We start from the raw sequence: 119,819 nt of genomic DNA on the forward strand, positions 1-119,819 counted from the left end.
TTTTGTATTAGCCTTAAGTAATATTCTAATTTTGTGACACACGGAATTTTGGATTTTCATTTGTTGCCACTTCAAATCATCAAAATTAAATGAAATAAACATTTGAATGCATCAGTCTGTGTGCAATGAATAAATATAATGTACAAGTTACACCTTTTGAATGCAATTACTGAAATAAATCAAGTTTTTCAAAATATTCTAATTTACTGGCTTTTACCTGTATATACACACACATATATATATATATATATATATATATATATATATATATATATATATATATATATATATATATATATATATATATATATATATGTTTGAATCCTGCTCCCAGAGGTATGTTTTAGATATGTTACCTTCAAAGAGTCATTGTTAGCCATGATTGTAGAGAACAAGACTCGTTCATAACTGCCATGTTACTGGCGCGCCCCCTGGTGGTGATTTGGACCAACATCTTTGTCTTCTCGAAACAATCAAGGTTACAACAATAAAGCGTTCTTCATGATAAAGACACATCAGAGAGTGTGTTGCGATCGCTCCTCCACATTGACATTCTCACTTTAATAATAGGCTATTTAATCATTTCATTCCATTGGTGGTTTTATTCAGTGACGTACGAATCATTTATCAATACAATGTGTTCATAGTTTATGGAAGTAGAATTGTCTCATATCAACTTACATATATCAATATGATATTAATACATATGCATATATGAATAAATATACAAATACAAATGTGATATATAAATAAATAAATAATTTGTATAAATAAACGCGTATTTGTAAATACATTTTTGAGAATTTAAAATATATCCCAATAAAATGTATAAATATAAAAATGTGACATACAAATAAATCAAGAATTTGTATAAATAAACGTGTATTTGTAAATATATTTTTGAGATTTGAATATAAATATAATTGATTTTGTATTTGTATTGAATTTGCATATGTGGATCGCTTTTTTGATTTTGTGTCGATGAGACATTCCTCCCACAAACCAGATGCACAAATAAATGTGACCTTCACACTCCCCTGAACAACCAGCAGAGGGCACTGCAGCCGGAGCGGTCTCGGTCATAGACATGGTCAGACACTGGCAAGCCAATCAGAGGCACACTAGGGAGGGTCATATGATGATTGATATATGATGATGATTTGACACACATTGTACCGATTAGAGATCGGTATCTACATCGGAACAAGGTCATTAAACGACATTGATACAATAAAATAAGCAGCTAGCACGGTCTTTCAGATTAACTGGATAAATTAGCATTAGCTAATACAACGCTAAAGTTAGCAAGCTCAGGCCCGTTGTGCATTCTCTCTGTAAAGACGTGGATTGTTTTTGTGCAGAGAACTCCGGGCATTTTGCATATAATGCATATAATGCTCTGTGACCCAGACCGCTCTGGCTGCAGTGCCCTCTGCTGGTTGTTCAAGGGAGTGTGTAAGTCACATTTATTTGTGCATCTGGTTTGTGGGAGGAATGTCTCATCGACACAAAAGCAAAAAAGCGATCCACATATGCAAAATCAATAAAAATACAAAATCAAGCATATTTATATTCAAATCTCAAAAATATATTTACAAATACACGTTTATTTATACAAATTCTTGAATTATTTGTATGTCACATTTTTATATTTATAAATTGTATTTGTATATATTTTCAAATCTCAAAAATATATTTACAAATACGTGCTTATTTATACAAATTATTTATTTATTTGTACATCGTATTTGTATATTTATTAATGTATGCATATGTATTAATATCATATTGATATATGTATGTTTTAAAATATATTTACAAATATGCGTGTATTTATATAAATTATTTATTTATTTGTATATCAGATCTGTATTTGTATTTGTATATTTATTAACATATGCATATGTATAATATCATATTGATATTTATAAGTTGATTCTACTTCCATAATAGTTGGAAGTTTCAAATATATTTTTTAACAAAATAAGAGTCCTAAAGACATGAAATAAAATTACAGAGTTGTGATTTTATATTTAAATAAAACATCAAAGTTTCTTTTCATAATACTCTGAGTTAATAATAACCTTTCATTACAGCAGATTTTGTTGATTACAAACTATATTAGATTAAAATTTTTTGCCAACAAACTATTTTTTATTGTATTTTTTTGTTGTTGCTAACATTTTATATTTTATTTGACTTTTTGCCAATGAGCTTTGTTTATTGTATTTAAATAATTTGCTAACGTTTGCTCACCTTCAGCACATCTCAAATCATAACCGTAATCATAACCACAATCATAACCTCAATCAAACCACAACCAGAACGTCAATCATAACCACAATCATAACAATAATCGTAACCACAATCATAACAATAATCATAACCAAATCATAACCACAATCATAACCATAATCGCAATCAATCTTAAACATAACCCCTATAATAACCACAATCATAACCACAATTACAAACATAATCATAACCACAATCAACCATAATCATAACCACAATCATAACCACAATTATAACCATAATCGTAACCACAACCGCAACCATAATCATAACCACAATAATCATAATCATAACCATAATCATAACCACAATCAAGCACAATCATAACCACAGTCATATCCACAATCATAACAATAATCATAACCAATCTTAACCACAATCGTAACCATAATCATAACCACAGTAATAACTATAATCAAAACCACAATCAACCATAATCATAACCATAATCATAACCATAATTATAACCATAATCGTAACCACAATCACAACCACAATCAACCATAATCATAACCACAATCATAACATAATTGTAACCACAACCGTAACCATAATCATAACCACAATCAACCATAATCATAACCACAATCATAACCATAATTATAAACACAATCATAACCACAATCGTAACCACAATCATAACCACATCCATAATCATAATCATAACCACAATCATACCCACAATCATAATCATAACAACAATGCTAACACAATCATAACCATAATAATAACCATAATCATAACCACAATCATAACCATAATCATAACCACAATAACCATTATCATAACCACAATCAAGCACAATCATAACCACAGTCATATCCACAATCATAACATTAATCATAACCAATCTTAACCACAATCGTAACCATAATCATAACCACAATAACCATTATCATAACCATAATCACAACCACAATCAACCACAATCATAACCACAACCATAACCAAAATCATAACCACAATCAACCACAATCATAACATAATTGTAACTATAATCATAACCACAATAATAACTATAATCATAACCACAATCAACCATAATCATAACAATAATCATAACCATAATCGTAACTACAATCACAACCACAATCATAACTATAATCATAACCACAATCAACCATAATCATAACCACAATCATAATCATAATCACAATCGTAACTATATTCATAATCATAACCATAATTATAACCACAATCATAACCATAATCGTAACCACAATCATAACCACAATCAACAATAATCATAACCACAATCATAACCATACTCATAACCACAATCATAACCACAATCAACCATAATCATAACCACACTCAAAGCCATAATCATAACCACAATCGTATAACTGTAATCATAACCATAATCATAACCCCAATCAACCACAATCATAACCATAATCGCAACCATAATCATAACCACAATCATAACCACAATCAACCATAATCATAACCACAATCATAACCACACTCATAACCATAATCATAACCACAATTATAACCATAATTGCAACCATAATCATAGCCACAATCATAGCCATAATCATAACCACAATCAACCATAATCATAACCACAATCATAACCACACTCATAACCATAATCATAACCACAATCATAACCATAATCATAACCCCAATCAACCACAATCATAACCATAATCGTAACCATAATCATAACCTCAATCATAACCACAATCATAACCACAATCAACCATAATCGTAACCATAATCATAACCTCAATCATAACCACACTCATAACCATAATCATAATCATAACCACAATCATAACCATAATTGCAACCATAATCATAGCCACAATCATAGCCATAATCATAACCACAATCAACCATAATCATAACCACAATCATAATCATAATCACAATCGTAACTATATTCATAATCATAACCATAATTATAACCACAATCATAACCATAATCGTAACCACAATCATAACCACAATCAACCATAATCATAACCACAATCATAACCATACTCATAACCACAATCATAACCATAATCATAACCACAATCAACCATAATCATAACCACACTCATAACCATAATCATAACCACAATTGTATAACTGTAATCATAACCATAATCGCAACAATAATCATAACCACAATCATAACCATAATCATATCCACAATCAACCATAATCATAACCACAATCATAACCACACTCATAACCATAATCATAACCACAATTATAACCATAATTGCAACCATAATCATAGCCACAATCATAGCCATAATCATAACCACAATCAACCATAATCATAACCACAATCATAACCACACTCATAACCATAGTCATAACCACAATCATAACCATAATCATAACCCCAATCAACCACAATCATAACCATAATCGAAACCATAATCATAACCTCAATCATAACCACAATCATAACCATAATCCCAATCAACCACAATCATAACCATAATCGAAACCATAATCATAACCTCAATCATAACCATAATCATAACCACAATCAACCATAATCGTAACCATAATCATAACCTCAATCATAACCACACTCATAACCACAATCATAACTTCCACTGCTCTACACATCGCTCTCTGACTGCCATCTAGTGAGGATATTTATATCACCACTTTGTTTATATATATATATATATATATATATATGTGTGTGTGTGTGTGTGTGTGTGTGTGTGTGTGTGTGTGTGTGTGTGTGTGTGTGTGTGTGTGTGTGTGTGTGTGTGAAAAGTGCTATAGGAATACATTTTACAGACACACACACACACACACACACACACACATTTATATATTTTTATATATATATATATATATATATATATATATATATATATATATATATATATATATATATATATACATAAATATATATATATATATATATATATATATATATATATATATATATATATATATATATATATATATATATATATATATATATATATATATATATATATGTGTGTGTGTGTATATACCATGTTCCATAGATAATAACATGTGAATGTATTATCTTCATATGTTGACTTTAATGTTTCCAGTTGTGAACCTTCCACAGACGTCAGTGTGTGAGCGTGGACGTGATGGAGACGTGAGCGTGGATGCAATGACGTCATCGTGACCCGGCGAGGCGGGAGCAGATGTTGAAGAAGAGTTCAGGAGAAGGTTCTGGAAGACAGCGAAGGTGCTCTAGATGTTTCCATAGATATTCTTCAGTGGAGAAACTTTTCTTCCACGAGTTGTTGCGATGGAAAGAATGTTTGACAACACTTTGACAAGAAGGGCATCCCTGCAGGTGACTTCTCATTCGTGTAGTGTTTGTGTAGTATTTGTGTAGTATTAGTGTACTTACCGCAGGTGTGTTATTGTGTCCACGCAGCCTGCAGCCGCTGTGTCCTCCAGCAGGAGCGTCCATCATCCCGTCCTCTTCCCCGGCGGCATGAAGCTGGAGGCGGTCATGGAGAACCTGCAGCGGGCGCAGGCGGCCCGGCTGGCCGAGGACGAGAGGCTGCGGCGGGCCGCGAAGGAGCGAGACGTCCGCTCCTCGGTGGACGCGAAGGAGCGAGGTGTCCACGAGCGGGCTGGGACTTTGGCGCGGGTTCCCACGTGGTTCCGGGCAGGGGTCAGCTCGCAGCCTCCGGACTCGCTGAACGGAACCTGCCGGGCCGAGCAGGACCGAAGCCAGCACGCCGACATGGAAGATGAAGAAGACGAAGATGGAGAAGAAGAAGAAGATTTCTTCAAGCAGTCTTTGATGAAAGAAGCGGGCAGAAGCGCTTCGGTAATGACGGGCAGAATCCTGCCAAACTCCGTCTTTTCCCGCCAAACGGAATCTCCATGTGGACCTCAGAACCACGAGTGGACCTTTGAGGAGCAGTTCAAACAAGTAAGAGCAACTTTTCCCAAGAAGTATTTATTATTACTGATGTAGCAATCCATATTACTTATTATTATTATTATTATTTATTATTATTATTAGTATTATTTATTTTGTATTATTATTCATTTATTATTATGAAGTGGACATTCTTACTTTCCATTAGAAGTTGACCACAGAAATGGATAAATAATGTTGATATAAATTAATTACATGATCAGAGTGAGAATAAGTCATTACTATGATGATGATGATTAATATTATTATTATTATTATGATGATGCTTATTATTATTATAGGCTCTATTCAAATGATTAGTATTGTTTTACCTTTCATGTTGTATGATTATGAACGTTGATTTATAAACAAAATGTATGTTTAGTCAGGTACCAGCATTGGTTATACAACATGTCATCATTGAAAATATGACATAAGAACAAAAAAACAATATATATAAAAATGTGTATTTATTAATATTTGTTTATTGAACTAAAACAGTTAAAGTATAGAAATAAACTTGATACACAACATATCTAGACCGTGTAGTATAATATTGCAAAAATCATGATAATTATTATAATAACTATATATATATATTCTGTCCTCTTCGTCTTATTGTCTGATGCGAGTATTAATATTTAATATTCTTAGCTCTTTTAGGTATATGTGTATATATATATATATATATATATATATATATATATATATATATATATATATATATATATATATATATACACACACACACACACACACACACACACACACACACACACACACACACATATATAGTTATTATATTATATATATATGTGTGTATATATATATATATATATATATATATATATATATATATATATATATATATATATATATATATATATATATATTACATGACAAAAACTAAGTAGATATTAAAACATTTGAAAATTAATTCATTTTGGATATAAAAAGATACGAGATATTACCACATTTAAAAAAATAATACAGATTAGATATACAAATATACTAAATATTAAAACATGTATATTTAAAGATATGTTAAATATGAAAACATATTCGACATTAAAACATTTTGGATATTTAAAAACAGATTTAGGTGTAGGGGGGAAAAATAGGTACATGTTTATTATATTGTGCATATTATTGTCATTCCCGACAGGGACAAGCGGTGGAATATGGATGGATGGATATTATCGTCATATGCATTTTTATATTGTTATAAGAGAAAAAAGGGTAGATAAAACATTTTAGATTTGAAAGTGTAGAAATGTATTAGATATTAAAACCGAATTATGAATGTGTGTATTATATATAGTGTAAAAAAAGAGCTAAGAATATTAAATAGTAATGCTTGCATCAGACAATAAGACGAAGAGGACAGAATATATATATATATATATATATATATATATATATATATATATATATATATATATATATATATATATATATATATATATATATATATATTCAATTAAATAGACTGCAAAGACAAGATAATTAATGTTCACACTGAGAAACTTGTTTTTTTTTTTGCAAATAATGATTAACTTAGAATTTAATGGCAGCAACACATTGCAAAAAAGTTGTCACAGCGGCATTTTTACCACTGTGTTACATGGCCTTTCCTTTTAACAACACTCAGTAAAGAACTGAGGAGACACATTTTTGAAGAGGAATTCTTTCCCATTCTTGCTTGATGTACAGCTTAAGTTGTTCAACAATCCGGGGGTCTCCGTTGTGGTATTTTAGGCTTCATACTGCGCCACACATTTTCAATGGGAGACAGATCTAGACTACAGGCAGGCCAGTCTAGTACCCGCACTCTTTTACTACAAAGCCACGCTGTCTTGGCATTGTCTTGCTGAAATAAGCAGGGGCGTCCATGATAACGTTGCTTGGATAGCAACATATGTTGCTCCAAAACCTGTATGTACCTTTCAGCATTAATGGCGCCTTCACAGATGTGTAAGTTACCCATGTCTTGGGCACTAATACACCCCCATACCATCACAGATGCTGGCTTTTACACTTTGCGCCGAGAACAATCCAGGTGGTTCTTTTCCTCTTTGGTCCGGAGGACACAACGTCCACAGTTTCCAAAAACAATTTGAAATGTGGACTCGTCAGACCACAGAACACTTTTCCACTTTGCATCAGTCCATCTTAGATGAGCTTGGGCCCAGCGAAGCCGGCGGTGTTTCTGGGTGTTGTTGATAAATGGCTATCGGTTTGCATAGTAGAGTTTTTAATGCAAATTTTTGTTTTCATTGACTTCAAATTATCTTCTTTGTTTCAGTTGTATGAACTTGATGAGGATGAAAAGCGCAAAGAATTCCTTGATGACCTTTTTAGTTTCATGCAGAAACGAGGTAAGTGGAGAACTTGCCGGCGTCGTTTTTGTATGTCGTCATGTTGATTGGCTTGTTGGTGTTGGCCCAGCCTTGTCTTTTGTGTCCAATGTTGTGCTGTCAACACATGAGTTGTAATGATTGTGATCATATCAAAATGAGTTGTGATGATTGTAACGATATCAACACATGAGTTGGGATAATTGTGATGATATCGTCACGTGAGTTGTGATGATTGTAATAACAACATGTGAGTTGGGATGATTGTGATGATGTCAACACGTGAGTTGTGATGAATGTAATAACAACAAGTGAGTTGGGATGATTGTGATGATGTCAAAACGTGAGTTGTGATGATTGTGATATCAACATGTGAGTTGTGATGATTGTGATGATATCAACACGTGAGTTGTGATGAATGCAATAACAACAAGTGAGCTGGGATGATTGTGATGATGTCAAAACGTGAGTTGTGATGATTGTGATATCAACATGTGAGTTGTGATGATTGTGATGATATCAACATGTGAGTTCTGACGATTGTGATTATATCAACACGTTAGTTGTGATGATATCAACATGTGAGTTGTGATGATATCAACATGTGAGTTGTGATGATTGTGATGATAGCAACACGTGAGTTGTGATTGTTATGATGATATCAACACGTGAGTTCTGACGATTGTGATTATATCAACACGTTAGTTGTGATGATATCAGCATGTGAGTTGTGATGATATTAACATGTGAGTTGTGATGATATCAACATGTGAGTTGTGATGATTGTGATGATAGCAACACGTGAGTTGTGATGATTATGATGATATCAACGAGGGAGTTGTAATGATTGGGATGATATCAATATGAGTTGTGATAATTGTAATGATATCAACACATGAGTTGTGATGATATCAACACGTGAGTTGTGATGATTGTGATGATATCAACACGTGAGTTGTGATGATTGTGATATCAAGATGTGAGTTGTGATGATTGTGATGATATCAACACGTGAGTTGTGATGATTATGATATCAAGACATGAGTTGTGGTGATTGTGATGATATCAACATGTGGTTGTGATGATTGTGGTATCAAGACGTGAGTTGTGATGACTGTGATGATATCAACACGTGAGTTGTGATGATTGTGATGATATCAACACGTGAGTTGTGACGATTGCGATTATATCAACACGTGAGTTGTGATGATATCAACATGTGAGTTGTGATGATTGTGATGATAGCAACACGTGAGTTGTGATTGTTATGATGATATCAACACGTGAGTTCTGACGATTGTGATTATATCAACACGTTAGTTGTGATGATATCAACATGTGAGTTGTGATGATATCAACATGTGAGTTGTGATGATATCAACATGTGAGTTGTGATGATTGTGATGATAGCAACACGTGAGTTGTGATGATTATGATGATATCAACGAGGGAGTTGTAATGATTGGGATGATATCAATATGAGTTGTGATAATTGTAATGATATCAACACATGAGTTGTGATGATATCAACACGTGAGTTGTGATGATTGTGATGATATCAACACGTGAGTTGTGATGATTGTGATATCAAGATGTGAGTTGTGATGATTGTGATGATATCAACACGTGAGTTGTGATGATTATGATATCAAGACGTGAGTTGTGGTGATTGTGATGATATCAACATGTGGTTGTGATGATTGTGGTATCAAGACGTGAGTTGTGATGACTGTGATGATATCAACACGTGAGTTGTGATGATTGTGATGATATCAACACGTGAGTTGTGACGATTGCGATTATATCAACACGTGAGTTGTGATGATATCAACATGTGAGTTGTGATGATTGTGATGATATCAACACGTGAGTTGTGATGATTGTGATGATATCAACACGTGAGTTGTGCTGATTGTGATGATATCAACACGTGAGTTGTGACGATTGCGATTATATCAACACGTGAGTTGTGCTGATATCAACATGTGAGTTGTGATGATTGTGATGATGGCAACACATGAGATGTGATGATTATGATGATATCAACAAGGGAGTTGTAATGATTGTGATGATATCAATATGAGTTGTGATAATTGTAATGATATCAACACATGAGTTGTGATGATATCAACACGTGAGTTGTGATGATTGTGATGATATCAACACGTGAGTTGTGATGATTGTGATGATATCAACACGTGAGTTGTGATGATTGTGATATCAAGACATGAGTTGTGGTGATTGTGATGATTGTGATATCAAGACGTACGTTGTGATGATATGAACACGTGAGTTGTGATGATTGTGATGATATCAACACGTGAGTTGTGCTGATTGTGATGATATGAACACGTGAGTTGTAAGGATTGCGATTATATCAACACATGAGTTGTGATGATTGTGATGATAGCAACACACGAGTTGTGATGATTACGATGAAATCAACAAGGGAGGTGTAATGATTGTAATGATATCAACACATGAGTTGTAATGATATCAACATGTGCGTTGTGATTATTGTGATGATATCAACACGTGAGTTGTGATGATTGTGATGATATCAACACGTGAGTTGTGCTGATTGTGATGATATAAACACGTGAGTTGTGCTGATTGTGATGATATCAACACGTGAGTTGTAACGATTGCGATTATATCAACACATGAGTTGTGATGATATCAACATGTGAGTTGTGATGATTGTGATGATAGCAACACACGAGTTGTGATGATTATGATGAAATCAACGAGGGAGTTGTAATGATTGTAATGATATCAACACATGAGTTGGGATGATATCGACACATGAGTTGGGATGATATCGACACGTGCGTTGTGATGATTGTGATGATATCAACACGTTAGTTGTGATGATTGTGATGATATCAACATGTGAGTTGTGATGACTGTGATGATATCAACATGTGAGTTGTAATGATTGTGATGATATCAACACGTGAGTTGTGATAATTGTGATGATATCAACACGTGAGTTGTGATGATTGTGATATCAAGACGTGAGTTGTGATGATTGTGATGATAGCAACACGTGAGTTGTGATGATTGTGATGATATCAACACGTGAGTTGTGATGATTGTGATATCAAGACGTGAGTTGTTATGATTGTGATGATATCAACACGTGAGTTGTGATGATTGTGATGATGTCAACACGTGAGTTGTGATGATTGTGATGATGTCAACACGTGAGTTGTGATAATTGTGATGATAGCAACACGTGAGTTGTGATGATTGTGATGATATCAACACATGAGTTGTGATGATTGTGATGCTATCAAGACGTGAGTTGTGATGATATCGAGACGTGAGTGTTGTGGTGATAGCAATGATATTGTGATGTTAGGGATATCAGTGAGGTGTCGGATGATAGAGATTATATTGTGATGATTGTGATATCAGCGAGGTGTTGGATGATGGAGATAATATTGTAATAATTGTCATATCAGCGAGGTGTCGGATGATAGCGATGATATTGTGACAATTGTCATATCAGCGAGGTGTCGGATGATAGCGATGATATTGTGATGATAGGGATATCAGTGAGGTGTCGGATGATAGAGGCTATATTGTGATGATTGTGATATCAGCGAGGTGTCGGACAATAGCGATGACATAGTGATGACTGTGATATCAGCTAGGTGTCGGATGATAGCGATGATATTGAGATGATTGTGATATCAGCGAGGCTCAGATGATAGCGCTGATATTGTGACAATTGTCATATCAGCGAGGTGTTGATGATAGCAATGATATTGTGATGATAGTGATATCAGCGAGGTGTCGTATGATAGAGATTATATTGTGATGATTGTGATATCAGTGAGGTGTCGGATGATAGCGATGACATTGTGATGATTGTGATATCAGCGAGGTGTCGGATGATAGTGATGACATTGTGATGATAGTGATAACAGCAAGGTGTCAGATGATATCACTGTTATTGTGATGATTGTGATATCAGCGAGGTGTTGGATGTTAGCGATGATATTGTGATGATTGTGATATCAGGGAGGTGTAGGATGATAGTGATAACATTGTGATGATTGTGATATCAGCGCGGTGTCGGATGATAGAGATGACATTGTGATGATCGTGATATCAGTGAGGTGTCAGATGATAGCGATGATATTGTAACGATAGTGATATCAGCGAGGTGTCGGATGATAGCGATGATATTGTGATGATTGTGATATCAGACAAGTGTTGGATGATAGCGATGATATTTTGATGATTGTGCTATCAGCCAGGTTTTGTATGATAGCGATGATATTGTGATGATTGTGATATCAGCGAGGTTTCAGATGATAGCGATGATATTGTGATGATTGTGATATCAGCAGTGTTGGGTTAGTTACTGAAAAACAGTAACTAGTTATAGTTACTAGTTACTTCATTTCAAAAGTAACTCAGTTACTAACTCAGTTACTTACACCAAAAAGTAATGCGTTACTGTGAAAAGTAACTATTTAGTTACTTCTTTTTTTCTTCTTTTTTTTTTTAAAGCTCCAATTAATGCCCTTTTAGCCTTTATTTCAGTACTGTTATTGCACTGGAGAATAATACAATCTGTTGATCAACTTGACATACATTTGTATCACTGAACTCTGCTAAGCCATGTGGTCTACATACAACACACAAAGACAAAGATATGTTACAAAGGCCAATTTGTTTCTGGCCAGAACAAATTGACAAAACTATTTTAAATAGCTGCAACATAACATACATAAGTAACAAACAGCATAATAACAGCATAGCTGTAAAGCAAGAAAGGCACACACTACATACACAAAGCCTAACCAGGCATTTTCTTCCTCAAGAAATTCTGACACAAAATCATGTCTGAAGCCCAGAACACTCTACACATTTCCCCAGTTTTAGTTTAGAGATAAGGAAAGATTGGCCTGGCCCAATAGCATCCCTCTTTATGTTTGTGAACTTTATAGTCTATACATTTAGAGTGATGTGATAATCAAACACTCTAGAAGTCTAAAATGAAAGAGTATATAAGAGAATTGACAGCAACGTTCCCTCTCAGGAGCGCGCATGTGCAATTGCGCACTGCTCAAGCGTCCTCTGCGCACGACAAATCTATGCCACGCACAAAATCAAATAAAAAAATAAGCGCATAACAATTTTCGACACGACACGGACACGACAGAGAAAACCATTTTCGTCATCATTGTTCAAATATAATAATACGTTTGTCGAGACGCTTTGAGGACATGAATTCCATCCATCACTTTACTGAGCAAAACTCTTTATTGTCGGCCATAAACACATCACTGTTATATCAGCAGCAGCCGCTCGCTCTTTCTTACTTGCGCCAACACTTGCACATATGGCACTTAGCCAGTGATGCGTTTACAGCCACACAAAAAGTCGGACAACTCCAACACCACACATAAAGTGTAATTCCAGGTCGTTACTCTATGATTTACCAATCAAATGTGTGCCTATTCTAGTGTCATTTATTAGGAATCTTAATTTATAAATATTAATCATTAAATGCTGTTAATATATTAAATACATACTAATAAAAATATATTTTTTACAAACAGGAAGTTGCAGGAATGTACACATGATCCCCTGCTTACATCTCATTGTGCAACATGTGAATGTTTTAATGGAAACTTAATGCAATGTCTGAAAGGGGTACAAATTATTTCCAAAGCAGGACCTCCACCCAGACAAACAATACAAGTACGCAGTTCATGAAAAACAATATTTTTTGTTATTGTCATTGTAAGTGGGCCTAAACACTTATATTAGAAATGGAAATGACTGCTGTCATTTGATTATAATAATAAGAGAATGTTGTCTGTCTATCTGTGTTGGCCCTGTGATGAGGTGGGGACTTGTCCAGGGTGTACTCAGCCTTCCGCCCGAATGCAGCTGAGATAGGCTCCAGCGACCCCGAAAGGGACAAGCGGTAGAAAATGGATGGATGGATGGATGGAGATTGAACTTGTTATTTAGTCAGGTTTGGGACAGGTGTGCTGCTGGTGTAGCCACAGTGTGCACGTCTGATGTTGCTCACATGGACTCCACTGAATGCTCAGGGAGTTTTTGCGTTTGCTCACACACATGAAAAATTAGAGGGAACATTGATTGACAGAGTGTGTGTACCTTCAGTGCTGAAAGATGAACAGAGGCAGAGTTAATCCTTAAGTGGTGGTGGAGGTGAAGTGTCATTGGAGTCTCTATCTCTCCTTACTAGCTTTGTCGAAGCATGTTGCTATGTAGCTTGTTTCAGCAGATTTGAATTGCTGTTTTGGGCAGTAGATGGCATCTTTGATCCAAAGCACAATTTACATTTAACTAAATTGTTATTTTCTTTGTGCTCGACAAAAGAAAAGTAGTGAAAATATCTCCATGTTAGCAAACTCGACTTCTGGCTCCGCCATGATCAGACACGCCCCCTCTCCACCCTCTCCTCCCTCCCCACACTCACACTCACACTCACACACAGAGCGCGTGTCTCTCTCTCTTCCCCGGCTTGTGACACAAGAAGAATCAGAACGATGACACAGCAGCCCTCCGATAAAACACACTTTATACTACATAAAAAGTAACGTAAAATAACGCAGTAACGCATCATGTAGTAACGGTAACTGAGTTACTGTATGTAAAAAAATAACGCGTTAGATTACTAGTTACCGCCGAAACTAACGGCGTTACAGTAACGCGTTACTTTGTAACGCGTTAGTCCCAACACTGGATATCAGCGAGGTGTAGGATGATAGCGATGATATTGTGATGATTGTGATATCAGCGTAGTGTCGGATGATAGCGATGATATTGTGATGGATACAGCAGACACCAAAATGAAGTCATTTATTGGCCTTATCTAAACAAAATGCATTATCTTGTACATGAATCATTTTTGCATTATCTAACCCTATAGTGAGGTGTCAGATGATAGCGATGATATTGTAACGATAGTGATATCAGCGAGGTGTTGGATGATAGCGATGATATTGTGATGATATTGATATCAGCGAGGTGTCAAATGATAGCGATGATATTGTGATGATTGTGATATCAGGGAGGTGTCGAATGATAGCGATGATATTGTGATGATTGGGATATCAGACAAGTGTTGGATGATAGCGATGATATTGTGATGATTGTGATATCAGCGAGTTGTCGGATGATAGTGATGATATTTTGATAATTGTGCTATCAGCCAGGTTTCGGATGATAGCGATGATATTGTGATGATTGTGATATCAGCGAGGTGTAGGATGATAGCGATGATATTGTGATGATTGTGATATCAGCGAGGTGTAGGATGATAGCGATGATATTGTGATGATTGTGATATCAGCATGGTGTCGGATGATAGCGATGATATTGTGATGATTGTGATGATATCAGCGAAGTATTGGATGGTAGCGATGATTTTGTGATGATTTTGATATCAGCCAGGTGTCGGGTGATAGCGATGATATTGTGATGATTTTGATATCAGCCAGGTGTCGGATAATACTGTGATGATTGTGATATCAGCGAGGTGTCGGAGTGTGAGAAGCCGCGACCTGTCAATGAAGCGATGAAGCTGGGAGGTCACTGGGCTTTCTAGAAGAGCCGTATGGCCGCTGTTCAATTAGACATTGATTTTGGACGTGTAGAGAAGACGTTGTCAGCGGGCAGCAGATCAGCACAAGCCTCACCTGCGACAGGTGACGTGTGCTCCAGGGAAGACAATCGATGTGTTGAAGAACTCTGCTGTCATTCTGCACCACACTTCTTCTTTAACACTGCAAGACCACTCATATCAATCATACTAGTACTACTACTAATAATACTAGTAATACTACTAGTTTGACTTCATCCACACGATACACTATTACATGCATACCAGTCATATCAAATTATACTTACTACTACTACTACTACTACTACTACTAGAAATATTACTAGTTTGACTTCATCCACGCTATACAGTAATAATTCATATATATATATATATATATATATATATATATATATATATATATATATATATATATATATATATATATATATATATATATATATACCATAACACACTGCTCGGAGCGTCTTTATAAGATTTAATCTTATTTTTCATCTTTGTCATTTATCATGTCATCATATTTCATGTTATTTATCATCTATTCTGATTTAATCATTTTTTTCATTTATTCAAATTGTATTATTTTTTATCATCTATTCTGATTTAATCATTTTATTAATTTATTCAAATGTAATTATTTTTTTTCATCTATTCAAATTTAATTATATTTAATGTGATAATCTGTGATATATTAAACATGTATGATTTATTATTATCACGTATTCATATTTAATTATATTTATCATGTATTCATTATTAATATTATTTATCATCTATTGTGATTTAATTTTTTTTATCATGTATTCAAATTTAATTATATTCAATGTGATAATCTATGATATATTAAACAAGTATAATTTATTATTATCATGTATTCACATTTAATTATATTTACTTTACTATGTACTGTATTTTCCGCACTATTAGCCGCACCTAAAAACCACAAATTTTCTCAAAAGCTGACAGTGCGGCTTATAACCCGGTGCGCTTTATATATGGATTAATATTAAGATTCATTTTCATAAAGTTTAGGTCTCGCAACTACGGTAAACAGCCGCCATCTTTTTTCCCCGTAGAAGAGGAAGCGCTTCTTCTTCTACGGCAAGCAACTGCCAAGGTAAGCACCCGCCCCCATAGAAGAGGAAGCGCTTCTTCTTCTACTGTAAGCAACCACCCGCCCCCATAGAAGAAGAAGCGCGCGGATATTACGTTTCATTTCATTTGTGTGTTTACATCTGTAAAGACCACAAAATGGCTCCTATTAAGAGACACGCGTACAACGCAGAATTCAAACTCAAGGCAATAAGTCACGCAGTAGAACACGGAAATAGAGCAGCAACGAGAGAAGTGAACATAAATGGTGCGTAGGTAGAGAAAGCAACAAGATGACCTGCGCCACTAAGACAGGGAGACAGCGCCGGACGACATACGCCAACATCTTCCAGTGGATTGTAAATGCCTGGGCGAATATATCGGTCTCAACTGTGGTCCGAGCTTTCCAGAAGGCAGGATTCACGGAACTGCTGGACAACAGCAACATTGACTCTAATGACTTCGACGAGACGGAGCCGGCCATATTGGATGCCGTATTCGCCCAACTTTTTAATTCAGACACTGAAGAAGAATTCGAGGGATTTATGGATGAGGAATAATTTCAGAAAGTGAGCTTTAAATGTTTATTTTGTGTGTTGTGTGACATTAACGTTCGAGCAACGTTGAGTTATTGATGTTGCTATTGCTCTGCAGTAATTTGAGTGTTACTATTTTTGTGATTGCACATTTGCACATTACATTTTGGGGGTGAACAGAGTTGTTAGAACGCTGGTTTGTAATATATTATTAAAGTTTGACTGACCTATCTGACTGTTTTTTTTACATTCCCTTTAGCGCAGCGTAGGCGCGGTTTATAACCCGGGGCGGCTTATAGGTGGACAAAGTTTTGAAATATGCCATTCATTGAAGGTGCGGCTAATAACCCGGGGCGGCTTATAGTGCGGAAAATACGGTACTCATATTTAAATATTTTGATCATGTATTCATATTTAATTATATTTAATGTGATAATCTATGATATATTAAACATGTATGATGTATTATTATCATGTATTCACATTTAATTATATTCAACATATATTCATTTTAGATGTTATTTATCATCTATTAATATTTAATTATATTTAATGTGATAATCTATAATATATTAAACATGTATGATTTATTATTATCACATATTCACATTTAATTGTATTCATCATATATTCATATCTAATGTTATTTATCATCTATTCAAATTAAATTGTTATTATCATGTATTCAAATGTATTTATATTTAATGTGTTGATATCGGATATTTTAGATATGTATGATTTATTATTATCACTTATTCAGATTTAATTATATTTATTTTGTATTCACATTTAATTATTTTTATCATGTATTCAAAATTAAATTTATTTAACGTGATGATCTATGATATATTAAACATGTATTATTTATTATTATCATGTATTCAGATTTAATTGTATTCATTAGTGTTATTAATTGGTATAATATTTAGTATGAAATAGTATGTACTATTAGTGGGTGATCTATTAAGACTGTGCGTACATATATACAATATAATAATAATTATAATAATAATTCTGACACTAACAGACCCTACTTTATATCTAATCATTGTATAATAATATTATAATAATCATAATAATTATGATCATAACTGTGATGTAACAGAACCTACTTCATATATAATAATGTTATAGTAATAATATTAATAAATATGATAATAACTACTGTATATATAATAATTGTATAATATAATAATAACTGTGATGCTAACAAAACCTACTTTATATCTAATAATTGTACAATAATAATAATAATAATAATTATGATAATAACTGTGATGCAACAGAAACTACTTTACATATAATAATTGTATAATATAATAATTATAATAATAATTGTGATGCTTACAGAACCTACTTTATATGTAATAATTGTATTATAATAATAATAATAATAATTATGATAATAACTGTGATGTAACAGAACCTACTTTATATATAATAATTGTATAACAATAGCAATAATATAAATTTATAATAATAATTGTGATAATGCAAAAATTATCCATGTGCAAGATAATGCATGTTGTTTAGATAAGGCCAATAAATGACTTCATTTTGGTGTCTGCTGTATCCAAGCAAACTTTACGCCATCCAGCAGCTAAAAAAACGTAGTGGCTTGATGGATGATGTAATATTTCACATGTTTGATGTACACTTGGAAGATCTGCTTTCCATCATCTGTCATTGCACACCACATTGTCTCCTCATCGCTGTTTGTGCCTGACTGTGCCAACCTGCCAGCATGCTAAATCTTTGGTCCGGAGGACACGACGTCCACAGTTTCCAAAAACAACTCGAAATGTGGACTCGTCAGACCACAGAAGACTTTTCCACTTTGCATCAGTCCATCTTAGATGAGCTTGGGCCCAGCGAAGCGTTTCTGGGTGTTGTTGATAAATGGCTTTGGCTTTGCATAGTAGAGTTTTAACTTGCACTTACAGATGTAGCGACCAACTGTAGTTACTGACAGTGGTTTTCTGAAGTGTTCCTGAGCCCATGTGGTGATGTCCTTTACACACTGATGTCGCTTTTTGATGCAGTACCGCCTGAGGGATCCAAGTTCACGGGCATTCAATGTTGGTTTTCAGCCTGGCAGCTTACGTGGAGCGATTTCTCCAGATTCTCTGAACCTTTTGATGATATTACGGACCTTAGATGGTAAAATCCCTAAATTCCTTGTAATAGCTCGTTGAGAAATGTTCTTAATCTGTTCAACACGCATCTATTGACAAAGTGGTGACCCTCGCCCCATCCTTGTTTGTGAATGACTGAGCATTTCATGGAAGCTGCTTTTATACCCAATCATGGCACCCACCTGTTCCCAATGAGCCTGTTCACCTGTGGGATGTTCCAAATAAGTGTTTGATGAGCATTCCTCAACTTTCTCACTCTTTTTTGCCACTTGTGCCAGCTTTTTTGAAACATGCTGCAGGCATCAAATTCCAAATGGGCTAATATTTGCAAAAAATAACAAGGTTTTCCAGTTGGAACGTTAAATATCTTGTCTGTGCAGTCTATTCAATTGAATATAAGTTGAAAAGGATTTGCAAATCATTGTATTCTGTTTTTATTTACCATTTACACAACGTGACAACTTCACTGCTTTTGGGTTTTGTACTAAATATAAATAAAGGTCAAATGTATATGCTAAATATACAGTATATATAGGTCAATTATATATGATAAATATGTATAGAGATCAATTATATATATATATATATATATATATATATATATATATATATATATATATATATATATATATATATATATATATATATATATATACATATATATATATATATATACATATATATATATATATATATATATATATATATATATATATTTATATATATATATATATGTATATATATATATGTGTATATATATATATATATATATATGTATATATATATATATATATATATATATATATATATATGTATATATATATATATATATATATATGTATATATATATATATATATGCTAGATATGTATAAAGGTCAATTATACATGCTAAATATATATAAAGGACAATTGTATACGCTAAATACAGTATGTATAGAGGTCAATTATATTAATATGCTAAATATGTATATAAAGGTCATATATATATATATATATATATATATATATATATATATATATATATATATATATATATATATATATATATATATATATATATGAAGATAAAAACACTTCCTTATCTTTTCCAGCATCAGAAGAAGAGTTCATCAAGCTGATTATTGAAAGTTCATCAATCTTGGCAAACGAGCTTTTCTTCTTTCAGTCGCGTCACACAAAGACTCACACTTGGATTTATGGCTTCCACTCTCCTCTGCCTGTTAGTGTTTCTACTGCACTATACTCACAGTACATGCAGTATTTGCTGCTGTATACTCATAGTACACGCAGTACTTGGTGCTGTTTGCTCAAAGTACACGCAGTACTTGCTGCTGTTTACTCACAGTACATTCAGTATTTGCTACTGTATACTCACGGTACACAAAGTACTTGCTGCTGTATACGCAAAGTACATGCAATACCTGCTGCTGTATACAGTAAGTCAGAATACACGCAGTCCTCGCTGCTGTATACTCACAGTACATGCAGTACTTTGCTGCTTTATACTCAGAGTACACACAGTACTTGCTGCTGTATACTGAGAGTACATGCAGTACTTGCTCTAGTGTAGTTATTCGAGTGTGATTCAACCAGTAATCTACGTTCCTATATAGAGGTATGGCGCCTTTCTGGTTAGTGTGAAGGCCGTCCCTCCTCAGCAAGCCCGGTATGCCCCACAAAGAGGGCCTATTATCAATAAAGGTTAGTCCCTGCCCCTCGACAAAAACTAGTCAGCCACTTGTTAAGCAAGACTAATCTGCTATACCTCTCATCATTGCCTCTCGCAGGCAGAAGGCCAGAGACAAGTACTCGATGCCTGGACATTTTTCTAGTGAGATTACAAGTCCTAGCTATGTTCCTCTTTGTAATCTCTGACTGTCTCATCCTAGTGTCATTGGAGCCGACGTGTACAACTATGTTGGCGTAGCTAATGGTGCGATTAGCCTGTCGTACGTGTTTTCTAGGCCTGTTGTGAGTAAGCTTCCTAAGATTAGCTTCAATGTCAGGTGCTCTGGACCCGGGAATACACTTAATTGTGGCTGGTTTGCTAGGCTGTATGGTCCGGGTGACGGAGTCCCCTATGACTAAGGTGTGGTGCCCAGTAGACTGGGGTGTAGGACTAGCCAAAGGGTTCAATCTATCATGTGCCTCAACCGGTTCACCGTGGCTTGTCGGTCGCTTAGGGCTGCTACAAGCTGGGCCAGTCAGCTCGCTACAGCTGACGCGAGTAAATGTGTCCGTGGCATCTAAAGTTACGAAATTACTCTGCTCTAGTTGGCGGACACGGTCCTTCAGTAGGGCCAACCTACCATGAAAACAGTGCACGAAGAGAGTAGCACACTATTAACTAGATCCACTATGGACTGGACTCTCACACTATTATGCTAGATCCACTCGACGTCCATTGCACCGGTCGCCTGATTTCTCATTGTCATCCGATCGGGTTGAGTTTTTTCTTGCCCTGATGTGGGATCTGAGCCGAGGATGTCGTTGTGGCTTGTGCAGCCCTTTGAGACACTCGTGATTTAGGGCTATATCAGTTAACTTTGATTGATGATTGATTGATACTCACCTTGTTTCTTTCACCGAGTCCAGTTCTTGCTGTCTTCGGAGGGCAGTAGTTTCAGACCGGGACTAGATTAGCTTCGTTAGCGTAGTAGCTAGCTAGCTGAAAGTGGGGCGGTGAGACGGAGTGGGTGCTTTGTAAGTTTGATAAGACTAGTAAATATGTTTGAGAAGTAATGAAGAAAGCTGGAGTACTCAGCTTTGAACGGCGCGTGCGAGAGATCGATAATTTTTTAGTTCCCTTCTATGATTATTTTCACAAATAGTTGTGTTTTCATGTGTGTTCAAGAATACTGACATGTTTTGTAAAGTCAGCTAATATGTGCTCCTTTGAATGATTTCAATGATAGGCAGTTTTGGTTTTTGCTTATTTTGTACTATTGACTTGTTCAACCATCGTACTTCATGCTTCAACCATTGTACTTCATGCTTCAACTATCGTACTTCACGCTTCAACCATCGGACTTCATGCTTCAACCATCAGACTTCATGCTTCAACCATCGGACTTCATGCTTCAACCATCGTACTTCATGCTTCAACCATCGTACTTCATGCTTCAACTATCGGACTTCATGCTTCAACTATCGTACTTCAGGCTTCAACCATCATACTTCATGCTTCAACCATCGTACTTCATGCTTCAACTATTGTACTTCATGCTTCAACCATCGGACTTCATGCTTCAACCATCGTACTTCATGCTTCAACTATCGTACTTCATGCTTCACCTATCGTACTTCATGCGTCAACTATCGTACTTCATGCTTCAACCATCGTACTTCATGCTTCAACCATCAGACTTAATGCTTCAACCGTTGTATTTCATGCTTCAAACATCGTACTTCATGCTTCAACCATCAGACTTCATGCTTCAACCATCGGACTTCATGCTTCAACCATTGTACTTCATGCTTCAACCATCGGACTTAATGCTTCAACCATCGGACTTCATGCTTCAACCATTGTACTTCATGCTTCAACCATCGGACCTAATGCTTCATCCATCGGACTTCATGCTTAAACCATCGTACTTCATGCTTCAACTATCGTACTCATGCTTCAACCATCGTACTTCATGCTTCAACTATCGAACTTCATGTTTCACCCATCGTACTTCATGCTTCAACTATCAGACTTTATACTTCAACTATCGTACTTCATGCTTCAACCATCGTACTTCATGCTTCAACCATCGGACTTCATGCTTCAACCATCGGACTTCATGCTTCAACCATCGGACTTCATGCTTAAACCATAGTACTTCATGCTTCAACTATCGTACTTCATGCTTCAACCATCGGACTTAATGCTGCAACCATCGGACTTCATGCTTCAACCATCGGACTTCATGCTTCAACCATCATACTTCCTGCTTCAACTATCGTACTTCATGCTTCAACCATCGTACTTCATGCTTCAACTATCTTACTTCACGCTTCAAACATCAGACTTCATGCTTCAACCATCAGACTTCATGTTTAAACCATCGTACTTCATGCTTCAACTATCGTACTCATGCTTCAACCATCGTACTTCATGCTTCAACCATCGTACTTCATGCTTCAACCATCATACTTCATGCTTCAACTATTGTACTTCATGTTTCAACCATCGGACTTCATGCTTCAACCATCGGACTTCATGCTTCAACCATCGGACTTCATGCTTCAACCATCGTACTTCATGCTTCAACTATCGTACTTCACGCTTCAACCATCAGACTTCATGCTTCAACCATCGGACTTCATGCTTAAACCATTGTACTTCATGCTTCAACTATCGTACTTCATGCTTCAACCACCGGACTTCATGCTTCAACCATCGTACTTCATGCTTCAACTATCGTACTTCATGCTTCAACCATCGGACTTCATGCTTAAACCATCGTACTTCATGCTTCAACTATCGTACTCATGCTTCAACCATCGTACTTCATGCTTCAACTATCAAACTTCATGTTTCACCCATCGTACTTCATGCTTCAACTATCAGACTTTATACTTCAACTATCGTACTTCATGCTTCAACCATCGTACTTCATGCTTCAACCATCGGACTTCATCCTTCAACCATCGGACTTCATGCTTAAACCATAGTACTTCATGCTTCAACTATCGTACTTCATGCTTCAACCATCGGACTTAATGCTGCAACCATCGGACTTCATGCTTCAACCATCGGACTTCATGCTTCAACCAGCGGACTTCATGCTTCAACCATCGGACTTCATGCTTCAACCATCATACTTCCTGCTTCAACTATCGTACTTCATGCTTCAACCATCGTACTTCATGCTTCAACTATCGTACTTCACGCTTCAAACATCAGACTTCATGCTTCAACCATCAGACTTCATGCTTAAACCATCGTACTTCATGCTTCAACTATCGTACTCATGCTTCAACCATCGTACTTCATGCTTCAACCATCATACTTCATGCTTCAACTATTGTACTTCATGTTTCAACCATCGGACTTAATGCTTCAACTATCGTACTTCACGCTTCAACCATCGGACTTCATGCTTCAACCATCGGACTTCATGCTTCAACCATCGGACTTCATGCTTCAACCATCGTACTTCATGCTTCAACTATCGTACTTCACGCTTCAACCATCAGACTTCATGCTTCAACCATCGGACTTCATGCTTAAACCATCGTACTTCATGCTTCAACTATCGTACTTCATGCTTCAACCACCGGACTTCATGCTTCAACCATCGTACTTCATGCTTCAACTATCGTACTTCATGCTTCAACCATCGGACTTCATGCTTAAACCATCGTACTTCATGCTTCAACTATCGTACTCATGCTTCAACCATCGTACTTCATGCTTCAACTATCGAACTTCATGTTTCACCCATCGTACTTCATGCTTCAACTATCAGACTTTATACTTCAACTATCGTACTTCATGCTTCAACCATCGTACTTCATGCTTCAACCATCGGACTTCATGCTTCAACCATCGGACTTCATGCTTAAACCATAGTTCTTCATGCTTCAACTATCGTACTTCATGCTTCAACCATCGGACTTAATGCTGCAACCATCGGACTTCATGCTTCAACCATCGGACTTCATGCTTCAACCAGCGGACTTCATGCTTCAACCATCGGACTTCATGCTTCAACCATCATACTTCCTGCTTCAACTATCGTACTTCATGCTTCAACCATCGTACTTCATGCTTCAACTATCGTACTTCACGCTTCAAACATCAGACTTCATGCTTCAACCATCAGACTTCATGCTTAAACCATCGTACTTCATGCTTCAACTATCGTACTCATGCTTCAACCATCGTACTTCATGCTTCAACCATCGTACTTCATGCTTCAACCATCATACTTCATGCTTCAACTATTGTACTTCATGTTTCAACCATCGGACTTCATGCTTCAACCATCGGACTTCATGCTTCAACCATCGGACTTCATGCTTCAACCATCGTACTTCATGCTTCAACTATCGTACTTCACGCTTCAACCATCAGACTTCATGCTTCAACCATCGGACTTCATGCTTAAACCATCGTACTTCATGCTTCAACTATCGTACTTCATGCTTCAACCACCGGACTTCATGCTTCAACCATCGTACTTCATGCTTCAACTATCGTACTTCATGCTTCAACCATCGGACTTCATGCTTCAACCATCGTACTTCATGCTTCAACTATCGTACTTCATGCTTCAACCATCGGACTTCATGCTTCAACTATCGTACTTCATGCTTCAACCATCGTACTTCATGCAGTCAACAAACTTTTGATTGTGCATGAAGTGTGCTGTTGTTCAAATGCACACAAACAAGTGTGTTGGTACACATTGTTGTTGTTTGTTTTGATGTGCTACACAAAAACGTGAATTGAATTAATTCACTTCCTGACTCGCCACCATCGATGGTCCCGCCCCCAATGACCATGGAGTCATCGGGGGTCACTAGGTCGTAGATTCACTCAGTACCTGTGATTCAGTGAGTCGGTACCTGTGATTTAGCGAGTCGGTACCTGTGATTCAGTGAATCGGTACCTGTGATTCGGTGAGTCGGTACCTGCGATTTAGTGAGTCTGTACCTGTGATTTCGTTGAATTAGTGCCTGTGATTCGGTGAGTCGGCACCTGTGATTCGGTGAGTCTGTACTTGTGAAAAAGTGAGTCTGTACCTGTGATTTGGTGAGTCAGTACCTGTGATTCGGTGAGTCGGTACCTGTGATTCAGTGAGTTGGTACCTGTGATTCGGTGAGTCTGTCCCTGTGATTTGGTGGGTCTGTACCTGTGATTCAGTGATTCGGTACCTGTGATTCAGTGAGTCGGTACCTGTGTTTCGGTGAGTCGGTACCTGTGTTTCGGTGAGTCGGTATCTGTGTTCCGGTGAGTCGGTACCTGTGATTCAGTGAGTCAATACGTGTGATTTAGTGAGTCAATACCTGTGATTCAGTGAGTCATTACCTGTGCTTCGTTGAGTCGGTACCTGTGATTCGGTGAGTCGGTACCTGTGTTTCGTTGAGTCGGTACCTGTGTTTCACTGAGTCAATACCTGTGATTCAGTGAGCCAAAGCTGTGATTCAGTGAGTCATCCTCAAACACCCACAACAGCCTTTAATCAGATGAGTTTGCTTAGTTGGACAACTTTTAATCAGATGAGTTAGCTTAGTTGGACAACTTTTAATCGTATGAGTTAGCATAGTTGGACAACTTTTAATCAGATGAGTTTGCTTAGTTGGACAACATTTAATCAGATGAGTTAGCTTTGTTGGACAACTCTTAATCAGATGAGTTAGCTTTGTTGGACAACTTTTAATCAGATGAGTTAGCTTAGTTGGACAACCTTTTAGTAGATGAGTTAGCTTAGTTGGACAACTTTTAATCGGATGAGTTAGCTTAGTTGGACAACTTTTAATCGGATGAGTTAGCTCAGTTGGACAACTTTTAATCGGATGAGTTAGCTTAGTTGGACAACCTTTAATCAGATGAGTTAGCTTAGTTGGACAACTTTTAATCGGATGAGTTAGCATAGTTGGACAACTTTTAATCGGATGAGTTAGCTTAGTTGGACAACCTTTTAGTAGATGAGTTAGCTTAGCTGGACAACTTTTAATCAGATGAGTTAGCTTTGTTGGACAACTCTTAATCAGATGAGTTAGCTTTGTTGGACAACTTTTAATCAGATGAGTTAGCTTAGTTGGACAACCTTTTAGTAGATGAGTTAGCTTAGTTGGACAACTTTTAATCGGATGAGTTAGCTTAGTTGGACAACTTTTAATCGGATGAGTTAGCTCAGTTGGACAACTTTTAATCGGATGAGTTAGCTTAGTTGGACAACCTTTAATCAGATGAGTTAGCTTAGTTGGACAACTTTTAGTCGGATGAGTTAGCATAGTTGGACAACTTTTAATCGGATGAGTTAGCTTAGTTGGACAACCTTTTAGTAGATGAGTTAGCTTAGCTGGACAACTTTTTAGCAGATGAGTTAGCTTAGTTGGACAACTTTTAATCAGATGAGTTAGCTTAGTTGGACAATTTTTAATCGGATGAGTTAGCTTAGTTGGACAACCTTTTAGTAGATGAGTTAGCTTAGCTGGACAACTTTTTAGCAGATGAGTTAGCTTAGTTGGACAACTTTTAATCAGATGAGTTAGCTTAGTTGGACAACTTTTAATCAGATGAGTTAGCTTAGTTGGACAACCTTTTAGTAGATGAGTTAGCTTAGTTGGACAACTTTTAATCGGATGAGTTAGCTCAGTTGGACAACTTTTAATCGGATGAGTTAGCTTAGTTGGACAACCTTTAATCAGATGAGTTAGCTTAGTTGGACAACTTTTAATCGGATGAGTTAGCATAGTTGGACAACTTTTAATCGGATGAGTTAGCTTAGTTGGACAACCTTTTAGTAGATGAGTTAGCTTAGCTGGACAACTTTTTAGCAGATGAGTTAGCTTAGTTGGACAACTTTTAATCAGATGAGTTAGCTTAGTTGGACAATTTTTAATCGGATGAGTTAGCTTAGTTGGACAACCTTTTAGTAGATGAGTTAGCTTAGCTGGACAACTTTTTAGCAGATGAGTTAGCTTAGTTGGACAACTTTTAATCAGATGAGTTAGCTTAGTTGGACAACTTTTAATCAGATGAGTTAGCTTAGTTGGACAACTTTTAATCGGATGAGTTAGCTTAGTTGGACAACTTTTAATCGGATGAGTTAGCATAGTTGGACAACTTTTTAGTAGATGAGTTAGCTTAGTTGGACAACTTTTAATCAGATGAGTTAGCTTAGTTGGACAACTTTTAATCAGATGAGTTAGCTTAGTTGGACAACCTTTTAGTAGATGAGTTAGCTTAGTTGGACAACTTTTAATCGGATGAGTTAGCTCAGTTGGACAACTTTTAATCGGATGAGTTAGCTTAGTTGGACAACCTTTAATCAGATGAGTTAGCTTAGTTGGACAACTTTTAATCGGATGAGTTAGCATAGTTGGACAACTTTTAATCGGATGAGTTAGCTTAGTTGGACAACCTTTTAGTAGATGAGTTAGCTTAGCTGGACAACTTTTTAGCAGATGAGTTAGCTTAGTTGGACAACTTTTAATCAGATGAGTTAGCTTAGTTGGACAACTTTTAATCGGATGAGTTAGCTTAGTTGGACAACCTTTTAGTAGATGAGTTAGCTTAGCTGGACAACTTTTTAGCAGATGAGTTAGCTTAGTTGGACAACTTTTAATCAGATGAGTTAGCTTAGTTGGACAACTTTTAATCAGATGAGTTAGCTTAGTTGGACAACTTTTAATCGGATGAGTTAGCTTAGTTGGACAACTTTTAATCGGATGAGTTAGCATAGTTGGACAACTTTTTAGTAGATGAGTTAGCTTAGTTGGACAACTTTTAATCAGATGAGTTAGCTTAGTTGGACAACTTTTAATCAGATGAGTTAGCTTAGTTGGACAACCTTTTAGTAGATGAGTTAGCTTAGCTGGACAACTTTTTAGCAGATGAGTTAGCTTAGTTGAACAATTTTTAATCGGATGAGTTAGCTTAGTTGGACAACCTTTTAGTAGATGAGTTAGCTTAGCTGGACAACTTTTTAGCAGATGAGTTAGCTTAGTTGGACAATTTTTAATCGGATGAGTTAGCTTAGTTGGACAACCTTTTAGTAGATGAGTTAGCTTAGCTGGACAACTTTTTAGCAGATGAGTTAGCTTAGTTGGACAACTTTTAATCAGATGAGTTAGCTTAGTTGGACAACTTTTAATCAGATGAGTTAGCTTAGTTGGACAACTTTTAATCGGATGAGTTAGCTTAGTTGGACAACTTTTAATCGGATGAGTTAGCATAGTTGGACAACTTTTTAGTAGATGAGTTAGCTTAGTTGGACAACTTTTAATCAGATGAGTTAGCTTAGTTGGACAACTTTTAATCAGATGAGTTAGCTTAGTTGGACAACCTTTTAGTAGATGAGTTAGCTTAGTTGGACAACTTTTAATCGGATGAGTTAGCTCAGTTGGACAACTTTTAATCGGATGAGTTAGCTTAGTTGGACAACTTTTAATCGGATGGGTTAGCATAGTTGGACAACTTTTAATCGGATGAGTTAGCTTAGTTGGACAACCTTTTAGTAGATGAGTTAGCTTAGCTGGACAACTTTTTAGCAGATGAGTTAGCTTAGTTGGACAACTTTTAATCAGATGAGTTAGCTTAGTTGGACAACTTTTAATCAGATGAGTTAGCTTAGTTGGACAACTTTTAATCGGATGAGTTAGCTCAGTTGGACAACTTTTAATCGGATGAGTTAGCATAGTTGGACAACTTTTAATCGGATGAGTTAGCTTAGTTGGACAACCTTTTAGTAGATGAGTTAGCTTAGTTGGACAACTTTTAATCGGATGAGTTAGCTTAGTTGGACAACTTTTAATCGGATGAGTTAGCATAGTTGGACAACTTTTAATCGGATGAGTTAGCTTAGTTGGACAACCTTTTAGTAGATGAGTTAGCTTAGCTGGACAACTTTTTAGCAGATGAGTTAGCTTAGTTGGACAACTTTTAATCAGATGAGTTAGCTTAGTTGGACAACTTTTAATCGGATGAGTTAGCTTAGTTGGACAACCTTTTAGTAGATGAGTTAGCTTAGCTGGACAACTTTTTAGCAGATGAGTTAGCTTAGTTGGACAACTTTTAATCAGATGAGTTAGCTTAGTTGGACAACTTTTAATCAGATGAGTTAGCTTAGTTGGACAACTTTTAATCGGATGAGTTAGCTTAGTTGGACAACTTTTAATCGGATGAGTTAGCTTAGTTGGACAACTTTTTAGTAGATGAGTTAGCTTAGTTGGACAACTTTTAATCAGATGAGTTAGCTTAGTTGGACAACCTTTTAGTAGATGAGTTAGCTTAGCTGGACAACTTTTTAGCAGATGAGTTAGCTTAGTTGGACAACTTTTAATCAGATGAGTTAGCTTAGTTGGACAACCTTTTAGTAGATGAGTTAGCTTAGTTGGACAACTTTTAATCGGATGAGTTAGCTCAGTTGGACAACTTTTAATCGGATGAGTTAGCTTAGTTGGACAACTTTTAATCGGATGAGTTAGCATAGTTGGACAACTTTTAATCGGATGAGTTAGCTTAGTTGGACAACCTTTTAGTAGATGAGTTAGCTTAGCTGGACAACTTTTTAGCAGATGAGTTAGCTTAGTTGGACAACTTTTAATCAGATGAGTTAGCTTAGTTGGACAACTTTTAATCGGATGAGTTAGCTTAGTTGGACAACCTTTTAGTAGATGAGTTAGCTTAGCTGGACAACTTTTTAGCAGATGAGTTAGCTTAGTTGGACAACTTTTAATCAGATGAGTTAGCTTAGTTGGACAACTTTTAATCAGATGAGTTAGCTTAGTTGGACAACTTTTAATCGGATGAGTTAGCTTAGTTGGACAACTTTTAATCGGATGAGTTAGCTTAGTTGGACAACTTTTTAGTAGATGAGTTAGCTTAGTTGGACAACTTTTAATCAGATGAGTTAGCTTAGTTGGACAACCTTTTAGTAGATGAGTTAGCTTAGTTGGACAACTTTTAATCAGATGAGTTAGCTTAGTTGGACAACTTTTAATCGGATGAGTTAGCTTAGCTGGACAACTTTTTAGCAGATGAGTTAGCTTAGTTGGACAACTTTTAATCAGATGAGTTAGCTTAGTTGGACAACTTTTAATCAGATGAGTTAGCTTAGTTGGACAACTTTTAATCGGATGAGTTAGCTTAGTTGGACAACTTTTAATCGGATGAGTTAGCTTAGTTGGACAACTTTTTAGTAGATGAGTTAGCTTAGTTGGACAACTTTTAATCAGATGAGTTAGCTTAGTTGGACAACCTTTTAGTAGATGAGTTAGCTTAGTTGGACAACTTTTAATCGGATGAGTTAGCTCAGTTGGACAACTTTTAATCGGATGAGTTAGCTTAGTTGGACAACTTTTAATCGGATGAGTTAGCATAGTTGGACAACTTTTAATCGGATGAGTTAGCTTAGTTGGACAACCTTTTAGTAGATGAGTTAGCTTAGCTGGACAACTTTTTAGCAGATGAGTTAGCTTAGTTGGACAACTTTTAATCAGATGAGTTAGCTTAGTTGGACAACTTTTAATCGGATGAGTTAGCTTAGTTGGACAACCTTTTAGTAGATGAGTTAGCTTAGCTGGACAACTTTTTAGCAGATGAGTTAGCTTAGTTGGACAACTTTTAATCAGATGAGTTAGCTTAGTTGGACAACTTTTAATCAGATGAGTTAGCTTAGTTGGACAACTTTTAATCGGATGAGTTAGCTTAGTTGGACAACTTTTAATCGGATGAGTTAGCTTAGTTGGACAACTTTTTAGTAGATGAGTTAGCTTAGTTGGACAACTTTTAATCAGATGAGTTAGCTTAGTTGGACAACCTTTTAGTAGATGAGTTAGCTTAGCTGGACAACTTTTTAGCAGATGAGTTAGCTTAGTTGGACAACTTTTAATCAGATGAGTTAGCTTAGTTGGACAACCTTTTAGTAGATGAGTTAGCTTAGTTGGACAACTTTTAATCGGATGAGTTAGCTCAGTTGGACAACTTTTAATCGGATGAGTTAGCTTAGTTGGACAACTTTTAATCGGATGAGTTAGCATAGTTGGACAACTTTTAATCGGATGAGTTAGCTTAGTTGGACAACCTTTTAGTAGATGAGTTAGCTTAGTTGGACAACTTTTAATCGGATGAGTTAGCTCAGTTGGACAACTTTTAATCGGATGAGTTAGCTTAGTTGGACAACTTTTAATCGGATGAGTTAGCTTAGTTGGACAACCTTTTAGTAGATGAGTTAGCTTAGCTGGACAACTTTTTAGCAGATGAGTTAGCTTAGTTGGACAACTTTTAATCAGATGAGTTAGCTTAGTTGGACAACTTTTAATCGGATGAGTTAGCTTAGTTGGACAACCTTTTAGTAGATGAGTTAGCTTAGCTGGACAACTTTTTAGCAGATGAGTTAGCTTAGTTGGACAACTTTTAATCAGATGAGTTAGCTTAGTTGGACAACTTTTAATCAGATGAGTTAGCTTAGTTGGACAACTTTTAATTGGATGAGTTAGCTTAGTTGGACAACCTTTTAGTAGATGAGTTAGCTTAGCTGGACAACTTTTTAGCAGATGAGTTAGCTTAGTTGGACAACTTTTAATCAGATGAGTTAGCTTAGTTGGACAACTTTTAATCAGATGAGTTAGCTTGGTTGGACAACTTTTAATCGGATGAGTTAGCTTAGTTGGACAACTTTTAATCGGATGAGTTAGCTTAGTTGGACAACTTTTTAGTAGATGAGTTAGCTTAGTTGGACAACTTTTAATCAGATGAGTTAGCTTAGTTGGACAACTTTTAATCGGATGAGTTAGCTTAGTTGGACAACTTTTAATCGGATGAGTTAGCTTAGCTGGACAACTTTTTAGCAGATGAGTTAGCTTAGTTGGACAACTTTTAATCAGATGAGTTAGCTTAGTTGGACAACCTTTTAGTAGATGAGTTAGCTTAGTTGGACAACTTTTAATCGGATGAGTTAGCTCAGTTGGACAACTTTTAATCGGATGAGTTAGCTTAGTTGGACAACTTTTAATCGGATGAGTTAGCTTAGTTGGACAACTTTTAATCGGATGAGTTAGCTTAGTTGGACAACCTTTTAGTAGATGAGTTAGCTTAGCTGGACAACTTTTTAGCAGATGAGTTAGCTTAGTTGGACAACTTTTAATCAGATGAGTTAGCTTAGTTGGACAACTTTTAATCGGATGAGTTAGCTTAGTTGGACAACCTTTTAGTAGATGAGTTAGCTTAGCTGGACAACTTTTTAGCAGATGAGTTAGCTTAGTTGGACAACTTTTAATCAGATGAGTTAGCTTAGTTGGACAACTTTTAATCAGATGAGTTAGCTTAGTTGGACAACTTTTAATCGGATGAGTTAGCTTAGTTGGACAACTTTTAATCGGATGAGTTAGCATAGTTGGACAACTTTTTAGTAGATGAGTTAGCTTAGTTGGACAACTTTTAATCAGATGAGTTAGCTTAGTTGGACAACTTTTAATCAGATGACTTAGCTTAGTTGGACAACCTTTTAGTAGATGAGTTAGCTTAGCTGGACATCTCTTTAGCAGATGAGTTAGCTTAGTGGGACAACCTTTTAGTAGATGAGGTTGCATAGTTGGACAACTTTTAATCGTATGAGTTAGCTTAGTTGGACAACTTTTAATCAGATGAGTTAGCTTAGTTGGACAACTTGCGTGTGAAAGCGTCTTGATTAGCGGCTGATGTAATCTCCACTCTGCCACTTTGTGCTGCTTGCAAGCGCTCTGCTGATATCGCAGGCAGCATCCATCTTGTCTCTTAATGGCGTCTCATCCATTCACGTGCCAGCGGCACAAAATGAAGCCGTAATTACGGCGCTGAAGGGAGGTTTTTTTTTAGCACCTGAGCCCGTCCTGCTGCTGTATATCTGCCGCCATCGATGGTTATTATGGCAAATCCGATGAGCACAATGAAGTCTATCAGCTTCATTATCGGAGGGTCAGGCCGTCTGCACAAGCGGCGCTTTATTGGCGGACATGAAATTGCAAACAGGAATGATTACCTCGGCCTCTTTATTCCGCTAATCAGGGCCGGGCCGACTGTCAGTAAGTGGAAAATGACTCGTCAATTTCAAATGATTATGTTCCAGCTAATGAAGACTTGTTTATGTCTTGTATTGTCTTCTGCTGACACACCTGGAGAGCAAATATTGATAGTTTGTTACAATGATGTTGATATTTTAACAAGATGAAGTAAAGGACAAGTAGAAACGTTAGTTTGTTATAGCCGTGTTGATATTTTAACAACAAGATGAAGTAAAGGACACGTAGAAACGTTATTGATGGTTTGTTACAGCCATGTTGATATTTTAACAAGATGAAGTAAAGGACAAGTAGAAACGTTATTGATAGTTTGTTACAGCCATGTTGGTATTTTCACAAGATGAAGTAAAGGACAAGTAGAAACGTTATTGATAGTTTGTTACAGCCATGTTGATATTTTAACAACAAGGTGAAGTAAAGGACACGTAGAACGTTATTGATAGTTTGTTACAGCCATGTTGATATTTTAACAATATGAAGTAAAGGACACGTACAAACGTTATTGATAGTTTGTTACAGGCATGTTGATATTTTTACAAGATGAAGTAAAGGAGCAAGTAGAAACGTTGTTGATCGTTTGTTCTAGCCATGTTGATATTTTAACAACAAGGAGGACACAAAGGACACAACACGTAGAAACGTTATTGATAATTTGTTACGGACATGTTGATATTTTAACAAGATGAAGTAAAGGACACGTAAAAACGTTATTAATAGTTTGTTACAGTCATGTTGATATTTTAACAACAAAGTGAAGTAAAGGACACGTAGAAACGTTATTGACAGTTTGTTACAGCCATGTTGATATTTTAACAAGAAGGTGAAGTAAAGGACACGTAGAAACGTTATTGATGGTTTGTTACAGTCATGTTGATATTTTAACAATATGAAGGAAAGGACACGTAGAAACATTATTGATAGTTTGTTACAGCCATGTTGATATTTTTACAATATAAAGTAAAGGAGCAAGTAGAAACGTTATTGATAGTTTGTTACAGCCATGTTGATATTTTAACAACAAGATGAAGGAAAGGACATGTAGGAACGCTATTGATAGTTTGTTACAGCCATGTTGATATTTTAACAACAAGATGAAGGAAAGGACATGTAGAAACGTTATTGATAGTTTGTTACAGCCATGTTGATATTTTAACAACAAGGTGAAGTAAAGGACATATAGAAACGTTATTGATGGTTTGTTACAGCCATGTTGATATTTTAACAAGATGAAGTAAAGGACACACAGAAACGTTATTGATGGTTTGTTACAGCCATGTTGATATTTTAACAAGATGAAGTAAAGGACACGTAAAAACGTTATTGATGGTTTGTTGCAGTCATGTTGATATTTTAACAAGTTGAAGTAAAGTACATGTAGAAACGTTATTGATGGTTTGTTACATCCATGTTGATATTTTAACAAGATGAAGTAAAGGACATGTAGAAACGTTATTGAAGGTTTGTGACAGCCATGTTGATATTTTAACAAGATGAAGTAAAGGACACGCAGAAACGTTATTGATGGTTTGTTACAGCCATGTCTATATTTTAACAAGATGAAGTAAAGGACATGTAGTAACGTTATTGATGGTTTGTTACAGCCATGTTAATATTTTAACAAGATGAAGTAAAGGACACGTAGAAACGTTCTTGATAGTTTGTTACAGCCATGTTGATATTTTAACAAGATGAAGTAAAGGAGCAAGTAGAAACGTTATTGATAGTTTGTTACAGCCATGTTGATATTTTAACAAGATGAAGTAAAGGACACGTAGAAACGTTATTGATGGTTTGTTACAGTCATGTTGATATTTTAGCAAGATGAAGTAAAGAAGCAAGTAGAAACGTTATTGATGGTTTGTTACAGCCATGTTGATATTTTAACAACAAGATGAAGTAAAGGACACGTAGAAATGTTATTGATAGTTTGTTACAATGATGTTGATATTTTAACAAGATGAAGTAAAGGACAAAAGTAGAAACGTTATTGATAGTTTGTTACAGCCATGTTGATATTTTTACAAGATGAAGTAAAGGAGTAAGTAGAAACATTGTTGATATTTTGTTACAGCCATGTTGATATTTTAACAAGATGAAGTAAAGGACACGTAGAAACGTTATTGATGGTTTGTTACAGTCATGTTGATATTTTAACAAGATGAAGTAAAGAAGCAAGTAGAAACGTTATTGATAGTTTGTTACAGCCATGTTGATATTTTAACAACAAGATGAAGTAAAGGACACTTAGAAACATTATTGATGGTTTGTTACAATGATGTTGATATTGTAACAAGATGAAGTAAAGAACAAAAGCAGAAACGTTGTTGATAGTTTTTACAGCCATGTTGATATTTTTACAAGATGAAGTAAAGGAGCAAGTAGAAACATTGTTGATCATTTGTTGCAGTCATGTTGATATTTTAACAAGAAGAAGTAAAGGACACGTAGAAACGTTATTGATGTTTTGTTACAGCCATGTTGATATTTTAACAAGATGAAGTAAAGGAGCAAGTAGAAACATTATTGATGGTTTGTTACAGCCATGTTGATATTTTAACAACAAGGTGAAGTAAAGCACACGTAGAAACGTTATTGATAGTTTGTTACAGCCATGTTGATATTTTAACAAGATGAAGTAAAGGACACGTAGAAACGTTATTGATAGTTTGTTACAGCCATGTTGATGTTTTAACAAGATGAAGTAAAGGACACGTAGAAACGTTATTGATGGTTTGTTACAGCCATGTTGATATTTTAACAACAAGATGAAGTAAAACACACGTAGAAACGTTATTGATAGTTTGTTACAGCCATGTTGATATTTTAACAAGATGAAGTAAAGGACATGTAGAACGGTATTGATGGTTTGTTACAGCCATGTTGATATTTTAACAAGATGAAGTAAAGGACATGTAGAAACGTTATTGATGGTTTGTTACAGCCATGTTGATATTTTAACAAGATGAAGTAAAGGACACGCAGAAACGTTATTGATGGTTTGTTACAGCCATGTTGATATTTTAACAAGATGAAGTAAAGGACATGTAGAAACGTTATTGATGGTTTGTTACAGCCATGTTGATATTTTAACAAGATGAAGTAAAGGACACGTAAAAACGTTATTGATGGTTTGTTACAATGATGTTGATATTTTAACAAGATGAAGTAAAGGACAAAAGTAGAAACGTTATTGATGGTTTGTTACAGCCATGTTGATATTTTAAGAAGATGAAGTAAAGGACACGTAGAAACGTTATTGATGGTTTGTTACAGCCATGTTGATATTTTAACAACAAGATGAAGTGAAGAACTAAGTAGAAACGTTATTGATGGTTTGTTACAGCCATGTTGACATTTTAACAAGATGAAGTAAAGGACACGTAGAAACGTTATTGATGGTTTGTTACAATGATGTTGATATTTTAACAAGATGAAGTAAAGGACACGTAGAAACGTTATTGATGGTTTGTTACAGCCATGTTGATATTTTAACAACAAGATGAAGTAAAACACACGTAGAAACGTTATTGATAGTTTGTTACAGCCATGTGGATATTTTAACAAGATGAAGTAAAGGACATGTAGAACGGTATTGATGGTTTGTTACAGCCATGTTGATATTTTAACAAGATGAAGTAAAGGACATGTAGAAACGTTATTGATGGTTTGTTACAGCCATGTTGATATTTTAACAAGATGAAGTAAAGGACACGCAGAAACGTTATTGATGGTTTGTTACAGCCATGTTGATATTTTAACAAGATGAAGTAAAGGACATGTAGAAACGGTATTGATGGTTTGTTACAGCCATGTTGATATTTTAACAAGATGAAGTAAAGGACACGTAAAAACGTTATTGATGGTTTGTTACAATGATGTTGATATTTTAACAAGATGAAGTAAAGGACAAAAGTAGAAACGTTATTGATGGTTTGTTACAGCCATGTTGATATTTTAACAAGATGAAGTAAAGGACACGTAGAAACGTTATTGATGGTTTGTTACAATGATGTTGATATTTTAACAAGATGAAGTAAAGGACAAAAGTAGAAACGTTATTGATGGTTTGTTACAGCCATGTTGATATTTTAACAAGATGAAGTAAAGGACACGTAGAAACGTTATTGATGGTTTGTTACAGCCATGTTGATATTTTAACAACAAGATGAAGTGAAGAACTAAGTAGAAACGTTATTGATGGTTTGTTACAGCCATGTTGACATTTTAACAAGATGAAGTAAAGGACACGTAGAAACGTTATTGATGGTTTGTTACAATGATGTTGATATTTTAACAAGATGAAGTAAAGGACACGTAGAAACGTTATTGATGGTTTGTTACAGCCATGTTGATATTTTAACAACAAGATGAAGTAAAACACACGTAGAAACGTTATTGATAGTTTGTTACAGCCATGTGGATATTTTAACAAGATGAAGTAAAGGACATGTAGAACGGTATTGATGGTTTGTTACAGCCATGTTGATATTTTAACAAGATGAAGTAAAGGACATGTAGAAACGTTATTGATGGTTTGTTACAGCCATGTTGATATTTTAACAAGATGAAGTAAAGGACACGCAGAAACGTTATTGATGGTTTGTTACAGCCATGTTGATATTTTAACAAGATGAAGTAAAGGACATGTAGAAACGTTATTGATGGTTTGTTACAGCCATGTTGATATTTTAACAAGATGAAGTAAAGGACACGTAAAAACGTTATTGATGGTTTGTTACAATGATGTTGATATTTTAACAAGATGAAGTAAAGGACAAAAGTAGAAACGTTATTGATGGTTTGTTACAGCCATGTTGATATTTTAACAAAATGAAGTAAAGGACACGTAGAAACGTTATTGATGGTTTGTTACAGCCATGTTGATATTTTAACAACAAGATGAAGTGAAGAACTAAGTAGAAACGTTATTGATGGTTTGTTACAGCCATGTTGACATTTTAACAAGATGAAGTAAAGGACACGTAGAAACGTTATTGATGGTTTGTTACAATGATGTTGATATTTTAACAAGATGAGGTAAAGGACATGTAGAAATGTTATTGATAGTTTGTTACAGCCATGTTGATATTTTAACAACAAGGCATACATTCCAACCCTCCCGGATTTTCCGGGAGACTCCCGAAATTCAGCGCCTCTCCCGAAAACCTCCCGGGACAAATTTTCTCCCGAAAATCTCCCGAAATTCAGGCGGAGCTGGAGGCCACGCCCCCTCCAGCTCCATGCGGACCTGAGTGACATGTTGACAGCCTGTTGTACATGCACATGTGACCCACCCATATTGTGTCACATTTTTGTGTTGATTTATTTAGTTTATTTTGTGGTTTGAATTTGTTTTTGGAGCTGTCATTACAGATTTATCAGTATTCACATTGGTCAGTAGGGGGCAGTAGGGCGTTTCTTCCCAATTGAATGCTATCACCTGCAGACCGGAAGTGTCTTGTCATTCTGATGAGCGCGACCAGTCTGAACAATTGAAACGTCCTGTGTGCTTTTTCCTCCTGTATAACAGGTTAGTTTTGGTAAATCAACTCACTGAATAATATCCATGTGATCTTTATAAGTTTACGTACACATTCTGATGGTGGAGCCTAACTCTAAAGTGTTTGTGAGTTGTAGTTTGTATTTGTGAATGAATCCAGTGCACAGCTGCAGTAATCAATACAAAAAGGCGACGTGAGTGCGCAATGTTTGTAAAGGAACTTCTGATCCTAATTCAGACTCCCAAATTAGAGCTCCCGTTTTCTTATTGATTTTATAATGTATATTTGTATAATGTGTGTGTTCTGAAATAGTGACAGAGAATAGAACAAGGATGGACAATTCAACCCTTAACTCAACAATGAGTAGAGGAGTGTTATGTGTGTGTATATGTGTAAATAAATGAACACTGAAATTCAAGTATTTCTTTTATTATATATATATATATATATATATATATATATATATATATATATATATATATATATATATATATATATATATATATATATATATATATATATATATATATATATATATATATATATATATATATAGTTTGTTACAGCCATGTTGATATTTTAACAACAAGATAAAGGAAAGGACATGTAGAAACGTTATTGATAGTTTGTTACAGCCATGTTAATATTTTAACAAGATGAAGTAAAGGACACGTAGAAACGTTATTGATAGTTTGGTACAGCCATGTTGATATTTTAACAAGATGAAGTAAAGGACACGTAAAAACGTTATTGATGGTTTGTTGCAGTCATGTTGATATTTTAACAAGATGAAGTAAAGGACAAGTAGAAACGTTATTGATAGTTTGTTACAGCCATGTTGATATTTTAACAACAAGATGAAGTAAAGGACAAGTAGAAACGTTATTGATGGTTTGTTACAGCCATGTTGATATTTTAACAAGAAGGTGAAGTTAAGGACACGTAGAAACGTTATTGATGGTTTGTTACAGCCATGTTGATATTTTAACAAGATGAAGTAAAGGACACGTAAAAACGTTATTGATGGTTTGTTGCAGTCATGTTGATATTTTAACAAGATGAAGTAAAGGACACGTAGAAACGTTATTGATGGTTTGTTACAGCCATGTTGATATTTTAACAAGATGAAGTAAAGGACACGTAAAAACGTTATTGATGGTTTGTTGCAGTCATGTTGATATTTTAACAAGATGAAGTAAAGGACAAGTAGAAACGTTATTGATGGTTTGTTACAGCCATGTTGATATTTTAACAAGAAGGTGAAGTAAAGGACACGTAGAAACGTTTTTGATAGTTTGTTACAGCCATGTTGATATTTTAACAAGATGAAGTAAAGGACATGTAGAAACGTTATTGATGGTTTGTTACAGCCATATTGATATTTTAACAAGATAAAGTAAAGGACATGTAGAAACGTTATTGATGGTTTGTTACAGCCATGTTGATATTTTAACAAGATAAAGTAAAGGACACGTAGAAACGTTATTGATAGTTTGTTACAGCCATGTTGATATTTTAACAAGATGAAGTAAAGGAGCAAGTAGAAATGTTAATGATAGTTTGTTACAGCCATGTTGATATTTTAACAAGATGAAGTAAAGGACAAAAGTATAAACGTTATTGATAGTTTGTTACAGCCATGTTGATATTTTTACAAGATGAAGTAAAGGAGCAAGTAGAAACATTGTTGATATTTTGTTACAGCCATGTTGATATTTTAACAAGATGAAGTAAAGGACATGTAGAAACGTTATTGATAGTTTGTTACAATGATGTTGATATTTTAACAACAAGGTGAAGTAAAGGACACATAGAAACGTTATTGATGATTTGTTACAGCCATGTTGATATTTTAACAAGATGAAGTAAAGGGCATGTAGACACGTTATTGATGGTTTGTTACAGCCATGTTGATATTTTAACAAGATGAAGTAAAGGACACGTAAAAACGTTATTGATGGTTTGTTGCAGTCATGTTGATATTTTAACAAGATGAAGTAAAGGACATGTAGAAACGTTATTGATGGTTTGTTACAGCCATGTTGATATTTTAACAAGATGAAGTAAAGGACACGTAAAAACGTTATTGATGATTTGTTACAGCCATGTTGATATTTCAACAAGATGAAGTAAAGGAGCAAGTAGAAACGTTATTGATAGTTTGTTACAGCCATGTTGATATTTTAACAACAAGATAAAGGAAAGGACATGTAGAAACGTTATTGATAGTTTGTTACAGCCATGTTAATATTTTAACAAGATGAAGTAAAGGACACGTAGAAACGTTATTGATAGTTTGGTACAGCCATGTTGATATTTTAACAAGATGAAGTAAAGGACACGTAAAAACGTTATTGATGGTTTGTTGCAGTCATGTTGATATTTTAACAAGATGAAGTAAAGGACAAGTAGAAACGTTATTGATAGTTTGTTACAGCCATGTTGATATTTTAACAACAAGATGAAGTAAAGGACAAGTAGAAACGTTATTGATGGTTTGTTACAGCCATGTTGATATTTTAACAAGAAGGTGAAGTTAAGGACACGTAGAAACGTTATTGATGGTTTGTTACAGCCATGTTGATATTTTAACAAGATGAAGTAAAGGACACGTAAAAACGTTATTGATGGTTTGTTGCAGTCATGTTAATATTTTAACAAGAAGGTGAAGTAAAGGACACGTAGAAACGTTATTGATGGTTTGTTACAGCCATGTTGATATTTTAACAAGATGAAGTAAAGGACACGTAAAAACGTTATTGATGGTTTGTTGCAGTCATGTTGATATTTTAACAAGATGAAGTAAAGGACAAGTAGAAACGTTATTGATGATTTGTTACAGCCATGTTGATATTTTAACAAGAAGGTGAAGTAAAGGACACGTAGAAACGTTTTTGATAGTTTGTTACAGCCATGTTGATATTTTAACAAGATGAAGTAAAGGACATGTAGAAACGTTATTGATGGTTTGTTACAGCCATGTTGATATTTTAACAAGATAAAGTAAAGGACATGTAGAAACGTTATTGATAGTTTGTTACAGCCATGTTGATATTTTAACAAGATGAAGTAAAGGAGCAAGTAGAAATGTTAATGATAGTTTGTTACAGCCATGTTGATATTTTAACAAGATGAAGTAAAGGACAAAAGTATAAACGTTATTGATAGTTTGTTACAGCCATGTTGATATTTTTACAAGATGAAGTAAAGGAGCAAGTAGAAACATTGTTGATATTTTGTTACAGCCATGTTGATATTTTAACAAGATGAAGTAAAGGACACGTAGAAACGTTATTGATGGTTTGTTACAGTCATGTTGATATTTTAACAAGATGAAGTAAAGAAGCAAGTAGAAACGTTATTGATAGTTTGTTACAGCCATGTTGATATTTTAACAACAAGATGAAGTAAAGGACACTTAAAAGCATTATTGATGGTTTGTTACAATGATGTTGATACTTTAACAAGATGAAGTAAAGAACAAAAGTAGAAACGTTGTTGATAGTTTGTTACAGCCATGTTGATATTTTAACAACAAGATGAAGTAAAACACACGTAGAAACGTTATTGATAGTTTGTTACAGCCATGTTGATATTTTAACAAGATAAAGTAAATGAGCAAGATGAAACGTTATTGATGGTTTGTTACAGCCATGTTGATATTTTAACAACAAAGTGAAGTAAAGGACACGTAGAACGTTATTGATAGTTTGTTACAGCCATGTTGATATTTTAACAAGATGAAGTAAAGGACAAATAGAAACGTTATTGATAGTTTGTTACAGCCATGTTGATATTATAACAACAAGGTGAAGTAAAGGACACGCAGAAACGTTATTGATGGTTTGTTACAGCCATGTTGATATTTTAACAACAAGATGAAGTAAAGGACACGTAGAAACGTTATTGATGGTTCGTTACAATGATGTTCATATTTTAACAAGATGAAGGAAAGGACAAAAGTAGAAACGTTATTGATTGTTTGTTACAATGATGTTGATATTTTAACAAGATGAAGTAAAGAAGCAAGTAGAAACGTTGTTGATAGTTTGTTACAGCCATGTTGATATTTTAACAACAAGATGAAGTAAAGGACACTTAGAAACGTTATTGGTGGTTTGTTACAGCCATGTTGATATTTTAACAAGATGAAGTAAAGGACAAAAGTAGAAACGTTATTGATAGTTTGTTACAGCCATGTTGATATTTGAACAAGATGAATTAAAAAGCAAGTAGAAACGTTATTGATGGTTTGTTACAGCCATGTTGATATTTTAATAACAAGATGAAGTAAAGGACAAGTAGAAACGTTATTGATGGAAGGAGGCCAAGGTCACGGCACTGACTGTGGCCTGTGTTGACTCTGTGCAGGGACTCCAGTGAATCGTATTCCCATCATGGCCAAGCAGGTGCTGGACCTCTACGCGCTCTACCAGCTGGTGACGGACAAAGGAGGCTTGGTGGAAGTCATCAACAAGAAAATATGGCGGGAGATCACGAAAGGCCTCCACCTTCCCACCTCTATCACCAGCGCCGCCTTCACGCTTCGAACACAGTAAGTACGCTAGTACTCCCGCAAAAATACTCCCTGTGCTACATCGAAGCGTTTCAGCCTCTGATCACGTTTGAAGCGCTTTGTACTTTTATTGTGAAACATCCACAAAAGCACACGAGTACTGTCTCTTTAAGAAAGTCCTCCTGTTCTCAAGCCTGATTTACAAAACGTGCAAACAAAGCTGAGCTACTAAACTCGTGAGCAGAGGATTGTGTCTGTTAAGTGAGCAGAATATTTGTACTCTCTCTCATCATGAATATGCAAATATATGCTGATCATCAACACACCCACAATAGTGGGAGGAGAAGATGCAGATGTCATTATTTAGCACACGCAGTATGATTTATCAACACTGGTCACACGCAGTGTGATTTATCAACACTGAACACACATAGTGTGATTTATCAACACTGGTCACACGCAGTGTGATTTATCAACACTGGTCACACGCAGTGTGATTTATCAACACTTGTCACACACAGTGTGATTTATCAACACTGAACACATGCAGTGTGATTTATCAACACTAAACACACGCAGTGTGATTGATCAACACTGAACACACGCAATGTGATTTATCAACACTGAACACACGCAATGTGATTTATCAACACTGGTCACACGCAGTGGGATTTATCAACACTGTTTACACGCAGTGTGATTTATCAACACTGGTCACACGCAGTGGGATTTATCAACACTGGTCACACGCAGTGTGATTTATCAACACTGAACACACGCAGTGTGATTTATCAACACTGGTTACACGCAGTGTGATTTATCAACACTGGTCACACGCAGTGGGATTTATCAACACTGGTTACACGCAGTGTGATTTATCAACACTGGTCACACGCAGTGGGATTTATCAACACTGGTCACACGCAGTGTGATTTATCAACACTGAACACACGCAGTGTGATTTATCAACACAGAACACACGCAGTGTGATTTATCAACACTGGTCACACGCAATGGGATTTATCAACACTGAACACACGCAGTGTGATTTATCAACACTGGTCACACGCAGTGTGATTTATCAACACTTGTCACACACAGTGTGATTTATCAACACTGAACACATGCAGTGTGATTTATCAACACTAAACACACGCAGTGTGATTGATCAACACTGAACACACGCAATGTGATTTATCAACACTGAACACACGCAATGTGATTTATCAACACTGGTCACACGCAGTGGGATTTATCAACACTGGTTACACGCAGTGTGATTTATCAACACTGGTCACACGCAGTGGGATTTATCAACACTGGTCACACACAGTGTGATTTATCAACACTGGTCACACGCAGTGTGATTTATCAACACTGAACACACGCAGTGTGATTTATCAACACAGAACACACGCAGTGTGATTTATCAACACTGGTCACACGCAGTGGGATTTATCAACACCGGTCACACGCAGTGTGGTTAATCAACACTGAACACACGCAGTGTGATTTATCAACACAGAACACACGCAGTGTGATTTATCAACACTGGTCACACGCAGTGGGATTTATCAACACCGGTCACACGCAGTGTGGTTAATCAACACTGAACACACGCAGTGTGATTTATCAACACAGAACACACGCAGTGTGATTTATCAACACTGGTCACACGCAGTGGGATTTATCAACACCGGTCACACGCAGTGTGGTTTATCAACACTGAACACACGCAGTGTGATTTATCAACACTGAACACACGCAGTGTGATTTATCAACACTGGTCACACGCAGTGTGATTTATCAACACTGGTCACACGCGGTGGGATTTATCAACACTGGTCACACGCAGTGTGATTTATCAACACTGGTCACACGCAGTGGGATTTATCAACACTGGTCACACGCAGTGTGATTTATCAACACTGAACACACGCAGTGTGATTTATCAACACTGAACACAAGCAGTGTGATTTATCAACACTGAACACATGCAGTGTGATTTATCAACACTGAACACACGCAGTGTGATTTATCAACACTGGTCACACGCAGTGTGATTTATCAACACTGAACACATGCACTGTGTTTTATCAACACTGAACACATGCAGTGTGATTTATCAACACTGGTCACACGCAGTGTGATTTATCAACACTGAACACACACAGTGTGATTTATCAACACTGGTCACACGCAGTGGGATTTATCAACACTGGTCACACGCAGTGGGATTTATCAACACTGGTCACACGCAGTGTGATTTATCAACACTGGTCACATGCAGTGGGATTTATCAACACTGGTCACACGCAGTGTGATTTATCAACACTGAACACACGCAGTGTGATTTATCAACACTGGTCACACGCAGTGGGATTTATCAACACCGGTCACACGCAGTGGGATTTATCAACACTGAACACACGCAGTGTGATTTATCAACACTGAACACACGCAGTGTGATTTATCAACACAGAACACACGCAGTGTGATTTATCAACACTGAACACACGCAGTGTGATTTATCAACACCGGTCACACGCAGTGGGATTTATCAACACTGAACACACGCAGTGTGATTTATCAACACTGGTCACACGCAGTGTGATTCATGAACACTGAACACACGCAATGTGATTTATCAACACTGAACACACGCAGTGTGATTTATCAACACTGGTCAGACGCAGTGTGATTTATCAACACTGGTCACACGCAATGTGATTCTTGAACACTGAACACACGCAATGTGATTTATCAACACTGGTCACACGCAGTGTGATTTATCAACACTGGTCACACGCAGTGTGATTTATCAACACTGGTCACACGCAGTGTGATTTATCAACACTGAACACACGCAGTGTGATTTATCAACACTGAACACACGCAGTGTGATTTATCAACACTGAACACATGCAGTGTGATTTATCAACACTGGTCACACGCAGTGGGATTTATCAACACTGGTTACACGCAGTGTGATTTATCAACACTGGTCACACGCAGTGGTATTTATCAACACTGGTCACACGCAGTGGGATTTATCAACACTGGTCACACGCAGTGGGATTTATCAACACTGGTCACACGCAGTGTGATTTATCAACACTGAACACACGCAGTGTAATTTATCAACACAGAACACACGCAGTGTGATTTATCAACACTGGTCACACGCAGTGGGATATATCAACACCGGTCACACGCAGTGTGGTTTATCAACACTGAACACACGCAGTGTGATTTATCAACACAGAACACACGCAGTGTGATTTATCAACACTGGTCACACGCAGTGGGATTTATCAACACTGGTCACACGCAGTGTGGTTTATCAACACTGAACACACGCATTGTGATTTATCAACACAGAACACACGCAGTGTGATTTATCAACACTGGTCACACGCAGTGGGATATATCAACACCGGTCACACGCAGTGTGGTTTATCAACACTGAACACACGCAGTGTGATTTATCAACACAGAACACACGCAGTGTGATTTATCAACACTGGTCACACGCAGTGGGATTTATCAACACTGGTCACACGCAGTGTGGTTTATCAACACTGAACACACGCATTGTGATTTATCAACACAGAACACACGCAGTGTGATTTATCAACACTGGTCACACGCAGTGGGATTTATCAACACCGGTCACACGCAGTGTGGTTTATCAACACTGAACACACGCAGTGTGATTTATCAACACTGAACACACGCAGTGTGATTTATCAACACTGGTCACACGCAGTGTGATTTATCAACACTGGTCACACGCAGTGGGATTTATCAACACTGGTCACACGCAGTGTGATTTATCAACACTGAACACACGCAGTGTGATTTATCAACACAGAACACACGCAGTGTGATTTATCAACACTGGTCACACGCAGTGGGATTTATCAACACTGAACACACGCAGTGTGATTTATCAACACAACACACGCAGTGTGATTTATCAACACTGGTCACACGCAGTGTGGTTTATCAACACTGAACACACGCAGTGTGATTTATCAACACAGAACACACGCAGTGTGATTTATCAACACTGGTCACACGCAGTGGGATTTATCAACACCGGTCACACGCAGTGTGGTTTATCAACACTGAACACACGCAGTGTGATTTATCAACACAGAACACACACAGTGTGATTTATCAACACTGGTCACACGCAGTGGGATTTATCAACACCGGTCACACGCAGTGTGGTTTATCAACACTGAACACACGCAGTGTGATTTATCAACACAGAACACACGCAGTGTGATTTATCAACACTGGTCACACGCAGTGGGATTTATCAACACCGGTCACACGCAGTGTGGTTTATCAACACTGAACACACGCAGTGTGATTTATCAACACTGGTCACACGCAGTGTGATTCATGAACACTGAACACACGCAATGTGATTTATCAACACTGAACACACGCAGTGTGATTTATCAACACTGGTCAGACGCAGTGTGATTTATCAACACTGGTCACACGCAATGTGATTCATGAACACTGAACACACGCAATGTGATTTATCAACACTGGTCACACGCAGTGTGATTTATCAACACTGGTCACACGCAGTGTGATTTATCAACACTGAACAAACACAGTGTGATTTATCAACACTGGTCACACACAGTGTGATTTATCAACACTGGTCACACGCAATGTGATTCATGAACACTGAACACACGCAATGTGATTCATCAACACTGGTCACACGCAATGTGATTCACCAACACTGAACACACGCAATGTGATTTATTAACACTGGTCACACGCAGTGTGATTTATCAACACTGGTCACACACACACACACTATTTTATACATTGTACACGATAATAGTACACACTATTTTTCACATTGTACACACTGATAGTGCACACTTTTTTATACTTGGTATGCACTATTTTATACTTTGTACACACTAAAAGTACACATTATTTTATACTTTGTACACGATAATATTACGCACTATTTTATACTTTGTACACACTGATAGTACAGACTATTTATACATTGTACACACTAGTAATAAACCCTATTTTATACTTTGTACACGATAATAGTACGCACAATTTTATACTTTGTACACACTGATAGTACACACTGTTTTATACTTTGTACACACTGATAGCGCACACTATTTTATACTTGGTGCGCACTTTTTTAGACTTTGTACACACTAATAGTACACACTATTTTATGCTTTGTACACACTGTTTGATACTTTGTACACACTGATAGCGCACACTATTTTATACTTGGTACGCACTTTTTTATACTTTGTACACACTAATAGTACACACTATTTTCTACTTTGTACACGATAATAGTGCGCACTATTTTATACTTTGTACTCTTGATAGTACGCACTATTTTATACTTTGTTCTCACTATTTTATACTTTGTACACACTAATAGTACACACTAATTTATACTTTGTACCATACTTGCCAACCCTCCTGGATTTTCCGGGAGACTCCCGAAATTCAGCGCCTCTCCCGAAAACCTCCCAGGACAAATTTTCTCCCGAAAATCTCCCGAAATTCAGGCGGAGCTGGAGGCCACGCCCCCTCCAGCTCCATGCGGACCTGAGTTCGCTTTCCCACGATATAAACAGTGTGCGTGCCCAAACACATTATCATTATAACTGTAGAATGATCGAGGGCGAGTTCTTGGTTTCTTATGTGGGTTTATTGTTAGGCAGTTTCATTGACGTCCTCCCAGCACGGTAACAACACACAACAACAGCAGTCATGTTTTTGTCTACCGTAAAGCAGTTCGTCTGCCGCAAACAGCAATGTTGTGACACTCTTAAACAGGACAATACTGCCATCTATAACATCAATAACATATACGGCTTTTAGAGAGTGCAGTGCACAACTGCGCACACAACAAGAAGACGAAGCAGAAGAACGAGGAAGATACAGCCATGGCGACGCCGACGACGAGTAAGATGAAGAAATACGCTTTGTTGCACCTTTCCTGCCTGAGTCCGGCGATTAATTGCAAATCTTGCTTTATTGATTGCTTGCACACAGCCAATCCAACACAAAACAAACTAGTCCCGCCCGCACTCAGGCTACCGCTCCCTCTCTTCCCTCGCCCACACACTCACTGACGTCACTCACCTCACATGCTCACCTATTAAAGGGCCACACACACACACATACGCTACTCTCATAACAGCTTGTAAGTTCCATGCCGCAGCTGCGATTGGACCTGGATAGCCTCCGGGGAGAAGTAGTGGACTACCAAGTGCTTGGCACTGAAGATCTTCCTCAGGAAGCAAAGATTGACCGGTTTTGGGCCATGCTAGGGAGAGATGGAAGATTCCAGATTCTAATGCATTTGATGAAAGCACTTTTGTGCGTGCCACACATCAATGCATCATCAGAGAGGGTGTTCAGCATGGTTAGAAAAATAGTGACAGAGAATAGAACAAGGATGGACAATTCAACCCTTAACTCAACAATGAGTAGATGAGTGTTATGTGTGTGTATATGTGTAAATAAATGAACACTGAAATTCAAGTATTTCTTTTATTTATACATACAGGATAGGTTGATTGGCAACACTAAATTGGCCCTAGTGTGTGAATGTTAGTGTGAATGTTGTCTGTCTATCTGTGTTGGCCCTGCGATGAGGTGGCGACTTGTCCAGGGTGTACACCGCCTTCCGCCCGATTGTAGCTGAGATAGGCTCCAGCGCCCCCCGCGACCCCGAAGGGAATAAGCGGTAGGAAATGGATGGATGGATATATATAATAAGATATATATATATATATATATATATATATATATATATATATGTATGTGTGGGGAAAAAAATCACAAGACTATTTCATCTCTACAGGCCTGTTTCATGAGGGGTACCCTCAATCATCAGGAGATTCTCCTGATGATTGAGGGTACCCCTCATGAAACAGGCCTGTAGAGATGAAATAGTCTTGTGATTTTTTTTCCCACACATACATATATTGCGCTCTACTACGGTATCGAGCACTATTTTTTGGATAACCTTATTAAGACATATATATATATATATATATATATATATATATATATATATATATATATATATATATATATATATGTATATATATATATATATATATATATAGCTAGAATTCACTGAAAGTCAAGTATTTCTTAGATATATATATATATATATATATATATATATATATATATATATATATATATATATATATATGTGTATATATATATATATATATATATATATATCTATGAAATACTTGACTTGGTGAATTCTAGCTGTAAATATACTCCTCCCCTCTTAACCACGCCCCTAACCACGCCCCCTCCCAACCACGCCCCCCGTCCCGCCCCGACCACGCCCACCCCGCCCCCCACCTCCCGAAATCGGAGGTCTCAAGGTTGGCAAGTATGCTTTGTACACACTGGTAGTATGCACTATTTTATACTTTTTGCACACTATAAATATATATAAATATAAATACTGTAATTATACATACTGTACAAGTACTACTGCATTATATGTATAATTACAGTACTTATACTGTACCAGTACTACTGCATTATATGTATAATTACAGTACTTATACTGTACCAGTACTACTGCATTATACGTATAATTACAGTACTTATACTGTACCAGTACTACTGCATTATACAAATAATTACAGTACTTATACTGTACCAGTACTACTGCATTATACGTATAATTACAGTACCGGTACTTATACTGTACCAGGACTACTGCATTATACGTAAAATTACAGTACTTATACTGTACCAGTACTACTGCATTATACAAATAATTACAGTACTTATACTGTACCAGTACTACTGCATTATATGTATAATTACAGTACTTATACTGTACCAGGACTACTGCATTATACGTATAATTACAGTACTTATACTGTACCAGTACTACTGCATTATACGTATAATTACAGTACTTATACAGTACCAGTACTACTGCAAGTATAATATTTATGTTTGTGTTGATGAAGAAGGCCATGAATATTAATATTATAGATCTGATCATATCTGGATGTATGTTTTGCTAAAATGTCTTCTGAATACTCCACAGGTACATGAAGTACCTTTATCCGTATGAATGCGACAAGCGAGGACTGAGCTCGCCAGGTGAGCTCCAGGCCGCCATCGACAGCAATCGGCGGGAAGGTCGACGTCAGAGTTACGGGGCGACCATCTTGAACTTCCCTCCTGTGGACACGCCCACTCTTCTGTCTTCCAACGTGCAACTTTCTCGTCTGCCAAACAACAACATCGCCAACATGCCACACATCATGAAGAAAGGTAAGAACCTTTTACTCTATCTGCAATTTACATCAATCATATCAATAATTCATATCATCCATCCATCCATCCATCTTCTTCCGCTTATCCGAGGTCGGGTCGCGGGGGCAGCAGCCTAAGCAGGGAAGCCCAGACTTCCCTCTCCCCAGCCACTTCGTCCAGCTCTTCCCGGGGGATCCCGAGGCATTCCCAGGCCAGCCGGGAGACATAGTCTTCCCAACGTGTCCTGGGTCTTCCCCGTGGCCTACTACCGGTCAGACGTGCCCGAAACACCTCCCTAGGGAGGCGTTCGGGTGGCATCCTGACCAGATGCTCGAACCACCTCATCCGGCTCCTCTCGACACATATCAATCATATCAATAATTCATATAAATCATATCAATAATTCATATCTATCATACCAATAATTCATATCAATCATATCAATAATTTATATAAATAATTTACATCAATCATATCAATAATTCATATCAATCATATCGACAATTCTAGTCAATCATATCAATAATTTATATCAATAATTTATATCGATCATATCAATGATTTATATCAATCATATTGACAATTCATATCAATCATATCGAAAATTTTAATCAATCATATCAATTATTTATATCAATAATTAATATCAATCATATCAACAATGTTAATCAATAATATCAATAATTAATATCAATAATTAATATCAATCATATCAATAATTCATATCAATCATATTGACAATTCATATCAATCATATCAATAATTCATATCAATCATATCAATAATTCATATCAATCATATCAATAATTTATATAAATAATTTACATCAATCATATCAATAATTCATATCAATCATATCGACAATTTTAATCAATCATATCAATAATTTATATCAATAATTTATATCGATCATATCAATGATGTATATCAATCATATTGACAATTTATATCAATCATATCAAAAATTGTAATCAATCATATCAATAATTTATATCAATAATTAATATCAATCATATCAACAATTTAAATCAATGATATCAATAATTAATATCAGTAATTAATATCAATCATATTGACAATTCATACCAATCATATCAATAATACATATTAATCATATCAATAATCCATAGCATCCAATCAACTGATTTGATTACTTCCTACTGCTCACTGAATTATTAAAAGTCATTGATAACTAGATTATTGATCATCAGGACATCCCACAATATATGAAAGAGCACACGTCCACGAGTCCTAAAGATGACCTCACATCTAACTTGCAAAATGAATATCACCTTCAAATTGTTGTAAAATAAAAATGTGTCTAACCTACAAAGTTAATCTAACCTGAAAAAAGATTTAACTTTCAAGTTAATTTAACCTGCAAAGTTAATCTAAGCGTTACATTCATGTCAACTACAAAAGTTACTACAAAGTTAATCCAACCTACAAAATTAATTTCAGCTATGTAAAACCTACAAAGTTAATGTAACCTACAAAAATATCTAACCTACAAAGTTAATGTAACCAAAAAAATAAAAATCTAACCTACAAAGTTAATGTAACCATCCATCCATCCATCCATCCATCCATCTTCTTCCGCTTAGCCGAGGTCGGGTCGCGGGGGCAGCAGCCTAAGCAGGGAAGCCCAGACTTCCCTCTCCCCAGCCACTTTGTCCAGCTCCTCCCGGGGGATCCCGAGGCGTTCCCAGGCCAGCCGGGAGACATAGTCTTCCCAACGTGTCCTGGGTCTTCCCCGTGGCCTCCTACCGGTTGGACGTGCCCTAAACACCTCCCTCGGGAGGCGTTCGGGTGGCATTCTGACCAGATGCCCGAACCACCTTATCTGGCTCCTCTCGATGTGGAGGAGCAGCGGCTTTACTTTGAGCTCCTCCCGGATGACAGAGCTTCTCACACTATCTCTAAGGGAGAGCCCCGCCACCCAGCGGAGAAAACTAATTTCGGCCGCCTGTACCCGTGATCTTGTCCTTTCAGTCATAACCCAAAGCTCATGACCATAGGTGAGGATGGAAACGTAGATCGACCGGTAAATTGAGAGCTTTGCCTTCCGGCTCAGCTCCTTCTTCACCACAACGGATCGATACAGCGTCCGCATTACTGAAGATGCCGCACCGATCCGCCTGTCGATCTCACGATCCACTCTTTCCCCACTCGTGAACAAGACTCCTAGGTACTTGAACTCCTCCACTTGGGGCAGGGTCTCCTCCCCAACCCGGAGATGACACTCCACCCTTTTCCGGGCGAGAACCATGGACTCGGACTTGGAGGTGCTGATTCCCATCCCAGTCGCTTTACACTCGGCTGCGAACCGATCCAGTGAAAGCTGAAGATCCTGGCCAGATGAAGCCATCAGGACCCCATCATCCGCAAAAAGCAGAGACCTAATCCTGCAGCCACCAAACCGGATCCCCTCAACGCCTTGACTGTGCCTAGAAATTCTGTCCATAAAAGTTATGAACAGAATCGGTGACAAAGGGCAGCCTTGGCGGAGTCCAACCCTCACTGAAAACGTGTCCGACTTACTGCCGGCAATGCGGACCAAGCTCTGACACTGATCGTACGGGGAGCGGACCGCCACAATCAGATAGTCCGATTCCCCATACTCTCTGAGCACTCCCCACAGGACTTCCCAGGGTACACGGTCGAATGCCTTCTCCAAGTCCACAAAGCACATGTAGACAGGTTGGGCAAACTCCCATGCACCCTCAAGGACCCTGCCGAGAGCATAGAGCTGGTCCACAGTTCCACGACCAGGACGAAAACCACACTGTTCCTCCTGAATCCGAGGTTCGACTATCCGGCGTAGCCTCCTCTCCAGTACACCTGAATAAACCTTACCGGGAAGGCTGTTAATGTAACCTACAAACCTTCATAGTTAATCTTACCTAAACAAACTAAGCTAACCTACATAATTTTCCAACCTACAAAATGAAACTGACCTACTAAATTAATCTAATGTTACGTTCGGCGAGGGATGGAGACGACACGACGACAGGATAAAGCTCAACAGGTTTATCTTGAGCTTGATGATGGAGTGGACTGTGTATGCTACTAGAGGCGTGTGAAGCAGAACGATGTGATGAAGTAACAATGGGAGTGTTACCAGGGTTTGTTGTTAGTGCGTGTTGGATGAATAGTCCAAAAGTCCAGTGGGGCGAGGCAAGAAGGGAGTCCGTAACGTGCGAGAGGTCACTTACTGATAACAGTGAACTACGTTCTAGCACTGGATTTCAGGATGCGCTGGTCTATATGGCGTCGATTCTCATCAGATCCAGGTGCGTTGATAGCAGATTGCCCGCAGCCGTGCAGGCGCGCGGCCGCGACACGAGATGAGCGAGCAGGGGCGTGTCCCGGGGTGCTCCCAGTGGCGCTTGCTGCAGCGGGAAAGATGGTATGCGCAAGCGCCGTGACATCTAACCTACAAAAGTTTGTCTAAATCTAAATAAATCCAACCTGCAAAATTAATCTAACCTACAAGACTAAAAAAGTTAAAGTAAAAGTACCAATGATTGTCACACACACACTAGGTGTGGTGAGATTATCCTCTGCATTTGACCCATCACCCTTGATCACCCCCTGGGAGGTGAGGGGTGTAGTGAGCAGCAGTGGTGGCCGCGCCCGGCAATCATTTTTGGTGATTCAATGTTATGTTAGACTAAGGGGAGATGACGACACAGACACCAGGGGGAAGTATAGCTCTCAGTATTTTATCATATATATTATAATATATATGGAATAATCAAACAATACTAAATAAACTAACCAAGGAAATGGAGTGTGACAAAATCCCCCGCCTTCCGCCCGATTGTAGCTGAGATAGGCTCCAGCGACCCCGTGACCCCGTAGGGAATAAGCAGTAGAAAATGGATGGATGGATGGATGTATGGTGTAAGACTATGTGTGTAGATTAGCTGTTGAGTGTTACCGTAAATGTTGAACGAGAGACGAGGAAGTCCAGGGGAGAGAGAAGTCTACAGGTCCGAGTCCAAAGCGGGGGTAGTCAAGGATCGAGGGAGGCAGTCAGAGTCCAGAGGGAGATCCAGGGAAAAGTGAGACGCACAGCTCACTTTCCAGGCGACGGAGGGTATGTACGCGAACAGAAGGTTATATTCCGGCCCGGGATGGCAGGTTGTGCCGGCTTATGAAGGCAGCTCGCTCATCACAGGCAGGTTCTCTGATTGCAGATTGTCTGCAGGCGCGAGGAGGCACGCCCGCAGCGGAGAGAGAGCGCATGTGGGCGTGGCCCGCGGTGCGCTCGTCAGGACGCAAAGATGAGGGCCGCATTGGAATGCGCCCTGGCCGTGACATTTAACCCCCAATTCCAACCTGTGATGCTGAGTGCCAAGCAGGGAGGTAATGGGTCCCGTTTTTATAGTCTTTGGTATGACTCGATGACTCGGCCGGGGTTTGAACTCACGACCAACCGATCTCAGGGCGGACATTCTAACCACTAGGCCATCTTCCAACGTGTCGATACAGGGCAACATTTAGTCCATTCAGCAGATGTCCTGTTGTCATGGTTCCGAATAGCTACATATAAAAATGTAGCAATGATTGTCACACACACACTAGGTGTGGTGAAATGATCCTCTGCATTTGACCCATCACCCTTGTTCACCCCCTGGGAGGGTAGGGGAGCAGTGAGCAGCAGCGGTGGCCGCGCCGGGGAATCATTTTTGGTGATTTAACCCCCAATTCCAACCCTTGATTCTGAGTGCCAAGCAGGGAGGTAATGGGTCCCGTTTTTATAGTCTTTGGTATGACTCGATGACTCGGCCACTAGGTGTGGTGAGATTATCCTCTGCATTTGACCCATCACCCTCACCACTTCAACAACTGAAAGGTTTGCAAAGCAGGCGGCACTCCTCTTCTACCTAGAGTCCGTCGTGTGTCCAAACAACCGTTCCGACAGGACAGACAGTTTACCTTGAATCTGAGATCTTGTCAAGTTTGTTGAGAGGCCAGTTGATCAATTCCATTGTTTAGATTTGGAGACCAGTCCAGAGACTGTCGATCCATTTTGTCTGCATGGTACAGATCAATGTGTGGGTGCAAAACAATGTTCTTCAGCTAAACTCAGAGAAAACTGAGATCATTGTCTTTGGCCCGCAGAAGCAAAGAGAAACTGCTACTAGTCACCTTGGGACTCTCTCCCTGGAATTTCATAATCAGGTTAGAAATCTCGGGGTAATAATGGACTCAGACTTGAACTTTGAAGTCACATGAAGTCAATAACATCAGCAGCTTTTTACCACCTTAAAATCAGATGAATAATGTCTGAATCAGACTTAGAAAGACCGATCCATTCCTTGGTCTCCAGCAGTTTAGACTACTGTCATGGTCTTCTCACTAGGCTCTCTAAACCAGCTGTAAAGCAGCTGCAGTACATCCAGAATGCTGCTGCTCGAGTCCTGACTAGAACCAGGAAATATGACCATATTAGTCCAGTGCTTAGGTCACTGCACGGACTTTCTGTTGCTCAGAGAATGTACTTTAAAACATCCCTCCTTGTTTACAAGCCTTCCCATGGTCTTGTACCAAAGTACATCTCTGACATGTTAGAACCATATGAACCATCTGCAGCTGTGAGAACCTCAGGGACTGGTCTCCTGCTGACATGTTAGGACCATATGAACCATCTTGAGCTGTGAGAATCTCCAGGAGTGGTCTCCTGCTGACATGTTAGAACCATATGAACCATCTCAACCTCTGAGAACCTCAGGGAGTGGTCTCCTGCTGACATGTTGGAACCATACGAACAATCTAGAGCTGTGAGAACCTCCGGGAGTGGTCTCCTGCTGACATGTTGGAACCATACGAACAATCTAGAGCTGTGAGAACCTCCGGGAGTGGTCTCCTGCTGACATGTTGGAACCATACGAACAATATAGAGCTGTGAGAACCTCCGGGAGTGGTCTCCTGCTGACATGTTGGAACCATACGAACAATCTAGAGCTGTGAGAACCTCCGGGAGTGGTCTCCTGCTGACATGTTGGAACCATACGAACAATCAAGAGCTCCGGGAGTGGTCTCCTGCTGACATGTTGGAACCATACGAACAATCTAGAGCTGTGAGAACCTCAGGGAGTGGTCTCCTGCTGACATGTTGGAACCATACGAACAATCTAGAGCTATGAGAACCTCCGGGAGTGGTCTCCTGCTGACATGTTAGAACCATATAAACCATCTCGAGTTGTGAGAACCTCAGGGAGTTGTCTCCTGCTGACATTTTAGAACCTAATGAACCATCTCAGGCTCTGACAACCTGAGGGAGTGGTCTCCTGCTGACATTTTAGAACCATATGAACCATCTTGGCCTCTAAAAACCTCAAGGAGTGGTCTCCTGCTGACATTTTAGAACCATACGAACCATCTCAAGCTGTGAGAACCTCAGGCAGTGGTCTCCTGCTGACATTTTAGAACCATATGAACCATCTTGGCATCTGAGAACCTCAGGGAGTGGTCTCCTGCTGACATTTTAGAACCATATGAACCATCTTGGCCTCTAAAAACCTTAAGGAGTGGACTCCTGCTGACATTTTAGAACCATATGAACCATCTTGGCCTCTAAAAACCTCAAGGAGTGGTCTCCTGCTTACATTTTAGAACCATATGAACCATCTTGGCCTCCAAAAACCTCAAGCAGTGGTCTCCTGCTGACATTTTAGAACCATATGAACCATCTCAAGCTGTGAGAACCTCAGGCAGTGGTCTCCTGCTGACATTTTAGAACCATATGAACCATCTTGGTCTCTAAAAACCTCAAGGAGTGGACTCCTGCTGACATTTTAGAACCATATGAACCATCTTTGCCTCTAAAAACCTCAAGGAGTGGTCTCCTGCTGATATTTTAGAACCATATGAACCATCTCAAGCTGTGAGAACCTCAGGCAGTGGTCTCCTGCTGACATTTTAGAACCATATGAACCATCTTGGCATCTGAGAACCTCAGGGAGTGGTCTCCTGCTGACATGTTAGAACCATATGAACCGTTTCCAGCTCTGAGAACCTCAGGAAGTGGTCTCCTGCTGACATGTTAGAACCATATGAACCGTTTCCAGCTCCGAGAACCTCAGGAAGTGGTCTCCTGCTGACATGTTAGAACCATATGAACCGTTTCCAGCTCTGAGAACCTCAGGGAGTGGTCTCCTGCTGGTGTCCAGAGTCAGGACCAAACATGGTGAAACAGCTACACGAAGTACAAGTACCCCACCACAAGTACTACAACTATACAACTACAAGAAGTACAAGTACACTACCACAAGTACTACAACTACACAACTACAAGTACACTACTACAAGTACTACAACTACACACCTCCAAGTACTACAACTACACAACTATTAGTATTACAAGTGAAGTACTTGAAGTACAAGAACTACATGGAATAAAGTACTTATTTGATACAATCTGATACTACTTAATACATTTATTGAATGTTGTTAATATTCTCCTAGAAATGAATAAATATACTCCAAAAATGATGTACTCTTCTTTTCAACCTTTGAAATAAATCTACTGTATTTACGGTATCAATAGAGTACTCCGTGTATACAATGTAGTATTCCGCAGCGTACATGAGTACTTCTAAAGTATTCTTGAATGTGTTCCAGGCGACTCGGCGGCCAGCAGGACGCTCCAGGCCGAGTCCCCCGCTGACCACGGAGCTTCGTGTGGCGCTCTGCTGCACCTCAGGGAGCCTCCTGAGAAGAAGATGATGACGGAGGAGCAGAGGACCCTCGTCATGCAGCACGCACTGCAACACAACATGCAGCACGCACTGCAACACAACATGCAGCACGCGCTGCAACACAACATGCAGCACGCGCTGCAACACAACATGCAGCACGCACTGCAACACAACCTGCTGGCCGTGGCTACACAAGTGCCTCTCAGCATCCAAGTCGACAACAGAGGTGAGTTTCTTCTTCTCTGCTCCTTGTCACCGTCCTCACAACCAGGAAGACACACAATAGTACACAACATGGACACACAATAGTACACAAAATGGACACACAATAGTACACAACATGGACACACGGTAGTACACAACATGGACACACACACACACACACAGACACACAATAGTACACAACATAGACACACAATAGTACACAACATGGACACACAATAGTACACAACATGGACACACACACGTACAATAGTACACAACATGGCCACAAAATAGTACACAACACGGACACACACACACAATAGTACACAACATGGCCACAAAATAGTACACAACATGGACACACGATTGCACACAATATGGACACACACACACAATAGTACACAACATGGATACAATAGTACACAACATGGACACACACGAGTACACAACATGGACACACACACACACACAACATGGCCACAAAATATTACACAACATGGACACACATACAATAGTACACAACATGGCCACAAAATAGTACACAACAAGGACACACACACATACAATAGTACACAACATGGCCACAAAATAGTACACAACACAGACACACACACAAACAATAGTACACAACATGGACACACAATAGTACACACCATGGACATACAATAGTACACAACATGGACACACACACAATAGTACACAACATGGACACACACGAGTACACAACATGGACACACACACACTTACAATAGTACACAACATGGCCACAAAATATTACACAACATGGACACACATACAATAGTACACAACATGGCCACAAAATAGTACACAACAAGGACACACACACGTACAATAGTACACAACATGGCCACAAAATAGTACACAACACAGCCACACACACAAACAATAGTACACAACATGGGCACACAATAGTACACACCATGGACATACAATAGTACACAACATGGACACACACACACAATAGTACACAACATGGACACACACGAGTACACAACATGGACACACACACTTACAATAGTACACAACATGGCCACAAAATATTACACAACATGGACACACATACAATAGTACACAACATGGCCACAAAATAGTACACAACAAGGACACACACGTACAATAGTACACAACATGGCCACAAAATAGTACACAACACAGCCACACACACAAACAATAGTACACAACATGGGCACACAATAGTACACACCATGGACATACAATAGTACACAACATGGACACACACACACAATAGTACACAACATGGACACACACGAGTACACAACATGGACACACACACACAATAGTACACAACATGGACACACACACATATAATAGTACACAACATGGACACACAATAGTACACAACATGAACACACAATAGTACACAACATGGACACACGATAGTACACAACATGGACACACACGCAATAGTACACAACATGGACACACAATAGTACACACCATGGACACACAATAGTACACAACATGGACACACACACATACAATAGTACACAACAAGGACACACACACGTACAATAGTACACAACATGGACACACAATAGTACACAACATGAACACACAATAGTGCACAACATGGACACACGATAGTACACAATATGGACACACACACACACAATAGTACACAACATGGACACACGTACAATGGTACACAACATGGACACACACTAGTACACAACATGGACACACACCCTTACAATAGTACACAACATGGCCACAAAATATTACACAACACGGACACACGTATAATAGTACACAACATGGACATAATAGTACACAATATGGACACACACACACAATAGTACACAACATGGACACACGTACAATAGTACACAACATGGACACAAAATAGTACACAACACGGGGACACACACAAACAATAGTACACAACATGGACACACAATAGTACACACCATGGACATACAATAGTACACAACATGGACACACACACACACAATAGTACACAACATGGACACACACACATACAATAGTACACAACATGGACACACAATAGTACACAACATGAACACACAATAGTACACAACATGGACACACGATAGTACACAACATGGACACACACACGCAATAGTACACAACATGGACACACAATAGTACACACCATGGACACACAATAGTACACCACATGGACACACACATACAATAGTACACAACAAGGACACACACACACACACGTACAATAGTACACAACATGGACACACAATAGTACACAACATGAACACACATAAGTGCACAACATGGACACACGATAGTACACAATATGGACACACACACACACACAATAGTACACAACATGGCCACAAAATAGTACACAACACGGACACACACATACAATAGTACACAACATTGACACACAATAGTACACACCATGGACATACAATTGTACACAACATGGACACACACACATACAATAGTACACAACATGGACACACAACAGTACACAACATGGACACACACACATACAATAGTACACAACATGAACACACAATAGTACACAACATGGACACACACATATACAATAGTACACAACATGGACACACAATAGTACACAACATGGACACACGATAGTACACAACATGGACATACACATGCAATAGTACACAACGTGGATAAACACACACACAATAGTACACAACATGGACACACAATAATACACAACATGGACACACAATAGTACACAACATGGACACACAATAGTACACAACAAAGACACACAATAGTACACAACATGGACACACACACATGTACAAGAGTACACAACATGGACACACAATAGTACACACAATGGACACACAGTAGTACACAACATGGACACACACACATACAATAGTACACAACATGGACACACACACGTACAATAGTACACAACATGGACACACACACAATAGTACACAACATGGACACACACGAGTACACAACATGGACACACACACACTTACAATAGTACACAACATGGCCACAAAATATTACACAACATGGACACACATACAATAGTACACAACATGGCCACAAAATAGTACACAACAAGGACACACACACGTACAATAGTACACAACATGGCCACAAAATAGTACACAACACAGCCACACACACAAACAATAGTACACAACATGGGCACACAATAGTACACACCATGGACATACAATAGTACACAACATGGACACACACACACAATAGTACACAACATGGACACACACGAGTACACAACATGGACACACACACTTACAATAGTACACAACATGGCCACAAAATATTACACAACATGGACACACATACAATAGTACACAACATGGCCACAAAATAGTACACAACAAGGACACACACGTACAATAGTACACAACATGGCCACAAAATAGTACACAACACAGCCACACACACAAACAATAGTACACAACATGGGCACACAATAGTACACACCATGGACATACAATAGTACACAACATGGACACACACACACAATAGTACACAACATGGACACACACGAGTACACAACATGGACACACACACACAATAGTACACAACATGGACACACACACATATAATAGTACACAACATGGACACACAATAGTACACAACATGAACACACAATAGTACACAACATGGACACACGATAGTACACAACATGGACACACACGCAATAGTACACAACATGGACACACAATAGTACACACCATGGACACACAATAGTACACAACATGGACACACACACATACAATAGTACACAACAAGGACACACACACGTACAATAGTACACAACATGGACACACAATAGTACACAACATGAACACACAATAGTGCACAACATGGACACACGATAGTACACAATATGGACACACACACACACAATAGTACACAACATGGACACACGTACAATGGTACACAACATGGACACACACTAGTACACAACATGGACACACACCCTTACAATAGTACACAACATGGCCACAAAATATTACACAACACGGACACACGTATAATAGTACACAACATGGACATAATAGTACACAATATGGACACACACACACAATAGTACACAACATGGACACACGTACAATAGTACACAACATGGACACAAAATAGTACACAACACGGGGACACACACAAACAATAGTACACAACATGGACACACAATAGTACACACCATGGACATACAATAGTACACAACATGGACACACACACACACAATAGTACACAACATGGACACACACACATACAATAGTACACAACATGGACACACAATAGTACACAACATGAACACACAATAGTACACAACATGGACACACGATAGTACACAACATGGACACACACACGCAATAGTACACAACATGGACACACAATAGTACACACCATGGACACACAATAGTACACCACATGGACACACACATACAATAGTACACAACAAGGACACACACACACACACGTACAATAGTACACAACATGGACACACAATAGTACACAACATGAACACACATAAGTGCACAACATGGACACACGATAGTACACAATATGGACACACACACACAATAGTACACAACATGGCCACAAAATAGTACACAACACGGACACACACATACAATAGTACACAACATTGACACACAATAGTACACACCATGGACATACAATTGTACACAACATGGACACACACACATACAATAGTACACAACATGGACACACAACAGTACACAACATGGACACACACACATACAATAGTACACAACATGAACACACAATAGTACACAACATGGACACACACATATACAATAGTACACAACATGGACACACAATAGTACACAACATGGACACACGATAGTACACAACATGGACATACACATGCAATAGTACACAACGTGGATAAACACACACACAATAGTACACAACATGGACACACAATAATACACAACATGGACACACAATAGTACACAACATGGACACACAATAGTACACAACAAAGACACACAATAGTACACAACATGGACACACACACATGTACAAGAGTACACAACATGGACACACAATAGTACACACAATGGACACACAGTAGTACACAACATGGACACACACACATATAATAGTACACAACATGGACACACACACGTACAATAGTACACAACATGGACACACAATAGTACACAACATGGACACACGATAGTACACAACATGGACATACACATGCAATAGTACACAACGTGGATAAACACACACACAATAGTACACAACATGGACACACAATAATACACAACATGGACACACAATAGTACACAACATGGACACACAATAGTACACAACAAAGACACACAATAGTACACAACATGGACACACACACATGTACAAGAGTACACAACATGGACACACAATAGTACACACAATGGACACACAATAGTACACAACATGGACACACACACATACAATAGTACACAACATGGACACACACACGTACAATAGCACACAACACGGACACACAATAGTACACAACATCAACACACAATAGTACACAACATGGAGACACGATAGTACACAACATGGACACACGCACGCAATAGTACACAATATGGACACACTATAGTACACACCATGGACACACAATAATACACAACATGGACACACACATACAATAGTACACAACAAGGACACACACGTACAATAGTACACAACATGGACACACAATAGTACACAACATGAACACACAATAGTGCACAACATGGACACACGATAGTACACAACATGGACACACACTAGTACACAACATGGACACACACACTTACAATAGTACACAACATGGCCACAAAATATTACACAACATGGACACACATACAATAGTACACAACATGGCCACATAATAGTACACAACACGGACACACACACATACAATAGTACACAACATGGACACACAATAGTACACACCATGGACATACAATAGTACACAACATGGACACACACACATACAATAGTACACAACATGGACACACACACATACAATAGTACACAACACGGACACACAATAGTACACAACATGAACAAACAATAGTACACAACATGGACACACGATAGTACACAACATGGACACACACACGCAATAGTACACAACATGGACACAATAGTACACACCTTGGACACACAATAGTACACAACATGGACACACATACAATAGTACACAACAAGGACACACACACGTACAATAGTACACAACATGGACACACAATAGTACACAACATGAACACACAATAGTACACAACATGGACACACAATAGTACACAATATGGACACACACACAATAGTACACAACATGGACACACACTAGTACACAACACAGCCACACACACAAACAATAGTACACAACATGGACACACAATAGTACACAACATGGACACACACACACAATAGTACACAACATGGACACACACACATATAATAGTACACAACATGGACACACAATAGTACACAACATGAACACACAATAGTACACAACATGGACACACGATAGTACACAACATGGACACACACGCAATAGTACACAACATGGACACACAATAGTACACACCATGGACACACAATAGTACACAACATGGACACACACACATACAATAGTACACAACAAGGACACACACACGTACAATAGTACACAACATGGACACACAATAGTACACAACATGAACACACAATAGTGCACAACATGGACAAACGATAGTACACAATATGGACACACACACACAATAGTACACAACATGGACACACGTACAATGGTACACAACATGGACACACACTAGTACACAACATGGACACACACCCTTACAATAGTACACAACATGGCCACAAAATATTACACAACACGGACACACATATAATAGTACACAACATGGACATAATAGTACACAATATGGACACACACACACAATAGTACACAACATGGACACACGTACAATAGTACACAACATGGACACAAAATAGTACACAACACGGGGACACACACAAACAATAGTACACAACATGGACACACAATAGTACACACCATGGACATACAATAGTACACAACATGGACACACACACACACACAATAGTACACAACATGGACACACACACATACAATAGTACACAACATGGACACACAATAGTACACAACATGAACACACAATAGTACACAACATGGACACACGATAGTACACAACATGGACACACACACGCAATAGTACACAACATGGACACACAATAGTACACACCATGGACACACAATAGTACACCACATGGACACACACATACAATAGTACACAACAAGGACACACACACACACGTACAATAGTACACAACATGGACACACAATAGTACACAACATGAACACACATAAGTGCACAACATGGACACACGATAGTACACAATATGGACACACACACACAATAGTACACAACATGGCCACAAAATAGTACACAACACGGACACACACATACAATAGTACACAACATTGACACACAATAGTACACACCATGGACATACAATTGTACACAACATGGACACACACACATACAATAGTACACAACATGGACACACAATAGTACACAACATGGACACACACACATACAATAGTACACAACATGAACACACAATAGTACACAACATGGACACACACATATACAATAGTACACAACATGGACACACAATAGTACACAACATGGACACACGATAGTACACAACATGGACACACACATGCAATAGTACACAACGTGGATAAACACACACACACAATAGTACACAACATGGACACACAATAATACACAACATGGACACACAATAGTACACAACATGGACACACAATAGTACACAACAAAGACACACAATAGTACACAACATGGACACACACACATGTACAAGAGTACACAACATGGACACACAATAGTACACACAATGGACACACAATAGTACACAACATGGACACACACACATACAATAGTACACAACATGGACACACACACATAAAATAGCACACAACACGGACACACAATAGTACACAACATCAACACACAATAGTACACAACATGGAGACACGATAGTACACAACATGGACACACGCACGCAATAGTACACAATATGGACACACTATAGTACACACCATGGACACACAATAATACACAACATGGACACACACATACAATAGTACACAACAAGGACACACACACGTACAATAGTACACAACATGGACACACAATAGTACACAACATGAACACACAATAGTGCACAACATGGACACACGATAGTACACAATATGGACACACACAATAGTACACAACATGGATACACGTACAATAGTACACAACATGGACACACACTAGTACACAACATGGACACACACACTTACAATAGTACACAACATGGCCACAAAATATTACACAACATGGACACACATACAATAGTACACAACATGGCCACATAATAGTACACAACACGGACACACACACATACAATAGTACACAACATGGACACACAATAGTACACACCATGGACATACAATAGTACACAACATGGACACACACACATACAATAGTACACAACATGGACACACACACATACAATAGTACACAACACGGACACACAATAGTACACAACATGAACAAACAATAGTACACAACATGGACACACGATAGTACACAACATGGACACACACACGCAATAGTACACAACATGGACACACAATAGTACACACCTTGGACACACAATAGTACACAACATGGACACACATACAATAGTACACAACAAGGACACACACACGTACAATAGTACACAACATGGACACACAATAGTACACAACATGAACACACAATAGTACACAACATGGACACACAATAGTACACAATATGGACACACACACAATAGTACACAACATGGACACACACTAGTACACAACATGGACACACACACACACTAACAATAGTACAAAACATGGACACACAATAGTACACAAAATGGACACATACACACACATACAATAGTACACAACATGGACACACACACACACAAACAATAGTACACAACATGGACACACAATACTACACTACATGGACACACATACACATTCAATAGTACTCAACATGGACACACACACACACACAATAGTACACAACATGGACAAACACACATACAATAGTACACAACATGGACACACAATAGTACACAACATGTACACACACACGTACAATGGTACACAACATGGACAAACACACATACAATGTACACAACATGGACACGCAATAGTACACAACATGGACACACACACATACAATAGTACACAACATGGACACGCAATAGTACACAACATGGACACACACATACAATAGTACACAACATGGACACGCAATAGTACACGACATGGACACACACATACAATTGTACACAACATGGACACACAATAGTACACAACATGGACACACACACACACTAACAATAGTACACCACATGGACACAAAACATGGACACACAATAGTGCACTACATGGACACACAATAGTATCAGGGTGCTGCTCTGTAAGCCATCACAGCACATGGTCTTGAATAGAATAGAATAGAATTTTTAAAAATTAAAATGAAATTGAATGAAATGAAATGAAATGGAATGCAATGGTCTGTTTCTACATGAAAAACAGAAATGTGTCTTGACCCTGCTGTGATCACAACACAAAGAACACAAAGAAAACAAACCACTCAAACAACACAAAGAAAACAAACCACTCAAACAACACAAAGAAAACAAACAAAAAGAAAACAAACCAACACAAATAACACATTTACACACAGCAACAGGCATACTGTTTATACAAAGTACTATTTCTACTGTTTTAACTATTTCTAAAATGTTTTACTGTTTTAACTAGTTCTACTATTTCAAATAGTTCTACTATTTCAACTAGTTCTACTATTTCTACTGTTTTAACTATGTCTACTATTTTTTTTACCAGTTCTTCTATTTCTACTATTTCAACTAGTTCTACTATTTTAACTAATTCTACTATTTCTACCATTTCTACCATTTCCGACCATTTCTACTATTTCTACTATTTCAACTACTATTTTATATATTAAGTATTTCAGAGGGGATGAATGATTTCTTGTATATGTTTTTTCTGGCCAGTGTGGTGAAAGTGTGGGATGGGGTTAATGGGGGGTGGATGGGTCTGGGTGTATGTGTGCAAATCTGTGTAGTAGTGGTAGTAGTAGTAGTAGTAGTAGTAGTAGTCCATGGGTGCGCGTTTTGTCCATAAGCATGAAAGTCGCTCCGTTCGGCGTCACCTAACTCAGTCAAACATCCGCAGTGTCTTTGAAGATATATGGAATACATGCATGTGTATATATATATATCATTTGAAGAATATATATATATATATATATATATATATATATATATATATATATATATATATATATATATATATATGTATGTATGTATGTATATGTATATATATATATATATATATATATATATATATATATATATATATATATATATATGTATATATATATATATATATACATGCATGTATATATATTATTTGAATAATGTATGTACACATGTATGTTTATATATATATATATATATATATATATATATATATATATATATATATATATATACATATATATTATTTGAATAATATATATACACATGTATATATATATATATATATATATATATATATATATATATATATATATATATATATATATATATATATACAAACCATAAAAATAGTATGAGATGTTTTTAACTATATATAATTACATATAACCATAAAAATAGTATGAGATGTTTTTAACAGAGGTGGGACCAAGTCATTGCTTTGCAAGTCACAAGTAAGTCTCAAGTCTTTGCCCTCAAATCCGAGTCAAGTCCCGAGTCAAGACAGAGCAAGTCCGAGTCAAGTCCAAAGTCAAGACTGGAAAGTCTCAAGTCAAGTCCCAAGTCCTGCATTTTGAGTTTCGAGTCCTTTCAAGTCGTTTAACCACAGACTAATATATTTACACAGATTGTGTATCCTTTTAAAATGCTGTATTTATTTATTAAAACAAGTGCATTTGAAATTGCAGGGAAAAAGATAGTGCTGACATTGCACTTCAAAATAGCACTATTAACCAGTCATTTTAAACATGTAACTCATTCCTTTACAGAATAAACACATTTGAAAAAAACAAGTGCAACTGTACTTATTTGCACAAAAGTGTTAACATTGTATTTCAATGGCATATTGCATTGTAACTAGTTCCACAGCAGTTTCTATCCTGTTCTTACCTTATCTCATTGATCTCATCTCATACTGTATGTGTGTTTATGTGTGCATACACATGAAAAACATAACAAATATATGAACATAACAATGAACAGAGTTGTACTTTTTAGATGTCAGGACCCTATGCAATATGTACACATATTCTTAATATAGTATACATTTTAACTGACCTTTATTTGACTATGTTTGTCTTTTTGTAGGTGGCTAAAATACGCGGTGCTGCTGACCACCGTCTAACTTTACATTACTGTGTGTGATACATTGACTAACGTAATGTTACTGTGTGTGATACATTGACTAACGTAATGTTACTGTGTGTGATACATTGACTAACGTAATGTTACTGTGTGTGATACATTGACTAACATTACGTTACTGTGTGTGATACATTGACTAACGTTACGTTACTGTGTGTGATACATTGTCTAACGTAACGTTATGTATAGGTACCTCATGCAACCCTGCTTAAAAAAAAATCACTTGACAAAAAGTATGAATAAGGTAGCAAACTGCAGTGGACGCAACAGATTGCCGTGTTTGCAATGACGTTGTAACCATAGACATCTTATAAGTAGACGCAGGTTGCTGTGACGTGAGCAATTTGGCCGCCATCTTGAAGTGGTGATGAGGAGCCGGCGAGCAGCCTAAACTGACAGTTGACAGGTAGAAAACAAAGATGCCGGGCTGGTGTTCAGCGTTTTCCTGCTCAAATGAGCGGACTGTTGAAAATAGGAATCGGGGGATTACTTTTCACAAGTAAGATTTAACATTAACGTACTATTGGTTGTATCTTATGAAAATAATATTACCACAGAGTTGAGAAGGATCAAAGATCTTCAATATTTGTATGTGAAAATCACAAATAAATCTTCTGGGGGAGGATGACGCCCCTACAGGGGTTTGGTTTACAAACTTTCAGCCCCACCTAAAACAAAATTCACCAGCCGCCACTGATTATGATGCATTCTCATTTTAGGCAAAGTATAAGACAATACTTTCTTAACAGTATAATTGTAACCAGGAATCAGTCTTTAAGTAACAATTTTCAAATACTAACATTGTTGGGTAAAACAGAATTTGGTTTTATTCTGAATCCGGTGAAACAGATTGGTGGTTTTAGCTGATATGAAGACTTTCAGGTGTTTATATGTGTTTATGTTTAAGTATTTGGCAGACGCTTTTATCCAAAGCGACTTACATAAAATAATACATATAAAACAATCACTGCAAATATTATCATTTAAGGGAAAAATGTAATAGAAATTATCAATACAAAGTGTCAAGACAGAATAAACTCTCTGCTGCTGCAGCAACAGAGATACAGTCTATAGGTCCCTAAGATATATAGATATCTAATGTATTCATACATTGTTTATGTAGGATATACGCATGTATATATAACCTAATCATATTGTTTCTTCAACTTAAAAATAGTTTACCGTTTTTTCCCCTTCTCTAGGATTATAATCCCAGTTTTGATCTCGGACGTCTGGTCACTTATAGCATATAAGAATATTATATTACTGTTAAGCAAACTATGAATACCAAAACATGTGTCTGTTATCATAGCTACACGTATGACAAAAAAGGGGGGTGAAAATCAGTGGTATTCAGTGATTTAAAATGAATTAAATGCGCTGACAGTTCATTGTTCCTGCCAAATGAATTGCACTGAGTGGAGCGGATCACCACTCCAAGATGGCGGCCCCGCGCCTCGTCTGCGCCAGTAGGCAGTAGCGCTCCATGCTGCGTCTACTTATAAGATGTCTATGGTTATAACGTTAGCAGTGAGTTTGCAGCCTCACTGATTTAACTACACAGCAAATAAAAGTCACGTAACTTAGCCAATAAACGTTATCTTACATTCAAAACTTACCCTTCTTTGTGCAACTTCAAATGTTGAACATTGTTGCGTCTCCGTCTGTAATATTCGAACTGCGTGATTTCCATACGGCAATTCGTTTTTTGTTGACCAAGTCGTAGTTTTTATACCCGAACGAAACCAACTTTGGCATAATTGTTGCGTTGTTTGACAACTTGTTCGGTGGTTGTACTGCAATTTGATTGGATGAATGCTGCGTGATGAAAACAACGTAGATCTAATTTGATTGGCTGTTGTACTGACAGCACACCAGCTGACAGGAACAACACGCTGAGAGACACAGACGAAGAAAATGAAAAATACGGAGCGCTCTCAAATAACTTTTTAAGCGTTGGATTTTGGGGAAAGTAGCAAGTCATGTCAAGTCATGTCAAGTCAAAAGGCTCAAGTCCAAGTGAAGTCACAAGTCATTGATGTTAAAGTCTAAGTCGAGTTGCAAGTCTCTTTACATTTTGTCAAGTCGAGTCTAAAGTCATCAAATTCATGACTCGAGTCTGACTCGAGTCCAAGTCATGTGACTCGAGTCCACACCTCTGGTTTTTAACTATATGTAAATACATATAACTATTAAAAATAGTATAAGAGATGTTTTTTAACTACATATAAATACATATAACCATAAAATAAAGGATAAAGATATACATGTGCTGTATGTTCCACTTCACAACAAAACACCACAAAGTTGCATTTTATTGAATACATACTGTACATGTACTGTACATGTACTGCTTTATTGAATACATACTGTACATGTACTGTACATGTACTGTTTTATTGAATACATACTGTACATGTACTGTACATGTACTGTTTTATTGAATACATACTGTACATGTACTTTACTTCACTTTACTGAATACATACTGTACATGCACTGTACGTGTAATACTTTATTGAATACATAATGTACATGTACTATACATGTACTGCTTTATTGAATACATACCGTACATGTACTGTACATGTACTGCTTTATTGAATACATACTGTACATGTACTGTACATGTACTGTTTTATTGAATACATACTGTACATGTACTGTACATGTACTGTTTTATTGAATACATACTGTACATGTACTTTACTTCACTTTACTGAATACATACTGTACATGCACTGTACGTGTAATACTTTATTGAATACATAATGTACATGTACTATACATGTACTGCTTTATTGAATACATACCGTACATGTACTGTACATGTACTGCTTTATTGAATACATACTGTACATGTACTTTACTTTGCTTTACTGAATACATACTGTACATGCACTGTACGTGTAATACTTTATTGAATACATAATGTACATGTACTGTGCGTGCACTGCTTTATTGAATACATACTGTACTGTACATGTACTGCTTTATTCAATACATACTGTACGTGTACTGCTTTATTTAATACATACTGTATGTGTACTGTACGTGTACTGCATGTGGTCTGGAGAAATACTTGTTACTAGAAAACTTGTGTGAGAAGAAAAATGCTGAGCTGGCAGATTGAGGACAAGTCATGTGTCACTTGGACTTAATGATCCAGGCTAATTAAGAAGAAGACTTCTCCTGTATCGACTGTGTCTGCATGGCTGCTCACAGTATCGCTCAGGAATGATACATGCTATCAGTCAAGATTGATACATAATATTGGTCAAGTTGATACATGATATCAGTCGGGATTGATACATAATATCTGTCAGGATTGATACATAATATCAGTCAGGGTTGATACATGATATCAGTCAGGTTGATACATAATATCAGTCAGGTTGATACATAATATCCGTCAGGATTTATACATGATATCAGTCAGGGTAGATACATGATATAAGTCAGTCAGGTTTGATTCATAATATCAGTCAGGTTTGATACATAATATCAATCAGTCAGCTTTGATTTATAATATCAGTCAGGATTGGTACATAATATCAGTCAGGATTGATACATAATATAAGTCTGGTTGATACATAATATCAGTCAGGATTGATACAAAATATCAGTCAGTCAGGTTTGATTCATAATATCAATCAGGATTGATACATAATATCAGTCAGGTTGATTCATAGTATCAGTCAGGTTTGATTTATAATATCAGTCAGGATTCATACAAAATATCAGTCAGGTTGATACATAATATCAGTCAAGATTGATACATAATATCAGTCAGGGTTGATACATGATATCAGTCAGGGTTAATACATAATAGCGGTTGGTCAGGTTGATACATAATGTCAGTCAAGGTTGATGCATAATATCAGTCAGGATTGATGCATGATATCAGTCAGGGTTGATACATAATATCAGTCAGGGTTGATACATGATATCAGTCAGGTTGATATATAATATCAATCAGTCAGGTTTGATTTATAATATCAGTCAGATTGATACATAATATCAATCAGTCAGGTTTGATTTATAATATCAGTCAGGCTTGATACATAATATCAGTCAGGATTGATACATAATATAAGTCTGGTTGATACATAATATCAGTCAGGATTGATACATAATATCAGTCAGGTTGATTCATAATATCAGTCAGGTTTGATTTATAATATCAGTCAGGATTCATACAAAATATCAGTCAGGTTGATACATAATATCAGTCAAGATTGATACATAATATCAGTCAGGGTTGATACATGATATCAGTCAGGGTTAATACATAATATCGGTTGGTCAGGTTGATACATAATATCAGTCAAGGTTGATACATGATATCAGTCAAGATTGATACATAATATCAGTCAGGTTTGATGCATGATATCAGTCAGGATTGATACATAATATCAGTCAGGGTTGATACATGATATCAGTCAGGTTGATACATATTATCAGTCAGGGTTGATACATGACATCAGTCAGGATCGATGCATAATATCAGTCAGGATGGATACATAATATCAGTCAGGATTGATACATGATATCAGTCAGGGTTGATATACGATATCAGTCTGGTTGGTACTTAATATCAGTCTGGTTGATACATAATATCAGTCAGGGTTGATACAAAATATCAGTCAGTCAGGTTTGATTCATAATATCAGTCAGGTTTGATTTATAATATCAGTCAGGCTGGATTTATATTATCAGTCAGGTTTGATACAAAATATCAGTCAGATTGATACATAATATCAGTCAGGATTGATACATAATATCAGTCAGGGTTGATACATGATATCAGTCAGGGTTGATACATGATATCAGTCAGGGTTAATACATTATATCAGTTGGTCAGAATTGATACATAATATCAGTCACGGTTGATACATGATATCAGTCAAGATTGATACATAATATCAGTCAGGATGCATACATAATATCAGTCAGGATTGATACATGATATCAGTCAGGGTTGATATATGATATCAGTCTGGTTGATACAAAATATCAGTCTGGTTGATACATAATATCAGTCAGGATGGATACATTATATCAGTCAGGATTGATACATGATATCAGTCAGGGTGGATACATGATATCAGTGAGGGTTGATACATGATATTAGTCAGGGTTGATACATGATATCAGTCAGGATTGAGACATGATATCACTGCTAGAAGGGCGGGCTGATTCAATATAAATGTTTTTATTGTCATTGTCACAAAGATAATAAAAATAAAGTCCAGAGCATTAAACATCGTGCTACTAATGCTAATGCTAACCAATTAGTTGTGTCTTAATTGGAAAGTTATTAACTTATACAACTTCTAATGTTATAGTTGATGATAGTCAATCAATCAATCAATCAATGAAAGTGATTGGGGGCAATCATAGAAATAATCAATGATATCTCTGCTTTCCTCTCTTGGAAGGCAAGTACACATTTCTTAGCACAGCAACCTAAATATATAAACACATGTATGAATATATAAACACATGTATAAATGTATAAACATATAAACACATGTAGAAATGTATAAACACACGTATAAACATATAAACACATGTATAAATGTATAAACGCACGTTTACATATATAAACACATGTATAAATATATAAACACATGTATAAATATATAAACACATGTATAAATATATAAACGCATGTATAAATGTATAAACACATGTATAAATATATAAACACAAGTATAAATATATAAACACATGTACAAATATATAAACACATGTATAAATGTATAAACACATGTATAAATATATAAACACATGTACAAATATATAAACACATGTATAAATATATAAACACATGTATAAATGTATAAACACATGTATAAATGTATAAGCACATGTATAAATGTATAAACACATGTATAAATATATAAACACATGTATAAATGTATAAACACATGTACAAATATATAAACACATGTATAAATATATAAACACATGTATAAATGTATAAACACATGTATAAATGTATAAACACATGTATAAATATACAAACACATGTATAAATGTATAAACACATGTATAAATATATAAACACATGTATAAACATATAAACACATGTATAAATATATAAACGGTGTCATCATTTTTGATGTGAGTGCTTTGATCCAGGATTATAGAATTGTGATGTTTTTATCTGTGGATAAAAAACTGCTGGATGAACTCGGCTGATGGAAATCAATAAAACCATCACAGACGAACCTTTCAACAAGTAATCCCTGAAGTCAAAACACTTTTTTTTTTTATTGTCACCGCAAGTGGTGTAAAATATTACTAACGTAATAATACTATTTGTAATATTAGTGAATTCTATTTATTAGTACTTATTGTCTCCATAGGTAGTGTAAAATATTACTCATGTGATACATACTATTATTAATTTTAGTGAATTATATTTATTAGTACTTATTGTCTCCATAAGTAGTGTACAATATTAGTAATATTAGTACTATTAGTAATATTAGTGAATTATATTTATTAGTACTTATTGTCTCCATAAGTAGTGTAAAATATTACTAATGTAATAATACTATTAGTAATTTTAGTGATTTATATTTATTAGTACTTATTGTCTCCATAAGTAGTGTAAAATATTAGTAATATTAGTACTATTAATAATATTAGTAAATTATATTTATGAGTACTTATTGGCTCCATAAGTAGTGTAAAATATTACTAATGTAATAATTGTATTAGTAATATTAGTGAATTATATTTATAAGTACTTATTGTCGCCATAAGTAGTATAAAATATTACTAATGTAATAATACTATTTGTAATATTAGTGAATTATATTTATTAGTACTTATTGTCTCCATAAGTAGTGTAAAATATTAGTAATATTAGTACTATTCGTAATATTAGTGAATTATATGTATTAGTACTTATTGTCTCCATAAGTAGTGTAAAATATTAGTAATATTAATATTTGTCGCCATATGTAGTATGAAATATCAGTACTTATTGTAACCGTACGTAGTGTAAAATATTGGTAATATTAGCGAATTATATTTATGAGTACTTATTGTCTCCATAAGTAGTGTAAAATATTAGTAATATTGTACTTGTCTCCATAAGTAGTATGAAATATTAATACTTATTGTAACCATAAGTAGTGTAAAATATTAGTACTTGTCTCCATAAGTAGTATGAAGTATTAGTACTTGTAACCATAAGTAGTGTAAAATATTGGTACTTGTCTCTATAAGTAGTATGAAGTATTAGTACTTGTTTTAACCAGCAGTAGTGTAAAATATTAGTACTTGTCTCCATAAGTAGTATGAAGTATTAGTACGTGTCTCCAAAAGTAGTATGACGTATTAGTACTTGTAACCATAAGAAGTGTAAAATATTAGTATTTGTCTTCATAAGTAATATGAAGTATTAGTACGTGTTACCAGCAGTAGTGTAAAATAGTAGTACTTGTCACCGTAAGTAGTATGAAGTTTTAATACTTGTTTTAACCAGCAGTAGTGTAAAAGAGTAGAAGTAGAAGTACTATGAAGTATTAGTACTTAGCAGTAGTATGAAGTTTTAGTACTTGTCATTAGCAGTAGTATGAAGTACTAGTACTTGTTGTAATTAGTAGTGGCGTGAAGTACTAGTACTTGTTGTAATTAGTAGTGGCGTGAAGTATTAGTACATGTTGTAATTAGCAGTCGTATGAAGTGTTAGCACTTGTAATTAACAGTAGTATGAAGTATTAGTACTTGTTGTAATTAGCAGTAGTATAAAGTAGTAGTACTTGTTGTAATTAACAGTAGCATGAATTATTAGTACTTGTTGTAATTAACAGTAGCATGAAGTATTAGTACTTGTTGTAATTAGCAGTAGTATGAAGTATTAGTACTTGTTGTAATTAGCATTAGCATGAAGTATTAGTACTTGTTGTAATTAACAGTAGCATGAAGTATTAGTACTTGTTGTAATTAGCAGTACTATGAAGTACTAGTACTTGTTGTAATTAGCAGTAGCATGAAGTATTAGTATTTGTTGTAATTAGCAGTAGTATGAAGTATTAGTACTTGTTGTAATTAGCAGTAGTATGAAGTATTAGTACTTGTTGTAATTAGCATTAGCATGAAGTATTAGTACTTGTTGTAATTAGCAGTAGCATGAAGTGTTAGTACTTGTTGTAATTAGCAGTAGTATGAAGTATTAGTACTTGTTGTAATTAGCATTAGCATGAAGTATTAGTACTTGTTGTAATTAGCAGTAGCATGAAGTGTTAGTACTTGTTGTAATTAGCAGTAGTATGAAGTATTAGTACTTGTTGTAATTAGCATTAGCATGAAGTATTAGTACTTGTTGTAATTAGCAGTAGCATGAAGTATTAGTATTTGTTGTAATTAGCAGTAGTATGAAGTATTAGTACTTGTTGTAATTAGCAGTAGTATGAAGTATTAGTACTTGTTGTAATTAGCAGTAGCATGAAGTGTTAGTACTTGTTGTAATTAGCAGTAGTATGAAGTATTAGTACTTGTTGTAATTAGCATTAGCATGAAGTATTAGTACGTGTTGTAATTAGCATTAGCATGAAGTATTAGTACTTGTTGTAATTAGCAGTAGCATGAAGTGTTAGTACTTGTTGTAATTAGCAGTAGCATGAAGTGTTAGTACTTGTTGTAATTAGCAGTAGTATGAAGTATTAGTACTTGTTGTAATTAACAGTAGTATGAAGTATTAGTACTTGTTGTAATTAACAGTAGTATGAAGTATTAGTACTTGTTGTAATTAGCATTAGCATGAAGTATTAGTACTTGTTGTAATTAGCAGGAGCATGAAGTGTTAGTACTTGTTGTAATTAGCAGTAGTATAAAGTATTAGTACTTGTAATTAGCAGTAGTATGAAGTATTAGTACTGTTCTCCACATAAGTAGTATGAAGTACTAGTACTTGTTGTAATTAGTAGTGGCATGAAGTATTAGTACTTGTTGTAATTAGCAGTAGCATAGAAGACAATTTCAAAATAAGAGACTGGAAGTGTTCCTACATAATATTTCATGTTTATAATTGAGATTATTTGCACATTTTTTGTTTTCTTTGTTTACATTTTCAACAAACAATCTCCATGAGAGAGTAAATAATGAATGAATGAATTGACAATTCAGCTTTATAATGTCACACATTTCTCACTGAATGTGGACGTATTTGTCATGATTGTTGATGTTTGTTACCACTGATGTTATATCAAATCATGTGGACTGTCAAGTTGGTTGTGTGACGACTGGTGAAAAGGATGTACGGGTGTCTGGGTGGTGTCGGCGTGAGGAGGACCAGGAGAGCGGTGGTGGCCGCGCTTCCTTCTAAATGCTCTTATCGAGTTTCCCTCTGCCTCCTGTCTTGACAGATGATGGACAAGAGCGCGCATTGAACCTGTCTACCAGCGGCATTAGCAGCATCAACATGTCAATAGAAATAAATGGACTTGTCTACACAGGTAAATAGAAGCTCCGTTTGCCGATGTAATTGCAGCAAGGAAATCCAATAAGTTATAGCGGTGCCCCGCTGCTTAGTCCGCCACGCAATTTCATGTCTTTGCTATAAAATCCATGGTAATGAAGTGGCGCTCCAATAGAGTTAAAAAAGTTAAACATCTCCCAACTGGGCCTGTGGATTCACGGTCGATGGGGCTTATTGTCTGGTGTGTGTGTGTGTGTGTGTGTGTGTGTGTGTGTGTGTGTGTGTGAGTAATTACTGCTCCTGTGCTTAGACAAAGACATTGGATGTCAGAGGGTAAGTCGGATATTTGTCACTTCACATGCCAGACGTTGGAGAGTTACAGTGTACAATCGATCCACGTCGGAAGGCCACCATAGCCACCGACTCTTCAGTTGTCCGCCAAGTGACACACTTTTTGTCCGAGAGCGCCGGTGGGTATCTGCAAAGGCCAGAGTGAGGCTGGTACAGTTTATTGCCTCTTGATACTTCCTGTCCAGGAGGATTTGACAGTTCCATTAGGATCGTAGAGCTCTTCTCCGCTCTTTCCCTGATGGTTCTGAGTGTTCTCTACTGGGTGACGACAACACAAATGAAAAACGGTCATGGGAAGTCTTCAGAAGCCAGAACAGGGAGAAAGGACAAAGCCACTACACGGCCTGCAGCCAAGGTTAGCGACACTGCAAAAACTCCCAAGGACCCATTCCTCCACTTAGTCTGTCATCGGCAGAATCCATCCATCCATCCATGTTCTACTGCTTGTCCCTATTGGGATCACGGGGGGTGCTGGAGCCTATCTTAGCTGCATTCGGGCGGAAGGCGGGGTACACCCTGGACAAGTTGGAAGGCCACCATAGCCACCGACTCTTCAGTTGTCCGCCGAGTGACACACTTTTTGTCGGAGAGCGCCGGTGGGTATCTGCAAAGACCAGAGTGAGGCTTGTACAGTTTTTTGCCTCTTGATACTTACTGTCCAGGAGGATTTGACAGTTCCATTAGGATCGTAGAGCTCTTCTCCGCTCTTTCCCTGATGGTTCTGAGTGTTCTCTACTGGGTGACGACAACACAAATGAAAAACGGTCATGGGAAGTCTTCAGAAGCCAGAACAGGGAGAAAGGACAAAGCCACTGCACGGCCTGTAGGTAGACGCCTGCAGCCAAGGTTAGCGACACTGCAAAAACTCCCAAGGACCCATTCCTTCCATCCATCCATGTTCTACTGCTTGTCCCTATTGGGGTCACGGGGGGTGCTTGAGCCTATCTTAGCTGCATTCGGGCGGAAGGCGGGGTACACCCTGGACAAGTTGGAAGGCCACCATAGCCACCGACTCTTCAGTTGTCCGCCAAGTGATACACTTTTTGTCCGAGAGCGCCGGTGGGTATCTGCAAAGACCAGAGTGAGGCTGGTACAGTTTTTTGCCTCTTGATACTTACTGTCCAGGAGGATTTGACAGTTCCATTAGGATGGAATAGACCTTCTCCGCTCTTTCCTTGATGGTTCTGAGTGTTCTCTACTGGGTGACGACAATACAAATGAAAACGATCATGGGAAGTCTTCAGAAGCCAGAAAAGACCACTGCACGGCCTGTAGGTAGCCGCCTGCAGCCAAATCCACGGATTTGCAAAAACTCCCGAGGGCCCATTCCTCCACTTAGTCTGTCATCGACAGAATCAAAATTTCCAAATATATGTCCACCGTTCCCACTGTTGGAGATAGTCCACAACATGAGTCCACAGACTTCACCAGCTAGATCCGTAAGTGAGCCTTGCTAAAGATGAGACGTCACATGACGGTTCACAGCAGCCATTAGTGCCACCAGGGAACGACTGAAACAACAACTCTGGTCTGCAGGACTCAACAATCTTTCTGGACCAGGAATGTGGTCTCAATCTTTGTAGAAGCAAAAACATGGCTGAGAAAAGTACCGGACAGGATTTATTGGTGACACATAAGTTAAATGACAAAAACTGTTTCGGGAACACATCTACTCTGTGGACAGAAGCTTCCAGTTCACTCGGAAGGATAGCAAAGATAATGCATTACCCTTTTAGGACAGCCAAGTGCAGAAAGAAAAGGCTCGGTATCATTGTGGGTAATTACTGCTCCTGTGCTTAGACAAAGACATTGGATGTCAGAGGGTAAGTCGGATATTTGTCACTTCACATTCCAGACGCTGGCGAGTTACAGTTTACAATCGATCCACGTCGGAAGGCCACCATAGCCACCGACTCTTCAGTTGTCCGCCAAGTGACACACTTTTTGTCCGAGGGCGCCGGTGGGTATCTGCAAAGACCAGAGTGGGGCTGGTACAGTTTTTTGCCTCTTGATACTTCCTGTCCAGGGGGATTTGACAGTTCCATTTGGATGGTAGAGCTCTTCTCCGCTCTTTCCTTGATGGTTAAAAGTTAAGTTAAATGACGAAAACTGTTAAGGGAACACATCTACTCTGTGGACAGAAACTTCCAGTTCACTCAGAAGGATATCAAAGATAATGCATTACCCTTTTTGGATAGCCAAGTGCAGAAAGAGAAGGCCAGAAGACTCAGTATCTTTGGTGGAAAAGAAAGTGGGCAGGTGTGTCACAGCACAGACCAGTAAGTTCTTCAGGTCCAGACTCAACTGATTAGAACGAAGCTAGTGTGGAGAAAGGCGGCGGCGGTCTGAAGGAATCTGCTCCGACACGTCACGACCACTTCCCCGAAGACAGCAAGAACTTGACTTGGTGAAAGAAATACCGTGAGTATGGCTCCCTGCTCTTCGTTCTCATGGATAGGTTGGCTCTGCTAGAGGGCCGTGTCCGCCAGTTAGAGCAGAGTAATCTCGTAACTTTAGACGTTGCGGACACATCTGCTAGCGTTAGCTGTAGCGAGCTAACCAGCCCAGCTTATAGCAGCCCTAAACCAGTCTACCGGGCACCACACTTTAGTCATAGGGGACTCCATCACCCGAAACATAAAGCTTAGCTAACCAGCCACAATTAAGTGTATTCCCGGGGCCAGAGCACCTGGCATTGAAGCTAATCTTAGGGAGCTAACTTGCAACAGGCCTAGTAAACACGTACGACAGGCTAATTGCACGACTAGTTATGCAAACATAGTTGTACACGTTGGCTCCAATGACACTAGGATGAGACATTCAGAGATTACAAAGAGGAACATACCTAGGACTTGTAATCTCGCTAGAAAGATGTCCAGGCATCGTGTACTTATACTTTGTTGATGCGCCTCTTCAATCAGATTCAAGTCTGGGTTCTGGCTCCGAGTGCCACCCACACTGTTTTAAATGTAACTTAGATAATGGGTTCACTATGTAATGCATTTTTAGTGACTAGAAAAAAGCGCTATATAAATGTACTTCATTTCACTTCACTTCACAGTACTTGTCTCTAGCCCCCTGCTTGCGAGAGGCAATGATGAGAGGTATAGCAGATTAGTATCACTTAACAAGTAGCTGGCTAGTTTTTGTAGACAACAGGGACTAACGTTTATTAATAATTGGCCCTCTTTCTGGGGAAAACCCGCCTTGCTGATGAGGGATAGCCTTCACCCTAACCAGGGTGATCCCGACTAGGAACATAGATTATTGTTTGAGTCACACTTGACTAACTACACTAGAGCAAGCCCGGTCACAGGCAATTAAAGTGTCTGTTAGTTCGGGTGAGGAGTCAGTTAAGCTAGAACTAGCCAGCGGCAGGCTGGAAAATCCCTGCACACATAGCATTTCTCCTAGGATAATACACAACTCACATAATGTTTTTTCTGCAGTGACTGTGCCAGAGGTGGACATGCATTCTACTGAGGTGGCAAATTGTTTTGCGTTCAGTGTATCGCAGCACCAAGTAAACAACCTGAAGATTCCCGTCATATCAATTTCTAGATAAGTTCAAAATTATTTAAAGCGCACTACGCAAAATAAACGCAACATTATTAATATTACTACTACGGATAACTTTAACAAAAAATCCTCAAAACAGCCTACTACCTTTAATATGGGCTTTTTAAACATAAGATCATTGTCTCCCAAAACGTTATTGATTAATGAGGTCATTAGAGACAACAATCTTAACGTCATTGGTCTTAGCGAAACCTGGCTCAAACCAGACAATTTTTTTGCGCTGAACGAAGCATCTCCTCCTGACTATACGAATGCGCATATTGCCCGTCCCCTTAAAAGGGGTGGGGGGGGGGGGGTCGCACTAATATACAATGAAAACCTTACCCCTAACCTAAGTAATAAATATAAATCATTTGAGGTGCTTACTATGAGGTTTGTCGCACCGCTGCCTCTCTACCTGGCTGTTATCTACCACCCCCTGGGCCCTATTCGGACTTTATCAGTGAATTCTCAGAGTTCGTCGCTGATCTAGTGACGCACGCCGACAATACAATTATAATGGGGGACTTTTTTTTACAAACAGCTACAGAATATAGCTTACCGCTACCGCATCCAGCTACACTGACGTCGACAAGTAGAAATGACAATAATCCAGCACTGACTGGAGGGGAAGGCAGGTTTAAATAGCAGCTGGCTGATTGACACCAGGTGTGGCCCGGTGCCAATCAGCCACAGCTGAGGGGGAAAAGCACTCAGGGAGATAATCAGGAAATTCCAAAAATAAGAGCGCTGACAGAAAACAAAGACAAACGCAGAAGAAAAACTAAAACATGCCCAAACTGAGCCCCCCTTCCCATAACGGATACCAGACGTTCTAGTGCTTTTTAACATGTTTGTTCTCCAGGTGTGCTTTTTAACATGTTTGTTCTCCAGGTGTGCTTTTTAACATGTTTGTTCTCCAGGTGTGCTTTGTAACATTATGTTTGTTCTCCAGGTGTGCTTTTTAACATTATGTTTGTTCTCCAGGTGTGCTTTTTAACATGATGTTTGTTCTCCAGGTGTGCTTTTTAACGTGATGTTTGTTCTCCAAGTGTGCTTCTTAACGTGATGTTTGTTCTCCAGGTGTGCTTTTTAACATGATGTTTGTTCTCCAGGTGTGCTTTTTAACATGATGTTTGTTCTCCAGGTGTGCTTTTTAACATGATGTTTGTTCTCCAGGTGTGCTTTGTAACATTATGTTTGTTCTCCAGGTGTGCTTTTTAACATGATGTTTGTACTCCAGGTGTGCTTTTTTAACATGTTTGTTCTCCAGGTGTGCTTTTTAACATGATGTTTATTCTCCAGGTGTGCTTTCTAACGTGATGTTTGTACTCCAGATGTGCTTTTTAACATGATGATTGTTCTCCAGGTGTGCTTTTTAACATGTTTGTTCTCCAGATGTGCTTTTTAACATGATGTTTGTTCTCCAGATGTGCTTTTTAACATGATGTTTGTTCTCCAGGTGTGCTTTTTAACATGATGTTTGTTCTCCAGGTGTGCTTTTTAACATGATGTTTGTTCTCCAGGTGTGCTTTCTAACGTGATGTTTGTACTCCAGATGTGCTTTTTAACATGATGATTGTTCTCCAGGTGTGCTTTTTAACATGATGATTGTTCTCCAGGTGTGCTTTTTAACATAATGTTTGTTCTCCAGATGTGCTTTTTAACATGATGTTTGTTCTCCAGGTGTGCTTTTTAACATGATGTTTGTTCTCCAGATGTGCTTTTTAACATGATGTTTGTTCTCCAGATGTGCTTTTTAACATGATGTTTGTTCTCCAGGTGTGCTTTTTAACATGATGTTTGTTCTCCAGGTGTGCTTTTTAACATGATGTTTGTTCTCCAGGTGTGCTTTCTAACGTGATGTTTGTACTCCAGATGTGCTTTTTAACATGATGATTGTTCTCCAGGTGTGCTTTTTAACATGATGATTGTTCTCCAGGTGTGCTTTTTAACATAATGTTTGTTCTCCAGATGTGCTTTTTAACATGATGTTTGTTCTCCAGGTGTGCTTTTTAACATGATGTTTGTTCTCCAGGTGTGCTTTTTAACATGATGTTTGTTCTCCAGGTGTGCTTTTTAACATGATGTTTGTTCTCCAGGTGTGCTTTTTGCTGGCCAGTCATCCATAGCAGGAATGACAGGACACGGTGGTAAAACACACAGCGACTGTCCCACTCAGACAAAGAGCAGTCCCGTGCACTTCCATCCATCATGTTCTTCCTCGTCTTCATCTTCGTGCTCTGTCCATGAACACAGAATCTCTGTGTCCTCACCCTGAGATGTCTTCTCCTACTCCTCCATCAGGAAGATCATCTCCACGCTTCCAACATAGGAAGCTTCCTGTTTGTGCTTCCTGTGGGTCCGTAAATGTAATTTTATAAACTGCTAGGAGACCAATCTTTACTTCTGCTTCTCATCAAACTCAGCTGAAAAATTCATCTTCAACTAACGAAAGAAACCTCACTTAAACTTCAACCAACTAAAGAAACTTCCCCCCGCAACCCCAAAAGGGACAAGCGGCAGAAAATGGATGGATGGATGGATAAATAAACTTCACTAAAACTTCAAACGGACCAAATAAACATCACTAAAACTTCAACCAACTATAGAAACATCACTAAAAATTCAACCAACCAAAGAAACAGCACTAAAACTTCAACCAACTATAGAAACATCACTAAAATTTCAACCGACCAAAGAAACATAACTAAAACTTCAACCGACCAAAGAAACATCACTAAAACTTCAAGCAACCAAAGAAACATCACTACATTTTCAAACGGACCAAAGAAACATCACTAAAACATCAACCAACTATAGAAACATCACTAAAACGTCACTAAAACATCAACCGACCAAAGAAACATAACTAAAACTTCAACCAACCAAAAAAACGTCACTAAAACTTCAACCAACAAAAGAAACAACTAAAACTTCCACCAACCAAATAAACGTCACTAATACTTCAACCAACTAAAAAAACACCACTAAAATTCCAACCAACCAAAGAAACGTCAATAAAACTTCAACCATCTAAAGAAACGTCACTAAAACTTAAACTGACCAAAGAAACATCACTAAAACATCAAGCAACCAAAGAAACATCGCTACATTTTCGAACGGGCCAAAGAAACATAACTAAAACATCAACCAACTATTGAAACATCACTAAAATGTCACTAAAACATCAACCGACCAAAGAAACATAATGAAAGAAACATCACTAAAACATCAACCAACTATAGAAACGTCACTAAAACATGAACCGACCAAAGAAACATAACTAAAACTTCAACCAACCAAAAAAACATCACTAAAACGTCAACCAACAAAAGAAACATAACTAAAACTTCCACCGACCAAATAAACGTCACTAATACTTCAACCAACTAAAAAAACATCACTAAAATTTCAACCAACCAAAGAAACGTCAATAAAACTTCAACCATCTAAAGAAACGTCACTAAAACTTCAACTGACCAAAGAAACGTCAGTAAAACTTCAAGCAACCAAAGAAACATCACTACATTTTCAAACGGACCAAAGAAACATCACTAAAACATCAACCAACTATAGAAACATCACTAAAACGTCACTAAAACATCAACCGACCAAAGAAACATAACGAAAGAAACGTCACTAAAACTTCAACCATCTAAAGAAACGTCACTAAAACTTCAACCGACCAAAGAAACATCACTAAAACTTCAAGCAACCAAAGAAACATCATTACATTTTCAAACGGACCAAAGAAACATCACTAAAACTTCAACCAACTAAAGAAACCTCACTAAAACTTCAACCAACTAAAGAAACCTCACTAAAACTTCAAGCAACCAAAGAAACCTCACTAAAACTCCAACCAACCAAAGAAATGTCACTAAAACATCAACCGACCAAAGAAACGTCACTACAACCAACCAAAGAAATGTTTGATGTTCTACATGAACATCTGACCATCAACATCTGTCAATCATGTTTGATGTTCTACATGAACATCTGTGCATCATGTTTGATGTTCTACATGAACATCTGTACATCATGTTTGATGTTCTTCATTCACTAAAACTTCAACCAACCAAAGAAACATCACTAAAACATCATGTTTGATGTTCTACATGAACAACTGTGCATCGCGTTGGATGTTCTACATGAACATCTTTGCATCAAGTTTGATGTCCTACATGAACGTCTGTCCGTCATGTTTGATGTTTTACATGAACATCTGACCATCATGTTTGATGTTCTACATGAACATCTGTGCATCATGTTTGATGTTCTACACAAACTAAAAAGTATTTCCACTGAAGAAGTGAGATTTGGGTGGGGGGGGGCACTTTACTATTGCTAACATTTGTATATAAACATCAGTTGGTAGTAGAGATGAAGCAAAGCTAATCACATACTGTGTGTTGTATATTTCAAGAAGTACAATATTTCCTAGTACTAGTAGCATTTATTGTAATATTTATACTTATTTCTCAAAAATGTGTTGTTGGCATTGCAGGCGGCAAAAAGATGTCCACTGCATAGTCGGACTATTGTGGTCAAAACAACATCATTACATGTAAAATATGACTATTAGACTGTGGGAGGAAATTTCAAGTTCAAATGCACTCTAATCGTTCGAATAAAAATTAATTTGAACTTTTCTAAACGGTTGAAAGTTTTGCAACTGAAAATCTTTTCAACTTTGACATAAAAGTTGACAGGATGTCAATATGAAGTATTTTTTAATGAATTTTTATTCGTTTTCACATTTCCCCCATCACTTTCTGAGAGGGTAAAGAAATAGAGCTTGATGAAACATAGTTATTAATATTATTATTATTATTACTATTATTATCAACATTATCATTGTCATTATGATCATTATCAATAGTATTATTATTGTCATTATTTTTGTAATTATCATTATTATTATCATCATCATTATTATTATTATTATAGTTATTATCATCATTATTATTATTATCATTATCATTATTATTATTGTCATTATTATCATTATCATCATTCGTCATTATTATTTTTATTTATTTTTTTATTATTATTATTATTATCAACATTATCATTGTCATTATGATCATTATCAATAGCATTATTATTGTCATTATTTTTGTAATTATCATTATTATTATTATCATCATCATTATTATTATTATCGTTATTATCATCATTATTATTATTATCATTATCATTATTATTATTGTCATTATTATCATTATCATCATTCGTCATTATTATATTATAATTATTTTTTTTATTATTATTATTATTATCAACATTATCATTGTCATTATGATAATTATAAATAGTATTATTATTGTCATTATTTTTGTAATTATCATTATTATTATTATCATCATCATCATTATTATTATTATTATCGTTATTATCATCATTATCATTATTATTATTGTCATTATTATCATTATCATCATTCATCATTATTATTATCATTATCGTCATCATTATTATCATTGTTATTATTATTATTATCATCATTATTACCATCATCATCATCGTTATTATTATTATTGTCATTATTATTATTATAATTTTTATTATTATATTATCATCATTATTATCATTATTGTTATTATTATTATCATTATCATCATCATTATTATTATCATTTTTATTATTATTATTATATTGTCATCATTATTATCATTATTTTTAGTATTTTCATCACCATTGTCATTATTATTATTGTCATTATTATCATTATCATCATTCGTCATTATTATATTATAATAATTTTTTTTATTATTATTATTATTATCAACATTATCATTGTCATTATGATAATTATAAATAGTATTATTATTGTCATTATTTTTGTAATTATCATTATTATTATTATCATCATCATCATTATTATTATTATTATCGTTATTATCATCATTATCATTATTATTATTGTCATTATTATCATTATCATCATTCATCATTATTATTATCATTATTGTCATCATTATTATCATTGTTATTATTATTATTATCATCATTATTACCATCATCATCATCGTTATTATTATTATTGTCATTATTATTATTATAATTTTTATTATTATAGTATCATCATTATTATCATTATTGTTATTATTATTATCATTATCATCATCATTATTATTATCATTTTTATTATTATTATTATATTGTCATCATTATTATCATTATTTTTAGTATTTTCATCACCATTGTCATTATTATTATTATCATCATCATTATTATCATTATTATTATTTTTATTATGATGGTGGTTGACAATGCATTATACTTAAAGATGATAATGTAAATATAATACTTGATGTAGTACGTCCACATGTCTGCAAAGTACAACTACTGTAAAGATACCTTTGTGAATATTGTCATTGATCAGAGCAGTAAATGCATTCATCTCTCATCTGAGCAGTTCCATCACTTCATGCTCAGACTGAGAACCTTTCTCAGATCGAGTCTGAGAGGACTTTGCAGGATCCAAAGTATTTATCCTCTAAAAGAGGGGACATGCCCAGACAACAATAGTTTCACTTTATAGTGGTGTTAAGAAGCGTTGTTGTGTTGGCAGAGGTGTCTCCTCTTTGTTGTTTTGTACCACAACAGAAGAGTTAATGCATCTGGACCAGGCTGTGCTTATGACTGTCAATATTAGTTGTACTTATGACTGTCAATACCACTTGTATTTATGACTGTCAATACCAATTGTGCTTATGACTGTCAATACTAGTTGTACTTATGACGGTCAATACAAATTGTACTTATTACTGTCAATACTAGGGCAGCACGGTGTAACAGAGGTTAGTGCATGTGCCTCACAATACGAAAGTCCTGAGTTCAAACCTGGGCTCGGGATCTTTCTGTGTGGAGTTTGCATGTTCTCCCCGTGACTGCGTGGGTTCCCTCCGGGTACTCCGGCTTCCTCCCACCTCCAAAGACATGCACCTGGGGATAGGTTGATTGGCAACACTAAATTGGCCCTAGTGTGTGAATGTGTGTGTGAATGTTGTCTTTCTATCTGTGTTGGCCCTGCGATGAGGTGGGGACTTGTCCAGGGTGTATCCTGCCTTCCGCCCAAATGCAGCTGAGATAGGCTCCAGCGCCCCCACGACCCCGAAAGGGACAAGCGGTAGAAAATGGATGGATGGATGGACTGTCAATACCAATTGTAATTATTAATTTCAATACCAATTGTACTTGTTACTATTTATACTAATTGTAAATATTTCTGTCATTACCAATTGTACTTATGACTGTCAATACTAATTGTACTTATTACTGTCAATACTAATTGTACTTATGACTGCCAATACCAATTATACTTATTACTGCCAATACCAATTGTAATCATTACTGTCAATACCAATTATACTTATTACTGTCAATACTAATTGTACTAATGACTGTCAATACAAATTGTACTTATGACAGTCAATACCAATTGTAATTATTATTGTCAATACCAATTGTACGTGTTACTATTATTTCTAATTGTAATTATTTCTGTCAATACCAATTGCACTTATGACTGTCACTACCAATTGTAATTATTTATGTCAATACCAATTGTAAATATTTATGTCGATAACAATTGTACTTATGACTGTCAATACCAATTGTAATTATTACTGTCAATACCAATTGTACTTGTTACTATTATTACTAATTGTAATTATTTCTGTCAATACCAATTGCACTTATGACTGTCACTACCAATTGTAATTATTTATGTCAATACCAATTGTAAATATTTATGTCAATAACAATTGTACTTATGACTGTCAATACTAATTGTACTTATTATTGTCAATACTAATTGTACTTATGACTGTCAATACCAATTGTAATTATTACTGTCATTACCAATTGTACTTGTTACTATTATTACTAATTGTAATTATTTCTGTCAATACCAATTGTACTTATGACTGTCAATACCAATTGTAATTATTTATGTCAATGCTAATTGTAATTATTTATGTCGATAACCATTGTACCTATTATTGTCAATACTAATTTTAATTATTACTGTCAATATCAATTGTAATTATTACTGTCAATACTAATTGTACTTATGACTGTCAATACCAATTGTAATTATTACTGTCAATACCAATTGTACGTATTATTGACAATACCAATTGTACTTATGACAGTCAATCCCAATTGTACTTATGACTATCAATACCAATTGTACTTGTTACTAAAAATTGGCCCTAGTGTGTGAATGTGAGTGTGAATGTTGTCTGTCTATCTGTGTTGGCCCTGCGATGAGGTGGCGACTTGTCCAGGGTGTACCCTGCCTTCCGCCCGATTGTAACTGAGATAGGCTCCAGCGACCCCGAAGGGAATAAGCGGTAGAAAATGGATGGATAGATGGACTATTATTACTAATTGTGATTATTTCTGTCAATACCAATTGTACTCATGACTGTCAATACTAATTGTACTTATGACTGTCAATACCAATTGTACTTATGACTGTCAATACTAATTGTACTTATGACTGTCAATACTAATTGTACTTATTACTGTCAATACTAATTGTACATATGACTGTCAATACCAATTGTACTTATGACTGTCAATACTAATTGTACTTATGACTGTCAATGTCAATTGTACTTATGACTGTCAATACTAATTGTACTTATGACTGTCAATACTCATTTTACTTATGACTGTCAATACCAATTGTACTTATGACTGTCAATACTAATTTTACTTATGACTGTCAATACCAATTGTACTTATGACTGTCAATACCAATTGTACTTATGATTGTCAATACTAATTTTACTTATGACTGTCAATACCAATTGTACTTATGACTGTCAATACCAATTGTACTTATGATTGTCAATACTAATTTTACTTATGACTGTCAATACCAATTGTACTTGTTACTTTATTCTGTTCTACTCCACTCTGTTCCAGCATCTTATCTGGGCATGTCCCCTCATGTAGAGGACAAATACTTTGGATCCTGCACCGTCCTCTCAGACTGGAAGTGTGCAATCTAAGTCTGTGAGCATGAAGCAGTCCTTCAGTGTTCTGATAAATCTGACCGACTTTATTCATCTCCAAGAAAGATCTGGATGAAAGTAACATGATTAAAAAAACATCTAAAAGGTGAATTCATAACAAATAATAATAATTACGATAAGAGAAGCACAAAGATGAAAGCTCAAGAGGTGGGATTATTTGAAAAGATGAAACATGAATCCTTTGTTCATAAATGTCTTGTTTCATTTATACTAATGCATTAATATATCTTTTTATTGTGAATAGTACCCGTAAAATACTTGTTTTCATCTGTTTTGCATGATTTGATGTCAACAAGGTGTAAGAAACATGAAACCTTTTGATTCTTTTGGAATGTGTACAAATCTTTGGGAAGCTTACGTGAATTCTGCAATATTAATGTCATCCTGTATGTGAAAATATCCACTCACTTCTTATAGTACGTGCCAGGTGTACTTTTCTATAGTACACCTGTACTTTCGTATAGTACACCTGTACTTTCATATAGTACACCTGTACTTTTGTATAGTACACCTGTACTTTCATATAGTACACTTGTACTTTCATATAGTACACCTGTATTTTCTTGTGGTACAGCTGTACTGCTATATGGTAAACCTGTACTTTCATATAGTACACCTGTACTGCTAAATGGCACACCTGTACTTTCATGTGGTACACCTGCACTGCAATATAGTAGACCTGTACTTTCGTATAGTACACCTGTACTTTCATATAGTACACTTGTACTTTCATATAGTACACCTGTACTTTCTTGTGGTACAGCTGTACTGCTATATGGTAAACCTGTACTTTCATATAGTACACCTGTACTGCTAAATGGCACACCTGTACTTTCATATAGTACACCTGTACTGCTAAATGGCACACCTGTACTTTCATGTGGTACACCTGTACTGCAATATAGTACACCTGTACTTTCGTATAGTACACCTGTACTTTCATATAGTACACCTGTACTTTCGTATAGTGCATCTGTACTTTCATATAGTACACTTGTACTTTCATATAGTACACCTGTACTTTCGTATAGTGCATCTGTACTTTCATATAGTACACTTGTACTTTCATATAGTACACCTGTACTTTCATGTGGTACAGCTGTACTGTATATGGTAAACCTGTACTTTCATATAGTACACCTGTACTGCTAAATGGCACACCTGTACTTTCATGTGGTACACCTGTACTGCAATATAGTACACCTGTACTTTCGTATAGTACACCTGTACTTTCATATAGTACACCTGTACTTTTGTATAGTACACCTGTACTTTCATATAGTACACTTGTACTTTCATATAGTACACCTGTACTTTCTTGTGGTACAGCTGTACTGCTATATGGTAAACCTGTACTTTCATATAGTACACCTGTACTGCTAAATGGCACACCTGTACTTTCATGTGGTACACCTGTACTGCAATATAGTACACCTGTACTTTCGTATAGTACACCTGTACTTTCATATAGTACACCTGTACTTTCGTATAGTGCATCTGTACTTTCATATAGTACACTTGTACTTTCATATAGTACACCTGTACTTTCATGTGGTACAGCTGTACTGTATATGGTAAACCTTTACTTTCATATAGTACACCTGTACTGCTAAATGGCACACCTGTACTTTCATGTGGTACACCTGTACTGCAATATAATACACCTGTACTTTCGTATAGTACACCTGTACTTTCATATAGTAGACCTGTACTTTCGTATAGTACACCTGTACTTTCATATAGAACACTTGTACTTTCATATAGTACACCTGTACTTTCTTGTGGTACAGCTGTACTGCTATATGGTAAACCTGTACTTTCATATAGTACACCTGTACTGCTAAATGGCACACCTGTACTGCAATATAGTACACCTGTACTTCTACATAGTACAACTGTACTTTAATATAGTACACCTGTACTTCCGTATAGTACACCTGTACTTTCATATATTACACTTGTACTTTCATATAGTACACCTGTACTTTCATGTGGTACAGCTGTACTGCTATATGGTAAACCTGTACTTTCATATAGTACACCTGTACTGCTAAATGGCACACCTGTACTTTCATGTGGTACACCTGTACTGCAATATAGTACACCTGTACTTCTATATAGTACAGCTGTACTTTAATATAGTACACCTGTGTACAAAGTTAAAGGTGTAGCACAAAGTTACAGGTGTAGCACAGTTACAGGTGTAACATAAACTTAAAGGTGTAGCACAAAATTACAGGTGTAGCACAAAGTTACGGGTGTAACGTAAATTTACAGCTGTAGCACAAAGTTACAGGTGCAGCTCAAAGTTACAAGTGTAACATAATGTTACATGTGTAGCACAAAGTTACAGGTGTAGCACAGTTACAGGTTTAACATAAAGTTAAAGGTGTAGCACAAAGTTACATGTGTAGCTCAAAGTTACAGTTGTAGCACAGTTACAGGTTTAACATAAAGTTAAAGGTGTAGCACAAAGTTACAGGTGTAGCTCAAAGTTACAGGTGTAGCACAGTTACAGGTTTAACATAAAGTTAAAGGTGTAGCACAAAGTTACAGGTGTAGCTCAAAGTTACAGGTGTAGCACAGTTACAGGTTTAACATAAAGTTAAAGGTGTAGCACAAAGTTACAGGTGTAGCACAAAGTTACAGGTGTAGCTCAAAGTTACAGGTGTAGCACAACGTTACAGGTGTAGCTCAAAGTTACAGGTGTAGCACAACGTTACAGGTCTAACATAAAGTTACAGGTGTAGCACAAAGTTACAGGTGTAGCACAACATTACAGGTGTAACATAAAGTTACAAGTGTAGCTCAGAGTTACAGGTGTAGCACAACGTTATAGGTGTAACATAAAGTTACAGGTGTAGCACAAAGTTATGCATGTAACATAAAGTTACAGGTGTAAAACAAAGTTATAGGTGTAGCTCAAAGTTACAGGTGTAACAAAGTTGCATGTGTAGCATAAAGTTACAGGTGTAACATAAAGTTACAGGTGTAGCACAAAGTTACAGGTGTAGCAGAGTTACAGGTTTAACATAAAGTTAAAGGTGTAGCAGAAAGTTACAGGTGTAGAACAAAGTTACATGTGTAACACAAAGTTACAGGTGTAGCTCAAAGTTACAGGTGTAGCACAATGTTACAGGTGTAACATAAAGTTACAGGTGTAGCACAAAGTTACGCATGTAACATAAAGTTACAGGTGTAAAACAAAGTTACAGGTGTAGCACAAAGTTACAGGTGTAACAAAGTTGCATGTGTAGCACAAAGTTACAGGTGTAACATAAAGTTACAGGTGTAACAAAGTTACAGGTGTAGCACAAAATGACATGTGTAGCACAAATGTACAGGTGTAAGACTGTTACTTCATGCTGACGTTACATATTTGACGTGTAATTCATCATCGTTATTATTATTATAGTTCATAATGACAGGAAGACAGTTATTGATTGAGTATCAGGAGCCAATGAGAGTTGTTGTTTTCATTGCATCATCTCCTTGTGAAAACAATAATACTTGTATTTCTGTTCAAGCGTGTATTTGTTGTGAGTGTCAGGCAAATATTACACATCTGATATGTCAAGTGTTGGGGGGAGACTGGAAGATTGACACGTGTGAAAATGATCAGAAATGATATGAATATAAATTGATGTCCTTGATCAATTTGTTTGTAGTTTAGCTTTGCTGCTAGTTTTATATTTGCTGACACAAGCAACTTGAAATGTTGATGCTGACGAGTCCAGTGCATTGTGGGAAAACTGGATTGTGGTGCTCAGGGGTTATGACAAATGACACCTTTGGACTTGGATTTAGAAAATAAAATCATCTTTTAACGTTGTGACATGATTCTTTCTGTGTGTAATAACATTGGGATAAATAACTATGAATACAGTATTGTACATACTGTATATACATTCAGTATATTCTGTAAATACAGTATTGTTTATACTGTGTATATACAGTCAGCATAAACGGCAAATACAGTATTGTATACAATGTATGTACAGTCAGCATATATTGTAAATACAGTATTGTATATACAGTCAGCATATACTGTAAATACAGTATTTTATATACTATACATACAGTCGGCATATACTGTAAATACAGTATTGTATATACTGTAAATACAATATTGTACATACCGTATTTACAGTCGGTATATACAGTGTATATTGTAAATACAGTATTGTATATACTGTACATACAGTCAGCATATACTGTAAATACTGCAAATACAAACACATGATTTCCCAATGCAAACACATGATTTTACAACACAAACACATACTTTCACTATACCACCACATATTTTCACTATACAAACACATATTTTCACAATACAAACACATGTATTCACAACAAACAAATACTTTCACAATACAAACACATACTTTTACAACACAAACACATACTTTCACAATACAAACACATACTTTTCAACACAAAAACATGATTTCAAAATACAAACACATGCTTTCACAACACAAACACACACTTTCACAATACAGACACACACTTTCACAATACAATCACACAATTCCACAATAGAAACACATGATTTCACAGTAGAAACACATGATTTCACAATACAAACATATTATTTCACAATACAAACACATGATTTCACAATACAAACACATGATTTCACAATACAAACACATGATTTCCCAATGCAAACACATGATTTCACAATACAAACACATGATTTCACAATGCAAACACATGATTTCACAATGCAAACACATATTTTTACTATACAAACACATATTTTCACTATACAAACACATATTTTCACAATACAAACACATGATTTCACAATACAAACACATGATTTCACAATACAATCACATGATTTCACAATGCAAACACATGATTTCACAACACAACCACATATTTTCACTATACAAACACATATTTTCACAATACAAACACATGCATTCACAACAAACAAATACTTTCACAATACAAACACATACTTTCACAATACAAACACATACTTTTCAACACAAAAACATGATTTCAAAATACAAACACATACTTTCACAATACAATCACACAATTTCACAATAGAAACACATGACTTCACAATACAAACACATGATTTCCCAATGCAAACACATGATTTCACAACACAAACACATATTTTCACTATACAAACACATATTTTTACTATACAAACATATTTTCACAATACAAACGCATGCATTCACAACAAACAAATACTTTCACAATACAAACACATACTTTTCAACACAAAAACACGATTTCAAAATACAAACACATACTTTCACAATACAATCACACAATTTCACAATAGAAACACATGACTTCACAATAGAAACACATGATTTCACAATACAAACCCATACTTTCACAATACAATCACACAATTTCACAATAGAAAACACATGATTTCACAATAGAAACACATGATTTCACAATAGAAGCACATGATTTCACAGTACAAACACATGATTTCACAATACAAACACATGATTTCACAATGCAAACACATGATTTCACAACACAAACACATATTTTCACTATACAAACACATATTTTCACAATACAAACACGTGCATTCACAACAAACAAATACTTTCACAATACAAACACATACTTTTACAATTCAAACACATACTTTCACAATACAAACACATACTTTTCAACACAAAAACATGTTTTCAAAATACAAACACATACTTTCACAACACAAACACACACTTTCACAATACAAACACATACTTTCACAACACAAACACACACTTTCACAATACAAACACATACTTTCAAAATATAATTTCACAATACAAACACATGTTTTCACAACACAAACACATACTTTCACAACACAAACACATACTTTCACAATACAAACACAGGATTTCACAATACAAACACATGTCAGCTGATCACTGACGTCTAACAGCACACCTGTCAGGTAAGCTGATCACTGACGTCTAACAACACAGGTGTGAGGTAAGCATCCACCATTAAGGTAAAGTACACCAAATGTATTGCATGATTAATTAGAGTCGGTACATGATTTGTTGTGATTAATCGCACGTGTTAACACCATTACAGTCCTAATTTAAATGTCAAGTATGACATCTTTATGCTAAAAAAGTATATTTTGAACTGGAAGGGAATAAAGTGCAAATGTTAAAAGCAATGCAGGAATGTTGATTTGATAATATTGCAAGCATAAACATTTGGCGGTAAACATGTGATTGTTGTCACGTTGTCATGGTAACGAAAATAAGACGCTTAGAAAGTCGTGTTCTGCTCACTCGTTCAATGCTTTTGTTTATTGAGTAGATTTTATTCTTTAGTGCTAATCGTGAGCCATGTGACCCACTCAAGTTTTAAAAAAACCTTGATGCATGGAATGAAAAAAATATTACAATTATTAGTAAAAACTTGTATTTTGAATGACACGATGTGGATTGTGAGGAAACATTGCCATCTAGTGGTCACAACATTATTTGAAGGTTTTGTCAATGAGTGACGTTGAAATGATCTTCATAAAGTTGTGTTATGTAAATGACATCTTACTTTACGTGCTGTGATGTAAGGCACCTTTGTCGTCTAAATTAGACTTTATTTAATCGAAGAGTCGCGATATGTTATATTATGTTTTGCTATATTAGCTTAGCCACTGCAGTGGATGGTTGATCTTTCCGGCTTTCCGTAACTGTTGTAAAAAAAAAAAATTTTTTTTAAATTTAACAATACATAAAAACATATATTCTCAATGTACACAAACACCAAGGCACTCTCAACAATTCTCAACAATTACAAGTAGCTGTTGTCAATCTGAACCGGAAATATTCAGGCTCGTATGACGTCATTTTTAACCCGAAACTAGTTTATGTTGTTTTTTGTTGTTTTAATTTTTTTAATTTTATAAACCTTTATCTATGAATTGCAACCTTTACAAACCATTGAGAAATAATAATAATCAAAACAAGTACAAAAACAGTACACAGCGCCAGGGGGTTGGAAACTCAATAAAGTAACTAAAATAGAATGCAAAAAATATATATATGTAACAAAGTGCAAAGCCATAGGCTAGTTTGTTTTGTTTGCCTGATTCTTGCCCCGGAAACACTTTGGCTTGTGTGACGTCATTTATAATTTATATTTATAATTGAACATACTTGTATATACTTGTTTGACACTATATATATTTATAATTAAACATACTTTTATATATTTCTTTGACACTATATATATTTATAATAACACATACTTGTATATACATATTTGACACTATATATATATTTATAATTACACATACTTTTATATACATGTTTGACACTATATATATTTATAATTACACATACTTTTATATACATGTTAAACACTATATATATTTATAATAACACATACTTTTATATACATGTTTGACACTGTATATGTTATATATAGTGTCAAACATGTACAAACCCCGTTTCCATACGAGTTCGGAAATTGTGTTAGATGTAAATATAAACGGAATACAACGATTTGCAAATCATTTTCAACCCATATTCAATTGAATGCACTACAAAGACAAGATATTTGATGTTCAAACTCATAAACTTTATTTTTTTTTTGCAAATAATAATTAACTTAGAATTTCATGGCTGCAACACGTGCCAAAGTAGTTGGGAAAGGGCATGTTCACCACTGTGTTACATGGCCTTTCCTTTTAACAACACTCAGTAAACGATTGGGAACTGAGGAGACACATTTTTTTTTTAAGCTTCTCAGGTGGAATTCTTTCCCATTCTTGCTTGATGTACAGCTTAAGTTGTTCAACAGTCCGGGGGTCTCCGTTGTGGTATTTTAAAGTTAAGTTAAAGTACCAATGATTGTCACACACACACTAGGTGTGGCAAAATTTGTCCTCTGCATTTGACCCATCCCCTTGATCACCCCCTGGGAGATGAGGGGAGCAGTGGGCAGCAGCGGTGCCGCGCCCGGGAATCATTTTTGGTGATTTAACCCCCTATTCCATTAGGCTTCATGATGCGCCACACATTTTCAATGGGAGACAGGTCTGGACTACAGGCAGGCCAGTCTAGTACCTGCACTCTTTTACTATGAAGCCACGTTGATGTAACACGTGGCTTGGCATTGTCTTGCTGAAATAAGCAGGGGCGTCCATGGTAACGTTGCTTGGATGGCAACATATGTTGCTCCAAAACCTGTATGTACCTTTCAGCATTAATGGCGCCTTCACAGATGTGTAAGTTACCCATGTCTTGGGCACTAATACACCCCCATACCATCACACATGCTGGCTTTTCAACTTTACGCGTATAACAATCCGGATGGTTCTTTTCCTGTTTGGTCCGGAGGACACGACGTCCACAGTTTCCAAAAACAATCTGAAATGTGGACTCGTCAGACCACAGAACACTTTTCCACTTTGTATCAGTCCATCTTAGATGAGCTCAGGCCCAGCGAAGCTGACGGCGTTTCTGGGCGTTGTTGATAAACGGTTTTCGCCTTGCATAGGAGCGTTTTAACTTGCACTTACAGGTGCAGCGAACAACTGTAGTTACTGACAGTGGGTTTCTGAAGTGTTCCTGAGCCCACCCATGTGGTGATATCCTTTACACACTGATGTCGCTTGTTGATGCAGTACAGCCTGAGGGATCGACGGTCACAGGCTTAGCTGCTTACGTGCAGTGATTTCTCCAGATTCTCTGAACCCTTTGATGATATTACGGACCGTAGATGGTGAAATCCCTAAATTCCTTGCAATAGCTGGTTGAGAAAGGTTTTTCTTAAACTGTTCAACAATTTGCTCACACATTTGTTGGCAAAGTGGTGACCCTCGCCCCATCCTTGATTGTGAATGACTGAGCATTTCATGGAATCTACTTTTATACCCAATCATGGCACCCACCTGTTCCCAATTTGCCTGTTCACCTGTGGGATGTTCCAAATAAGTGTTTGATGAGCATTCCTCAACTTTATCAGTATTTATTGCCACATTTCCCAACTTCTTTGTCACGTGTTGCTGGCATCAAATTCTAAAGTTAATGATTATTTGCAAAAAAAAAAAAAATGTTTATCAATTTGAACATCAAATCTTTGTAGTGCATTCAATTGAATATGGGTTGAAAATGATTTGCAAATCATTGTATTCCGTTTATATTTACATCTAACACAATTTCCCAACTCATGTGGAAACGATGTTTGTATATAAAAGTATGTGTAATTCATCCATCCATCCATTTTCTACCGCTTATTCCCTTTGGGGTCGCTGGAGCCTATCTCAGCTACAATCGGGCGGAAGGCGGGGTACACCCTGGACAAGTCGCCACCTCATCGCAGGGCCAACACAGATAGACAGACAACATTCACACTCACATCCACACATTAGGGCCAATTTAGTGTTGCCAATCAACTTATCCCCAGGTGCATGTCTTTGGAAGTGGGAGGAAGCCGGAGTACCCGGAGGGAACCCACGCAGTCACGGAGAGAACATGCAAACTCCACACAGAAAGATCCCGAGCCCGGGATTGAACCCATGACTACTCAGGACCTTCGTATTGTGAGGCAGATGCACTAACCCCTCTGCCACCGTGAAGCCTATGTGTAATTATATACTATATAATATAGTATAGAATAACACATACTTTTACATACATGTTTGACACTATATATATTTATAATAACACACACTTTTATATACATGTTTGACACTATATATAGTATAGAATTACACATACTTTTATATACATGTTTGACACTATATATGCTATATAAATACACATACTTTTGTGAAATGTACATAAAAACATATATTCTCAATGTACATAAACACCAAGCCACTCTCAACAAATCTCAACAATTTCAAGCAGCTGTTGTCATTCTGAACCGGAAATATTTAGGCTTTTTTTATAGGAGTCATTTTGGACCCGGAACTAGTTTGTCACGTTTGCCTCATTCCACCCCGGAAACACTTTGGCTTGTGTGACGTCATTGTTGACCCAAAATGGCGGAGTCGGAGGAAGATGTGTTGGTCCAGAGAGTTGTTAAAGATATTACCAACGCCTTCAAAAGAAACCCCAACATGTAAGCGTGTTTTTTCTTATGAAATGTCGTCAAAAGTACGTCTTCCGCATCCAGTTAGTCTGTAAAAGTCGGCGCCTTATTAGACCATGGACGAAGTTGCCTGTTTTCATCGATACATAACATTGGAGTGTTGATGACGTCAGCATCGTTACTTGCCTATCTGCTTAACAAATGCTCCAGTCACTACTTTGTCACCTTTTAGCACCTGTCTTGTAGTGCATAACATTTTTTTTACTCATGAAATAGAATGTTGTGAGTCCAAATGTCAGCGCAGGTCTTACTGTGATGCCGTGGTGTTCTAAAATAACTCCTTATAGCATAAAATAAAATATAAAATAATTGTGGTGCTGTCCTCCAGTGGTTTACTTCTTATATAAATGGGAGAACTTTTTAATGTTGCTTTCAATGACGTAATGTCCAACCTGTCATGTATACTTGCCAACCTTAAGACCTCCAATTCCGGGAGGTGGGAGGGGAGGAGTATATTTACAGCTAGAATTCACCAAGTATATATAAGAAATACTTGACTTTCAGTGAATTCTAGCTATATATATATATATATATATATATATATATATATATATATATTATTATATATATATATACATATATATATATATATATATATACATATATATAAATAAGAGAAATACTTGAATTTCAGTGTTCATTTATTTACACATATACACACACATAACACTCATCTACTCATTGTTGAGTTAAGGGTTGAATTGTCCATCCTTATTCTATTCTCTGTCACTATTTTTCTAACCATGCTGAACACCCTCTCTGATGATGCATTCTGCTTCGTCTCCTTGTTGTGTGCGCAGTTGTGCACTGCACTCTCTAAAAGCCGTAGATGTTATTGTCACATATGCATGTCCAGTAGATGGCGGTATTGTCCTGTTTAAGAGTGTCACAACATTGCTGTTTACGGCAGACGAACTGCTTTACGGTAGACGAAAACGTGACTGCTGTTGTTGTGTGTTATTACCGCGCTGGGAGGACGTTATGGTCCGCATGGAGCTGGAGGGGGCGTGGCCTCCAGCTCCGCCTGAATTTCGGGAGAAAATTTGTCCCGGGAGGTTTTCGGGAGAGTCGCTGAATTTCGTGAGTCTCCCGGAAAATCCGGGAGGGTTGGCAAGTATGGGTGTGGCCCCGGGTTCTGTTCTGGGGCCTGTTTTATTTCTGTTGTATCTGATGCCGCTTGGGAAGTTGATCAGTAGTTTTTAAAAATGTTTCTTAGCATTTCTATGCAGTTGATATTCAAATGTTATGCTCCCTCAATGATTCAGAGTTTCACTTTTTATCCCTGTTCTTGGAGTGCGTATCCTGTATTAAAAACTGGTTGTCCTCAAATTTCCTCCAGATAAATTCAAACAAAACGGAAACTCTGATAATTAGGGATGATGTTCGAAAACCGGTTCTCCCGATGCTTCGATAAGAAAATCCATGGATTCTAATCCCTTTTTGAGAAACGGTTCCCGTTATCGAAGCCACTATTAGGGATGATGCTCGAAACCGGTTTTCCCGGTTGTTCGATAAGAAAAGAACAGAGTCCTCAGACTCGAATCCCTTTTTGAGAACCGGTACCCGTTATCGAGACCACTATAGTAAAGAAAAAGAGTTGGTTCTTTATTCGAAACCCTGGGAACGACTCCCGTCCCGACAAGAAATGCCCCGTGTGACATCACAAGAAATGACGTCATTTGTCATGGTGGGGTGCAGCGTGCTGCGGTTAGTTCCCGAGACGCAAAAGTGACGGCTCCGGACGAAAGCGTGCAGGTAGGAGATGATTTATTTCTCATAAATCATACACATTACAACAGACAGGAACGAAACAAAAGGAAAGCGTGCCGTTCGCACGAGAAGCTAAAGCAAAAACTTACTTAGCACAGGAATACTAAAAGCTAAGGTAACTTTAGCACAGGAATCATGCGCTCGAAAACCAGAATGCCAACGTAACTGTTGCAAATGCAAACAATGAAGCCACGACGAGTGACCGGAAAAGGCAGGCTTAAATAGAGTCTCTGATGAGTAACAGATGCGCATACAAGGCAGGTGAAAATCATAAGTAACCATGGTGACTAAAACAAACCCCCGAAGTGCACAAAACAACTAAGGAAGTCCAAAACTAACAGAACATAACTAAACAAAACATGATCCGACAAATGTATACATCATTTACTGACCTTTTTATAATAAAATATCTGTGAATTAGTATATACAAGTTTTGTCATATGTAATTAATTAATTCAGTCATTATTAATATACTGAGATGAAGAATATCTTATTTTCAATAAGGTTGAAAGTATTTCTCATAATTCTTCTTCTTTGTACTTTGTAAGCACTGTTCACACACAACGGCAGTGACTAGGATGGCGGAAGCAAGGATCGAACCTGGAACCGTCAAGTTGCTGGCACGGCCACTCTACCAACCGAGCTATGCCGCCCCACATCCGGTGCACCCGGAACAGTCCATATCACCCCCGTTTTATCCAGTCTTCATTGGCTTCCAGTTAAATTCCGCCTTGAGTTTAAAATTTTAGTCCTGACATTCCGTGCGTAGCATGGTGGGGCCCCTCAGTACATCACTGACTTGCTATTCCCCTACTCTTCAGGCCAGGGTCTTCTAAAGATCCCGAAAACTCGTTTTAAAACCCGTGGAGACCTGGTATTCCATGCTATAGCTCCCAGACTCTGGAACAATTTCCACCTGTCTCTTCGTAATCTTGACCGTGTTGAAACTTTTTCAAAGAACATTTGAAAAATTCTCTTTTTAGTAAAGCTTTTAGTTAATGTACCTTTTAACTATCATTTTTAATCCACTTTGTATCCTTTTTATGATGTTGCCCCTTTTGTTTTAAATTGAATTGTTTTACTTTACCTATGTTTTGTACAACGCTTTGTGATGTTATCTGTGAAAAGCGCTTTATAAATAAAATGTACTTACCGTATTTTTCGGAGTATAAGTCGCACCGGAGTATAAGTCGCACCAGCCGAAAATGCACAATAAAGAAGGAAAAAAAACATATATACTTCGCACTGGAGTATAAGTCGCATTTTTTGGGGAAATTTATTTGATAAAACCCAACACCAAGAATAGACATTTGAAAGGCAATTTAAAATAAATAAAGAATAGTGAACAACAGGCTGAATAAGTGTACGTTATATGACGCATAAATAACCAACTGAGAAGGTGCCTGGTATGTTAACGTAACATTATGGTAAGAGTCATTCAAATAACTATAACATATAGAACATACTATACGTTTATCAAACAATCTGTCACTCCTAATCGCATAATCCGATTAAATCTTATACGTCTAGTTCATGGGTGTCAAACTCTGGCCCGCGGGCCAAATTTGGCCCGCCATGTAATTTCACTTGGCCCTTGAGGCGATATCAAATTAACACTTGAGCTGGCCCTCCGATTATATACAGCGGCGGTGCCGCGGTACCACCGCATTCACCGCTAATTCTCATACTTTGGTGGTAACGGGGGTGTATTTTGTAGCGTCCCGGAAGAGTTAGTTCTGCAAAGGGTTCTGGGTATTTGTTCTGTTGTGTTTATGTTGTGTTACGGTGCAGATGTTCTCCCAAAATGTGTTTGTCATTCTTGTTTGGTGTGGATTCACAGTGTGGCGTATATTTCTAACAGAGTTAAAGTTGTTTATACGGCCACCCTCAGTGTAACCTGTATCCTGTTGATCAATTGTGCGTTGCATTCACGTGTGTGTGTGCGTACAGAAGCCGCACATGTCTCGTGTCTGGGCCGGCACGTTGTTAGAATGGATGAAACGCGGACGTTAAAGGCAATGCCTTTAACGCCCCCAAGACTGTGGTCCGGGTGGACTACGAGATATAATGACTGATGAACACCTTCGTTCGACAATGAAGGTTGCCTCAGCTCAAAGCCTGAACTCCGACATTAATGAACTAGCATCCAAGAAAAGATGCCAGGTATCTGGCTTGGGCACATCAGATTAGATCAGTGTTTTGCAAACTGATCTACTGGCAAACTGGTTGTTTTTTTCATTGTTATTTTATTTTCAAATTTATTAGCCTGTGGAAAAAGTTAATGTTGATATTCACCTCAGAAGGCTGCAAATAGAAAATAGGTATTCAATTTTTTTTTTAATTGTATTTGATATGCCATTGATATTTTTTTATTACTATTATTCGAAACTCGATTTTGCATGTCACTATAAAGTTAAATAAGCCTTGCTTGTTCAATATTTAATGCAAAACTTGTTTGGGTCCCTGTTAAAAGGTTAATTTGTTCAACCTTGGCCCGCGGCTTTGTTTAGTTTTAAATTTTGGCCCACTCTGTATTTGAGTTTGACACCCCTGGTCTAGTCTCTTACGTGAATGAGCTAAATAATATTATTTGATATTTTACGGTAATGTGTTAATAATTTCACACATAAGTCGCTCCTGAGTATAAGTCGCACCCCCGGCCAAACTATGAAAAAAAACTGCGACTTATAGTCCGAAAAATACGGTATTTACTTAGAACTTCTTGACAGTGTTTCATGTCACCGCCATCCAAATAAAAGGTCAAATGATGTACAATTGCGAATAAACAATGAAATGTACCTTACACTGTACACCAGGGGTGTCAAACGTACGGCCCGCGGGCCTGACCAGGTTTTATCCGGCCCGCGAGATGAGTTTGCTAAGTATAAAAATGAGAATGAAAAATTTTATGAAAGAAACTGCTGTTCTAAATGTGTCTACTAGATGTCGCAATAGCAATTCTTTGTAGATGATGCTACATATGTAAACAAAAAAAATAAACCACATAATTTTAGTTCACCACTCAAGGAAAATGAGCAAACAACATAAATAACATACTGTAATTTCATTTCATTTTGATATTATTTTTTTATCTTGATGGATAGAAAATTACCACCAATGAGTTGTCTGATGAACATTATCACATAATTTATTCAGAAAGTATAAACAACGACATATAAAGGTAGAATACCATTAACCGCAACATGTAAGTATAAAAAAAACAACATTTGTACATTTTCAGAATGTGCTTGTTCTATTTTTAAACAAAGAAAAACAATCTGAAGTTGTCTTTATTTTTAAGTTATCGTGCAGTGATTTTACCAGTCCGGCCTACTTGGGAGTAGATTGTTCTCCATGTGACCCCCGATCTAAAATGAGTTTGCTGTACACAATGACATCAAACACGTGCTTATTAGCTGAATGCACTTTTTAAAATGTTTCTCTCCGCAGCGATGAAATCGGTGTGATTCCGTGTCCGGAGGCGCGCTACAATCGCAGTCCCATCGTGTTGGTGGACAACAAGCTGGGCGTGGAGAGCTGGTGTGTCAAGTTCTTGCTGCCGTACGTCCACAACAAGCTGGTGTTGTACCGCCAGCGCAAACACTGGCTGGATAGGGAAGGTAACTGACATGTAGTTACAAGTTTGTTAGTTTTTTTGCTGTCTGATTTAATTTCCACAATGTAACACGGTACCATAAAATAGACCAAAAAGTTTCCTCTTTGAACACTATTTTTGCTGTCTTATTTCATTTCCACAATGTAACACGAGACCATATTATAGACAAAAAAGTTTGAACAGCCCAGGTTTATTCCATGCATCCATCTTCTTTTGCTTAGGTCGGGTCGCGGGGGCAGCAGCCTAAGCATGATTTATTACTGGTCTATGTACCGTATTTTTCGGACTATAAGGCGCACTTAAAATCCTTTCAATTTCTCAAAACTCGACAGTGCGCCTTATAGCCCGGTGCGCCTAATGTACGGAATAATTTTGGTTTTGCTTACCTACCTCGAAGCTATTTTATTTGGTACATGGTGAAATGATAAGTGTGACCAGTAGATAGATGGCAGTCATACGTGTAGACTGCAATATGATGGCACTCACACATAAGAGATACATGTAGACTGCAATATGACTCAAGTAAACAACACCAAAATGTTATATGTTCCATTTGAAAATATAGAACATTACACACGGCGCTCAAGAATCCATCAAAAGGTTTTAGTACGATTTTGGTAAGCTATGAAGCCGCACCGCTTGATGGATTGTACTGTGCTTCAAAATACGAGTGTTGTTATGACGTGTGTATAAGGTAAGACATATTATCTGGTGTTTTGTTTCGCAATATTATGCAAAAGCAACTTTTCTTACCTTCTGGTACTGATCTGTATTTGGGATCTGCATAAGTCCTGAAAATTTGCGAGCGTCCGCCTTTATAGTCCGTGCCAACACCGTAGTCGATAAGCTTCTTGTTTTTCTCTATCTTCTTCTTATGGGACATTCATCCTCCGCTGTTGCCATTTCTAATATAAAGTAGTGTAAAGTTCTTACTTATATCTGTCAGTAGACTTGCCATGAAATCGCTAAAACATACCGGTGTAGTGAGTTTACATTATTCACCCAAGGAACTGTAGTTCTTCGAGAGTTCCGGGCGGACGTTTTTTTACGGGACACATTTCGGGCGTTGTTGTTGCACTAGTGATCCACGGATGAGGAGATGCTGCTCCGTTATTGATTGAAGTAAAGTCTGAATGTCATTAAAACAGTTAGCTCCATCTTTTGACACTTCTTCCACTCCCGTCTTCCAACGCTACACCGCTACAACAAAGATGACGGAGAGAAGACGCTGTCGAAGATGCGCCACGTAAATAAAACCACCCACAAAACGGCGCATCCTGAAGCGACTGTCAGAAAGCGACTTGAAGATGATCTGTAAAACATCATCTATGCAACATTTTGACCAAGGAACCACCATCACATGTTATGTAGACCACAGGGGAGTGACTTACATTTAGAGAAAATAAATAAATAATATGACCCCTTTTAATGCGCCTTATAATCCGGTGCGCCTTTTGTATGAAAGTAGACCTGACTCGACCCTCTCTTCGGCAGTGTGCCTTATAATCCGGTGCGCCCTATGGTCCGGAAAATACGGTACTCATAATAATCTGCCCTCCATGACGGTTAATCCAATTTCAATGTTGGCTTCTCATGATCATAAAAATATAATCGTAAGAAACAATACTGAGCTTGTATAAGTAGAAGGGATGAAAGAGCGTCTACTAGAAGTTTGAAGTGTCACCATGGTTACTACTTTTATTTTGACACAGCGCTAATACAATCAATAATGACTGGATTCAACAAAAAAGTAAAGCATGTGATTTCCGTGTTGACGTAACCGCTGAGGGAATCCCATAATTGGCCAATAAAAGGGAATCTGCTGTTAAAGTCAGAATATTAGGGACATTTACATACATGTGAGAGAAATGTTGTCATTGTGAGGAGAAAGATGTGTTGGTAAATAATCATTCGTCCCCGAAACACGTCCTGAACTAAACAATGTGGAGACGGCCACTTCGAAGTTGGAAGCTAAAGCTAGCAAGGGCAATCCATAAACCCACAAAACACATCTCACCTGTCGTGTTGTTGTGAACGACATCATGGATGTAACATCAATGTACAAACAATCATACACCCACAACACATCTCATCTGTTGTTGACTCACAGTAGAACTCTTGAAATAGTACATAATAAGAGATGATGTTGTTAGTGTGACTCACAGTAGAACTCTTTAAATAGTACATAATAAGAGATGATGTTGTTAGTGTGGCACATGTGACACACAGTAGAACTCTTTAAATAGTACATAATAAGAGATGATGTTGTTAGTGTGACACACAGTAGAACTCTTTAAATAGTACATAATAAGAGATGTTGTTAGTCCGACACACAGTAGAACTCTTTAAATAATACATAATAAGGGATGATGTTGTTAGTGTGACACATGTGACACACAGCAGAACTCTTTAAATAGTACATACGAGATGATGTTGTTAGTGTGACACATGTGACATACAGTAGAACTCTTTAAATAGTACATAAGAGATGATGTTGTTAGTGTGACACATGTTACAAACATTAGAACTCTTTAAATAGTACATAATAAGAGATGATGTTGTTCGTGTGACACATGTTACACACAGTAGAACTCTTTAAATAGTACATAATAAGAGATGAAGTTAGTGTGACACACAGTAGAACTCTTTAAATAGTACACGATAAGAGATGTTATTAGTTTGACACACAGTAGAACTCTTTAAATAGTACATAAAAGATGATGTTGTTCGTGTGACACGTTACACACAGTAGAACTCTTTAAATAGTACATAATAAGAGATGATGTTAGTGTGACACATGTGACACACTGTAGAACTCTTTAAATAGTACATAATAAGAGATGATGTTGTTAGTGTGACACAGTAAAACTCTTTAAATAGTACATCATAAGAGATGATGTTAGTGTGACACGTGACACACTGTAGAACTCTTTAAATAGTACATAATAAGAGATGATGTTGTTAGTGTGACACAGTAGAACTCTTTAAATAGTACATGATAAGAGATGTTAGTGTGACACATGTGACACACAGTAGAACTCTTTAGATAGTACATAATAAGAGATGATGTTGTTAGTGTGACACATGTGACACACAAAACTCTTTAAATAGTGCATAATAAGAGATGATGTTAGTGTGACACATGTGACACGCAGTAGAACTCTTTAAATAGTACATAATAAGAGATGATGTTGTTAGTGTGACACACAGTAGAACTCTTTAGATAGTACATAATAAGAGATGATGTTGTTAGTGTGACACATGTGACACACAAAACTCTTTAAATAGTGCATAATAAGAGATGATGTTAGTGTGACACATGTGACACCCAGTAGAACTCTTTAAATAGTACATAATAAGAGATGATTATGTTAGTGTGACACACAGTAGAACTCTTCAAATAGTACATAATAAGAGATGATGTTATTAGTGTGACACATGTGACACGCAGTAGAACTTTTAGGCTGCCACACATCCAAGAAGTTTTTTTGAATGATAACCTTTGTCTGTCTCTCAGCTTTGGTAGATCTCACCTCCACCTTGTTGCTGCTCCATCCTGACTTCACCACCGCTTGGAACGTCAGGTACTGTCCAGACCTGCATGTTGAGTCCACACCACCGTACCTGACTCGCCTGATGTCAGTGCTGCAACATCTTTGACACTAGATATATTTATAATTACACATGCTTTTATATACATGTTTGACACTACATATATTTTAACCCTCAACCCAACTACATATAGTTGGGTTGAGGGTTAAAATATATGTAGTGTCAAACATGCATACTTTTATATGCATGTTTGACACTACATATAGTATATAATTACACATACTTTTATATACATGTTTGACAGTACATATATTTATAATTACACATACTTTTATATACATGTTTGACACTATATATATTTATAATTAGTAATTATAAATATATATAGTGTCAAACATGTATATAAAAGTATGTGTAATTATTAATTACACATACTTTTATATACATGTTTGACACTATATATATTTATAATTATATGCATGTATGTATATAGTGTCAAACATGTATATAAAAGTATGTGTAATTATTAATTACACATACTTTTATATACATGTTTGACACTATATATATTTATAATTACACAGAATTTATATACATGTTTGACACTATACATAGTATAGAATTATACATACTTTTATGTACATGTTTGATACTATGTATAGTATATAATTACACATACATTTATATACATGTCTGACACTATACATGTTAAATAATTACACATACTTTTACATACACGTTTGACACTATATATAGTATATAATTACACATACTTTTATATGCCGGTACTTGTTTGACACTACACATGCTATATAATTACACATACTTTTATATGCATGGTTGACACTATATACATTTATAATTACACATACTTTATATACATGTTTGACACTATATATTTATAATTACACATAATTTTATATACATGTTTGACACTATATATAGTATAGAATTCTACATACTTTTATGTACCGTACATGTTTGATGCTATATATAGTATATAATTACACATACTTTTATACACATGTTTGACACTATATATAGTATAGAATTATACATACTTTTATATACCGTACATGTTTGATAGTATATATAGTATATAATTACACATACTTTTATATACATGTTTGACACTATATATGCTATATAGTTACACATGCTTATATATACCGTATTTTTCAGACTATAAGACACTTAAAATCCTATAATTTACTCAAAACTCGACAGTGCGCCTTATAACCCAGTGCGCCTAATGTACCGAATACTTTTGGTTGTGCTTACCGACCTCAAAGCTATTTTATTTGGTACATGGTGACATGATAAATGTGACCAGTAGATGGCAGTCACACATAAGAGATACCTGTAGACTGAAATATGATGGCTGTCTTTCATAAGAGATACATGTAGACTGCAATATGACTCAAGTAAACAACACCAAAATTTGATATGTTCCATTGAAAATATAGAACATTGCACACAGCGCTCAAAAATCTATGAAAATGTTTTAGTACGACTTTGGTAAGCTATGAAGCCGCACCGCTTGATGGATTGTACTGTGCTTCAACATACGAGTATTATTATGGTGTGTGTGTGTGTGTGTGTGTGTGTATAAGGTAAAACATTATCTAGCATTTTGTTTCGGAATATTATGCAAAAGCAACTTTTCTCACCTTCTGGGACCTGCTGATCTGTATTTGGGATCTGCATAAGTCCTGAAAATTTGCGCACGTCCGCCTTTGTAGTCCGTGGCGATGCCGTAGTCGATAAGCTTCTTCTTTTTCTTTATCTTCTTGTTATGGGACATTCATCCCCCGCTGTTGCCATTTCTATTATAAAGTAGTGTAAAGTTCTTACTTATATCTGTCAGTAAACTCGCCATGAAAGCGCTAAAACATACCGGTGTAGTGAGTTTACATTATTCACCCAAGGAACGTTAGTTATTAGAGTTCCAGTCGGGCGTTTTTTCACGGGTTGCACTTGTGGCGATGCTGCTCCGTTATTGATTGAAGTAAAGTCTGAATGTCATTAAAACAGTTAGCTCCGTCTTTTGACACTTCTTCCACTCCCATCCTTGCACGCTACACCGCTACAACAAAGATGACGGAGAGAAGACGCTGCCGAAGGTGCGCCACGTAAATAAGACCGCCCACAAAATGGCGCATCCTGAAGCGACTGTCAGAAAGCGGCTTTAAGATGATCTGTAAAACATAATCTATGCATCATTTTGACCAAGGAACCACCATTACATGTTATGTAGACCACAAGGAAGTGTTTTCAAGTTAAAAAGTTGTGGTGGCTCTGTGAAAGGAAACATGTCAGTATTTTGTCTCTTCTTTGACTTGTACAGGAAGGAGTTGCTGCAAAGTGGAGTCTTCCACCCTGACAAGGACCTCTACCTGGCCAAGTTGGCACTCACCAAATTCCCCAAGAGCCCAGAGACCTGGATACATCGGTAACAAAGCACTCACTCAACATCGGTAACAAAGCACTCACTCAACATCGGTAACTATGCACTCACTCAACATCGGTAACAAAGCACTCACACATCGGTAACTATGAACTCACTCAACATCGGTAACTATGAACTCACTCAACATCGGTAACTATGAACTCACTCAACATCGGTAACTATGAACTCACTCAACATCGGTAACTATGCACTCACTCAACATCGGTAACTATGCACTCACTCAACATCGGTAACTAGGCACTCACTCAACATCGGTAACTATGCACTCACTCAACATCGGTAACTATGCACTCCCTCAACATCGGTAACTATGCACTCCCTCAACATCGGTAACAAAGCACTCACTCAACATCGGTAACTATGAACTCACTCAACATCGGTAAGTATGCACTCACTCAACATCGGTAACTATGCACTCACTCAACATCGGTAACTATGAACTCACTCAACATCGGTAACTATGAACTCACTCAACATCGGTAACTATGAACTCTCTCAATATCGGTAAGTATGCACTCACTCAACATCGGTAACTATGCACTCACTCAACATCGGTAACTATGCACTCACTCAACATCGGTAACTATGAACTCACTCAACATCGGTAACTATGCACTCACTCAATATCGATAACAAAGCACTCACTCAACATCGGTAACAAAGCACTCACTCAACATCGGTAACAAAGCACTCACTCAACATCGGTAACAAAGCACTCACTCAACATCGGTAACTATGAACTCACTCAACATCGGTAACTATGCACTCACTCAATATCGGTAACAAAGCACTCACTCAACATCGGTAACAAAGCACTCACTCAACATCGGTAACTATGCACTCACTCAACATCGGTAACTATGCACCGATGTTGTGTACTGCTGTAACATAAAGTAACACAAGTGTTATGTACTGTTGTAACATAAAGTAACACAGGTGTTTTGTACTGGTGTAGCATAAAGTAACACAGGTGTTGTGTACTGTTGTAACAAAGTAACACAGGTTTTGTGTACTGCTATAAAACAAAGTAACACAGGTGTTGTGTACTGCTGTAACATAGAGTAACACAGGTGTTGTGTACTGCTGTAACACAAAGTAACACGGGTGTTGTGTACTGCTGTAACATAAAGTAACAGGTTTTGTGTACTGCTGTAACACAAAGTAACACGTGTTGTGTACTGCTGTAACAGGGATGTTGTGTATTGCTGTAACATAAAATAACAGGTGTTGTGTACTGTTGTAACATAGAGTAACACGGGTGTTGTGTACTGCTGTAACACAAAGTAAGACAGGTGTTGTGTACTGCTGTAACACAAGTGTTGTGTACTGCTGTAACACAAAGTAACACAGGTGTTGTGTACTGCTGTAACATAAAGTAACAGGTTTTGTGTACTGCTGTAACACAAAGTAACATGTGTTGTGTACTGCTGTAACAGGGATGTTGTATATTGCTGTAACATAAAGTAACAGGTGTTGTGTACTGTTGTAACACAAAGTAAGACAGGCGTTGTGTACTGCTGTAACACGGGTGTTGTTTACTGCTGTAACATAAAGCAACACAGGTGTTGTGTACTGTTGTAACATAAAGTAACACATGTGTTGTGTACTGTTGTAACATAAAGTAATACAGGGGTTGAGTACTGCTGTAACAAAGTAACACAGGTGTTGTGTACTGCTGTAACATAAAGTAACACAGGTGTTGTGTACTGTTGTAACATAAAGTAACACAGGTGTTGAGTACTGCTGTAACAAAGTAACACGTGTTGTGTACTGCTGTAACACAAAGTAACAAGTGGTGTGTACTGCTGTAACATAAACTAACACAGGTGTTGTGTACTGTTGTAACAAATTAATACAGGTGTTGAGTACTACTGTAACAAAGTAACACAGGCGTTGTGTACTGCTGTAACATAAAGTAACACAGGTGTTGTGTCCTGTTGTAACATAAAGTAACACAGGTGTTGAGTACTGCTGTAACAAAGTAACACATGTGTTGTGTACTGCTGTAACAAAGTAACACAGGTGTTGTGTACTGCTGTAACACAAAGTAACACAGGTGTTGAGTACTGCTGTAACACAAAGTAACACAGGTGTTGTGTACTGCTGTAACATGAAGTAACACTGGTGTTGTGTACTGTTGTAACATAAAGTAACACAGGTGTTGAGTACTGCTGTAACAAAACACAAAGTAACACAGGTGTTGTGTACTGCTGTAACACAAAGTAACAAATGTGTACTGCTGTAACATAAGGTAACACAGGTGTTGTGTACTGTTGTAACATAAAGTAACATAGGTGTTGAGTACACAGGTGTTGTGTACTGCTGTAACATAAAATAACACAGGTGTTGTGTACTGTTGTAACATAAAGTAACACAGGTGTTGTGTACTGTTGTAACATGAAGTAACACAGGTGTTGAGTACTGCTGTAACAAAGTAACACAGGTGTTGTGTACTGCTGTAACACAGGTGTTGTGTACTGCTGTAACACAAAGTAACAAGTGTTGTATACTGCTGTAACACAAAGTAACACGGGTGTTGTGTACTGTCAGACGCTGGGTACTGCAGCACATGCTGAGAGGAGGCTCAGCAGGGCTGTGCGGTGTGAAGGGTGAAGGGGAGCAGGAAGAAGCAGAAAGGAGTCAGCAGATGAGTGAAGATCTGACAAGGAGTCTCCAGCGAGAGCTTCAGGTGTGCTCTGATGCTGCTTGTCGCTACCCCAGCAACTACAACGCCTGGTCCCATCGCATCTGGGTGCTGCAACACATGGCCAAAGGAAATGTCAAGGTATGACTCCTGTCTGTCTACACAGGTCAGAAGCAATTCATTGTCACATCAACAATGACATCCTTACAGAAATATACAGTAGCTGCCATCATACAGTATCTCGCTTTTCATACGTCTATCATTCACTTGTACTTGAAATACAAAGAGGAACTGCACTTTTGTTGTCACAAACCTTATGTAAGACAGGAACACATATGTTTTTAATGTTTATGCATTCTAAATTATAAATAAACACTAGCAAAAGCCAGCTAACAATCAGAATCAGAATCAGAAATACTTTAATAATTAACATTTTCAGCACAATCCCTTTCAGACAAACATTACAGGGAGACAGAACGGGATCGCTGACGGGTCTGCGATCCCGGCGCCCCTTACAAAAAACGGTGAGAAACAGGTAAACGCTGGAAACGGGGGGAGAAAAAAAAAAAAAGAAAATTCAGTCTAAGCCTGGGCCCCTGGAGAGGAGGTCCAGACTGAGGCCAAGGGGAAAAAACTCATAGCCATAGCACACATAAACATGTGTGTAAGAGGGAAACATCAAAGAACACAAAGGACATTAAAGACATTAAAGGCCTACTGAAATGCGATTTTCTTATTTAAACGGGGATAGCAGGTCCATTCTATGTGTCATACTTGACCATTTCGCGATATTGCCAT

The 119,819-nt window shown here is 37.0% G+C and overlaps 2 protein-coding genes across 2 annotated transcripts in view; both read left to right on the forward strand.

Moving 5' to 3' along the window:
* Nucleotides 1–5,737: 5,737 nt before the first annotated feature.
* Nucleotides 5,738–94,844, forward strand: arid3c (AT rich interactive domain 3C (BRIGHT-like)). The gene is made up of 10 exons (XM_061981146.1): nt 5,738–6,184; nt 8,478–8,550; nt 44,508–44,691; nt 52,766–52,995; nt 60,610–60,740; nt 60,837–60,912; nt 81,851–81,940; nt 87,915–88,078; nt 88,120–88,174; nt 94,759–94,844. The coding sequence occupies exons 1-10, from the start codon at nt 5,738–5,740 to the stop codon at nt 94,842–94,844; spliced, it is 1,536 nt and encodes a 511-aa protein (XP_061837130.1).
* Nucleotides 94,845–104,826: 9,982 nt separating this feature from the next.
* Nucleotides 104,827–119,819, forward strand: part of ptar1 (protein prenyltransferase alpha subunit repeat containing 1) — a 23,602-nt gene continuing 8,609 nt past the window's right edge. Inside the window, exons 1-5 of the mRNA XM_061981033.1 lie at nt 104,827–104,939; nt 110,190–110,359; nt 113,873–113,939; nt 116,255–116,359; nt 118,928–119,162. Coding sequence (XP_061837017.1) covers nt 104,860–104,939; nt 110,190–110,359; nt 113,873–113,939; nt 116,255–116,359; nt 118,928–119,162 — 657 coding nt within the window. The 5' untranslated portion in view covers nt 104,827–104,859. The remainder of the gene's footprint in view (nt 104,940–110,189; nt 110,360–113,872; nt 113,940–116,254; nt 116,360–118,927; nt 119,163–119,819) is intronic.

This window comes from Nerophis lumbriciformis, linkage group LG20 (genome assembly GCF_033978685.3).
Source record: "Nerophis lumbriciformis linkage group LG20, RoL_Nlum_v2.1, whole genome shotgun sequence".
NCBI classification, from domain to species: domain Eukaryota; kingdom Metazoa; phylum Chordata; class Actinopteri; order Syngnathiformes; family Syngnathidae; genus Nerophis; species Nerophis lumbriciformis.

Excerpts from the sequence above, each read along its gene's own strand:
- arid3c (XM_061981146.1), top strand. The coding sequence starts at position 5,738 with ATGAAGCTGGAGGCGGTCATGGAGAACCTGCAGCGGGCGCAGGCGGCC. Across the intron at positions 6,185-8,477 it reads TTGAGGAGCAGTTCAAACAA|TTGTATGAACTTGATGAGGA; the intron begins GTAAGAGCAACT and ends TCTTTGTTTCAG. Across the intron at positions 60,913-81,850 it reads CATCCAAGTCGACAACAGAG|ATGATGGACAAGAGCGCGCA; the intron begins GTGAGTTTCTTC and ends CTGTCTTGACAG.